At 41.8% G+C, this 144,179-nt stretch overlaps 1 non-coding gene across 1 annotated transcript; it reads right to left on the bottom strand.

Moving 5' to 3' along the window:
* Positions 1 to 42,860: 42,860 nt before the first annotated feature.
* Positions 42,861 to 42,969, bottom strand: LOC136509792 (small nucleolar RNA R71). The gene has a single exon (XR_010772532.1). It is a non-coding gene; the product is annotated as a small nucleolar RNA R71 (small nucleolar RNA).
* Between the last annotated feature and the right edge of the window lie 101,210 nt (positions 42,970 to 144,179).

Genomic DNA, 144,179 nt, shown 5'->3' with positions numbered 1-144,179 from the left:
CTACATTTGCTATCATGGAAAAGAACCATGTGATAATGTAATTGGAGGTCGGATAGAGTCTATGTTGTAGGTTGACTCATGTGATTCCATCTATGTCGATTAAGGACCACATCGTTGGAGGCCCTCTTGTCATTTTAAATGCATGCCTCTCACTTAGCTGGCCGGATAACTCGTTCCGACCATGAAGCCAAGTAGCTCAACTCAAGCCGAACCTCATTCCATAAGAGTTCACACACTGGAGGTAGTAAGGATGTGCGGGGAGCTAGATGTGAGCCCAAGGGCAGGCTAGGCCTAATCGTCCTGGCAGCTGGTTGTCCCTAATCGTGTGGCGCTGATCGAACCCGTGACATGTGTACCTGAGTTGTACTAAAGGTGACCTAAGGCTACCATGACTGGTGGCCCTGGGTTTGTGTTAGAAATACTACCCAGCTGGTTGCAATCGATTCGAATCACCGTCTCTCCCAGATAGTAAGAAACTTGGCGGAGCCCCTTCATCATAGTAACTTGGTAAATGGTGATGGTTATAACGAATATGGAAATATTACACCAGCTATGGTTACTATTGTATTGCTACATTAATGTGTATCATATGTTTGGCGCAATATAGTGGCTAATCTAGAGATGAATAGCTATAATTAACTTGGTGACTAAATTATAAAATGTATAGCTCAACTAGTGGCTTTTCATGCAAAATGTGTCAAGCTAGATCCACTTATAAAGCCTTGCATAATCCTTGGTGTCACTTTATTCCTAGTTTATAACGGGTAAGTCTAGCTGAGTACCTTCCTGTACTTAGGGTTTATTCCCCACTTGTTGCAGATGGCATGGTATACCATGGATATTGTAAGAACTGCTTCTCTCCCACTATGGACAAGGAGTAAGCCATGGGCAAGGCTTCTATGTTATCTAAGCTATGATGCTTTTATGGGATGTGATCACAGACTGGCCTATATTTGAACAATGCTGTGTGGGATGTTAGTTTCAAAACTATATTTGCTTCCGCTACTACTATTGAACTTGGTATTGTAATATTTACATTTGAACTCCGATGTATGTTGAAGTATTTTGTGAACTTTATGTAATATGTGGCTTGTATGTTGAATCATGTATGATCTCATGTATGATCTTGATTGTATGGTGGCAATGATTCGAGATCCTTCGTGATACTTGATGGACTACTAGATTTATATGGGCTCAAGTACGACAGTATGACCACTCCAGTGGTTGCCATTGTACTTGTGCTCTTATAAATTGGTTGGTTCTGTGACAGCTGGCATCGGAGCAAGATTTAACATTATTTGCCACATGTGTATTTAAAACAAAGGTTTTTGTTTTCCAAAACTAGTTTTGGCAACTTATAGTTATATATATTGGTGTTCAAATCTAAAATTTGAATCTAAAGTGTGCCAGTGATCATTTCCTTTATGCCTAGTTAAGGGTTGTTATTTTCGCCGTCCGTACAGCGTGCTATTGTATGGGTGCCATTCACTTGAGTGGTAATGTATGGATCAAATACCTCTATGCCCAAGGTAATATGATGAGTAGCATGACCGCAAGATGTGAGCATACAGTCTAAGGGGAGAGGTAGTTTTGATACTAAAGTATATATATGTCTCATATATATACGGAGGTATTTAATTGTGGGTTAGCCTTAATACGACTATATATGCATATTCTTATGTGTGTATGGGATGTATTTACTTTCGGGTAGCTTTGATATGCAAGTATATATATATGGGTATATATATATGGAAGTATTTAGCTTGCAACCTAGAGCCCAGATTTTCATTTCTGCATATATAATTGTGGGGTTGGGCTGAAATGGAATTCTTGTGCAGGTACACTAACAGCAAAATGTGTAGCCCGACTAGTTATGCGTATATTATGAGAGAACGTATGTATGCCATCGTGTATGACTCTAGAAGTTCATTTCTCCTAGGTTTGTGAGGACGTATGGAACATGCATGCATCATGATAATTCATCCATTTACATACTTGCATTGTTCCTCCCCTTATAAGTTTCTTATTCTATTAAGTAACTCTTTTCTATTATAACGTGTGGGGGTATTAACCCCTATACCCTTACGGCTAAGCTTGGGCTGGCCCGGATCGATGGGTTCAGTCCACCCGAAAAACGACGTGCGGCTCGGTCCACCTGATCGGAGTCCCGCACAAGGAATCAAGGCGGATTTGGCGACCAAGCAGGATCCTGGTCGGTTAGAATAGGAATCCTTGTCCGGCCACATATGGCAATTGTAACTAACTAGGATTAGTTTCCAGATCTGTAACCCTGCCTCCCGGACTATATAAGGCGGGCAGGGGACCCCTCTAAAAAACATCTCTCATTGACATACAGCAATACAAATCAGACGCAGGACGTAGGTATTACGCCTTATTGGCGGCCGAACCTGGATAAAACCTCGTGTCTGTCTTGCGTCACCGTCTTGTTTGGGGCTTGCGCATCTGTCTGCCGATAATCTACTACCTTGGGCATACCCCTAGGTAGACTACCGACCATATTTCGTCGACAGTGGCGCGCCAGGTAGGGGGTGTGCGTACTGCTCGTCAAGCAAACAAGATGGTCATCGTCTCCGGTTCCATGGCTACGCCCAACGGCCTCACGTTCACCGTCGGCCAGATCACCTGGACCACCAGCCCCGACGTCTCCATCACCATGACCGCGGAGGAGGCATGGATTCAACCCGCGCCGACGACTACTTCACCTGCATCGGCTACGGCTCCGACCACGACGAACACGATTCCGACCACGGTGAACATGGCTCCGACCACGACGAACGTGGCTCCGACCATGATGGATCTGGCTCCGACCACGGTACATCTGGCTCCGACCACGCTTACAGCCACGCCGACCACCCGTCGTCCGCTTCCCCGCTACAGAGGAAAACAGATCGACGACACCGACCTGCTCGACCCCATCGATCGGGTCGGCATCAAACTCGCTGAAACCCTAGCTCTGGTAAGTACGATTCAAAGCCAACCTAATGAGCAGGTAACATCTCCCCACAACAGATCTATCCGACCAGCTCGGACCAGTCATCCTGCACGACTCGGAACAGATCTTGTGGTCGTATCTACTCCTGAGGGGCGCTCCGCTCGTCGCCAGCCAGCCTTTGCGACGGGTCTCCGACTCTGCGAGTATGAAGCCCCGACGGAGAACCACCAGGTCCAGCCCTACGGCCTGCAAAACGCTGCCTCCAGCTACGCGTACAACCTGCGATGCCGCTCGGATCTACTTCCTGTGCACCAATCTCGGCCGAAGTCATGCAACATCGTCAACATGGTCCGGATTGAAGATTATCAGGAAGGATCCGTCCACACCGTCCGAGAGGGTGACTCCAGCTCCTCATCCGGCATCGCGTCTAATGCATCTGTCCACACCGAGCTTCAGCGTCACGAAGATGAAGGCGTCAAATACGATCTGGATCTACCAGACCACGCCCCGGGTTTCCCCCAATTTCCGTCTTTCCCGCCAAGACGGGGGGATTTGATCCATGTTGTCAGCAACGACGAGCCGCCAGCAGTTGGCGAAACAGAACAAGAGAAGACTGCACGCGAAGCACGCAATATCGACCGGTTTAATCGCCGGCAAACCGAAGCTAAGGCAGACCAGGAGGCACGACGCATAAGGGTCCAACCGCGTGACCTCAACAATGCTTTCGACAGGGTGGGGGATAAACAAGTCTTCAAGACCCCAAGTGCCAACGTAGCCGTCGCCATGGCGACAATGCAGCGGCTGCCCAACACTCCCGAGACTCAAGTAATCCGTGATGACATACAAGCTTATCTGACGGCTGCTATGGCTCAGACCGCAGAGACGAACCAAGCCCGGGCTCCATCAGTTTCTGTCGAATCAAGCTACAGCCGTCAATACTCAAGTCGCTCACAGCCACTCAACCAACGTGGCTCGCGCAATAACGACCCGTCAGACAACCGTCAAGGCGGAAACGGCGGTCGCGATGATGGTCGGGACGACAACCGCCGCCGGGAGGATAACCGCCACGACGTTCGGGGAGACAACCGCCGAGATAACCGCGACAATCGCCGCGATAACCACGGTCGCAAGGCTAATCTAGATGGCAATCGAGATCGCCGCGATGGCAATAATGATCTCCGCCATCACCTCGGTGGACGTGATTTGCGTGCCCGCATCAACCAGAGAGCCGACGATCGTGCATCCCACGAAAGCTATCGCCGTATGGAGTATGACACCGCCCACGGTCCGCCGGGTCTGAAGCAGTTCACTCCACACCTGCGCCAAGTCATATGGCCCAAGAATTTCAAGCTCGAGAAGCTTCAGAAGTACGACGGCAAGGAAAACCCAGAATTATGGGTCATGCTCTACGAAACTGCGTGCCGCTCAGCCATGGCTGACGAGCACGTCATGTCTAACTACTTCCCAGTCGCTGTTGGTCATGCAGGTCACCAATGGCTGGTTAGCTTGCCAGCGAACTATTTTGACTCTTGGCAGGAGCTCAGGCAGGCCTTCATCGACAACTTCATCGCTACTTGTGAACAACCCGGCAACAAGTACGATCTGCAACGGATCCGAGATCGAAAGGATGAACCACTACGCGAGTACGTTCGGCGTTTCTCGGAGATGCGCATCAAGGTCCCATCAATATCCGACAATGAAGCAATCGAGGCTTTCGTCACCGGCCTCCGCTTCCACGACGCCCTAAGAGACAAGCTCCTCCGGAAGAGACCTGAATCGGTCACAGCGCTTTTGGCCACCGCTAAGAAATATGCGGACGCTAACGACGCTAAAAAGATAATCGTTGAAGAAGCAGCAAGAGTTACATGACCCGACCACCCCCCACACCGCGACGATTACCGTGGCAATCGTGGTCGGAGCGATAATTTTGACCGCCGCAACCAGCGCAACGATCCCCGCGACCACCGTGATCAACGTAATCAGCGGCGTAACCGCCATGACGATTACAGGAGCAAGCGCGCTCGGGAAGACGACGGCGAGGTCAATACTGTGAAAAAGGGCAGCGGACGTCGAAACTACGAGGACGACTACGCCAAAGCATTGAAGGGACCCTGCCAGCTCCATCCTAAGTCAAACCACACCATGGAGAATTGCCGCGTCCTCAAAACTATCTACACGCGTCAACAGGCTCCGGATACGTCCGACAAGCCTAACGACGCGAGGGAACAGCGCAATGAGGACAACGACGACGACGATGCAGATCCTCGTCATAAATACGTCAAGCCGACTGATCGTGTGCACACCATCATCGGCGGCAAGGTGTCCATTGAGACCAAACGAGAACGCAAGCTGCTCGCCCGCGCTTGCTTGAACGTGGCAAACACCGACAACCTTCTCACCGATCCGCGGCTTCCTCCGTGGTCTCACCGTGAAATCTACTTCAGCAGGAAAGACCAATGGGCCGCCATACCCGAGCCAGGGCATTTTCCCCTGGTCCTCGATCCCTGCATCAACAAGGTTCAATTCGACAGGGTACTGATCGACGGCGGCAGCTCCATTGATATACTGTTCAAGAACAGCCTGCCTGCTCTGAAAATAGCCCAGGCAGACCTGAAGCCGTACGAGGCACAGTTCTGGGGCGTTCTCCCCGGACAGAGCTCCACACCTCTCGGGCAGATCACGCTACCGGTGCAGTTTAGGACTCCGGACCACTTCCGCACCGACTACGTCAACTTCGTAGTCGCTGATTTCGACGGCACCTACCATGCTATTCTTGGTCACCCATCGCTCACCAAGTTCATGGCCATACCTCATTACAGGTATCTGGTGCTCAAGATGCCTACTGAGAAAGGAGTTTTAACCCTCAGGGGCAACGTATACGCAGCTTACACCTGCGAGGACGACAGCTTCAAAATAGCAGAGGCCCACGACCTCTCTATTCGCATGGCCGAGACCATTCTCGACGCTAAGAAAACCCCGACCGACCACCTGGAGATCCCAGAGCTCGAGGTTCCGCGCAAGAACATCATATCCAAGGAGCACAAGACGATCCAGCTGGTCGAGGGCGATCCCAGCAAAACGGCCCTCATCGGGGCTGACCTGGATCCCAAATAGGAAAACGCGCTCGTCAGGTTCTTGAGGGGCAACGTGGATGTGTTTGCATGGAGACCTTCCGACATGCCCGGTGTACCTCGGGACTTGATTGAGCACTCCTTAAATGTCAACAGCAAAGCCAAACCAATCAAGCAGAAGCTACGACGGTTCGCTCGCGACAAGAAGGAGGCGATTAGGGTAGAAGTTACACGGCTTTTGGCAGCCGGATTTATCAAAGAAGTGTATCATCCGGAATGGTTAGCCAACCCGGTTCTTGTACGCAAAATGAATAATGAATGGAGAATGTGCGTTGATTACACTGATCTCAACAAACACTGCCCTAAGGACCCCTTTGGCTTACCTCGCATAGACGAGGTCGTAGATTCAACCGCCGGTTGCGAGCTGCTTTCCTTTCTTGATTGCTACTCTGGTTATCACTAGATTGCTCTCAAAAAGGACGACCAGATCAAGACATCTTTCATCACGCCTTTCGGCGCCTACTGCTACACGACTATGTCGTTCGGGCTCAAAAACGCCGGTGCTACCTACCAACGCGCTATACAGGCCTGCCTCAACGACGAGATAAAAGACGGCCTCGTCGAGGCTTACGTCGATGATGTAGTTGTCAAAACCAAGGAAGCACATACCCTTGTTGACAATCTGGAACGCACCTTCGCAGCCCTTAATACGTTCCAATGGAAATTAAACCCAAAGAAGTGCATCTTTGGTGTCCCTTCTGGCATATTGCTCGGCAACGTCGTCAGTTACGACGGCATACGCCCTAACCCGGAGAAAGTCAAGGCTGTTCTAGACATGAAGCCTCCAAAAAAGGTGAAGGATGTCCAGAAGCTCACCGGCTGCATGGCTGCTCTAAGCCGTTTCATATCAAGATTAGGAGAAAAAGGACTACCGTTCTTCAAACTGCTCAAAGCGTCCAAGAAGTTCGAGTGGTCGGAGGAAGCAGATGCTGCCTTCACGCAGCTGAAACAATACCTCACGTCACCTCTGGTACTTACTGCTCCCAGAGAAGACGAAACTCTCCTACTTTACATTGCGGCAACCGATCGGGTGGTTTCCACTACACTGGTGGTCGAGCGTGACGAGCCGGGCCACGCCTACAAGGTACAGCGGCCAATTTATTTTATTAGTGAGGTACTCAACGAATCCAAGACCAGGTACCCACAGATTCAGAAACTGCTCTACGCCATACTGATAACATCCCGAAAGTTGAGACATTACTTCGACGGATATCATGTGGTGGTCATGACCGAGTATCCTTTAGGGGACATTATTCGCAATAAGGACGCGAACGGGCGCATCGTCAAATGGGCAATGGAGCTATGCCCCCTTTCCTTGGAATTTGCAAGCCGTACTACAATCAAGTCTCAGGCACTCGTCGATTTCATCGTTGAGTGGACAGACTTAAGCACTCCCACCTCTCCGGGATCCGACGAATGTTGGACGATGTACTTCGACGGTTCTCTCAACATTGACGGTGCAGGAGCAGGAGTTCTTTTCGTATCACCATCCAAGGAAAAGCTCCGGTATGTCCTCAGAATTTATTTCCCGGCATCTAATAATGCCGCCGAGTACGAAGCATGCCTGCATGGTCTACGCATTGCGGTTGAGCTTGGAGTTAAACGTCTCTATGTCTACGGAGATTCGGCTCTGGTCATCAACCAACTCAACAAGGACTGGGACACGACCAGTGAAAAGATGGACGCATATTGCAAATCAATAAGAAAGCTGAAGGCAGGTTCTATGGCATCGAGTACATACACGTGGTCCGGGACAAGAATCAGGCAGCGGATGCGCTGTCAAAATTAGGATCCTCCCGAGCCAAAATCCCACATGGCGTGTTCGTCCAAGACCTGCTCACGCCTTCCATTGAAGACGAAGATTCAATGACCGACAAAGTTTCAGACCAGCAATTAGTGGCTACGGTTCCGGTGCCGAGCACAACCGAGCCGCTTCCGACCACTCAAGAGCCGGACTGGAGAACGCCTTTCATCAAGTACTTGACAGATGGTAGCGGTTATATCGATCGAACAGAAAATGAGCGCCTGATGCGTCGTAGTAAGCAGTATTTGATCGTCGATGGCAAATTATGGCGCAAAAACGCTAAGGAGGAAGTCTTGATGAAATGTATAACCCAGGAGGAAGGCAAGCACCTCCTAGATCAAATCCACTCCGGCTCCTGCGGCAACCACGCGGCCTCAAGAACACTGGTCGGTAAGGCTTTCCGAGCAGGGTTCTATTGGCCGTCAGCAGTGGCCGACGCAGAGAAGCTAGTCCGCCGCTGTGAAGGTTGTCAGTTCTTCTCCAAGAGAATCCACGTACCAGCACATGAGATCCAGACGATTCCAGCTTCCTGGCCCTTTGCATGCTGGGGACTGGACATGATCGGGCCTTTCAAACCAGCTCCTAGGAAATTTACATGCGTCTTCGTGCTAATTGATAAGTTTTCTAAGTGGATAGAATACATGCCTCTAGTACAGGCGTCCTCAGAGAAAGCCGTTGCATTCCTCGACCAGGTCATCCACCGTTTCGGCGTGCCCAACAGCATCATTACTGATCTGGGTACTCAGTTCACCGGGAACGCTTTTTGGGACTTCTGCGATGAAAGGAGCATAGTTGTAAAATACGTCTCGGTGGCACATCCTAGAGCTAATGGACAAGTCGAGCGGGCAAATGGCATGATCTTGGACGCATTGAAGAAGAGGATGTACAGAGAAAATGATAAAGCTCCTGGCAGATGGCTCAAGGAGTTACCATCCGTTGTCTGGGGCCTCCGAACTCAGCCCAGTCGTAACACCGGTGTCTCACCATACTTTATGGTTTACGGCGCTGAGGCAGTCCTTCCACCAGATATAGCTTTCAGATCAGCACGGGTAGAGAACTTCGACGAAGGCAAGGTCGATGAAGTACGGGAGCTAGAAGTCAACAGCACAGAAGAGAAAAGGCTTGATTCCTGCGTACGCACGGCCAAATACCTTGCTGTTTTGCGCAGGTACTACAACAAGAACGTTAAAGAGCGTTTCTTCGTGGTCGGGGACTTAGTCCTGAAGTGGAAGACGAACCAGGCTGGCGTCCACAAACTCGCAACCCCATGGGAGGGACCCTACATGATCAAGGAAGTCACACGTCCAACGTCTTACAGGTTAGCTCATCTAGACGGCACGGACGTACCGAACTCATGGCACATCGACAAGCTTAGACGTTTCTATGCTTAACTGCTGAGATATGTACTCTACTTCTATTTTCGATTTACTTTACTAAAGCAACTATGATTTCTCCGACCACTCTAATGTGTCACTACGAATTTTATGGTTATTCTAACTTAAGGCAGTACAAGCCGACCACCACTCCTTCTACGGTTTTCGGAGCAGGCCCTGTCTCCGGTTCCTCCCAACACGTGCACGGGATCTGCTCTCTGCGTTGCGGGTGATCGGTAGGTCCCCTCTGGTTTGACTTGTCTGCGCCCACGTATGCACAGGTCATAGTACCTCATACTCCGACCACATGCCAGGCTGGGGCCGCACAAACTTTTCAGGATGACGTGTCGAGCAAAACGGTACAACTAAAACAGAGCGTTAACATGTTCCCACTTAGTTACACCAACAAAAAATTTCAAGCTTAAAGTGCGTTTTGTATAAAACAAATAAGCTTATAATGATATACAGTTACGTTATTACAAGCTTGCCTGAAAAGGCTCAAGTTTACAATAACACAACTATGTCCTCCTTCTACAGCTCTAAGCCTATTACATTGGCTGGTCGGGGCGCATGGCATTTACTGCTCGCCGCCTCCGACACCCTACTCGATTCTCGGGGACTCTAGAGCTATTCAAGCTAAAGGGGATGGCCCCGCCGGTGCCTGGCTGGTCGAGACCGTAGGCTTCGTTGGTTGGCTTGAAGGTGACGGCATTTCCAGCTGGCTTGTCGATGGCATACCCTGCACAGGTGCTGTCCCACCTCCGCACAGGTTAATATCGCCAATTATCCTTGACGACAAGTCCAGCTGGGCCGTCCGAAGCTCTTCGGCCTTGTCTGGGTCTATCTCCTTCGGGTACCCAGCTTCCAAGCGTTTGAGATCAATCAGGGGGTAGTGAGCACGCACCATGCTTAGCACATGGGCGCCCGTGTACTCACCCGCCTCCTTCACGAAGTCTTGGAACCATCCCCATGCTTGCTTGCATCTCTCGACCAGTCCGAGCTGAGGCGTCCTTAGCTCTTCCTCTGTGAGCGCCGGGTCGATGAGGTCGAGGACGGGCACAATGCCAGTTGCCATTTCTTGGCACCGCTTGCTCCACGCGTCCCGCTCCTCGACGGCCTTAAGGCATTGTGCTTTCCAGTCGTCACGCTCCTTGATCACGGCCTCAAGGTGTCTCTTGGCATTGACTTTCAAAACTGAAAACATTACAAGACATCAAACGTGATGACACGACAAGGCAATGTGGGCAGTTGAATGAGCAAGGCGGTCTGGAGTGCTTACTTTTCAGGTCGTCCTTCATTCTGTTAGTGTGGTCTTGGAGTTCCGACTGGCGGCGTGCCAATTTCTCGTTGTCCTCCTTCAGGCGACCACATTCTGCAAGCGCGCGGCTGTTCTCCCCCTGGAGGCGGGTCACTTCAGCTTCTAAACCTGCATTACAGCTATTACTGTCAAAAAAAAAAAAAAAAAAAAAAACACAAGTCCAGCACTTGCTATGATACGGTGAACACTTACATATTTTCTCCTGCTCTTTGTTTTTGAGCTGGCCGACCAGGTCTTGGTTCTGTGCTTCTTGGTTTGTCCTCTCCTGGTCGGTGGCTTCAAGTCGGCGCCGTAGGCGTTCCACTTCAGCCGTCAACTCCTTATTGGTCTTCATGACTACTTCTATCTGGTCGAAGCACCTTTTTCGGTACCTCGCAGTTTTCATCACGTCCTGCATACAGACAAGCTACGTCAGACAGCTTGACTACACAACAGGTTTAAGGACTAAAGCCAAATATACCTGGACTTTAGTCACCAGGCGTTTGGCCGCTCGCTCAACTCTTAAGGTTTCCTCGGCCTCTAGGATCTCCTCGTGCATGACCCATTCGTCGTTCCGATAGCGCGACACATATACATGTTGTCGTCTATCTTGGGGACGGCCCAGGACTTCTTCCACTTCATCCTCTTCAGCCTCCTGTTCAGGAGGCGGTAGTGGTCCGGAGTTCGCAGACTCCACGACCACCAGGGCTTTCCCACGAGCCGTCGCGTCGGCACCCTTGTTCTGGGCAACTTCTGGCTGCTGCCCCTTGGCTAGATCCAGCTCCTATGGTGCTGTGGTATCCGCCTCATCAGGGTTTGTGCTCGGAGCACTTGTATTCTGCTCGGGGACTGGCGTCTGGTCGTACGCCTGCTGAGGCCCAGGCAGAGTCCCTGCCATGGGCTCCTCCACGGCTTGTTGCTGAGCAGTTTGTCCTGCCGTTTTTGGAGAGGACGTTCCGCACCCAGCTAGCTGGTCGGGGCCTTCGGTGGACGCCGATCTAATACATTCAGAGACAAATTCATAAGACAATAGCATCCAATGCAAAATGAAAAGCTTACATCAAAAATATATATACTTACAGTTTTGACTTGCGGAAGGATGTGGCGAAGGAACGTCTCCTCGACCACCCCTGCTCTGCTTGCTCGGCAGTTTCTACCGGGACTTGTTCAACCTCCGGTACGGGCGTCGGAGGATGATGCGGCATGTTCCCTTCGTCTGTGCTCTGTGTTGCCGTGGTCGGTGCTGTGACCACTGCTGGCACAGAGGAGCCACCCTGCTCCGACGGTCCCACCTGCCTTCTCCTCTTTTGGGGGACGAGCCGGAAGATGTCCGCATCCTCTGCTTTGTCGTCCGACTGGGAGATGATGGCTTGGCGTCGTTTGCTGGCAGCCAGACGCTTGCCGGCGGCTCTGGTCGAGGCGTCCTCAACGGTCTCGAGTACCGCCCAGTGAACGCCGTCGGTCCTGGCGCTGGTCTGGGCGGTTGGTCCAGTAACTTGCGGCCACTCTACACCGGGGGGAGGCGACACAAACACTCCTGCCCGGTCACGGCCATTATACTGAGACGCAAAATGAAGGAAAAGACAGTTATTTTCTTGATGCAACATGACTTTACAGTTAAAAGGAGGCGTCATTTACCTTTGGGGGAGGGCGAGCCAGCTTGAAGGCGTGTTCAATGGCGTTCAGTGCAACATAACTGGGATCGGCCAGGTTGAATAGCTCTCCAATCCTGGCCTTGATCTCCAGCTTGTCGAGCGGCTCCTTTCTGGTCCTCGTCGGATCAGCGCCTCCTTGGTACTCGAAGCCGGGGTGAATCCTTTTCTGGCACGGCTGAATTCTACGGCTGATGAAGTTGCCGACAACGCTCGGGCCGTCAAGCCTTCCCCACGAAATCAACCCGAGTAGTTCGGCGATCTGCTCTAAGTTGTCGGGTTTCTCCGACCAGCTGCTTTTCTTCTCTGGAATCAGTCCCACATCGCACAGAGTGATGGTGTTCGGCTCTTCACGGATGTAGAACCACTTCTTGTACCACTCGTCCAATGAGGTGTTCCAGGGGCAGTGCAGGTATTGAGCCTTCATGCCGTCCCGCAGGTTCAGGTAGACGCCTCCAGCGATCTTCGAGCCACCGCTTCCCTTTTTCCGAAGGCAAAACAGGTGGCGAAAGAGGTCGAAATGGGGCTGGAAGCCACCATACGCCTCGCAGAGATGAATGAAGGTAGAGACGAGAAGAATCGAGTTGGGATGCAGATTGCAAATCCCAATCTCGTAGTACAAGCAGAGCCCCTGAAGGAAAGGGTGCACTGGAATCCCAAAACCCCGTTTGAAAAAATCTTCAAAGACCACAATTTCACCTGGTTGTGGATCGGGGAAGCTTTCTCCTTCGGGTGCACGCCATCCCGCAAGTGCCTTGTTGTGGAGCACTCCCATGGCGACGAGGTCCTCGATGGTTTGCTCGTTGCTCCGCGACTTCCACCATTCCTTCGCCATGACCCCGCCTTTCTTCTGGGCGTCTCTCTTCGCCATTAGTTCATCCTTACTAAGTGGGTGGATGCGGGAGACCGAGGGGATTGGTGATGATTTTTGGGCAATAGGGTTGGCAGGAGGAAGAAGAAGGTTGCGGCGGCGGATGACAATGGGGAATGGTGAGGGTAACTTACCAGACCTACATTATTTAAAGCAAAAGGGCACCGTCGTTTCGTTCGCCCGAGAATATTGGGAGTCGTGCGCACGCGCCGCAGACGGTTGTTCACACAACCTCGAAATCTGCGCCAATAAACGCGCTCCTTCGTTAACAGTGTACGCGCCTCTTCGTTGATGGTGTAAGAGGGCCCACACTGACACACCTCAATACAGGTGTCAACCGACTGTTTGCCAAAAAATAAAAAATAGGAATAAGAAGACAGAATGACGTACTATACCTATTTACTTTTTTGACCAGACGTGTCAGACTGGTTAGACTGGACTTGGCAGAGAGTAGAGAAAAATAAATACACCAAATAATAGTACAAGCAGTGCACACGATCGTGGATTTGCTCTGATTGTGCTCGGGTACTGCCCAGACCACTACCGTGCTCGGGCACTGTCCGGATCACTTTTGTGCTCGGGGACTGCTCCGACCACGGTTGTGCCCGGGGGCTGCTCCGACTATTACCATATTCAGGAGCTGCTATGACAATTGCTGTGCTCGGGTACCCTCCCGACCACTTCTTGGAGTTTTGCTCTCCTCGGCTACATGTGATTTGTACTCACATACAGTTGAGAGACATTTATTTTGGACTTTGCTACAAGGCTCATGCTTTGCCTTCCAGCAAGCTCGGCGACTACGTAGACCCTGGCACCACGTGCCTACGTCAACTACTACCAGGCTCGGGGACTAAGTGGGCACACTTCACCTTGTGGTGAATGTGTTTGTTTAAATCGGCCCTCGAGCTTTGAATGATTAAAAGGATTATTAATATGCTCGGGGACTGCCCCGACCACTGCTTGAATAATGGTTCTCCTTGACTACATGTGATTTGTACTCATGTACAGTTAAGAGACATTTCTTTAGACCTTGCTACAAGGCTCAGGCTTTGTCTTCCAGCAATCTCGGGGACTACGTCGGTACGATGCACCTGCCGGTGCATCATGTTTGCCTGTATGGCAACTCGATTTTCAACTAAACTATGAATTCTTTTTAGACCCTGGCACCACGTGCCTACGTCACCTCCTACCAGGCTCGGGGACTAAGTGGGCACACTTCACCTTGTGGTGAATGTGTTTGTTTTTTCGACCCCTACGCTTCTGATGTTCAAGGACGCTATGCTTCAAGACCACTTACATTTCTTTTCAGAAATACAAGTGGGCACACTTCTCAGGACAGAAATCTTTTCTTTTTTTTATAAGAGCACCATACATTCTTCGGACAACCTACTTCTCCGGTGATGACGATGGTCGGAGGCGTCAAGGTTCCAAGCCTCGCTTGTCGGAGAAGGTGAAAATGGCGTGTCGCAGCATAATACATGATGCTCGGGGACTAGCTGTGGGGGTATTAACCCCTATACCCTTACGGCTAAGCTTGGGCTGGCCCGGATCGATGGGTTCAGTCCACCCGAAAAACGACGTGCGGCTCGGTCCACCTGATCGGAGTCCCGCACAAGGAATCAAGGCGGATTTGGCGACCAAGCAGGATCCTGGTCGGTTAGAATAGGAATCCTTGTCCGGCCACATATGGCAATTGTAACTGACTAGGATTAGTTTCCAGATCTGTAACCCTGCCTCCCGGACTATATAAGGCGGGCAGGGGACCCCTCTAAAAAACATCTCTCATTGACATACAGCAATACAAATCAGACGCAGGACGTAGGTATTACGCCTTATTGGCGGCCGAACCTGGATAAAACCTCGTGTCTGTCTTGCGTCACCGTCTTGTTTGGGGCTTGCGCATCTGTCTGCCGATAATCTACTACCTTGGGCATACCCCTAGGTAGACTGCCGACCATATTTCGTCGACATAACGTTGTTCTCACAAAGAGTTGCACCATATTTTGTTAGAACAGATGGTAGCATCAGCTGGGAGTGAGACTTTCCTAGAGATGTTCAGAACCCCTGTCCTGCTCTAGAGGGTATTGCACTTTGTGGGGTATACCGAACCGCCCCGCTATTTCTAGAATAAGGGATATCTAGAGGGACAGCCATGGTATGAGGTGCAGCTAAGCAAACTTGCTTATACCCAAGCACCCCTATGGTAGCAGTGGAGAGCAGAATCCAAGGGAAAAACTCCTTGGGAAGGTGCCCAAGTGGTTGCCTTTGAGGCGCTGAGCAAGATTTGTCAGCAACACGGGGATGAGCTTACCGGTAGTGTCACTGGTACTTTCCCTTGAGTGGATCCATCTACAATAGTTTGGGCATAGCACAACCACAACACATTGATCCAAGACCAGGATGAGCGAGCAAAGAGTCTAGTCCTGCTATGAGTGCTATGTTCGTCATGATGAAGATGTTTTATGCTCGTTAGGACACCCGGGACTTCTGGCATGAGTCCTATACCACTTGCATGGATAGGTTCTTGAGAGCCAAAGCTACATAGTGGAAGCTGAGGAAGCATGTGCGCAAGCACAAGAAGGCAGCTAGGGAGGCTCTTTAGGACATGGATGCTAATCATGCCATAGTGGGGGCCATCCAGGCTCAGATGGCACAAGCCAACTAGCAGAGGGATGTAGCCCAAACGGCAAAGGCTGATGATCAGGCTGGGCTGGCAGGACTATAGGAGCAGCTAGAGGCCACTCACGCTAAGGCCTTCACTGCTACACACCAGTGGATCTTAGCTAATAGCCACATAGCCCTAGTAGAAGTAGCATGGGACAGAGCCAAAGCTAAGGCTACGCAGCAGGCACGCGTTGATAGTGTGACCACTCCAGTGGTTTTCATTGTACTTGTGCTCTTATAAATTGGTCAGTTCTATGATAGGGCTCACTGTGGTGGCAGGGTAGGTAGCATGGTGGTGTGGTGGCGAGTCAAGGCCATGAAGAGAGGTAGCAGTGCAGTGCCGAACCGCTACAGTGAGGAAGATGATCGGGGCACCATCTCCTTCTCCAGTGAGCTCGGGTGACTTTGGTGGGCAATGCTCCTTCCCCCCTCCTCCTTCCTTCTTCTCCCTTCACCTCCCCTTCTCTGGCTTGGCATGAGTGCGGGTGATCCACCAGTGGTGGTAGGATGGATAGGAGAGTGGCTAGGGCACCAGTGGCGATCGGTGAACGATGGGGAGAGGGGGTAGGCCATGTGTAGGTTGATCAAGCCCCCAGGGCTAGGGTTTTGGGGTTCGGTGGGAGTGCGGGGGTGGTTGTGCTCCTGCTGGCGCTCCTAATTTCAGAACCACAGTGGTCAAAGGAAGGACGACGGTGGAAGGCGCGACTATGAGAGGCATGGTCCATGGTACTTGCGTCGTCATCTTGTTGCAGCATGAGCTAGGGCAAGCAGGGTGGCATAGATTGGTGATGTGGCAGGCATCCCTACGTGTACGGGTAAGCGACAGGGGCATGGACAGGGGGCACAGTGAGCGATGGGCCATGGTGCTCTGCTTTGCCTAAAGCTAAGAGAGGACCGAGGGTAGGGCACCATGGCCCATCGCTCACTATGCCGATAAATCTTGAAACTAACCAGATCTATCTATACTTCAATAGAATCATGAAACACAGACTATAAGCATGAAAACATAAGCCATCGGTTGTATAGCCAATGGAAGGCATAGCAAACAAACAAGGTCATATTTTGACAACAAATAGATCCATTAAGTAACAAAGTCCAATCTAAAGTGGCCCGTCACACAGTTCGATATGATGCCATGATGATAGAAGACGATAGATTAGAGTCTATTAGCCGATAGATATACTTATGGCAAAATAAGCCTCGAACGCATACTATGTTTGATCAGGATCGAGATAGAACAACCAATATAATAGAACATAACGTCAAAATAGGTTGTAGACATGGTATGGCAATCAATATGGCAGATTAATATAATAAGATGCCGATCTATCTTGATCTTGATCAGGTAAATTGGTGATATTGCTAAAATTAGTATAAATACCAAAGATAGCAAGATCGATAACTGGTGATTTGATATCAAACCAAGCAAGAGATCAAAAGATGGAGCCTTACTAGATTAGACACAAATCGATAACTAACTAGAATCAAATCATGCTAGAGATCAAATGATGTAGCCTAACGAGACAAGACACTAGTCCTGATGGTACTTACAAACAAACTAGAGATCAAAACCGATGCAGCCCTAGTCACCGAAGAACTTGCTGAGATTCTACAGTATTCCTCCTAAAAGTTTTGGCATGAATCCAAAAGTTGTATTGATCTATGGTTGATGTCCATTACAATAGAAGGGGCTCATATTTATACCCTGGGCCTAACACGAGTTCTAGTCGAATAAGACTATTACAAAGACTTGGAAAATAAGAAAATGACCTATTTTTAGATACACTGAATTCTACGATTCCCTTTCTAGTAGAGTCTAACAAGTTGTCGCCTTAGTTGATGCCGTCCATGCTTTAATCTTCAAAAACCGGCCTCTTCACATTTGGATTAGCTCTGATGTCGTCATCCAAATGGCTAACTGTAAATCTAACTACTTGTGAGCCGATTTTGCCTCTAACTGTTCATGGGCTGAGCCCACGTATGATGCAATCTTGGTCTCTTCCCCGAATCTCGGGTTCCCACGTTCCATTCCAAAATTTGGTGTAAACAATTTTTGAGCACTTTTAAGCAATTCAAGAGGGGGTTCACCACTGATGGTAGCACATAGCAGGTGTAAGCAGGAAATCAACCTAGTGCTAACAAATATATACAAGGCAAACTACCCCAATCAGCGGTCACACATCATGTCAAAGACAAACCTAACACTTGCATTTGATAAAAATTATCAAGATATTTCAAGTTTTAGTTTATCACAAGTATTAGTCAAACATGTGTGTGCGAGAGGTTGTAAGTACTATCATGCCTAACTTTTCAACCATGCGGAGCCTATGTCATAAGACAATCAGGAGGTCAAGGCAACGGTTTTAGTCGTCCACTACAAGGCTTAGGTTCATCCTAAGTGCAATAGGAAGCAGTCCCGATACTTTGAGGTGGGACAATATAGACCCATCTCGATCTTTTCTCATCATTTAACTTGGATTTCAATTTTAGCACAAGAGAATCAGAGTTGTCCAAGCAAATGAATGACTCAAAGAATGAGACATAGGAACCTGGCATACACATGATAGCAGCAGGGATTTCAACATATCCTACACATGCTAGTTGCCAATCTCAGCGGTGAATAGATTTTCATGTTTCATCATTTGTTAATCATGTTCACAAGTTGTAAAAACAAACTTAGCTCATAACATGTGTCAGGTGATCAAAAAGAGCCTAAGCTTCAAGCACAATCATATACACACAAAACATACCAATTAGAGCATAATTTCACTCTAACAGCTATATTCATGAAGCTCAAAAGATGCTCTATCATACATGATGCTATGCAATGGAATTATGATACAAAATCCAAAAATAAAACTAAGCTACAAAAGAAAACCAAAACTAATGTACAACAACTAAAAGTTTCCCTCCTCTATAAAGGGAAATAGACACCCAGTTCCCCGCACAAGCGACCAAAAGAAGCTTGGTCAAGGGGTTTGGTTAGGATATTGGCAAGCTGATTTTGGGTGTCAACATGGCTCATGTCTATGTCTCCTTTCTCATAATGATCACACAAGAAGTGAAAGCTCACATCAATGTGTTTGATTTTTGAGTGGAGAACTGGATTTTTGGCTACACTTATGGCACTCATACTATCACAAAGCAATGGCACTCTAATGAATTCTAAGCCAAAATATATCAAGGTGGCAATCATCCAAAGGAGTTGGGAGCAACAGCTAGCGGCAGCTATATATTCAGCTTCTATTGTGGACTAGGCAACACTCGATTTCTTATAAGAGGACCAGGAAACAAGTGAAGAACCAAGAAACTAACAAGTCCTGGACATGGACTTTCTATCTAAATAGCAGCCAGCAAAATCCATAATAGAATAACCGCAAAGAGAAAGCGAGGAAGAAGCAGAATACCAAAGCCCAAACTTAGGAGTGAATTGGAGGTATCTCATGATCCTTTTGACGGCTTGGTGATGAGATGTGCGTGGCAAAGCCTAAAAGTGCGCACACAGACACACCGCAAATTGGATGTCCAGTCTTGTCGCCGTCAAGTACAACAAAGACCCGATCATGCTACAGTACTCCTTCTAGTCCATGGCTTCTCCTTCTTCATCAGTGGTCGACATGGGCGTCCAAAGAGGCTTGGCTTCGCCCATATCAAACTTCTTCAGCACGTCCTTGGTGTACTTCCCTTGGTGTACGAAGGTCCCTTCCTGGTTTTGCTTGATTTGTAACTCGAGGAAGAAGGTCAACTCTCCCATCATGCTCATCTCAAAGTCCCTGCTCATAAGATCTGCAAACTTGGCAACAAGTGCATGAGAAGAGCCACTAAAAATGATATCATCCACGAAAATCTGAACTATGAGAGTATCATTGCCTTGCTTGAGGGGAAAGTGTTTTGTTAGCAGAACCCATTTTGAAACCCTTTGCAAGCAAAAAATCTTTTCAAGCACTTATACCTAGCTCTATGGGCTTGTTTCAAACCATACAAAGCTTTTTGAAGTTTGAAAACATGGTTTGGAAACTTGGGATTTTCAAAGCCAAGGGGTTGCCTAACATATACCTCTTCCTCTATGTACCCATTCAGAAAAGCACTTTTGACATCCATTTGAAACAACTTAAAACCCTTTGAAGCGGCAAAGGCTAAAAGGATCCTAATGGCTTCTAAATGAGCAACAAGGGCAAAGGTTTCCTCATAGTCTATACCCTTGTTTTGACAAAACCCTGAGCTACCAACCTAGCCTTGTTTTTGACCACCACCCTATCCTCACTCTGTTTGTTTTTGAAAACCCATTTGGTTCCTATGGGGTTGTAGTCTTGTGGAGGTGGTACTAAAACCCAAACATGGTTTCTCTCAAAGTTTTCAAGCTCCTCATGCATGGCATTAACCCAATCAGGATTAGATAAAGCATGTCCAACATCCAGGGGATCAAAAGAAGCAACAAAAGCATAATGAGAAAAGTGTGAGATTTGATAAGACTTGGACCACGTGACTCACTGGTCAATGTTGCCTAACATCTATTGAGGTGGATGGCATCACTGAATGTGCCATGGTGCCTCCCTTGCTGAAGTCACCTCCCCCTCAACAACAGCTAGTGCTTCCTCAGGTGCAGCCGACGTAGGCTAAGGAAGTTGCTCATACGGTCCCCAAGTAGTGGAAGTAGAGGGATCAGGATGTTGAGCTGAAGTAGTCAAAGTAGGCTCAATAAGGGTAGCTGGTGTAGTCGGCTTGGGATCACCCTAATCAGCATCTTCTTGCTCCTCCATGAAAATGATTTTGCCATGCTCTTGTTCACCTGCACACTCAAAGACAGGGGGTGTACAAGGCATTGTTTCATCGAATGTGACCTCATAGGTCTCCACGATGTGGTTAGTTTCAAGGTTAAGAACACGGTAAGCTCTTGAGTGAGAAGCATAACCAAGAAATATACCGTCTAAAGACTTGGACTCAAATTTGTCCAAATTACTTTGTTTTAGAATGAAGCACTTGCACCCAAACACCTTGAAATGACTCACCTTGGGTGGGCGTCCAAACCATAACTCATAAGAGGTCTTTTTCATGAAAGCCCAAAGGAAAATATGATTTACAACATGGCATGCGGTGTTGATTGCTTTGGCCCAATATCTTCTAGGAGTCCTATGCTCATCGAGCATCGTCCTAGCCATTTCAACCAAAGTCCAATTTTTGCACTCAGTGATGCCATTTTGCTGAGGAACGTAAGGTGAGGAGAACTGGTGTTCGAGTCCCAAAGAAGAGTAGAAGGTTTCAAACTGAGTATTCTTGAATTCAGTGCCATTGTCACTGCATATAGCTGTTTTGACATTCTTTGGTAACTCAGTCTCTAACCAAAGAATCAAGTCTCGAACCAAAGAAAATGCCTCATTCTTACCATCCATGAAAACACCCAAGAATACCTCAAAATGTCTTCAACAACCACTAGCACATACCACTTCCCACCCTCTGAGTGTACCCTAGCTGGCCCAACAGTATTCATATGCAACAGCTCACTAGATCGCTTTGTCATCACTTGGTTTACCGAGGGATGAGAAGTAGCCACCATCTTACCATGACGATAAGGATGGCATACCAAATCTTTCTCAAATTTCAATTTAGGCAATCCTTGGATGAGACCAAGTGAGCTCGACCTAGCTAGTAAGTTGAAGCTCAGTAGCCTAGTCTCCTATGCCATTTCCACAATTCTAAGGAAGATTCAGCCACCAAACATCGAAAAGAGCCAAAAGAGTGAAAAATCAGCTCAAAAGACTCATCCAAATGGGGTAATCCGACAAACATGATCCCCTAAGAATCAAGAACTTGTGATAGGCTTTCTTAAAGCGCACTTCAAAACTATCCTCAAGGAGTTGCGAAACCAAAAGCAAATTGAAATGCAAATTAGAGAACAAAGCTCTCGTTGCCCGAATGGTACCATGGGAGACCACCTTACTTTGCTATTATCCCCGAAAGTGATGTACTCCTTGTGTTGCATGGGGTCAAGGCTAGAGAACCATTTGGAGTTTCCAGTCTTGTGGCGCAAACAACCAGAATCAATGAGCCATGTGTTCACCAAGCCTTCGTCCTGTTCAATAGAAAGACATGGGGTGAGCAAATGGCACAACACTAGGGTTAGTAAACTATGAAGGATACTAGTTGTAACATAACCATCCAATTTATAAGAGCACAAGTCCAATAGCAAAAACCAAGGTAGTGAAACCATCACACTTGAGCCCATATAAATCTGATAGTCCATCGAGTATCACGAAGGATCTCAAATAAAACAACATACAAGCCAAGATCGTACATGATTCAACATACAAGCCACATATTACAACAAGTTCACAAATAGTTTGTCATACATCGGAGTTCCAACATAGTTATTACAACATCAGTTTAGTAGTAGCGGAAGCAACATAGTTCAGAATGACACCAACAGTAGTTTAGGTACATAGCCAGTTTTCATAGTCATCTCCAACAAAAGCACAAGGGTGAGATGATATACAGAATGACCATGCCCATGCTCCTATTCCTCATCCACTGCAGGAGCAAAGCAGTGCTTACAATAGCCGTGGTACATCACGTTATCTGCAACAATGGGAATAAAACCCTGAGTACGAGAAACTAGTCAGCTACACTTACCCGTCATCAACCAAAATACTAAGACACCAAGTAGTATGAAAGGCTTTATAAGTAGAGCTGGTAGACATTATTTGCACAAAAAGCATTAGTTATCCAATATCTTTTAAACTGTGAATCACCAGTTATTAATCCTATCTCATACTAGATTAGTAACCAATTATTAATCCTATCTCATACTAGATTAGTAACTATCCTATGCCAAACATGTTGGTACAATTAAGTCAATACAATAATAACCATATCAAGTTGAACCCTTTCATAACCTCATAACCAACACTTCCATCAATTACTACGATGAAGTGTACTCCTATCAAGTTCTCACTATCCAGCAAAGACAGTGATTCAAATTGATTCCTACTGAGCCAGGGAATTATTCCTAACACACACCCATACTCCCACTGTTGGGGTGGCATTAGGTCACCTTTGGTACAACTCAAGTCCAAATCGCGGGTAAGACCAGCGCTGCACCCTCAAAGATACTACCAATCTGCCAGGAAGGTCGGGACTCAAACCCGCCCTTGGACTCCAACCATTGGCTCTCCGCACATGCTTACTACCTCTAGGGTGCGCACTTTAACTGCTCATGTCCCCGGCCTGAGTTGAGCTACTCAGCTTCACGGTTAGAATGACTTATCCGGCCAACTATGTGAGAGGCATGCGTTCAACATGACAAGATGACCTCCAATGACCAGTCCTTAAATGACACAGATAGAATCACTATGATTACCACCAACATAAGACTCCGCCCGGTCACCAATTAATCAACAACACCAAGTTATGTTCCATGATAGCACAATATAGCCAACCGTGATCAAGTTATCGCCTATGGCTCGCAGGTGACAGGAAATCACCCGACTTCTACTAGTCTAAGCATAGCTAAGCATACGGAGCATTCCTGGACTTAAATAGGATTCAGGGTAGATATTTTTGGACAAGGAAAGGTAATATGCAGCAAGTGTTCCCAAACAACTCCTATCACGTAATGCATCAGTACGAGTAACTAAGGTGACATCAATAAAATAGGGAGATTTATAATGCTCTGGGGGCTTGCCTTTGACGAATGTGGTAGGTTGATGATCCGAGCACTTAGGAAGATGATCAGCTTCAGGCTCTCCTTCTCCTAGAACCTCCTAGTGCTGCACCTCTTGGTTCTCCTCTTGTGGATCGGCGTCAAGTTCCACCAACGTGATCTCCTCGGCTGCACCTATTGTATGCATATGCATAAGTAATTTCCATGAGTGCATAAGAAGGATCATAGATAATGTGACATGGGAATGTACATGATGCTATGATAATGATGTTAAGTTACACAATTGATAACAACGTTAATTCCTTGTTTACTGAGAAGGTGCATAACTCTTCTCTATCCATTTCCAATATTGATTACAAGACAATTTCTGATCTATACATAGTAGTTACAAGTTTGAATTATAACTGTAGTTCTACCATTCCAAATACTGTGATACTAGACTTTTTGGAAAACTTATAAAATTTCCTACAACTCTTATTTAATAACCACAAGCTAATTCAAATTCTATCCTAACCAAAACAGGCAATCTTTCTAGCTCTATCCAGAAATTCCAAAGGACAAGCATTTTGGGAGACCAACTTTAAACAGCTATAACTCATAAACCAATTGGCCTATTGCCCCGAAATTTTGATACAAGATAGATGAAGAAGTTACCTACAACTTTGTTATTAACCAATTTTATAGTAAACTTCATTTGGACTAAGCAAAATACCCAACAATAGAATCTGTCCAAAAACACCTCTAAATTGAATTATAGAGCAATAATATTTTCATGGCATATAAACATCTCAAATTGAGCAACACCATTGGTACCAAAAGTTTAGGAATATCAAATACACTCTAGAAAACATAATGGTGAAGCCCAATTTCTTTATTTAAATGCATTTATTAATTTAATTAGATAATTAGGTGAAATAATAATCATATACCAAATGTACACAATAAATTCTTAGAAAATTACAGTAGCTTCCAAGTGCTCCCAGTAGGCTACAGTACAAAGTTCATTCCATTTGAACATATAAAGAGTCCTCTACAAAAATGACAAGCTAGCAAGGTTTATTTTAGTGAAAATAGTTACCCCTATTGAAAAGTGTCAAAGAATAGATTTTATATTTTTCTTAGCTTCATCCTAGTACCATAATACTGTACAAAAATTTGCACGGCAATATGTTACTTATTTTTATCCTTATGAATTCTCTCAGAAAACACCATTTATTAAAAGATAAATGGGAAGACCATACTCCAATCAAGTTTACTACAAGTTTAGTATTTTTCTAAGCTAGAGGATGTCAATACAAACTCAACAAAATTGGAATCACAATTTTTGCACATACCAAGCTCAAGTAAAGCATTTTTCAAGATAGAAACCATTTCAAAAGCAGTTATCTAGCTACATTTTATTCACCTTGAAAAATACTAGAAAGAGTGCATTTCATATTTTTATCCCATACTATACTTCATGAGGAAAACAACAAAATTTGGTTCACCAAAATTGGACACTCCAAACTTGAGATATGAATTTTTGAAACAAGCATTCAAATCTATGAAAACAATTCAAAAAATCAACTAATACACAGACTAATAGATGGGGCCCGCTGGTCAGTGGGACCCAGACGTCAGCGACTCTAGAGCAGAGGAGGTGCTCCGGCCAGTGACATCTCACTGGTGGCGAGATCATCGATGACAATGGTGACACCTACGCGTTCCTCTCTTCAAGCCGCATCGATAGGTGTGCACGGTTTGCACAGAAGCTCACCGGCGGCAATGGTGGACGATGGTGGTCGTGTGGCGGTACGCCAGCATCCTTTGGCCTCCATATGCTTTGGTGAGGTACTCTACAACTTTGTGGTAACCTATCAGAGCTAACCTAGGTGGCTAGGGTTTCGGTGATGCGACGACAAGCTCCAACCATGTGCATGCCGCGACGGCGCCGCACGGTGCACGGAGGTGCTCCTACCATTCTAGTAAGGTGGCGGTGAGAGGCGGGTCTCTATCATGCCATATGCTAGGTCTAGGCTTACACAAACTAAGGCTCACAAAAGAGGAGGGAGACGATGGGCCAGCTCGACAACGGCGAGCTCGGTTGCCACGGCGGCAATGGCGGCTACGTGCGGAGCAGCAGTGCATTCCGGTGCAACCAGGCGGTAGCATCAAGATGGGCAATGGGTAAAGAAGCTAGGACCCACAGTGATGACTAGACGAGGGAGAGAGTGGAGGTGCATGTAGTGTGGCTAGCCACGGTAGGTCGAGAGCACAGCGGCAATCCAATGATGGCATGGTGGTGGCGAAGCGAAATGTGCCCTTACCCTGGCTCGGCAAGAGGGGCAAATGGGTCGGGTGGAAGAGGTGACAATGGCGGAGCTGTTGGCATGATTGATTGGGGAATGGTGCAGCAATGGCAGTGAGCAAGCACGATGGAGCAGCGGCGATGGTGTGGCGGTGCTGTGCTTTGCTTGCACTGGCACGGGCGAGAGAAAAGCGAGGCACGAGAGTGAAGGAAGCGAACAGTGTAGGCGCACGACAAATCCCTCCGTGCTGGATCGACCAGCCGGGCGGATGCCAATGTATGGCCACAACGCAGCATGCCTGCCCTGCACTGGTAGGCCATTGATGGTGGCGTGGACGCGGCCATCAAAGGCAATGAACGTGACTGACAGAGCTAATTTGATCACCAATATCTCCCAAACCAGTTAGAGTTAGCCAAAATTCCCAGAACAGAAATTTTAGAGCTACATGTAATCTACAAACTTTCTTTAAGAAGCATCCCCAAATTCTCAATGGTTATTCAGTTACAATGCTCCCAAGTAAGGTACATGGAAACTATAAACACAGTTTAGACTTAGAAAAATTTCAAGTCTAAAAAACAACATTTCATTGATTTTTGGGAGCACGATTTCACCATGTTAAGCACTGAATTAGACCTAGACCCAAAAATAAAAGTTGTAGTCAAGTACTACAACTTTTCTTAAGGGTGCATGGCCATGCAAAGTCTCTAGAGTATAGTTCAACTTAGGTCAAACATGGAACATGAAAATGAAAGCCTAGACCATAACCATGACCCGAGGCCAAACTGGTCCAAGTCATGAATACAAAAGTTGTTCCATATGACATTCTAAACATGTTTAAGGTACTCCTAAGGTCCCACAAACATTTTATACATTGGTTACATGTAAATCCAAGCATATGTAAAGCATTTAGTAACAAACACATGTGATATAAGCAATCATAGAGATACACTTTGAGATGCTCATGCTCATGAATGATCCATGATGCTTGTGCTCATGCAATGCCAATGCTAAATGCATGCTAAACACCTAGGGTGTTACAACCCTTTCCCCCCTTAAAGAAATCTCGTCCCGAGATTTGTACAACCTACCATCTCTCATAGAAACCTGGATAGACTTCATAAAGATAACCTTCTGTTTCCCATGTAGCATCTTGCCCACTATGATTATTCCAAATCACCTTGTAGAATTTAATAACTTTGCTACGGGTCATTGTCTCAAGCACCTGAATGTGTCTTTCTTCATAGGTCAAATCCGACTAAATCTTGACACTAGCGGGTTCAATAGCTTCTTTGGGCACACGAAGACATTTCTTGAGTTGGGAGACATGGAAAATGTTGAATATAGCCCTCATTTCCAGAGGTAACTGGAGTTTGTAGGCTATGGGTCCTTTTTGTGCAATGATCTTATATGGACTGATATATCTAGGAGCAAGTTTTCGTCTCACTCCAAACCTTTGTACTATCTTCATTGGGGACACCTTCAGATACACATAATCTCCATTTTGGAACACAATAGGACTTCTCCTTTTATCTGCATAACTCTTTTGTCTTGATTGAGCACCTTTTATATGTTGTTGAATGATTTGAACTCGTTCTTCAGCTTCTTTGACAAAGTCAATACCATAATATCTCCTTTCACCAGGCTCAATCCGATTAAGAGGGGTCCTACACTTGCGACCATATAAAGCTTCAAATGGAGCCATCTTGATGCTCTCTTGATAGCTATTATTGTAGGAGAATTCAGCCAAAGGTAACCAATCCTCCCATGAACCCTTGGAAGAAATCACACATGCTCTCAACATATCTTCCAAGATCTGATTCACATGCTCAGTTTGACCTACTGTCTGGGGGTGATAAGCAGAGCTATGAATCAATTTGGTACCTAAGTACTTGTGTAGGTGTTCCAAAAAATGATTAACAAATTGGGGCCCTCGATCTGATACAATGCTCTTAGGTACTCCATGCAATCTTACAATTTGATCAATGTACAACTTTGCATATTGATGAGGTCGACACTTGACATTGATAGGAATAAAAATGTGCAGACTTGGTGAGACGGTCAACAATTACCCATATAGAATCATGACCCTTTTGAGTGGTTGGAAGTCCGACAACAAAATCCATACTAATGTCCTCCCATTTCCAACTTTGAATAGACAGTGGCTAAAGTAACCCTACTGGTTTCATATGAATGTCCTTAACTCGGCAATAGTTATCACATCTAGCAACATATGCCGCAATTTCTTTCTTCATTTTTGTCCACCAAAATCGAGTTTTCAAGTCTTGGTACATCTTGCTGCTACCCGGGTGAATGGATATCTTGGAAGAATGAGCTTCCTCTAGAATTTGGTTTCTCAACTCCCTATCATTCGGCACTACAAGTTGATCTTTAAACCATAGAACACCATTCTCATCCAATCGAAAATGCTTACTTTCTTCTTCTTTCATCTTTCTTTTGATATGGAATATACCCACATCAGTCCATTGGAGCTCAATGATTTTTGACTCAAGAGAGCAACTAACAGTGATATTGTGTAAGACTGCTAGATACAATAAGTTGAAACCATCTTCCAACAAAGGATTACACCGATACTTCTGGCTTAAGGCATCTGCAACCACATTTCCTAGATGATAATGCACTTCTAAGTTGTAATCCTTGATCAATTCCAATCATCTACGTTGCCTCATGTTCAACTCAGGTTGAGTGAAAATGTACTTAATGCTTTTGTGATTAGTGTAGATGTGACAAACATTACCAAGCAGGTAATGTCTCCAAATTTTTAGAGTATGGACAACTGCTGCTAGCTCTAAATCATGAGTTGGATAATTGACTTCATGCTTTCTCAATTGGCACGAGGCGTAAGCAATGACTCAACCTTCCTACATTAAAACACACCCAAAATCGGTACCTGTTGCATCACAAAATACATAAAATGGTTTCTCAATGTTAGGTTGTGCTAAAATAGGAGTAGTAGTTAACAAAGTTCGTAAAGTGTGAAAGGCCACTTCACACTCTGGAGTCTATACAAACTTTTCATCCCTCGGAAGTAGCCTCATCATAGGCTTGGCTATCTTGGAGAAATTGAGGATAAATCTATGATAGTATCCAGCTAGACCAAGAAAACTTCAAACCTCATGAACCAAGGTGGGAGCTTTCCAATCCAACACTTCTTGCACTTTAGATGGGTCTATAGAAATTCCATCTTCAGATAATACATGACCGAGGAAAGGTACCTTCTTCAACCAAAACTCACATTTACTAAACTTTGCATACAACTTATGCTCTCTTAGTCTCAACAACACCACTCTCAAGTGCTCCTCATGCTCTTCTGCAGTCTCTGAATAAATCAAGATATCATTGATAAACACAACCATGAACTTGTCAAGTTCAGGCATGAACACCAAGTTCATCAAATACATGAAATAGGAAGGAGCATTGGTCAATCCAAAAGACATGACTAAATACTCATAAAGGTCATACCTAGTAGAAAAGGTTGTCTTAGGTATGTCTTTCGGCCTAATCTTGATTTGGTGATATCCTGACCTCAAATCAATCTTAGAGAACACTTTTGCTTTCACCAATTGATCAAATAAGTTATCAATGCGAGGCAAAGGATATTTGTTCTTGATAGTAACAGCATTGAGTGGTCGATAGTCCACACACATCCACAAAGACTTGTCCTTCTTTTTCATGAATATGGCTAGGCAACCCCATGGTGTCGAACTAGGGCGAATGAGACCCTTTTCTAAGAGTTCTTGCAATTGGATCTTCAATTTAGCTAACTCATTAGGTGGCATTCTATACGGTCTTCGAGAAATGGGTGCGGTACCCAGTAATAATTCTATCTTGAACTCTATCTCTTTGTCAGGTGGTAACCCTAGCAATTCATTAGGAAAGACATCCAGAAACTCACATACTATAGGAATATCAGTAAGGACCACAGGCTGGATAGCATTGGCCACATTTTGGAGATCAAACTCCCTAGGAAGGGGTACTAGAAAAGCATAGTTATTCTTGGGGTCCCTCAACATAATGGTTCTAGTCGATGTATCGATAAAGACACCATGGTTCTTCATCCAATTCATACCCAAGATCACATCTATACCCAATCCCGGTAATATAACTAAATTTGTAGTATACTTTTGTTCACTTATTTGGATAAGTACATCTTTAACTATCTAATTGGTGGAAATGTTACTCCTGGCTACACTTATACAATAACCACCTTTGTCTACTACAAATATTTTCTAATCATACTTGGATACAAATGTTGGACTCATGAATGAATGCGAAGCTCCAGAATCAAATAGAACAATTGTAGGATGATGATTCATAAGAAACATACTAGTTGTGACAACCTCGCCAGAGGGAATCTCTTCCATGGTGGTGTAATGCACATACCCTAAGTGTGCATTCATAGCTGCTGGCCTCTGATTGTTCTTCTTGGGGTAAGGGCACTCCCTCACCCAATGACCAGTCTTGTTGCAATTGAAACATGGTTGATTGTTAGGCGGTGCCTTTGAGTTGCCTTGTCCTGCACCACCCTTAGGCAATAGAGCAATAGAGTATGCCCGGCAATACCCTTTATTTGCTTAGCTTGGCTGGGCCTTCTTCTGAGGTGGCCGGTATTTTGGAGCAGGTGGGTGGTATTGGGTTCTTGCCACCACTAGAGCTCTCTGCTGAGATGCACTGGCTTCAAATGCCCTCTTGTAACTCTTAGATGCAGCATAAATATTATTATGATTCTCTTGGGTGAGCGCATCACTCACAAATTTGTTGTAGGTCACACTCTTGTTATTTGCTAGGTTCTTCATCAACTTTGGACCTAGTCCTCTCTTGAAACTTTCAATCTTCTTAGCATCAGTATTCATAAACGTAGGCACATACCTAGAGAGATTGTTGAATGCATGCAAGTACTCAGTGAGACTTTTGGTGCCCTAAGTAAGCCTCATAAACTCTATATGTTTCATGCTCATAAGACCTAGGGGAATATGATGCCCCCTAAAAGCAGCCTTGTACTCATTCCATGTAACCTGAGCATTAGCAGGGAGGGTAGATAGGTAATGAGTCCACCAAATGCCTACTGGACCATGCAACTAATGTGAGGCATACTTAGCCTTCATATGCTCTGTAACTCTCAAGAGATGAAACTTCTACTCAATGGTAATGACCCATTCATCAGCTTGCAATGGCTCCTCCACCTCCTTAAAGATAGGAGGTTTAGTGTCCAAAAAGTCTTTGAAATCACTGAACTGATTTGGTTCGGGCCCCTGGTGTTGGTCCCGTCCCCATCCACGCACGACATTCTATGCAAGCCCACGTAGAACTTCCCCCATAGACTATTGGGTCTCTAGGAGTTGTGCCATCATTTTCGCTGGCGTGGGGTGCGGTGGTGGTGGGAGATCATCATCACCATCATGACTGGTACCAGCCCCTCTGTGAGTGTGAGTCATCTGCAAAGTTACAACAACAAGTGATTATTGGATGATGTCAAGAGATTACAGAAGAATTGTATAATGATGCCATACTGTAATTACTAGAGAGAATTAGAAATTCATACAATAACATAGAGGCACAATAATTCATTTCCACAACATAACATCACCAAATGGATCACTTATCGTACACGCAACATGTTTCGTACATGCCAATTTTTTCTTGCCAAAACAACTAGGAATTCATCAAAAAGTACCATCACCACATGTAGTACATGCAACGTTCCAATAACATCAAAAAGGGGTACATCATGAATTCAAAACCTACATTACAAGATCATTACATAAGGATCGAAGATAAAGAGCTAACGCATCTAGCTAGATATTATAGCTAAGCTACTCCTCGGGGTGGTTGCTGTCAATGTTGGACACACCATCACCATGGTCATCCTCTAAAGGCTCAACCTCTTCATCTTCAAGCTCCTCTCCTAGCATCCATCTCCATGCCATCGTCCTCAGCAATCAACACATTGCGATCTTCTTCCACCGCTAGGGCTTGAGGAAGAATTGGGTTCACCATGTTGTTGAGACGATGAACATCCAGCTGAAGTAGCTCAATCTGGCATACGAGTTCCTACTCTCTGCGATCAAACTCCATTGCCTACCTAGCAGCCTAGAACACAGTCCTGATCCTAGCTACCTCCCTAGCCTCAGCAAGGTGAATGACCTCATCTCTCTCAGCATGAACATCCTATAACTTAGCGCTAGCTGCATCTCTTTCAGCAACAGCATGGACAAGCTACCTCCAGTAGGCATCCAAGGCTATCATATAATTATCGATCTCATTCTGAGCTGCTCTAACCGCCCTTCAGTGCCTGTGCACACGTCCTCGCATCCTACGCTATGCAACTTGTGCTCTTAGGTGCTCTTGCATATAGCTGACGTAGCTATCCTAGCGAGAGTAAAACATCCTCATAACTGCATACATGGCACTCATGGCAATAATACTACTTCCTGCTCTTTCATCCTGGTCTCTTACCAAAGCATTTCCACCTAGCTAGATCCAAGTGGTCTGTGATGCATCCACTCGAGGGAAAGGTACAATAGGTCCATTGACAAGCTCATCACCAAATTCCTGACTGATTTGGTTGAGAACTTCAAAAGTGGCCACTTGGGCACCCTCCCAAGGGGTCTGTCCACCTGACTTGATACTCCATCCTTGCCACTGAGGGTTGTCCACATGGGTGGCGATAGTGACCCGCACGTCGTACCACCGTTGTCCCTCAGTTACCACTTCGCTCCAAAAATAGCGAGGCGGTTCAGCATACCCGATAGAGTGCAGTACCCTCCACATTAAGGTGGGAGTCCCAAATAATACCAAAAAGGTGTTGCTTGCAATAGGGGCTCCTAGGGCTGCCATCTATAGCAAAAGGTTACAATTAAGTGAGGCAACACGATGATAGAAAAGAGTTACTTAACAATAAGATCTAGTAAGGGGAGGAAGAATGCAATGATCTGAATGAATGATGTATCATGATGTATGCTTGTTCCGTATGTCCTCACAAACTTAGAAAATTAAATCCTAACGACATACATGGTGGCATACATACGTTCTCTCGATATAATCATAACTAAACGAGCTACATGTTTCGTTATTAGTGTACCTGCATAAGATTCATTTTAGCCCAACCCAACAGTTATATGTATAGAAAAGTAAATTTGGGCTCTAAGTTGAATATCAAGGATAGCAAGATAGATATGAAAGCAGTAAACTAAATACTTCCATATATATATATATATCATATATATACTTTTGTATCAAAGTTATCCGATGATCAATTATACTACCCACAATTAAATACGCACCATATACACATGCAAGCATGCATATACAACCGTATCAAAGCTAGCTCTCCCCGATCGCACGCTCACTTCTTGCGGTCATGCCCCTCATCAACTTACCTTCTTACCTAACGTAGAAGCATTTGATCCATACATTACCACTCAAGTGAGTGGCACCCATACAATAGCACGTCATATGGATGACGAAAGTTAACCCCCATGTTAGTACCTAAATAGCCACCTAATAGTCCTTAACTGGGCATAAAGGAGATGACCACTGGCACACTATAGATTTAAGTTCAATCTTCAACACTCTAAACTTATTACAACAATTGAAGAATTTAAGTTTATAAAACAAAAACCTTTGTTTTAATTGCACATGTGACAAGTTTAGTGTTGAATCCTGCTCTGATACCAGCTATAATAGAACCGTCCAATGTATAAGAGCACATGTCCAATAACAACCACCGAGGTAGTCTTATAATGCTCTGGGGCTTGCCTTTCACGAATGTGGCAGGTTGATGATCCAGGCACTCGGGAAGATGATCAGCTTCAGGCTCTCCTTCTCCTAGAACCCCCTGGTGCTGCACCTCTTGGCTCTCCTCTTGTGGATCGGCATCGAGTTCCACCAACATGATCTCCTCAGCTGCACCTACTGTATGCATATGCATAAGTATGTTCCATGAATGCATAACAAGGATCATAGATGGGTATGTACATGATGTTGTGATAATGATGTTAAGTTACATAATTGATAACAACGTTAATTCCTTGTTTACTGAGTAGGTGTATAACTCCTCTCTATCCATTTCCAATATTCATCACAAGACAATTTCTAATCTATACACAAAAGTTACAACTTTAACTCATAACTACAGTAATACCTATCCAAATACTGTGATCTTGGACTTTCTAGAAAGATTATAAAATTTCCTACAACTCTTATTTAACCACTACAAGCTAATTCAAACTCTATCCTAACCAAAATAGGCAATCTTTCCAGCTCTATCCAGAAATTCCAGAAAACAAGCATTTCAGAAGACCAACTTTAAACAGCTATAACTCCTTAACCAATTGTTCTATTGCCCTGAAATTTTGACACAAAATAGGCGAAGAAGTTCCCTACAATTTTGTTATTAACCAATTTTACAGTAAACTTCATTTAGACTAAGCAAAATACCCAACAACAGAATCTATCTAAAAACACTTCTAAATTGAATTATAGAGCAATAATATTTTCATGGCATATAAACATCTCAAATTGAGCAACACCATTGGTACCAACAGTTTAGGAATGTCAAATACACTCTAGAAAACATAATGGTCAAGCCTAATTTATTTATTTAAATGCCTTTATTAGTTTAATTAGATAATTAGGTGAAATGACAAACATATACCGAATGTGCACAATAAATTCTCAGAAAAATATAGTAGCTTCCAAGTTCTCCCAATAGACTACTGTACAAATTTCATGCCATTTGAACATATATAGCACCCTCTACAAAAAATGACAAGCTAGCAAGGTTTATTTTAGTGAAAATAGTTACCCCTATTGAAAAGTGTCAAACAATAGATTTTATATTTTTCTTAGATTCATCCTAGTACCATAATACTATACAAAAAATTTGCATGGCAATATGTTCATTTTTTGTCCTTATGAATTTCCTTAGAAAACACCATTTATTAAAATATAAATGGGAAGACCCTACTCCAATCAAGTTTACTACAAGTTTAGTATTTTTTCCTAGCTAGAGGATGTCAATACAAACTCAACAAAATTGGAATGACAATTTTTGCACATACCAAGCTCAAGTTATGCATTTTTCAATATAGAAACCTTTTAAAAAGTAGTTATCTAGCTACATTTTATTCACCTTGAAAAATACTAGAAATAGTGCATTTCATATTTTTATCCCATACTACACTTCATTAGGAATCCAACAAAATTTGGTTCACCAAAATTGGATACTCCAAACATGAGATATGAATTTTGGAAACAAGCATTCAAATCTGTGAAAACAATTTAGAAAAATCAACTATTTCACAAAGTGACAAATGGGCACCGCTGGTTAGTGGGACATAGACGTCAGCGACTCTAGAGCAGAGGAGGTGATCCAGCCAGTGATATCTTGGTGGCAACAAGACCACCGACGACAACGGTGACACCTACGCATTCCTCTCATCAAGCCATGTCGATTGGTGTGCACGGTTTGCCCGGAAGGTCGCCGACGGCAATGGTGGATGGCGGTGGTCACGTGGCGGTACGCCAGTGTCCTTCAGCCTCCATATGCTCTAGTGAGGTACTCTACAGCTTAGTGGTAACCTATCGGAGCTAACGTAGGTGGCTAGGGTTCTAGTGATGCGACGGCAAGCTCTGATCGCATGCATGCTGTGGCGGCGGCGCATGGAAAATGGTGGTGCTCCCACCGTTCTAGCAATATGGCAGCAAGGGGTGGGTCTCCATCATGCCATACACTAGGTCTAGGCTTACACAACCTAAGGCTTGTGAAAGAGGAGTGAGGCGATGGGCCAGCTCGACAACGGCGAGCTCGGTTGTCATGGTGGCATTGGTGGCTACGCGTGGAGCAGCAGCGCGTTCTGGCGCAACCAGGCGGTAGCATCAAGATGGGCGATGGGTAAAGATGCTAGGACCTATAGCAATGACTAGACGAGGGAGAGAGAGAGAGAGAGCAGAGGTGCATGTGGTGTGGCTGGCCATGGTGGGCCAAGAGCACGGTGGCGCTCCGGTGATGGCACAGTGGCAGCGAAGCAAAATACGCCCTTACCCTGGCTCGACAAGAGGGGCAAACGGGTCAGGGTGGAAGAGGTGACAATGGCAGAGCTATTAGCATGATTGATTCAAGAATGGTGCGGTGATGGCAGCGAGTGGGCATGATGGAGCAGCAGCGATGCATGGTGCCGCTGTGCTTTACTTGCGCTGGCGCGAGCGAGAGAAAAGCGAGGTGCGAGAGTGAAGGAAGCGAGCAGCGTAGGCACGAGACATATCCCTCCACGCTGGCCCAACCAGCTAGGCCAATGCCAATGTACGGTCACCACGTGGCGTGCCTGGCCTTCCCCGGCTGGCCACTAACGGCAGCATGGACGCGACCATCAGAGATGATGAACGTGACTGACAGAGCTAATTTGATCACGAATATCGCCCAAACCAGTTAGAGTTAGCCAAAATTCCCAAAATAGAAATTGTAGAGCTACATGTAATCTACAAACTTGCTTTAAGAAGCATCCCCAAATTCTTAGTGGTTAGCCAGTTACAATGCTCCCAAGGAAGGTACATGGAAACTGTAAACGCAGTTTAGACTTAGAAAATTTTAAAGTCTAAAAAATAGCATTTCATTGATTTTTTGGAGCATGATTTCACCATGTTAAGCACTGAATTAGACCTAGACCCAAAAATAAAAGTTGTTACCCTAGTCAATTCTACAACTTTGCTTAAGGGTGGATTGCCATGCAAAGTCTCTAGAGTATAGTTCAACTTAGGTCAAACATGCAACATGAAAATGAAAGCCTACACTATAACCATGACTTAGAGGCAAAATTGGTCCAAGTCATGAATACAAAAGTTGTTCCATATGACAATCTAAACATGTTTAAGGTACTCCTAAGGTCCCACAAACATTTTATACATTGGTTACATGTAAATCCAAGCATATGTAAAGCATTTAGTAACAAACACATGTGATATAAGCAATCATAGAGATACACTTTGAGATGCTCATGCTCATGAATGATCAATGATGCTTGTGCTCATGCAATGCCAATGCTAAATGCATGCTTAACACCTAGGGTGTTACACTAGTGTTGAGTCATTTGCCCTAGAAAAGTGTTAGGAAACACACCAAGCATACCATGTCCCATTTGAGGAAAGCGATCACCATGATGGGGAAAACAAGGTCCGCTAAAGCTGGGGGACTAAAAGCCATTGCCACGAGGCTCATGGTCATATTGACCATGACCTGAACCTTGCTAGGCATGACCACCATGTGGTCTCATAGCCTAAGGCCTAGCACCTTGAGGCATTACACCTCTAGGCCTAGCACTGTGGCTCTAAACAGGCGGTACATGTACGCCATGGGGAGGACGGTACATGTTCTAGTTGTTCAACTAGTACTCTCACCGCTCATCTCTCTTCCTCCTACAGTAGAACTCCTCAAGGTGACCATCCCTATGGCAGTACTCATAGTGATACCTCACCTCTCTCTTGGGTGGTTGGTTCACTCTCTTGTGGGTATGGTTCACTCTTGGTTGCTTTTGGGCTTTAGGAAGGGGATCCTTAGAGATGTTGGGTAGAGTGTCAAGTGGGTTCCTGAGATGGTTAGGTTTTGGACTCCACACTTGTTTTTGAGGTGGGGCTTTTGGAGGTTCATCAAATACTCCATCCTTGATGGTAGGCAGAGTGGGCTTAGGTGGAGTGATTTTGGACAAATTAGGAGTAGTGGAAGGTTTCTCACTTGGTTTCAAACCACTGCACTCACCAACCTTGCCATAGAAATTTTCACCCTTCTCACCTAAAGCAAAGCCTACACCCAATCCACCAATTCCCCTCCTAAAGTGGTTAACCATCATGCCCAACAATGGCTCACAGCAAGACACCCAGCTCAAGATGGTTCGAAGGTATGTGTTTTCTTCCTATGTTCTCATATTGTCATGTCTGCAGGACTCAAGCTCTAGCTCCAAACCCTCTCAAAGTGCACACTTAGCTACACTTGTGATATCTGAGCTAGCCTTCTCAAGCAAAGAGATCTTGGCAACCTTCTCTACTAGCTTAGATTGCAAGCCCAAGTAGGACTTGCATGCACCCAACAAGATAGGCCTAGCCTTTACCTCCTTAAGATCATTTAACAGAGAAGCATACTTGGTTTGCAAGGTTGCAAAGTTTGACAAGTGAATCGCACAAGAATCACATTTAGCCTCATTAGACACCACCACAATAGACTTAGCAAACTCAAGCTCCTTAAGCATAACCTCTAGCTTGTCCTTATACCCTTTCTTATTATGAGCAATGCACTTAAGCAGCTTATCTTGGTTAAGGAGAGTAGCATTCAAGGTATTGATCTCCACGGCGAGCTCATTGGTGGAAAGTGATACCTGAGAAGTATAGTCATCATCATCGAGTTCATCGCCCTTGCCACTCCCCGCCTCATCACCAAGCGCCATGGTGCAAAATCCTCCATGGGAGGAGTTGGCAAAGAAGCAGAGCCTATTCAGCTTCTCCTCGACCTTCCTCTTGGACTTGTCATAGCTCAAACACAAAGAAGCGTGCTTTCGGTGGAGTAGAAGTCGAGGTTCCTGAGGGATGTGAGGAAGGCATTCTCTTGGGCCTTTGCCTTCTTGTGGTACTTGCGCTTGATGACCTCCTTGTCAAATCTTCCCTTGGACTTAGGCTTGCTGGAGATGGACTCGTGCTTGTCTTTGCACTTGTTGGTGGCGTGCTTATCGCAGGAGTGCTTGTTCTTCTTGGGGCAGTTGACAACGAAGTGGTTAGGGTCACCATAGGTGAAGCAGCCCTCCTTCTAACCACCCCACCGGTGGTTCATGCGATTGTTGTGAAACTGCGAGAACTGACTAATGATCAGTGCCAGCTCCTCATCCCCAAGTGCCTCTATCTATTCCTCTGCGATAGAGACCAAAGAAGACAAAGTGAAAGAAGCTTGTGAAGGGTAAGCCAAAGAACCACTAGTACCTGATACTAAAGCCATGGTCAGTACATAGGGATTCTTGATCTTTGCTCGAGTCTGGTGGTCGATCTCGGTGGACTTGAGCTTGTTGAATAGCTTGTCCATAGTGAGGGTCTTGTTGTTGGGTGACTCAATGATAGCGAAGACCTTGAAATCCCAAACCCTACGATCTAGGGCATGTAGTAACTTGAGAGCCCTCTTGTGATCATCATAGGGTAGCTGTAGCTTATTTGCCTGCATCTTGTTCACAATTGACTAGAAGCGAGAGAACATATAATCGACAGACTCTCTAGTCAACTGAACAAAGTTCTTATACTCACATGATACATCTCAAAGAGTCTGGTCTTGACCTAGGAAGTCCCCTCATGATACCTTTCAAGGGTTAGCCAGATCTATTGAGCCATAGTGAGGTGAGACACCCGCTCAAACTCAGAAAGCGAAAGGCAAGAAAAGATTGCATTACAAGCCTTGCTATTTTCCTCATGCTGGTCAATCTACTCCTGACCGATACGAGCAGCAAGCACCATGTAACCTAAATCCTCACAAATCTTCCAAATTTGCGAGCCTATGCTCTAGAGATACACAGACATGTAGATCTTCTAATACAGGTAATTTATTCCATCGAAGAATGGTGGCTTGCCTAAACCGCGCTCCATGTTGCCTTTGCGGATCAAGAACCAATTAAGGTGGAATGATCCTTAATCGGCTCTGATACTAATTGAAGGACCAAAAATGGTGACTAGAGGGGGTGAATGGGGGCCCTAAATTTTCTTTCTAAAAATTAGGCCATTGTCCCAAATTCAACCCCAAGAAGCAAACACACGAGACAATGAGTAATCCACGAGCCAACTTGGTGGCTGGGTGTCTCTAGCGATGACAAAGAGACACAGTGGGACCCTTAAGAACTCATGAACCTAAGCAAACAATGGAACACAAAGAAAAGATGAACCTAGACATCAGCGGACTATCTAGAATAGGTTTGGACTATTTGCTGGCAAAAACTGCTGCGACCGACCGAGTAAAAATGTTCTAGACATGACTGAACTGTGACTAGCGGACTATCCATGGTCAGATGGTGGACTGTATGTGAGTGAAGCACTGGTCGAGAATAGAGAGAGATTCGATGAACACTGGATTCAGCAGTGCCGATGGACTATTCATGGGTCATGGCCGGACTGTCCACGGCTCACGATTCAACCCCAAAAATAGTCGCTCAAAAATTGCCTCAAGAACAAAATCGATGGATTTGTAGCCAAATCAAAACCATCTTCCACCAAATTTGGACCAAATGATCATAAGGAAGATAGTAGGCTATCCATAAAAGATCATGGCCTAAAACTTAGCCAATCAACGGTAATTTTAGATCATGCATTCAACATCGATTTTTCTCCCAAAAACAAAATCGGCCAAGAACTTTACGCTCCTGTGGATTTAGTCAAATTCACTTGGTGAGATTGTTCAACACAAGTCCTAGCACAACTTGAACCACTCAAAAACACCCTAAAAGCTCAGAACAAGGAGATCAAGCAAGAACAAGAGGGGGGAAAGGGAGAGGAAAAACAACCAACACAAAAACAAGAACGAACACAATTCTTGAAGCTCGGAGGACACTGAGAGGTTAGGGCCTCTCTTCCCACTCCAAAAGATTCATAGTTCATAGATGAAAGTTGCTAGAACTACTATGGATCACTACAACAGTTTAGAGGGAGAATACCTAGCAAGGAGAAAGGGAAAATGGCTAACTAAAGTGGTCAGGCTGATTGGGGTAGCTCACATCTTATTTGTAGAGGCTATTACATATTCCTAATATGCCCCATAGGTAACTAGACTGAACCACCTAACCTAAAGTATTTTGCCTTGACGCAAGCCTCATGATGACGCCACATTCCGCCTCTGATTTCTGCCGTAACCACACCCGGGTTTTGAGGCCCAAACCCAAAAACTGTCCACCAGTGGTTTTGCGGCCCAAACCACCAAACTGCTTTACATGTGTCACTATCGTCCTTCATCACTCGACAATCAAGCCTTCCAGAGCCTCCGCTCGACTTGCCCATCCGCCATTTTGACTTGGTCAACATGGTCCATCTCGCATGTACACTTGCACTTGTCGATGATGCCAGGTGTCAGCTATTGATGATCAATAACATCAACTATAAATTATTAATATGATATATATTTATCCTTGAAAACCAATTACCAATAAAGGTTTAGTGGTTTAAACTAATTATTTCCACAAGTTTTGGTGATTTTGTGAATACATGGAGAAAACAGGTTAAATTGGGCCATATTATCACATGAGATCAGATCCAATCGCAACGAAACCAACTCTATTGTGCTTTAATCCATCAATCATGGTCTAGAGAAGAAAATCTAGGTGTACAGGGACCATGGTGGGGTCAGCCAACCCCAATTGTAGGTTGGCAAATCGCCCAAGGCCCACCAGTCACCACCAGTTATTTTCCACCAACTTTAAGGATGAATCTCCACCATTTATTTAGGTTGGTTTGATCCAATGATGGGCAGAAGAATTGATGCGGATTGATGACATGGCAATTACTTGCTCCCTACTCAATCACCCCTATAAAAGAACTCCCTAGACCCCCTCCAGGGAGGCATCGGTTGAGAGATAAACTTAGACATTTGTCTCAACCAGATCAAGAACCACCTCAAGAGAGAAATGCTCCACAAACATATATTCATAGCATAGTTTAGTTTAGTTAGATCAAGTGGAGTCGAGCTGTTGCTTGGATTCTGGATCTAGTCACCGGAGGCTTGGTATAGCCCTTTTATCCTTTATATTTATCTACTTGATGACATTACTCTTTATTATTATTATTATGTTCTTAGTTTACATTGAGTATATGCCTAGTATAGTTAGAGTTATCACTATATCTATGCATAGGATCATAGAGCGCTCAATTAAGTGTTCAAACTGGCTGAGTAGCCGGACCTTGTGTAAGTGTGGTGCTTATACATTGTTTTACCTATGGATGCACCCTACATTCTGGATTGTGGTAGATTTACATGGGGTGACAACCTTGTAGATTCTCTATATTCCACATCCCCTTTGTAGGACTAGCAGGACCTAAGTCGCTATGAGGAAGTATATTACTATGCTTCTCCATAGGGATGTCCCCTTGTATAAGTATAGAGTTAATCTTTTGCTATTGCTAGTATATACAATGACATGTTTTGCTTTGACTTCTAATTAAGAATAACTTAGGAATTTTATCTCACTTGTATTTTAATTAGACTAGCTATTGCTATATTTGGAGTCTCTCTGAGTGTTATGCATATCATATACATACATAATTATTGGATGCTTATCATATACATAATTTGCTATTTGACTTACCCTTGTTTAGAGTAAGTGTTTAGTTTATTGATTCATCATAAGTATAAGTTATCAATATCTTTCATGCCACTTTCCTCCCAATGGCAAAATATAAATAACAATACCTAGAATACTCCCGGTGAAATGCTAAAATGGTATATCTGTGCGCTTGCATAATTCTAAATTTTCTAATTCACACTAACAAATACCATCAAACATTTCTAGCACCATTATCGGGGAGGATAAAGGCAATGCAAGAATTGATTAAACTTTACTTATTGATGTATCAAAACTATTCACCATAGCTCTAGCAGGCTTACCCGTATTTTTATCTATTTATGTGTTATACAGGGTAGTGCATGTCTAGTTTCAACCTTCCACCAAATTTCATTGAAGATCTAGAATCTCTTATCAGGAAGAGTAAGAAGAGGAAGACCAAGGAAGCATCAACTTCTCAATCACATCAATCAGGAGAAAGCTCAACACTAGTTCTTGAAGCTATGGCTGAGAAGACCCTTTGTGAATTTTCTACTCCAAGCACTATGAATATTCATACTGGACCTACTGTCAACATAGGAGACACATCATTTGAACTCAAGCCAGCTCTAATTAACATGGTGCAATATAGCCAATTTTGTGGAAAGGCATATCAAGATTCAAGTGCCCATCTTTAGCATTTTTAGGTGATTCGCAACACATTTATTATCATAGGAGTCACTCAAAATGTTGTGTTACTTCGTCTCTTTCCATTCTCACTTTTGGGGAAGGCGAAGCAATGGTTCTATGCCAATAAAAACAATATCACTACTTGGACAAGGTCCTCCAATGCATTCTTATCAAAGTTCTTTCCAGTGGCAAAACCAACGCTTAGTGTGGAAAAATTTCAAGTTTTCAACAACAAAGTAATGAAGCAATTCTCGAGCCATGGGAATGTTTTCAAGAATATATTTTAGAATGTCCTCATCATGGGATAGATAATTGGTTGCTCATGCAAACTTTCTACCATGGATTAACCAATAGTGCCCATGAAAATGTCAATGCTGCTGCTAGAGGAGCATTCTTATCTCTTACAATCATTCAAGTGATAGCTCTTATAGAGAAGATGGTTTCTAACTAAGGCTGGTCTGAAGAACATCTTCAACCCTGCAAGAGAGGTGGAGGTATGGTATGCACACACTTAAGGAAGTAGACATGTTGTCTACTAAGATGGATTTACTAATGAAGAGACTTGAAGACAAAGCCAATGAAAAGCAAGATGCTATGCAAATTTTTGGTACACACATGACCTATGAAGTCTGTGGAAATATTGGACATTCGGGGAACAACTGTCCCAAAACACAAGAGGATGTGAACTTTATCAACAACAATAATTACCATCCTCAACAACAACAAGGACACGGATGGGGCCAACAACAGCAGCCAAATTATAAAGGTAACTACCAAGGAAATTATCAAGGTAATAATTTTAATAATTCTTATAATCAACCATCCTTGAAAGATTTAGTGTTAGGACAAGCTAAATTAATGAAACTATTTCTAAAAAGCTTGCTTCTAATGATAAAATCTTAGAAAACATAAATAATAAAATGGATAGCTTTTCATCTGCCATGAAAGACTAGCTTAGCTTTAATAAAATGCTAGAATCACAAATAGCTCAGCTAGCGGCTGCTATTCCATCAAACGAGAAAAGTAAGATTCCAGGGCAGCCAGAAGATCCTAAAACTGTAAATATCATTGAGATAGCAAATTCAGATTTCTACAAAGATCCAAGCCATGGAAACTAGCGGGATGAATCCATGCCTAAGAAGAAAGGTGATTTTGGACACCCTATCATTCCTATCAAGATTGGAATACATGATTTTGATTAAGTCATCTGCGACCTTGGTGCAAGCGTCAATATTATGCCAAAGGTAATATACGATTACATTTTACAATTTGGTAATTTATCATACATAGCCATGCTTGTGAGGCTTGCAGATCAATCAATGCGCAAAGTAGAAGGGATTGTAGAGGATGTCTGTATACGAGTTGGAAGCTTGTATGCACCTATAGACTTTGTCATTTTGGACACCGACCATGATTTAAAGGCACCCATCATCCTAGGACATCCTTTCCTATGTACTGCTAAAGCAACTATCAATGCTGAGAGTGCCAAAATTTGTTTCCAAATAAAAGATAGAGTGGAGAAGTTTTCATTTAAAAATAGCAAGTCACATTCCACTAAATTTTTATAGGAATAACCTCCAACTAGGCAAGCAAAAGGCAAGAAGGAGAAGAATCAGCTACAAGGAACACAAAAACTCCAGTTTGAACAACGGAGGCTTGAGTGTGGTAGAACCTCCTAAATTATAGGACCCACATGCACTTGTCACTGTCCAACAACTTCTAACGACTATGCATATGTTCCTGGTAACTTAGGAAGACTATCGGGTGTCCTCGGAGAACCTCGAATCATCCATGATTTCCGAGCAGGATCACATTACAGAGTCATTGTAGTATTACAACATTTATTCAAATATCTACATCAGAGTAAAATAGCGGAAGTCTTATGATAACTTAGTTTACAAACTAGTTGTTTCAAACCTTACAAACTAAGTTTGATAATTATTACAAACCATAGTAGTAGTAGAGTGGCATTAGTATCATAATACAAACACACAAAATAAGCATCCTGCCCAAGGATCACACATTCACTTATCATCATCGACATGAACAACAGTCATGCAGCAATGTCCAAAATAGACCTGCTCATGAGGCTCACCTGCAACAAGGGTCAACAAACCCTGAGTACAAAAGTACTCAACAAGACTTAACCGGAATCAAAACTAAGATGACTTAGGAATGCAGGCTCAGGGATTCAAGGTATGGCTTTAGCAATAATCAAAGTTCTTTTGCGTAAAAGCTCTTTAACAAAATTCTTTACTTCAACATATAAAACTTTATAAGAACCACATATGAATCTACCATGATCCATAATGAGATCATGAAACTTCATATCTAACACTTTCTCAAACCTTACTCAAGTTCCAGTTATTAACTACGATGATGAACAGTGAGTTGAGTCTCCATAACAGAGGAGCAATGATGATTCGAACCGATTATAACCCAGCTGGGAATTCCAGACCACATGACATATGCAGGTCCTCGACCTACATATACCAACCTACCCTCGGATCCTCTAAAACAAGAATGGGTCTGCACCACTCGAGAATACAGTACTCCACCAATCTAGCCCATTGCCACGTGGGTACACGCTATTCCCACCATCTCTCCACTCCTAGTGCGTGAGTAGCCATTCTTGTAATAGAATAGCCAAGTTAAGGCTTACCGGAGTATGTGGTTAGTACTACAAAGTCTCACCTCATGCAATTCAACAATAGACGGACCTTAATCAACACAGGCGGAAAGAACCTGCTCATAAGACCTCCATGTCTCGTGGCTCTCACACACCGAGTCTGCCCGGTCTAGATTTATTACTCCACATGCTCATATCTCATGATAACATAAGTAACCAAACGTAAACATAGATCCATTTAAAACTTGCGGGTGACAGGTAATCACCCGACTTTTATCTGTCTAAGCATGTCTAAGCATGACTAGGCATTTACGAAGTAAAACTGATAACAAGGTAGATATGGAAAAACAAGGTTGGTAATGCACCAATTAGGTTTGCACTCACTTAATGCAGTATATAAAAGCAAAAGCGATAGAAATTTATAAAACACAAGGTAGGTTTAAATACATCCGGGGCTTGCCTTGGTTCATGGAAAAGTCAGGTTCCTGAGACGTTCCACAATTATTAGATCTGACCTCAACAGACAGATTAACTTCCTCCGCAACTTGATTAACTACCACGCGTTCACCTTTGTTCACTACACGTAGTAATAATGTCATGTTTAACGTGTTGCGAGATACAAAATATGATGCTCGATGATGGATGCAAAATTAACAACTTGAATACAACTTTCCTTCATGGTACAGTTGCAAGTCAAACTATCTAAGCCTTTTCGTAACACATACTTCAATTGCCAAGGATCATTACCAACTAATGACCCAAGGTCATCACTCAATCCAAAATTCAAACAAAACCTAAATCATTAAAGGTTACTATTTGCTTTTATGAATTAATTATTTAATTCAAAATTATGAAATAAATCAACTTGTTCCAATTGAGGTCAAAATTTTTGTAAAGGTTCATAACATGATAACTAAGTGGCAAAACAATTTTCATAATTTTTGGATAATTAATTAAGCCTAGAAAAATCATGGAAACCCATTTATTAATTAATTGAGCAATTTTTATCAAATTCAAAAATTACTGAAAAACAACATTTCATATTTTTCTTAAATAATATACATCACAGAGAGGTCACACAAAAATTTTCATAATTTTTGGAGCTCTAAAGAAATCTACACAAAAATAACAAATCACATCACTATTCATTCAAATCTGAAAAAGGAAAAATTCCATTTTGAAACACTGAGTCACTCACAACCTGACCCCAATGTCATCCCCTACATCCCGCGCTGACCACGGCGACAGCAGCTTTGACCGGCGAAATCTCACCGATGGTGAGATCACCGGCGACGGCCAAGGTACTAACATGATCACATCACCACGGTGCATCAATTTGTGACACTAACTAGACCAACTACGGACTAGACCGAGCACTATGCCAACCATGGCGGCCACAACTGCATAGCTATGCTACGCCGGTGACAGGAGACCGATAGCGGTGAAACGAATAACTCAGGAAGAACCAAGAGCTCACCCCGATCACGTTGAAGGCGATGGATGAGCCGGAGGAACAACGAAGAGGCGGGTCAACGGTCATAGCGATCACGACGGCGCGAACCACGTTGGTGACGGTGTTTAGGCAACTGCGGTGGTCAAAAGGATCAAACAACCCATCATAGAGCAACACGGGATCAAGGCGAATCAGAAACAACACCAAGCAAGGACAGTGGCTCACCGTAGAGCGCTGGCCACGACGGCGCTCGCTCGAGGGTGGTGCTGCCGGCCGCGAGGAAGAAAGGCAAAGAACGGTGGTTCCCGGCGCAATCAAGCAACAAGGGCTGGAGGACTAGTTGCGCAAGGAACTAACGAAGCTATGGCAAGCTTAGCCGAGACTGGTTTGCACTAAGGAGGCGAGGCGAGCTCGATGGAGCTATGGCGGTGGCGTCGGGAAAACAGAGGAGAAAGGAGAACGACGATGACGTTCCAGACTTAACCAGCGGGCAAAAAGCGGCGGTGAATGGTGCGCTTGACACGCCATGATGATGCGGACACATCAAGGCTAGAGGTGGCATCTGTGGGCACACGTAGAAGCCGGTGGAAACATGGTCGGCGGTGGGATGTCGGCCGCGAGTACTGTTCACCGAAATTACAAAATTGCCACCCGCATATTTTCCCAAATTACTCCCAAATTTATATAACAACTCAAAAATCTCCAAAAATAAAAGTTGTTCAAAATCCAAAGTTCTACAACTCTTCTTTTATAACCACCCCCTAATTCGATCAACATTTTGAAATGCAAATTTGAATTCAAATAGGGGACATTTAAAGAATTTCGCCTTTTCAAATTACTTCAAATTTTTCATAACAACTTTGAAAACTCCAAAAACAAACTGTGTATAACTTGACAAGCTCTACACTTTTGCTTTTAGGCTCAACCCCAAAATATGCTTAGATTTTGAAATGAGTTTTCAGGGTAGGATTCAAATACTGAAAATCAGGGTTTTCTTGAAAATTCAAATCCAAACAAAATTTTGAACTTGATTCAAACAATACAATTCAACACATACCACATAAAGGTAAACTTGTTTTAGTGTATACATATCAAAATTTTCACTAACACATGAATGATGTGCTATGCATATGATGACATGGCATGTTTTAATATTTAAACACCCGAGGTGTTACATTGAGTTTGTCAACATGATTACCACACTTCAATCCAACTATGATCATCTCCTCATTTCACCCTTCCTTACCATGAAACAAGATCCAGGCGTACCAACAATTGAGTGCACAATTAGACAATGAATTTTCCACAATGCCTTTTGTGATCTTGGATCAAGTGTCAACATCATGTCCAAGGTAACATATGATAACTTGTTTGGTAAACCTTTGTTTCCTACATATATTCAATTAAAGATGATAGACCAAACAATTCGGTTTTCAGATGGAATAGCAAAATATATTTTGGTGAAGATCAAAGATGACTATGTTCCTGCCGACTTCATGATACTTGTTATGGGAGACAAAGAAGAAGTTCCTATCATCCTTGGAAGACCATTCCTCAATACCACAAATGCTATTATCTATGTGGGATCAGGACAAATCCACTTCCAATTTCTAGGATGGAAGGTAAGGTGTGATTTCAATAGTTATACAACTTATGAATGGGCCAAGAAGAATCATCCCAATAGAAGACATCGATCAACATTTCACTGAAGGAATCAACTCCCAAAGGACAAAGAAGAAGGACAAGTGGAGAACAATGAACCTGCTACACCAAAGTCAAAATCACAACCTAAAAAGGTTTGGAGAAAGAAGGAGGTGTCACCATCTAGGTCTCCATCTCCAGGACTAAATGAGGCACCCGAACAATAAACTTGCCAAGGAGAAGTCTGGCTCGTCAGACTTCAAACACCAAACCCTCGCCAAAAGGTAACTCGATAGTTATCCATATTTATTTCTAATTGCATAATTTTCCTTTAGCATATTTTATTTTTCTACATTACATTAGAAATATTTTCTGCATAAGCATACATTAATTTACATGCATAATTTTTTAGCTTTAGCATGTTTACCTTTATGTATAATAAAAATATATGAAAAGAAAATAAAAAGTTTGACTCTACATAATAAGCTTATCTTAGTTTAGTTTCATGTTTCGCGTTAAATAAACTTAAGCCCCATATGAATTCATTGTGGTGGCATAAAAATAAAAATATTTAAGATTATGTTTTCTAGTAAGAGTAGCTTTTTGGTATTTTTGGATACTAACTTTTTCAAGTGAAGATTAAGAAGAATAAAATGATTGCAAGATATCTTGATTACTCACCTTGTTAAAGAAAATAATAAAATTTGCTAAAACAAAATAAGCCAAAAGCCAGCTTGGGGGAGACACACCTCCATCCAAAAGCGAGCTTGGCGGAGACACATCTCCATTATCTAGGTAGGTATTCCTTTACTTTACTTTACTAAGCATTTCTAGTGCAATAACTAAAACCAGAAAGTATTTAGTCCCTAATGAAAATAAAATAAAAAATAGTGTGTATGATAGTTTGCCTTAATAAATACTCATACATAAAAGGAGCTTTAATTCTCTCTTCAATAAAAACTTTTTGATGGACATGATGAATAGTTGCTATGTTGTAATTCCTTTCAAGTACCTAATTTTCTGTTTAGAATTCTCCTGAGTTTTGGATAAATTTGATTTGATATAAAGACTTACTTTGAACTTGAAACTTGTGGGTAGCATATGGTTGATCTAAGTTTAGGTAGTTGACGGATATGATATGATATGAGATGGTTTGTGTTGTTGTTTATCTCCACCATTTGTTTAGGTCGGTTTGTTCCAATGGTGGGTAGAAGAATTGATGCAGATCGATGACATGGCAATTACTTGCTCCCTACTCAATCACCCCTATAAAAGGACTCCCTAGACCCCCTCTAGGGAGGCATCAGTTGAGAGATAAACTCGGACATCTGTCTCATCCAGATCAAGAACCACCTCAAGAGAGAAAAGCTCCATAAACATATATCCATAGCATAGTTTAGTTTAGTTAGATCAAGTAGAGTCAAGCTGCTGCTCAGATTCTGGATCTAGTCACCGGAGGCTTGGTATAGCCCTTTTATCCTTTATATTTATCTACTTGATGACATTACTCTTTATTATTATTATGTTCTTAGTTTACATTGAGTATGTGCCTAGTATAGTTAGAGTTATCACTATATCTATGCATAGGATCACAGAGCGCCCAATTAAGTGTTCAAACTGGTTGAGTAGCCAAACCTTGTGTAAGCGTGGTGCTTATACATTGTTTTGCCTGTGGATGCACCTGCATTCCAGATTGGGGTAGATTTACATGGGGTGACAACCTTGTAGATCCTCTATATTCCACATCTCGTTTGTAGTACTAGCATGACCTAGGTCGCTATGAAGAAGTATAGTACTATGCTTCTCCATAGGGATGTCCCCTTGTATAAGTATAGAGTTAATCTTTTGCTATTGCTAGTATATACAATGACATGTTTTGCTTTGACTTCTAATTATGAATAACTTAGGAATTTATCTCACTTGTATTTTAATTAGACTAGCTATTGCTATATTTGGAGTCTCTGTGAGTGTTATGCTTATCATATACATACATAATTATTTGATGCTTATCATATACATACTTTACTATGTGACTTACCCTTGTTTAGAGTAAATGTTTAGTTTACTGATTCATCATAAGTATAAGTTATCAATATCTTTCATGCCACTTTCCTCCCAGTGGTAAAATATAAATAACGATACCTAGAATACTCCCGGTGAAATGCTACAATGGTATATCTGTGCACTTGCATAATTCTAAATTTTCTAATTCACACTAACAAATACGCACATTAGCCACCCAATGTAACATCCCTAAAAATACCAAACCCAAAAATCACAACTTTCAAAAACTTTTTTCCTAAAAGCCCTTGTTTTGTGAGTGATTATGCTAGGAAGCCACCCTAGTTGCACAAGTAGAACCCAACTTAGATGTTTGAGCATTGCATTGATTCAAACCTTGAGTTGCCTCTTTTTGGAGTTCATGTATTGTTAATCAAAACATTATTCAACACTTAATTAATTTGCTTGTTTTGTGTGGGCCCAAGCCCTAGTTGTAACACCCTAGTGTGAAGCATTGCATTTGGCATCTACATTTCATGAGCACAAGCATCATCCTAGCATTCATGAACATGAGCATATGAATCCTAGGACTATGTTTGAGTGCATTTGGATGTTTTGGTTTTTGTTGCTTCTTTGTGATCATCTATAGGAGTCGCTTATTGCGGCCATATGTCTCGTTTAACAGTCCTGGGGGAGCAGGACTTTGATGAGGATGACTATGAGTTCACTGAGGAGCTGGTAGATGACTAGTCTATAGGTGCCATGTCCCATCCAACCACATAGAATCCTATTAGATAGTCAATAATGTAGCTGCTAGTGCTTTACTTTCATGCAAATGATCTATGATAGGTTGCATGGTAGAATTGCTTGAAGCCATTACCTTGATGCAACCTTTACCCCAACACACCCGTTGTTAGCCTCGACGCCCGCTTATATACTTGCTACTTACTTCTACTACACATTATATATGTGATATGATGCTTGGTGGAGGATTGTTTGTGAGTGGCTAAGACACGTGGTGCCAATAACAAGTTGATAACTTGGGGAGATCTTGGCGTGCGTTTTGGTGTGTGGTAAAGGTTGAGTCAACCGAATAGGATTCTATGATGAGAATTTGGGGCAAGTCTTGCCAAAGGGATGTGACCTGAGCGCTCCTTGAGAGTCGGACCTATGGCAAGTACTAGTTACACTAGTATAGAAATCTTAATGGAGGCAGGCGAAAATGCTTAATGGAGGTGGGCATTGCAACCGCTTCCAATCAAAGGTCATGGTTAATCATGACTTTATGGAGGCTGTTGCCCTACCCACCATGGTTAATTGTTTAACGGAGGTGGGCGCCTTAAGGCAACCACCTCCATTAATGATGATTAATGGTGGTGGTTGCCCTAAGTTGCTCGTCTCTATTAAACAATTAACTGAGGCAGCCTCTATAATGTGACCGCCACAGATAAAGATTTAATGGTGGTGGTTTGTTGTTACTTGCTCGCATCCATTAATATTTTCCCATTTAAAAAAATAGCCTCTGCAATTTGATTGGAATTTGAATTTGAATTCTATTTTCACAAATCAAACACATATAAAAGCAGAATCAGGACATATATAAACCCATATTATGCATATCAAGCACAAACATATAACACATTCATTGGTGTTCTCCATCATCAACCAACATCATTCAAAGTTATTACACATGCATGATGTCAAATGTTTACATGTGAAACTAAGATCACCCCACTATCAACTTTTGTCGGAAAAGTGGTGTAGCAACATGTAATCCTTGATTTGTAACTTGGTGCTTCAGTTTTTGATCTTCTCAAACTTCAGATCAAGCGCTAACTCGCTTTCCTTGTTGAAGAATGGTCACCCTTCATGCGAGCAATCTGTGACAAACTTACATATGTTTACTACTGTTTGTCTAAAGTTTTGGTCAACCTTCTCCCTTCGCCACCATTCTTGTGTTGTCTTTACCTGCCGCTAGCTGCTGCTAAATCTGGTGCACATCCTCAGGTACATGCAAACATAGAATCCACATATAACTGAGCCATAGAGGGGCACTCAATCATCATAGCCACTGCCTCAGCATAAAAGGGTTCACATCATTGCATATGCCATTGCCTCAGCACATTTTTTTGAAATTTAAAAAAGTTCATCATTGCAAATGCCACAGAGAAGCTCAAACATTACCAAAGCAGAGAAAATCTAGTTCCAGATCATGCATAGAGTAAGAGTAGTAGGAGAGTATCCAGTAGTAAGAGTAGGAGTAGCAGGTAGTAGTAAAAGTAGTAAGTAGCAGTAGTAAGTAGTAAGCAGTAAGTAGCAGGTAGTAGTAAGAGTAGCAAGCAGCAGCAGTTAGCTATAGTTGGTAGTAAGTAGCAGTAGTAATAGAGTAGAGAAGAGAGAAGAATAGTATAGGACACCTTAATAAGTAGTAGGAGTAGTAGAGGCATTAGAAGCAAAAATGTGACAGTGTTCAAACAAATTCATAAAGTTTAGTTAAGATGAGAAGTACCAAATTTCAGTTAAGAGTAGGCAGTAGGCAGTAGAGTTGTAGTAGAATTAAGTTAGGAGAATTATAGTATTAGGACAAGAGGTGTAGTAGTAGAATTCAAAATTTGCTCAGCATTTTCTCAACATCCCAAAATTTTGCTCAGTTAAGATGAGTTAATTAGCATCACAGGCACCAATTGCTCAGTTAATAGGAAAGCAGCAGTTAAGATCAGGTAAGATCAGTTAAGATGAGTTAATTTGCTCAGCATTTGCTCAACATCACAAAATTTGGCATTTGTTCAGCATCATCACAAAATTAGCATCACAGGCAATGGCATATGCTCAGCATCATCATAAAATTACCATCACAGGCAATGGCATATGCTCATCATTTAAAATTGGCATCATAGGTAGCAATAGAAATCCAAAAATTGGCATAACATTAGCTAGGGTTTGTCAGATAGGGAAGAAGGTCGAAGCTCCTCGATGCGGACGACGAAGAAGAAGGTCCACCCTAGAGTCACCTCAACATAGGGAAAAAGCCGACGCTAGGGATGAGGAACGACACCTGGACGATGAACGAGGGCATGGTGGTGAATGTCCTCAGCATGGCGAACAGTGATGGCGATAGTGGCTAGGGTTCGCCATCAATCTCGGTGGTGGTAGCTTGGTTTTGCTAGTGCCCCCAGTGGAGCTCCTCAACACAAAGGGTGAAGAGGAACAGCAGGGGAAGAGCTTGGAGCCAGGGCCAGGGTCAGGGGTGTGGGAGAGCATGACACCAACGTGGCGATGGGCAGCGGTGCTAGGGTTTGCTAGTGCCCCCAATGGAGCTCCTCAGCATGGAGGACAAAGAGGAACAATGGGGGAAGAGCTCAGAGTCGGTGGCGACGGTGAGAAAAAAATTGGCAGCCCTTTGGGGTCGAAACAAACGCGCTGAAGGACTTAGCCATTTGTGGAGGGGGTTGTGGCTTATATAAGCAGGCGCTTAACTAAGGTAGGCAAATTACAGTGCCCGCCTTGGTTAATATTAACCGAGGCAGGCCCTAATACCGCCCTTCTCTATTAATATTAACCATGGCGGGCGCTATAAATTGCCTGGCTTGGTTAATTTTTAAGTTAGTTGACATTTATATTAACTAAAATGGTAATTTCACTCATTTTAATTTATCTAAAATTGATATTTATTACCTAATCCAAAATAAGTATTAGTATTAATAGTAGGAGTATAGTATTTGTAGTTGATTTGTAGGAGCAGTAGTAGAGTAGTAGTAGTAGTACACTAGCACTTGTAGGAATGAAGTAGTATACTAGTAGTAGAAGAGTAGCAAATGGTAGGAAGTAGTAGTAGGCTAGTAGTAGAGTAGGAGTAATAGAGGTAGCTAGAGTTGTATAGTAGAGGTAGTAGAGTAGGACTAGCAGAGGTAGTAGAGTAGTAATAGTAGGACTTAACACAACGATGCATACATAAATGTGTGGCATGTATGGTTCTATTATAATAATAAGTTACAAAAACTTGTCTTCAAATGAGTCCGATCCCTACATTATTACATAAATGTGTGGCATACATATATCATTTTGCTGCAGGTGCTCTGATGGTCCTCTTGTCACCATCGGGGTAGGCCTAGGGCATGATCTTGGACTTGTTGTAGCGGTCCTCGATGGCCTTGATCTTCCTTGGATGATCGGTAAACAGCCCGAGCTCTGCGTAGTTGTTGTATTCTTCGGGACTCTAGACCCCATCAGCTCCCATGATCCTCTACTTTCCTGACACAACCTCGTGCCTCCTATTGTCCTCTGGCATCACATAGTAGGCTACTTGCGCGACCTCGGTTTCTACTACCCACTAATCATCTTTGTAGCCAACACTTTGGAGCTACATGGTGGTGAGCCCATAGTCATCCACGACAACCCCCTTTGGTTTCACCCATTGGCATCGGAAGACGAGTATCTATAGTTCACAGCCATAGTCAAGTTCCCATATCTCTTCAATCAACCCAAAGTATTGCCTCCTCTGCCCCGTGGACTCATCGATGCCCTCATATAGAACACCGCTATTCTATGTTGTGCTCTTCTTGTCCTTCTCTTTTGTGTGGAACCTATATCCATTGATTTCATACCCATACCATGTGGTGATTTGGGTGCATAGGCTAGATGCAAGCCTTTTAACGGTCTCCGCTTCATCAGCTTCTCCATGGGGTATGTCCTACTCTTGGAGCCATGCTATAAAACTACTCCCCCTAAATTTTGCACAATTTTTAGGGTTTTGCTGCTCAAAACCATAAAAATTAGAAGAGGAGCCACGAGGAAAAAGGGGGCGGCCACGGCTGGGTTTATAGCCATAGAAATAACAGAGGCGGGCAATGTAAGCAAAACCACCTCTGTTAATCACTTATTATCAGAGGCGATTGTTTTACAATGGCCGCCTCGGTTAATAGAACAACGGAGACGGTTCCAGTAAGGCGACCGCCTCGGTTAATAGCAATTAACCAAGGCAGTTGGGCAACGTTGACCACCTCTGTTAATTCATTAACAGAGGTGGTTAGTGTAATCGCCTCCATGAATGTGCAATTAACTGAGGCAATCCCTTTAAGGTGACTACCTCTATTAAACCTTAACTGAGGCGGTTGCTCGGGGGGTTGGCCTGCCACGGAATAATGGTGGCAGGCAAAAAAGTGTGCCCGCCTCCATTCAAAATATTTTGATGCCACACAAAAGAAATCATGTACTAGTGTTAGTGATATAGATTCCGACGAGGAGTGTCTTTATGGGGTGAATCCTTAGAATAGTGGTGCTGCTAAAGCACTAGGTGATGTTAGCCTATGAGAAGATGTCTTGTTTGGTCATCCTAAGGACTTATATGTTCTGGGGACCTGTTCATAGGAACCTTACACACCACTCGCTCCCTTGGGTGGGAGATAGATGTGGACTGACCTAGGCGATGCCACACTGCTAGGTTGCAGTTAACAGTGTAGGGAGGTGAGGGCGTTTGGACCCGGCCCTCCTCAGACACATAGTGACCTTGGTGGCCCGACATTGCATTTCATAGTCTCCGCATGCTAGTGGACTTCGGGGTGTCTCAGGGCTGAGTGGCAGGGTGGTATCATTCTAGTTTGGAAAGCAGCTCGGAATCAGCCTAGACGGGGCACTGCTAATGATGGTGATCTAGTGGATCTATTGTAAACCACTATAGAGTTTCTAGTTGATCGATTGATACTTAGTCATTTTTTACAGCTATGGACCTTTCCTATGTTACTACTTCACTTGACTAGAGAGAGGAGTCCTTTCTTCTTCTTCCCCCTGGGATGTTGTTGGTTTCTAGCATGAGCCGATGAGGCAAGGTATGAGTGGGAGTCATCCTTGTCGCTTAGATAGTGAGAGTGTGGTGAGATGTGTGGATGGGATGGATAGAAGTGTGCTGATGAGATGGGTTAAAACTTGTGAAACAATTATAAAATATTGATGAACTTTGCATAGGAAGACTACAACCATAAATAGGTTCTTTTGCTCTACCCTTGCATTCCACTTCCACAAAGCAACGCAAAGCATAATGTGGGAGCCGGTGGTCAGTACAAATTGTACTGATAATTATTTGGTAGGAGATGAGCCTGGATACGACTTTTTGGCTGATGGATGGGAGGATTAGAGGCGCTTATCCTATGTCAAGATTGCCTATGGAGAGGAGCTTCATTCCGCTATGACATTGTATTCACTCTGATGTTGTTCTAGATGTTGTATGATGTAGTGTGATTCTGCCCTATGGTGATGTAATAAAATATTAAACCCTTCTACTTGTACTTCTAAGATAGGTATTCGATGTATGACTTGTGGTATTGATTGTTATTTGATAATGTGATGGCATGAATTCCTAGGACTATCACATTATACCTCATATCCGTGGATTTCCCTTCATGGAAATTGTGGATTGTGATAGTTGGTATCAGGTGCCATGCTTGACCCTAGGATGAGACCTCTAGGTTTTGCCATTAGAATGAGGAAGTGAAACCATGTCCCTTCGGTTATATATCGACCTTGCATTCCTTTATGCATGGCTTATCTTCTAGCTAACTTGCTTACCCCTTCTTTTGGTCTGTTGGATGCAGATGGCACCCTCCACCTAGCTTAAGATCGATAGATAAAGCTATGTAGGTTTTGCACAGTTGCTTCGTGAGGTGCTCTAGGAGCTTGCTGTTCACACTAAATTGATCGAGTACGTCTACAACTGTGAGATGGGGCCCAATGGACCCAAGGGCCACATGGTCATCACCATCTAGATTCCTACAAGTGAGACCATGCTAGAACTACATGCTATCACCTATCTTGCCATGGATACGTCCATTGATGCATGTGTGCAGTTAGTTTCATGGCCAGCTCTCCAACTCATGCTACATGATGCATATGAGCATCTCAAGAATGGACCATACCATTTGCTTCCCCAAGCTCTAGATCTTGTCAGGAGTACATGGGAGTAGTTGGTTGCTGCTGATCAGGCCACCTTCAATGAAGCAGACCGTTGTCTCTAGGTTTTGGGTTAGTACATCCTTCACCTGGATCGGTACATTATGGAGGTTGAAGCAGAGAACCACCGCTACCATGACATGCTGCTCAGAGTGGATGAAGAGTTCTTGGTCCAAGAGCAGGAGAAGGCCCAATTGAGAGAAAAGATCTACTCAGATCACTATGATCTATAGTATAGCTTAGCCATCTACAAGGAGTAGTAAGAGAAGCTAAAGAGGGAAATTGTAGATCTAAGGGACAAGATCGAAGACTTCGAACTCCATTATGATTACGTCAACTGCAAGGTGTTTGAGCTTGACGATGCATTGGAGCACAAGAAGATTACTCTGGAGCACAAGCATGACAAGGAGAGGAGGTATGGATTCCATAAGCTGATGCTTGAGAATCATTGCAACCTCTTAGAGAAGGACATGGTGGAGATGAGGAACAATAGTACTCACAACCAGATTCACCTAATCGAGTACATGAGGTACACTAAGTATCTGAAGGATAAGGTGAATAGAATTGAAGAGGCTTGGGAAGCTTCCGATGTAAGGCATGTGAAGGAGTACACAAGGAGAAGTTCCGCATTGAGAAGACTTAGGAGACCCTTCCACAATAAATAGTCATGTAAAAGGCCACACAAGGAGAAGTTCTGCATTGAGCCTACCTATCTCAACCTACCCACATGTTCAATCGAGGCACTCCCCGAGGTAAAGAAGACTTAGGAGCTGCAAGAAGCCTTAGAGTTCATCAAGAGGATGCACCATACTGATGATGAGCTTCGTGAGATGGACCATACCCCTTCCCCACCACCTCATTAGGGTTAGATTCCTGGAGAGTTCCAATAACATAGGAGTAGTGGAGATGATGTTGCCCTACATGGCAATGGAGGCATGACTCGCTAGTTCAGGATAGAGTAGAATTTCCCTCTTCTAGAACCTACCTACGAGTAGAGCATTCTGCATGAATCTGCTAGTGTAGCTGCTGGAGATATCGCTGTGTAATAAACCCATGTAATGAATGCTTGAGTCTTAATGCATCTTTTGGTTGTTCATGCTTCTTTGATTGAGTGTACGACTAGATGAAATGTTTTAAAATAAATTAATAAACCCTAACCATGATATCTTGTGTAGCAAGATGTCGTGCCACCTCTCTAACTACCTGCTTTGTCATGGAGGACGCATTGGTCGCCCTGCACTGGCTGCCCAAGGCTAAGGAGGTCATCATGGAGGACGTGTTGGTCATGTCCCTCTCCACTTTGAGGAGAATGGACCTCATGCTACTACTCCTGAGGCACCACTTCTAGAAGTGGCCTAGTTCCACCACTAGCCTCAGAACCACATGCACTAGAGCCACCTATTCAAGAGAATGTTCTGTCGCCTCCCCTGCTTTTGGCTGATGTGATGGATTGTTAGATGTTTCTCATGGAGACCCTAGCAGAAGGACTACTGCATCATTGGGATGGACCGACCAATGATTTCCAGAGGAAGCTCGAGGGTTTCCTAAAGTTGAGGCCTCCTACCTTTGACAGCACTAATGATCCCATTGCTGTGGAAGACTGGCTAAGAGAGATAGAGAATAAGCTTGACCTCACCACTTGTTCTAAGGAGGAGTGTGTAGGCATTGCCACCCATTAGCTCATAGGCGCCGCATGTGCTTAGTGAGACAACTTAAGTGAGACACACCCTGACCCACTCCACATCACTTGGGAGAAGTTTGCTAAGGCTTTTTGTGAGTACCACATACCCGAGGGAGTGATGGATGCGAAGGTAGAGGAGTTCTACAACATTGCACAAGGATCTCAGGAGTACGCCAATCATTTCATCAAGATGATGTGTTATGCACCTGATGAGACTAGGACTGAGAAGAAGATGTATTTCTTCAAGAAGGGCTTGAACACCCACATCAAGTTGGGTATGTCCAGCCATACTTGCCACACTCTGAGAGAGATGGTAAACAAGGCCATGGAGGTGGAGTGAGACCTCTTAGAGGCCGATGCCCTCTACAAGGAGAAGAAGTGCAAGACTAAGAGTTCGTCCCACACCCCAGCACCTCAGAAGCTACGTGAGAACATACCCTAAATTCCTCGTCCCCGCACCACTCAAGGAGTTGCACCAGCACCAAGTCATGGAGGTGGTACCTACACCACCAATTACCACCACCCTACTCCAAGTGCCAGCACCTAGAAGACAGCTACACCCACTCCTATAGGCAGCATGCCTTTCACTTGCTTTGGATGTGGTGAGCCTGACCATAAGGTCATTGACTGCCCCAAGAAGAAGGCTACTCCACCTGCACAGGATTCTGTAAGATAAACCCCTATTCAGGGAACTTTGTACAAAAGCGCCATAGGAGCCAGCCATAGTTGACTCAACCACATGATTAGAAAGGAAGCACAAGATGCCCCCAACGTAGTGTATGGTATGTTCATTGTTCATGGAGCTCAAGCTTCAGTGTTGTTTGATTCTGTTGCTGCATGTTCATACATATCCACCAAGTTTGCATGAGAGCATGATATACCAGTGACTCCCCGTAAGAAGCCTATAGACACTAGCTCACCTTTGGGCAACATTCGATGCACAAAGTGTCAAGGAGTGAGTATGCTGATTGAGGGATTTCCTTTTCTAGCCAATCTTACCTTGCTTCCATCCAATGGCTTGGACGTTATTTTGGGAATGGCTTGGTTGACTCAACATAAAGGAGTGATCTCTTGCTCACCAAGATATGTGGAGATAACCCACCCAAGTGGCCAGGTGATACACCATGAGCCCAACCTTGAGAGGACATTTTCCATGCTATGTGCCTAGGAAGCCACAACTATAGAGGAGGTACACATAGTCTATGAGTATCCTGACATGTTCCTAGAGGAGTTACTAGGAATGCCACTAGATTAGGACATAGAGTTCATGATTGATCTCTTGCCTGGTATAGCACCTATTGCAAATAGGCCCTACTTCATGTCAGTTAATGAACTTGAGGAGCTCAAGAAACAGCTCAGGGAGTTGTCCGAGAAAGGGTACATTAGGCCAAGTGCTTCACCCTAGGATTCTCTGATTTTGTTTGTGAAGAAGAAGGATGGTTCCATGAGGATGTGCGTAGATTATCAAAACTTGAATGCTGTGATGGTCAAGAATAAGTGTCCTTTGCCAAGGATAGATGGCCTATTAGATCAGCTAAAGGATGCCAAGTTCTTTTCCAAGATTGACCTTCGATTTGGTTACCATCAGATGAAGATTCAACCTAAGGATATCTCTAAGACAACCTTTGTCACTAGAAATGGGCAATATGAGTTACAGTGGTATCTTTTGGACTTACTAATGCCCCCGTTTACTTCATGAACATGATGAATAAAGTATTCATGGAGGAATTACATAAGTTCATGGTAGTGATCATAGATGATATCTTAGTCTATTCAGCCATGGCAGAAGAACACGAACAACACTTGATTGGCCATAGCTCAATTGGCTATGAATGACATGGTGTTTCTCATTGTGAGCAAAACCATCAGGCATCCTCCATTAGTGAGGTATTTGAAGCATTAAAGGGTAAGGAATCCACACTCCATCTTTCCCCTTATTGGATATGATGTACATGGCACCGAAGTCTCCCATGGTATGGGTGAATGTGTAGAAACATGTTGCTGTATTGAAGCCCCAACTTGTGGTTCTACAATCTGTTTTGGAGGCTCAACTTGTCAAACAAAGTATATGTGGACATGCTGGGAGACCGCCTAGACACGTGGACTCATATCTCTAATATGGGTACCCTGATCTTTATCAAGAATAAGAGACCGTATACAAATTGATATTGTTTTGCATACAATCCAAATAAAACATCTGTAACCATACCTTTACTTAATTTGGCCATATAACTCAAAGACATATATGGATATCTAATTGACTCTTGGCTGTAAAAATTCTTAAGCAATGTGTCAACTAAGAGCATCTCCAAGAATGAAAGCATGTTTTTGCGTACTCCAAGTGTAGGAGCAGCATGCATATGTGGAGTGTACGTGATCTTGATCTTGGGAGCATGATAATTCTCTCAACAAGGGTCAACAAGACTTGACCAAACTCAACACAATAACAAGCAGCATATGTAGAAAGCTTGAAACTTGCAAGATGTCATATTTGGCTTTGGTGGGGATTGCTCACCAATTGAGGAGTATGTGACACTATGGTTTTATAGCATTTTTATCAAAACAAATTCTCCAAGTACTTTGAATAGAAACAGTAGGATTTCTAAGTCAGAACTATATCACACCTCACAACAACTTACTCAACATGATTATCCTATTTAGAATATTTTCCCACAAGCATAAGTGTATGTATATGGAACAAACTTTATGCAAGCTTCTATCTTAAAAATGTTATGGACATGTCACTTTTCAAAATTTTAAATGAAGTGTGGTTTGCAAAATTGCATAGGTGTATTATTGGTTCGTTTGAGTTTAGTTTTAGTGATTAGGATTATATTTGTTTTAAACCCAAGATTGTAGGGAGTTGAGGGTATTGTTGCACAAATCATCGTTGAAGATGAAGGAGCTAAGGAGAGTCAGAGATGGTTTGGCTAAACTAGGGGTTTAGCCAATCCTCTCTGGGGCTATTTGTCCTATCCTTCTTGCATGCTGGGTCATTTGATGTTGTGCAACGTGTTGGTGGGAGATCTCGAATGTGTGTTCGTTATGCATGAAAGATCTCCCCCACACTTGTTCTTGTACATGTTTGTTTAATAGAGAAATAGAAAACAAAGGGAACAGAAACAAGCAAGGGCTCTATCGGCATTGATCATCGGGGAGCCTAAACCTTATTATTATTATTATTATTATTATTATTATTATTATTATTATTATTATTATTATTATTATTATTATTATTATTATTATTATTATTATTATTATTATTATTATTATTATATTTTTTATTTGTTCACCAATATTTTTATATTTTAGCATAACTCAAGCAAGGCTAATGTAAAATTTGCAAAACAATCCTAGCCTTGATTTATCTCCATCATAAATTACATCCATTGTTTATGAAAGTAATTACTCAAAGTTCACTAACCATAATTCAACACCATGTTAAATTTTGATTAAAGATAGCTATTTTAACCTAAGCACCATGCTTAATTTAAAAAGCCTATGGATGTACCTTAAGATTACACCCAAACCAGAGCATACATCATAAACAAGGGAAGCAAGATCTTGAATGATCAAGTTATATTCTTATGGAGATAAATATGAGTTAAAGGGGTTGGTGAACATTTATTACCTTTGCATACCTAAGTGTACTTACCGGCAGCATATGTGGATGGAAGCTTTGAGACTGCTGCAGCGGTGGCTTGATCGCGGTGGTAAACAAAGGCTTAGGAGAGGAGAACCCTTCTTGTTTGTATGTGCACGACAAGAATACTGGGTGGAGTTAGGCTACACATTGGTGTTTATGTGGGGCCTGCCTGCTCCTTGTCTCTCTTCCTCTTTCTTTCTTTTAAATGTCATAAAAAATTCTCTCTCTTTTAGCTTTATCTTCTTCTTTTTTATCTTTCTTTTTAGCAAGGTAGAGCTAACATCATTATTCCCTTTTTTAACCAGGATGGCCTTTGGTGTGTATGAAATTTGAGACTCTCACCATCCTCCTCCACACTTAGACTTTTGGGTGAAAGTTAAGTGTGTAGAGTTAGGGTCTCCTGTGTTCCATCACCAAAGAGCATCATGGTGTATAGTTGATGCAGCTCCCATGTTTTTAGGCATCATATGTCCCCTGTTCTTCTTGATCGTTAACCTAAAATGGTTAGCAACCAAGAATACCCAAAGGTGCATACTATCCTGATAGCATGTTCTTGCTTTTATTGAAGAGGAAGTTGATTTTTTATGATAATCTAGGGTATCTCCCAGTAGTGCTTTGTTTATGGTCACAAGCTCAACCGTGGGAACTTCATCCTACAGCTATCAATGCTGGTGTAGTTTCCAGCTTCACCACCAAGTATTTAGCATCATTATTCAAGCTACAAGGTTAGTACCACCGTGCATCTACAGGATTTGCAATATTTATGGTAAACAAAATCATCCACAACCATCCTCTTAAAAAGTTTGTAGATGAAGATTGAGATATGGTTGTGGTCCCCATAGGAGCATGAGGTACTAAGCAAGATGTCCTTGGCACAGAAGTTTTTGTTCTCAAGAGATATATCATGAAGGATCAACATTGAATCTCGACCACTATCAAGAACAACATTTTGATGGCCAGAGAGACATAGCTTAGGTTCGAGTGAGGGTGATGATGGATGTTCAGTTTCATAAGCAAGCTTAGGTGAAACGAATGGGGATATAAACTTCACCTCCTTGAATGAGTTATGGGTAAGATACTACTTCGCCATTGGATTTTTTGAGCGAAAGATATGAGTGACGGAAGCAGGTTTTCCCAACTTTTCACTAAGGCTCTGTTGAGACATTTTTTGGATAAGCTTTTTGAAAGGGAAACCTATGAGAAGATCAAACTCGAGGATGGCAAAGATGTGGAAATCTAGGTGAACCTTGATTTTGTCCATTATGATTGACACGGCCTTGGCAATCCCACGACACTCAAAGATGAGTCATGATGGACTTTTGAAGAGTTTGTTGGTCGGGACTAATGGCATGTTGCCTAAGAGAGTTTCTACAAGGAATTCTGCCATGATATTAGTCGACCATGGGGTTGTGAAGGGCTTCTATGATGGTTCCCCATAACAAACAAGGCATGGTTGTGGAAGGTGAAAGAATCCGAATTGCTTTGGAAGAACGTTTCACTTCCATTAACCATTCCTTCGATGTTACTTTGGGGGAAACTTCCTCAGGAAGATTGGGCAAATGAGAGCAAGGGGGTGTCATAGGTTTTTCATGCCAAGAGTGATTTGAGGTATTGCCATAATCCTTGAATTTGATAGGGAACTCTGAAGAATGAATTACTCTTTCCTTCGGTGTTCGTGGTTCGGGTGAGGGTTCATGAGTCGAATCTAAGGATGGTATGGGTTTTGATTCAGCTGATGAGGACTCCTAAAAGCTTGACTTGACTTTTGCCTAGAGGGGTTTGTTTTTTATGATGAAAGAAGTTTGTTTGTCTAGGAAGCTTTCAAGGAAAGTTACTTGTTCCATCATAGGTTTGTGTGTGAAACATCCTCCAGTTGTCATGTCAAGGCATAGGTTAGACTCCATGTCAAGACCCGAACAAAAGAGTCATAGCAATATGTTGTTGGGTAAAGACAAGTCTAGGCTAGAGTGCATTAAAACTAGAAACCTGTCCTAGGCTACACCTATGGATTCCTTCTCGTACTACTCAAAATCGAGGATCACCCTTGGTAGAGAGACGATACAAGACATAGGGAAGAATGCAAGATAAAACTTGTCTTTAAGTTCATCCTAGTCCCCATTAGTACTTTCTATGGCTTGAGTGTACCATTGTTTCACCTTCCCTATAAGAGAGAAGGGAAACAATTTCCACTTTAGAGTTCCATGTGTAATGCCAAAGATGCTTAGGCACGAACACATTTCCTCAAACTCGTGCAGGTGACGATATGGGTTTTCTCTATCAAGCCTTGAGAAGAGTTGTGGACAAACCATGGCTATCAAACTAGGTTGGAGTTCACAGCCAGATGTATGGGTTGGTTTTGAAGGTGTCTTAGGGAACTCACCCTTTGAAGCGATAAGGTTTGGAGTTGAAGTTGGCTTCATGGTGAAAAAGATAAAAGAAATACTTTTTTTTCTTTTTGAAAAGATAATATACGAGGACGAACTAGGTTTGAAGATGATACAGCAACCATTCCCTAGCAATGACGCTAGAAATGCTTGTTGGTATTTCTGAACACAAACAGAAATAATCCGTAAGCGCATGGAATTACCGTTGTAGCATTTCATCCGGAAGTATTCAGGGTATTTTCCACTAGGAACAGAGGTACTCATCTAGCTAGTTTGTCCAAGGACAACACCAGGGTAGAGTTGGTATAGGTTGAGATGGATTCCTATGGTTTTAGATTCAATGGATAGTTAGACTCTACTTCTACTTACTTACTTCGGGCACCGGGCCACACCTGGTCCGCCAGGCGATACCGGCCTATAGCTCTACGCCGCACCCAAACATGGGAGATTACAAAAGATGGATAGGGCTATCACCACCTACTGCCTACCCCTCAATTGTGGGGAACAAGGCAAACGAAAGTAGCCTCTAGCCTAGACACCATGTCTATGCTATCAATTACTACTCTAGCATCATACAGGGTTATCCGTCTGTATGAGGAGCCCTCTACTAGAGTATCCGCTATGAGAGCAGACAATGAACCCACAAGCAAATAGGAGTAAAGCTTAGCTAAACAAAAGAGTTAATTCCAAAAGAAACACGAACACTCACTTAGCGGAAGACTCCGTTGAGGTATTGTTGGCACGAAATTTCATCCCGTGCCAGGCACACGAGCAAGCCGAAAGGGTCTCCTCGATGGAGCTGGAGATTCGCCTAGCCTCAACGTAGGGATTATCGATCCTGCACACTCCTCCCGAGATGTGCCAGTCAATTTGACCCTGCAATTGACAAGGAGAGAAAGCTAATTAGTAATTTAAGGTGGAACATGCCGGTGTTGCTAGATAGTCCCAAATGTGTGGCTTTGAGAGCTGATATGGAAGGAGATCGACTAAATAGTCGATTCTAGCATACTCATAAGAATAAATCAGTTAAAGCTCGTGGAGTCATGGTAGGAAAATCATTTATCATTCAGGATGAATCTTGTTATTTAGACAAATATTAATCAATGGCAATAGGATATCAACAATAATCAGTTTATGCTAAGCCAATGACTGCAAGTAACCAAATCCCTTTTTATATAAAAGAAATAGCTCATCATCATTTAACCATTTAATAGAGTCAAATCTAATGAACATATTAGATCTCATCTATCGCTATGACCAGTGGGGCATGAGGCAGAATCATGCAGGCCATAGAAACAGCGATAGATTCAACGACCCTAACTTATTACTAATATCAGTGGGGCATGAGGCAAAATCATGTGGGCCTTAATACAATAATAAGATCATGGGGCTAACACATCTTTCAACCTATCTTTACTTCAACAGTCTCGTGACATGAATTGCATATGTGAAAACACTTGATATCGGCTAAACAGCTGATTCAGGCATAGCGCACAGTTAAGGTCATGCCCTATCAGGAACAGATCTACCAAGTAACGATCCCCACTCCACGGTGCTAATAGTGGGGTGTGAGGTAGAATCACACAGGCCGTGATAACAGGCCATGGAACGGTTCTCATTAGCCAATAGATCTATCCAAGACCAAACATGCCTTAACCGCACACTATGCACGATCAGGATTGACATAAAACAGCCGATAAAACATAACTCATCATTTGAAGTGCATATTAGATTAGTTTAGATTAATAAACGATGGGTTAAACAGGATATCAGGCCAATCTAGATCAATCCCAATCAGGCGAAGTGATATTGCTATAATTAAATAAATAATAAAAGCAATAAGCAATATCGGTAACTTAATGAATCTATCTGAAGGACACCACCCTTAGATAGAGCCGATAACTTGACCTTAATCTAGTTCAAGCAGTGGAGGTCGACTGGATCGATGTAGCCATATGAATAGAAGTATAATCCATGATGGTACTAATAGACAAGCTGAAGGTCAGCTGGACCGATGCAGCCCTACTCACTGAAGAACTTACCGAGATCTACTCTACTCCTACTCCTAAGGGGTGGCCGGAGCCAAAAAAGTAAGTAACATGTATTTGATTGATTGTGTGTGCTCTTACAATAGTCGGGTCCAATATTTATACCCGAAGCCTAAACATGAATCCTACTAGAGCACGACTCATTACAATCTTCGGCATAGAAGAAAACATTCCAATTTAAGATAACTTGGACCCTAATCTTTCCTTTTTTGTAAAGTCTGATATGTAGTTTCCTGACGCCAACTGTACCTCATCATCGCTATCTGCTGACGTCATCCAAAGAGATCTGATTCTAGAGTCGTATTTGAATCAGCTGATATCGATCCTTATGCAATATATTCCTTGATTGGCACAATCTTGGAAGCTTTCGAGTCCCTACAATTCTTCCTCAAAATTTTGGTGTAAATACATGCCGCCCAATTTTGGGATAAAAGTAATTTTATTCCAAAATTATCATGTTTGTACCCCCTATAGGTCCGCAGTCATGGGTAGAGAATCTTGATCTGGGGTCTACTATTTGTCACCGTCTATGTCAGCTCATGAGCCCATGCTTCAAAACTTTTACGAGAGCATCATTGCTTCACGGGCGCTTGGATTCATCTTTCTAGGCCGACTATAAAATGTCTATTCGACTCTAGCGAGAGCAACTCAACAATTTAGCTATGTTTCTCTTCCATTTGCTCCCTAGAGTGCCTCTGACTCTGTTGGACCCTCCAAGGTCTATTTTTTTGCTATGAAGATCTTGAGCGGTTAGGAGAATTCTTATGCATAGGGTGATTGTGTCGCTCATCTTAGCGCCTTATCGAGCAAGCGGATTGGCTACTGCAGTTAGAAGAATTCTTGTGATATCACCTGAGTTTTCTCTCCATGCTCGCAGAGCTATTCTAGTGTTTGCAAGGGCTAAAATGTGTTGACACCTTCCCCTTGTTTGCTCCATCAAATGCCCATCGGGAAAGCCATAGGCTTCTTTCCCACGGTTTCCCAGTCACTGAGAAATTAGCTGGGCATCTGTTAGGCAGGCGGTTTTTTCCCTTCTCTGGCATAATTTTATCAACAGGCCGATGTGACTCGGTTTATGATGACCTTCGGCCTTGTGGGGATTCAGACTTTGTTCAATCAAAAGAAGCCTTGGTGGGTTGATCGCTGGTCAATCTAAATCTTTCGTATCCATCCCACGATATTTTGTAATTATGGGAAACAATAAGTCCAAATCTGTTATCTCTTCATTATTCATCCCCTGAATTTCTGGAGTGTCGATCTGTTTCCATATCTGACTTCAATTTCACACCCCCGGTGAAATCTAACTTCTCACCTTCCCAGGCTATATATACGGGCCACGGCTGTGGATTGAAAAACATCCTGCTCCATCTCAAACCTTTTGCTTTTTAAGTGTAGCTTCTACTTTCCCATAGGTTTGAGATAATGGAGAACAGCAAGAGGTCTGCTGAGGAGGCTCTCAATGGATCTACATCATCATGCCAGCGCCTTCATCACTAGGAGGGTGCAACTTGTGATGCTCTTACTGCTTTAGGGCATAGGGCTGACTCTGTTTAGCCTTCAAGGTTCTCTTCGTCAATAGCTCACCACCAGCTTCCCTGCTATCCAAGGAGGCGGGTCGACAATGATGACCTACTCACCTCCATCGATAGGCATGGCCAGCATATCGCTGACTATCTCTCCTTCGCAGAATCAGCTCTAGCCATGGTCCGATGTCGATTGCCTCCCGAGGCCGATTTGGTGGAGGATAGGTTGGCCAAGGCCAAGGCCAGAATCATGGGTGAGATATCTATCATAAATTTTGCTTCCTCTCAATCTCATCTTCAAGATTCTGATCATCTCCTCTTTGAATCTTTTTAGATTTGTCCGCTCAACTAGAGAGCCTCCGATTGGCCGCGGATTACACGGCGGGATTCATCAACGCTAGATGCGCCATCCCGGTGGTTCACCTACATGACATCGTGATCAGTGTTAGGGAGGTCACTTTGCAAGGAGTTCATCATGGTGCTAGCTACTGCGCAAGCCCGTTCTAGCCACGAACTTTGGTTTCTTCCCCATGGTTTTCTAGCCACGGCGCACCCTGGGGATCATGAGCGCCTGGTTGAGGATTTCTTTAGCGCTGCCAACTCCATAGCTTTTATTTCTGAGGGCGATGATATAGTAACCAAAGTGTTTTCCGGCCCATAGATTGTAATAGGTGATATTTAGCAAACAATTTCTCCGTCTTGAGTGATTTTCCTTTGCTTCTACTTCATATTATATGCATCACCTTGTCCGTGTTTGCTTTGTTTCTATAGGCGATACACATCGTACTAGCTTTTACCCCTTCAGGTTTATTTTTGCACTAGAGGTGATACCTCTATGGTATCGGCTATTAGAGCTGACGACCGAACAAATCGGTTGTCAAGTATTAATCCAAATGCTAGGGTAATATTTCTTTAGATATTTCCCATTGATTACTCTAGCAAGTTCTTTCTCTCCTCTTAGTGTTTCCAAAATATAAGCATTACTAGGCGCACAACGTTTGATCCGATAAGGTCCTTCCCAATTAGGTGACCATTTGCCGAACTTACTGTCCTTTGACCCGATCGGTAATTTCACTTTCCAGACCAGGTCTCCTTTAGAAAATTGCTTAATCTTGACCTTTTTATTGTAATATTTTGCAACCCTTAGTTTATTGGCTTCGATGTTTTCAAGAGCATGCAGCCAAAGGCAACTCAAGTCCTCTAAGTCATCTATCATAAGATTATTGTAGACTTCGGCTGACGAATCATTTTGTAATGTAACACACCTCGATCTAGTCTGAACTTTCCAAGGAAGAACTGCATTATGGTCATACACAAGTTCATAAGGCGATGTTTTAATTGATCCATGATAGGCCATCCTATATGCCCATAGTGCCTCAATAAGCGTTGAATGCCACTTTTTTAGCGGTTCCTCAATCTTTTTCTTAATCAGCTTAATCATAATCTGATTGGACACCTCTGCCTGGCCATTAGCCTAAGCATAGTAAGGAGAAGAATTTAGTAGCTTAATTCCCATACTAGTAGCAAAATCTCTGAACTCTTCTGATGTGAACATTGTCCCTTGATCGGTTGTTATAGTTTGAAGAATCCAAAACGATATACAATATGCTCCTTGACAAAAATCAACCATGTTCTTTGAGGTTACCGTCTTCAAAGGAATTGCCTCCACCCACTTAGTAAAGTAATCTGTTGCCACCAATATGAACTTATGTCCTTTGCTTGAGGGTAGAAAAATCTAGCTAATTAAATCAATTCCCCAACCTCGAAACAGCCATGGCTTGATTATTGGATTCATGGCTGATGCAGGCGATTTCTGAACATTACCAAAATGTTGACAGTCCTAGCACCCCTTGTAATATTCAAAATAGTCTTCCAATATTGTTGGCTAGAAATATCCAATTCTATGAATAATCCATTTCATCTTATAAGCCGATTGATGAGCTCCACATATCCCTTCATGCACTTCACCCATCAACACCTTGCTTCCTCTTGATTTAAGCATTTGAGCAACACCCCATCGACTGTTTTATAATATAGCTGATCATCTAGTAAAACATACTTAGTTGATTTATACCTTAGCTTTCTGGTGACTTTCTGTGTTGGATTCCTAAGGTAGTCGGCTATTTCAATTCTCTAATCATTACTCGAGGTTTCACTACTCAAGACTTCTTGAAACACTCGATAACCTAAAAGTGCTTTGAGCTAGATGATTAGCCTCTTGATTCTGTGCCCTCAAAATATGTTGAAAAGAGACATGAGGAAACTCCTTTAGCAACCTTTGACATTCATCATAATATCCCCTCGGAGTATCTTCTTTGCACTCATATAGGTCGATCAACTGATTAATAACTAACTGTGAATCTCTAAATACCTCCATTGCTTTGGCCTTTACTTCATGAACAAACTGAAGTCCTTTAAGAATAGCCTCATATTCCGCTTGGTTGTTGGTAATCATTGGTTCAGTTGGAAGAGCAAACTCAAAACATGCCACCCATGGTGAAATAATAACAACACCAATGCCACCACCTTGCTTGCATAATGATCCATCAAAGAATAACATCCAAGGTACTGGCTCTACATAATCAATGCTTGACTTATGATGCTGGGTGACAAAATCGGCCAATATTTGTCATTTGACTGCTTTAGTTGATTCGTACTTCAAGTTAAATTCCAATAACGCGAGAATCCATTTTCCCACTCTCCCATTCAGTATTGGCATTGATAACATGTGCTTAATCACATCAGCCTTGGAAACAACCGTACATTCGGTCGATAATAAGTAGTGTCACAACTTAGTGCAAGAGAAATATAAGCACAAGCATAACTTTTTGGTGAGAGAATATCTTGTCTCTGGATCTAGAAGTCTTCTACTCTGATAGAAAATAACTCGCTCTTTTCCTTCAAACTCTTGCATCAAGGCCGATCCAATTGTCTTGTCATCAGCTGATATGTACAACTTAAAAGACTTACCTTGCTGAGGAGGGACTAGCATAGGTGGACATTTTATATATTCTTTTATCTCTTCAAACGCCTTTTGTTGTATGTCACCCCACTTAAATTCTTGATTATTTTTTAACTACAACAAGGGAGAAAATGGCAGAACTCTTTCTGACAAATTTGAAATGAATCTTCTGATGAAATTAATCTTACCAAGCAAAGATTGTAACTCTATTTTAGTAGTCGGGGGAACTGTCTCATCAATTGCTTTTATGCTTTTTTGACCAACTTTTGTTCCCCTCTTATGGACCATGAAACCCAAGAATTGTCTAGCTGACACTCCAAAAACACACTTATTAGGATTCATCTTTAGACCATGTTTTCTTGTGCATTCTAGAGTCTCTCGCAAATCAGCTAGATGCTCTTTGTACCCTTTGGATTTTATCATCACATCATCGATGTAGATTTCAACAATCCTGCCGATCAACTTATGAAAAATATAATTCATTGCCCTTTGATAAGTTGCACCGACATTCTTCAGGTCAAAGGTCATCACAACCCACTCGAATAAACCGATTGCACCAGGGCACCTAAAAGCGGTCTTTGCTATGTCTTCCTCAACCATGAAAATTTGGTTATATCCTGCATTGCCATCCATGAAGCTAATAACCTTGTGCCCAGCTGCTGCATCTACTAGCATATTAGCTATCAGCATTGGATAACCATCCATGGGTGTGGCTTTGTTCAGATCCCTAAAATCGATGCAAACTCTTAATCTTCCATTCTTCTTATACACAGGGACAACATTCGATATCCATTCTGCATATCAGCATGGTCGGATAAACTTTGCTTCTAGTAACCTTTCAGTCTCCTTTTTTATATCATCAAGCGCATTTGGGTTGAATCTCCTTGGAGCTTGTTTAAATGGCTGATATCCAGGTTTGATTGGCAACCGATGTTCAACAATTAATCGGTCTAGACTAGGCATCTCATAGTATTTCTAAGCAAAATAGTCTTTAAATTCCTTTAATAAATCAACTAACTCTTGCTTATACTTAGGATCCAACTTGGCACTTACATACATCAGCCTAGGTCTATCTTTAGAACCAATATCTACTTCTTCTAATTTATCGGCCGACGTGAAGCCATGTCCTAGTTTTCCATCTATACCATCTATTGGATTATCCATTAAGACAAATTTTCAAAGCCGACTGCTTGGATCGGTTGTTGGCTTTCATTACTGACTCTAATGAAATCCCCTTCCCATAACTTGCTAGAAAAGCATTTGAAGTCTCCTAGTTCCCAAAAGACTAGATCGGCTGTTGCGATACTCACAGACTTATCAGCGCGAACTAGCTTGACATCATCTCCATGCCATTGAATCAAACACTGATGCATGGTCGATGGTACACAATAGTTCACATGGATCCAATCATGACCAAGGAGCAAACTGTATGACCCTTTTCAATCGATGATGAAGAATGTGGTGAGTAGAGTCTTACTCCCGATTGTTAGTTCGATATTCATTGCCCCCAGGTCTTAGACGCATTACCTCCAAAGTCCTTAAGCATCATGTCAGTCTCAATCAGATCTCCTAGTCCCTTGCAAGGTTTACAAAAAGTGGTGTAAGGCATGAGATTGATAGAAGCACCTCCGTCCACCAACATCTAGTTCATTGGCTTCCCATCAACCAAACCTTTTACATATAAAGCTTTTAAGTGTCGATGCTTGACTGGTTTATCAAATATTGCTTGATATATAACCGTCAACTTGGCAACTATCCCCTCATACTCCGATTCATCAAAATCTAAATAAACTTCTTGATCTGCCAGAGCTCTAAACTCTGATGGCAACAGGAAAGCCATTTGAATATTAGCTGATGGTTGCCTTCTATCGGCTGTTTGGTTAGCACGCCATACTTGAGGTTTACCGGATGCCTGAGCCTGTTCCAACTCTCTATTCCTTAGGCATTGCACCCTTCTATTCTAGCTTCTTGTCAAACCTCCTAGACACATTGGCCTTCCTGTCAAACATATTCTCTCTCGTTGCCTTCTTGTTCATAATCTGCCTAGTTTTGATCAACAACCCTTTTTCCAAGCTGATTATGAACACATCCATTTTTTAAGCGCCGATCCATGTTATTATGATGATACGCATCTTGAGCATGGATAGACCGGCGGTTGGCCTAAGATTGCCTAAACTCTCAATATTAATCGCTGCACTCTAGATAGTTATTCCTGGTAGGCAACTTCAAACCTTCATTCTAGTAATGTGTGAAGAAAGGACAATTCCAATGTGATTCAGCTTGCTTTCTTTCGTACCTCTCTTTTTCCTATTGACGTTGGTATTCTTACTCTTCTAACCAATGCTGATAATCCTTTTCCTTCTATCGCTGCCATTTATTCAACAAAATTTGAGATGTAACCCACGGCTTTGTCGCCCCATCTTTTGACGTTTCTCCCTGCTCATATCGGCTCTTTTGCTTGTCGCAATGTTTTGTAATTTCTCTGTACTCGTCAGCCGATATTTGCATCTCAGGATCGACTGTTCCAGCTTCCCTTGATTTGGTTGATGTCAGGACCTTAGTCTTTCCTTTGAGCAGCCTAGCATCGACCATGTTTTGATCTCCTGCAAAGGATTATCATCAACTTTTATTTTCCGAGGCTTATCAAATTTGAGCCTTCCTTGCTGAATAGCCCTCTGTATATGCTGCTAAAAAATTCTACATTCATTAGTGGAATGAGAAGTAGCATTATGGAATTTGTAGAACTTATTCTTCAACTATTTAGGGGACAACATAACATGATTATCGGGCAACTTGATCTGCCCCTTCTCAAGCAAGAAATCAAAGAGCTTGTCTGATTTTGTGACATCAAAGTCATAGCTCTCCTCGACTCCTCTTCCCCAAGGATTTGGCACCATCATTGTCTTTTTGCTCCAATTCCATTCAGTCGTGGCAACCTCTTCTTCCTCATCTTCATAGCCATCATCGACCGAATATGGATTATAAGCTTTGGGCACTGTGGTGTTCTCTGGAATTGGCTATTGAGCGCCTCTACTCGTTGAGCCAATTGACCCAAGTTGTCAAATTCTTGTCCCAGCAACTTTTCTTTCCATGTTGGCAGCATTCCTTGAATGGCCAAAGTGGCTAGCTGAGCATCAGCCAAATTTAATGAGACGCACAAATTCCTAGTTTCTTAGAGCCTCTGAAGAAACTCAGTGCCTGATTCGTTAGCTTTCTGTCATATAGTTGTCAAATTGGTAATCTTCTTTTCTCTTGTCCCAGTATAAAAATATGTATGAAATTTCTTTTTCAGGTCAGCCCAGTTGGCAATGGAGTTGACTGGTAGTGATGAAAACCAAGTGAAGGCTGGCCCTGACAGGGACAAGGAGAAAAAACAAACTCGATGGGCCCCTTCAACGGACGCTTCGCCCAACTGTGTAAGATAACGATTGACATGTTCTATTGTGCTTGTGTTGTCTTGGCCAGTGAACTATTGCAAATTCCGAGAGCCTGTAATTTGTAGGAAGAGTGACCAAATCATACCATTCTGGATATGGGCGTTTGTACAAGAAGGTCAACCCTTTTGGCTTCAGACCGAACTGATTCTTCATCATCTCGGTCACCTTTAGCAAAAACTCGTCAGCATGTGAATTTAGATTTCTCTACACTTGCTGACCCATCTATGGATTGAAATCTCGTGTGCCTTGATGCCTTGGATTCGAAATCATGTGAAGGGTGTTATAATCTGTGCCATAATGATACCCTAGTGGAATCTCTATCTGTTGGGTCCTTCGCTAGTTTGCTGCTTGAAGTCTCTGGTTATAGACATTAGGATCTATATCTCTACGGATCCTTTGAATTGATGGTGCTATTTTTTGAGCTGACGATGATATGTGGCCTGATGTGCTGAAATTAATCACCTGGTTCTGACCTTGCCCCACCGGATGTTGCACATGTTGCACTGACGACCCAGGATTATACTGTATCTAATTTGTAGTAACACCTTGAGCTTGTTCAGATGAACTCTGTACTGCCTGGACATCATCATTACCAGCTGGTGCTGCTTCTTGATGGCTAGTACCAATTTGATTAGTCTCTTGAGTCGATGGATGTAGAATGTTGTAATAAGCCCGTCCAACCTGATCAACTAGAAACCCATGAAACACCTCTTTCATGGTGTTATGGAATGTGTTCAAAAAAAATTCATTATGGTTTTATATGGCATCCTGAACAGATTTATTTATAGCTTCCACTAGTATAATGCCCGTGCTAACGCCACGGTTTTTATCTTGGGGATCCACATGAAAACAACTAATGATTTTTTTCAATAGTTCAACTTTTACACAAAAGTATGCAAATATACTTATTTTTCTAATTAAAGTATGCACCCATACTTTATTCACGCAAATACGTATGTGCTTCATGTTAATGTGTGTATGCACTAATACTGTCAAAAAGTTATACACAAGCGTAACAATTTTTCTCCTGAAAAAATGCCGATGGAAGTACATATACCCTATAGATAAACACCGAAACAATCGTATATGGATATACTCCCAACTGGATATTGTCATATATGCACGTATATATACTTGGTCCATTGGTATAAGGACGTATACTCATTAAAAAGCATGAACGCATACTCCCTAGCATGTATCCACATATACTATACTTGTTTGGTATATGGACATATATATAGACACACACACACACATAGCAAATTTAACAAAATGAAGAGACATTTGAGCTAGATATTATATACTATTACTGCAGAATCATTGCATGATTCCTAAATCAGAAACGAACCAAAAGTAGAGAATCTGAGGGCTGTCAAAGGCCAACTCACCAGCGGCCAAATATGTTACCAACAACATCTTCTCGAACAGCCAGGCAAAGTCGATTCATTATCCCTTTTATATACCTAGACATCATCAGAAGCACAAGCCAACAATCAGCACAGGGGGCATGGATGTGTGTTATAATTGCTGCACAATTGTGGATATAAATAACAATAGGAATTGGATATCCACTTTTAAATTAACAACTGTCTGATGATCTTCATATCCTTTTTACTATGGTCTTGTTAATAGCTTGAGAACCCTTTGCTGGGCCCATCAAAAGAGTCCTTGCCTTCATACTCAACAAATATTGCTGCGAGCGAAAAATGAAAGATCAGCTAGAGTTCCCTGCAACTTTCAAATACTTTCACATGCTCACTTTAGTCTAAGCTAAGATGCAATGAAAAGGATCGAACACTTTTAAAGAAAAATTCGACAGCCATTTACTACTGAGGTCAAAGTAAGCCATCAACCTCACAATAGATAACAAACTATCCAAAGCAACCTTTGTTATCAACAAGTATATTTGTGCCATGGAATATAACAAAATAACAAGAAGCCACATCATTATAAGCATTTGCGGACAGGATTCATATAACAGGTGAAATTTTCTTGCCTTTATATCCCTGTGTATGATTCCATTGTGTTGCAAATATTTCAGTCCATGCAAAAGCTGTTTAGTATATTTCCAGATGACCTGATAAAGAAATAAAGTGAATAAAAAAATACTCTCCCTGGTTAACTCGTCAAATTAACAGTACAAGCATTTTAGAGTGGAATAAATAGATAGATAGATAGATAGATTTAATTTGAACAATTGGATAAAATATTAAAGTCAAAGCATTGTTTGAGAGCAAAACTTCTCACCTGGGCCTTCTGTCTTGTCGCATAGCTGCTTCCAATCATAAACAGCCACCAAGAAAACAATCCGAGATCATCAAATCGCTCAAAAAGTTCTCTCCATTCAAAGGTCCTACCTTCGAGATGGAAGCATGCATACCGACCTGGTTGACAGCAAGGAGCTTGCCGAACGCGCCACTCCCTATAAGATTGCCCTTTCACCACCGGATCGGCGGGTTCTCCTCTGCGGATTGCTTCATGCCCTTGACTTTGCATTTCGTCTCATTTCCAGCATCGACATGAGCTAACAAGTGCACTAATCTACTCAAACATATAAAGGAATTGTTCTAAAGAAACATACTGTTAATAATTGACAATGACATAGCAGGAAGCAAATTACATCAAGAGCATGATATTTTCTTTGGAAAAATAATCTGCAAATAAATAATGAGACGTAATGCAAGTATATCAGTAACCAACCAGTTAACTGAAAACTTAAAATACTATAGTTTCCTAAATCGAGTGGCCTAAGCAGAGGTTGGCTCAGAACTTGGCCATGGGACATTGTATCTGAAAATAATTTGGTAGTAAAAGTACGTCCACAAAAAGAATTACATGTTTTGACACAAACTCACGCTGCCACTTTCTAGAATCCTATAAATCCTGCCCCATCTCCTGCAGTAATACCCAATCCAATCCAATAGCCACTCCTCTTACGTATCACTCCAGCTTGCTGCAATTTCCACCAAGAAAATGTTATCGACAAAATTTGTAACTTGAAATCTTGAATGTCTGAAGGCTCACCTACATGTGTTGGTACCTGATACACAGGAAGCACCCTTTTAGGAACCAAGAAAACAGCAAGCACTCCTGGCTGATAACAAATCGATCTTACTCTTTCCACCTGCACAAACAAAGTAGTGATCCGGCCTTACTGCAGAGTCCAGCCAACCAAATCAATTATACTATAAAATAAAATTCATTCCCAGCAACAAGCTCCATCGATTCTTCTTCCTAGCCAAATTGAAGGCACTGGTGAAAAATCAACCCAACTGGACTGAGCCTACTTGCACCTGAAGAGGGCCTCTAGCTTGTCCATGGCGCCCGTTAGCGCCTGCAGGGCAGCCGTGTTGGGCAGTGGACCCGCAACGGCGCCGGCTTCCGCAACGACGGCTTCGCGGTATCCGCCTCCGTGCACCCAACCTATCTCGAGCGAGACCGCACTAACATCAAAAATCAAATCAAAACAAGAGACTTCAATGAGCCACATGCATGGGGGATAGAGGGAGATCAGCACCTTGGCGCGCTTCAGAGGCTGCTACGATGCGAGATCGTCACCCGCTCCCGGTCCCGGACACGCCTCCGCGTCCTCCGCGGGCGCCAGCGCGCCCTTCTCCTCCTCGTCCCCCGCCGCCGGGCACTTCGCCACGGCGCTCCGCCTCATCCCATCCATCAGCACAGAGTTAGCGGCACGGAGGTGGCGCCCCATGCGATCCCAGCAGCCGCACGCGAAGGTGGTGGCGCTTGAGATCCCGGCACCCGCGCGGAGATCAGCCTGCCTGCCTCATGCCCGGACTCGCGAGCGGCGGTTGGGGCGCATCCTGGGTGCACGCGCGCAGTCTCCCACGAGAGGAGCATTGATATTTCATTTTTCTGAAAAAAGGCGTTGAGTGTGGGATTCGATCCCTGGCAGCCGAGGGGGTCGCGGCGCGCGGCGTGCGAGGAGGACGCGGGGGTGAGAAGCACGTGGTCATCGGATTTGGACGGGGAGCGTTGAAGTCACGTGATGAGTCTCAAGTTTTCAATTATAGTAGAGATGAAGAAACACATGTCTTCAGTCTCATCTGCATCTGTCTGCCCATGCAATAGAATTCTGGGTAGTGGATATTTCTGAATAATTGTATTGTCACGTGTTTTGGTGTAGGACAACAAACATTTGTTCTAGAATTCTTCTATAGCTTTGCTGATGACATCTTTATCTCCATCAGGTAGGTCTTCGTAATGTACCATAAGGATGTCGTTGTTGTTGTGAACTGCCGTGATGATTGTGGGGTCCCACCAGGCATGCCAGAACGTGTGTCGGCACAAAATTTTGGCCTGTGCCGGGGCACACAAGGAAGCCAAAATGGTCTCCTCGATGGAGCCGGAGATCCGCCTAGCTTCAACGCAGGGATTATCAATCCTGCGCACTCCTCCTGAGACATGCCAGTCAATTTGACCCTGTAATTGACAAGGAGAGAAAGCTAATCAGTAATTTAAGGTGAAACATACCGATGTTGCCAGACAATCCCGAATGTGTGGCTCTGAGAGCCGATGTTTAAGGAGATCGACTAAATAGCCGATTCCAGCATACTCATAAGAATAAATCAGTTAAAGCTCATGGAGTTATAGAAGGAAAATCAGTTATCATTTAGGATGAATATTGTTATTTAGATAAATATTAATCAATGACAATAGGATGTCAACAATAATCAATTTATGCTAAGCCAATGACTACAAGTAACTGAATCCCTTTTTATATAAAAGAAAACGCTCATCATCATTTAACCATTTAATAGAGACAAATCTAATGAACATATTAGGTCTCATTTATTGCTATGACCAGTGGGGCATGAGGCAGAATCATGCAGGCCATAGAAACAGCGATAAATTCGATGACCCTAACTTATTACTAATATCAGTGGGGCATGAGACAGAATCATGCAGTCCTTAATACAATAACAAGATCATGGGGCTAACACATCTTTCAACCTATCTTTACTTCAACGGTCTCGTCACGTGAACTGCATATGTGAAAACACTTGATATCGGCTAAAATAGCTGATTCAGGCATAGCGCATAGTTAAGGTCATGCCCTATCAGGAACAGATCTACCAAATAATGATCCCCACTCCACGGTTCAAACAGTGGGGTGTGAGGCAGAATCACACAGGCCATGATAACGGGCCATGGAACGGTTCTCATTAGCCAATAGATCTATCCAAGACCAAACATGCCTTAACTGCACACTATGCACGATCAGGATTGACATAAAATAGCCAATAAAACATAACTCGTTGTTTGAAGTGTAGATTAGATCAGTTTAGATTAATAAACGATGGGTTAAACAGGATATAAGGCCGATCTAGATCAATCCCAATCGGACGAAGTGATATTTCTGTAATTAAATAAATAATGAAAGCAATAAGCAATATTGGTAACTTAATGAATCTATACGAAAGACGCCACCCTTAGATAGAGCTGATAACTTGACCTTAATCTAGTTTAAGCAGTGGAGGTCGACCAGATCGATGCAGCCTTACTCGAACTAAACAAGAGTTGATAACTAGCTTATACCAGAGTCGCAGTGGAGGTCGACCTGATCGATGCAGCCATACAAACAGAAGTATAAGCCATGACGGTACTTATAGACAAGCCGGAAGTCGGCCGAACCGATGCAGTCCTGCTCGCTGAAGAACTCATCGAGATCTACTATACTCCTACTCCTAAGGGGTGGCCGGAGCAGAAAAAAGTAAGTAACTTGTATTTGATTGATTGTGTGTCATCTTACAATAGCCAGGGTCCAATATTTATACCCGGAGCCTAAACATGAATCCTACTCGAGCACGACTCATTACAATCTTTGGTATAGAAGAAAACATTCATGATTTAAGATAACTTGTACCCTAATATTTCCCTTTTGTAGAGTCCGATATGTAGTTTCCTAACGTCAACCATAGCACATCATCTCTATCTGCTGATGTCATCCAAAGAGATCCAATTCTAGAGCCGTATCTGAATCAGTTGATATTGATCCTTACGCAATCGATTCCTTGATTGGCACAATCTTAGAAGCATTCGAGTCCCTTCAATTCTTCCTCCAAATTTTGGTGTAAAAAGGTATAGGTGCTTGTTGAGGTACAAGCGGGGGAAGACACCGATAGGTCTAGCACTTCCCCGTACTCTCCCTCACATCTCTCCCTACTACTTTTCTCTAGCTAACTAGGGCCTAAGCCCTTGGAGTGATGCTCTTTGCTCTTGCTGTTGCTTCCTTGGTATATTCTTCTCTTGGAGTGAGGGGAGGCCTCCTTTTATAGGTGGAGGAGGGGATTTGTCCCTAGAATGTTCCTTTATCCTCTCATAATGTGGGCAAACCGATGTTTAGGTGCAATGAACCTAGACCAAACTGCTACAACCACCTTTAGAACATCAGTAAGTGGCAGCCCGCTTGAGATGGGGCCAGTTAGGCCAGCTGGGGGTGTGGGCGCACTAGGGGTGCAAGCGCACCCTGGCTAGGCCCAATCGCCCCATCTTCGGTGGGTGAACTCCAGTGAGGTTTGTGACTTGACCCATGATGGTTTGGCGTAGAGTTGAAGTGGTTTCCCTCGGTTATGGGCTTGTCCTCCACTCGTTTAGGCCCTGATTCTTCTAGTGTTTGGGCCTCTCTCCTTAGGGCTTGCATAAAATGGTGTTTGTGCTTTCTTCCTCTACACATTCTTAGCCCTTTTATGTGCATTTCTACAAATGCCCTCCTGTAAACGGTCAAACACCAAAACTCATGGAAGTTGTTAGTTTTAAAGCCCTATTTCTAAGTTTGGTGTTTGTGTGCTAGGATTTTATGCGAGTGTTGGCGGTTATAAAAGTGTGTTGAGGACCACCAACAGAGGGGCTGATAGGAGGGGGCCACAGGTCGGCCGACCTAGTGGCAGGGTCGGTCGCCCCCCCCCCCCTTCACCTATTCACGTACATCTTTGGTGGTTTGTCTTGGACAATGTGCATGTGACCCTTTTGAGTTGATTCCTTTGCGGTTCATCTAAATTACTCTTGTAGAATTGTTAAATTGACCTACATGCAAATATTCACTCAGACTTGTGGAATTTGTTAGTTTAAAGGTTCTAAACCTTTGGTGATGTTTGATTTTAAGGATTTCAGTAGGTAAAGTTGATGGTTTATTTTGATGTAGTGATCGTCAACAAGCTTTCCCACACTTGTTCTTTGCTCATCCACGAGTAAAGATTAAAGATAAAGTATCATGAGCGTAACACCTTAAACATGTAGCTAACATAAAGGGTATCCCAAAACATTCCTCATACAGGTGGGATATGTGGCATTGGCTAACATATATCCTTGGATAGTTGAAAAGTGGAACAGCTCTCAAAGTTAAGTCATCTTCCTAGACTCGCTTATTAGTAACTTGGAGTTTTTAAGGTTTTCACAAGAAAAGCATAGTTCACTTTATACTCCTCAAATGGTACTCAAATCGCTCAATGGTGTTTGATTCCTTACCAAGGCATATCATTATTTTGCCTTCTTTTTGTATCATCCTACTTTTAAAAGGTCTATGTGGAGTTTAGGTAGGGATAAATATGAGAGCATACTTGCATTGTGCATATTGTAAAGTCAAAACAAGGATCCAATGGAGAAAAATGTCATACTCTTAGATCAAGATGTGCTTGTGTGTGGATATATATATGGTGGATGTATACTCCTTTTGTAGATATGATCTCTCCCTCTATAACTTATAACATTTTTGAGACATGGCTATCTTTCTTTTTCTTACTAAACATGAGCCTTCATGTGCTCATCATTTTTTATACATACTTGGACCTTCATGTGTCCATATATTTTTCTTCTCTTTTTTTCTCATACTTTTGCGTAGCCCATGTCTCTTCAACAAATCCATATATTTAGAGAGGGATCACTATCTCTTAGAACATGGAGTATTTTAAAGTGGAACCTAATGGAAAGCATGTTTTTGCCTACTCCCAGTGTAGGAGTAGAACATTTTTGGGTGGATCTAAATGGAAAGCATGTATTTGTGTACTTCTAGTGTAGAAGCAGCACATATATGTGGCATGTATGTGATCTTGATATTGGGAGCATGATAAATTTCTCAACATGGGTCACACGGTTTGACTAAACTCAACACAATAACAAGCAACATATGTAGAAGGTTTAAAGTATGTAAGAACATCATATGGCTTTGGTAGGAATTTCTCACCATTGAGGAGTATGTGACACTATGGTTTTATAATATTTTTATCAAAAAGAAAATCTCCAAGTAACTTGATTAGAACCAGTAGGATTTCAAAGCTAGAACTATATCACACCCCACAACAACTTAGTCAATATGATTGTCCTATAAAGATATTTTCCCACAAGCATAAGTATATGTATAATTAACAAACTTTATGCAAGCTTCTATCTCAAAAAATGTCATAAACATGTCACTTTTCAAACATTTAATCGAAGTGTGCTCTTGGTTCATTTTAAATTGCAACTACATATCAAACTATTCACACATGTACCAAGAAGATGGAAGAAATGTCAAACCAGCGTTTCGAAGTGAAGTATTAATAGTGGAAGCTGGCAGCATCTTGTTCATTGTACATCATTATTGTAGATTCAGAACTTTCACTTTTGGGTCCATCAAATTTCCCCCCACACTTCATTCAAAGTGTGTCCTGGTCACAAAGGCAAGGTAGAGATCATGTGCATGGGCTCTGTTGGTGGAAAAACACCAATAGAACCAAAAACTTTATTCATTTTTCTCTAGCCTTAGGCACATTGAATATGATAAGGCTGATGTTATCTGCCTTGTTCATTCTTATAACATGGATGATATGATCAGAAAAATGAGCATGAATGTAGTGTTTGAATACATTTGATAAAAAGTGTTGAGTTGCTTAACCTATGGAGGGGTTGTCCAACTTTTCATTTCATAACATAATGTATCAAACTTTACATGATCAAGACTATCATCTTCTAGAGATAAGATGTGCAACATTTTAGCTCATTTAGCTAAGACTATGAAATCAAGAAGGTGGTTCTATGAACAAACTTAAAGAACAAGACATCTTGAGTTAGTTAGGTTGGATCAAGTAAAGTTGTAACTCAAACATGTTTGTTTCTTCATTTATGTGCATACCAGAATCAAGGAAAAGCTTTTAAATAAGGAAAAAGTCTATTTTTGGCCCTCCAACTATGGAAGAAGTTTGGTTTTAGCCCTCCAACTCGAAAACCAGACACCCACAGTCTATCAACTCTATAACTAGATAGAAATGCCCCTCGCGCTGGCACAACGGTGGTTTTCGCCTGGTCAACCCACGATGACCGTAGTATTGGGCCTTTTTCCTTTGCTCACGGCCCACTTACTCCCGCACTCTCCTCTCACTCTCTTCCATTCATTCCCCAACCCCAAACCCTAAGTCCCGATGGTGGCGACGATGATGATGACAACGATGGCGGAGGGTGCTTGTGCGGGTGTGGATCGATAGCTCTAGTCACTAACTTGCTCACTCCCTTCCATTCCTTCCCCAACCCCAAACCCTAACTCCCAATGGCGGCGACAGCATGGCAAGCTCGAGCAATGCGAGTAGTTGGAGGGGAGGAGGAAGGTCCAACCATGGTGGCTCTTGATCGTCCCCCTTGCTGTGTCACCGAGGCCTCTTGATTATTGGCCACCTGTGCTTTGTGATTGTGGAGCGGAGGTAGCAAAGTGGATGTTGTGCACCAATGATAATCTGGGCCGCTAGTTCTACAATTGCTTTGGATCTCAGGTGAGTTCGATCGATGACTTGTTTAGGGTTTGGTTCTTGTCCTTAGTTCTTTGTTGGATGTGATGATTGAAGCTATCTTGGTTTTGGTTGTAATCACGATTACAGAGCAATATGCAGCCATGCCAATTTTATTGCTAGATTGATCCACGAACCCCAGAGCACCTTGTACCCGTTCTTATTGAGCTCCATGACCAAGTGCGAGCAATGAGGATGGCCAAAAGATAGGGAAATGGCCACATGGATCTGGCATTAGTCGATCTAGAAGCATCAAGGCAGCAAGAAAGAGCCATGGTGGAAATAGGATTTGTAGGCACAGATGTTGTGGCACCAATGGTGCAAATAGGATTTTGGTACTGAGGTACTCGAAGAAACGAATAAGCTACATCCAAAATGACAAGGAATTATCCAATTTTTTACAATCCATCACAAACTATTCCCAATTTAGAGGCCAAGCGCCACGCCAACAAAACACCACAAAAGCAAAGGAGCGAACCACACCTATTCAACAGTGACGTGGACTTGCCCCAAAAGAAGAGGATGGCGACAAGGAGGAGCAAGACATTGGATAGGAGGGGAAGCTGTAGCCCGCACGCTCAAAGATGTACCAGACCGTGGTGGCGCCCACAACGCCCACTGCCGAGGCATTCCTCCGCCACCATAGCAGCAAGTCATCGACTGGAATGGGTCCCCATGCGAGGAATGTTGGGGCTATCGATCCACACCCACACCAGCACCCTCCGCCATTGCCGACACCGCTATCAGGACTTAGGGTTTGGGGTTGGGGAACAAATGGAAGAGAGTGAGAGGAGAGTGCGGGAGTAAGTGGGCCGCGAGCAAAGGAAAAAGGCCCAATACCGCGGTCGTCGCGGGTTGACTAGGTGGAAATCACCGTCGCACCAGCGTGGGGGGCATTTCTATCTAGTTTATAGAGTTGATAGACTGTGGGTGTCTAGTTTTTGAGTTGGAGGGCTAAAACCAAACTTCTGCCATAGTTGGAGGGCCAAAAATGGATTTTTTCCTTTAAATAATGGCCACTTATCTTAAGATGTTACCTTTGTTAATGAAACATGATGTCACCATGTGACAAAGGGTAGATGGCTTGTGGTGGTCCTTTCTTTTTGCTTGAAGCTTTCCTTGCTTGGCTAGCCTCGCATCTTGTTCATGAGCTTCTTGTCTCCTAGATTGCACTTCTTATTTCTCATCATGCCATTTTTTCTTTCTTTCTTTGCGAATCATGGCATTGTGTTCGGACCATTTGCTCCTCTCACTATTTCTTTCCTACAAAAGGATTAGTGGACAACACATACCCGAAGGGATGCATATAAATTTTGAAGAGAGGATAGTGTTGTCATTGAGCTAAAGGTCATCTTCTATGCTTAAGACAAGTTGGTTTTAATATTTTAATTAGCATAGAACATTTATCCATGTTTCAAATAATGTGCCTTTATTGTCACCAAAGCTTCTTCAAATTTTAAACAAGGTTGAGGCAAAGATGTGTAAAATTATTTTGAAGAATACCTCAAACCTTGATTTGTTTCCATGAATGATCTCCTTACCTTCCCAACAAAATTTGGAAATTTTCCTATTGGCAAGGGCTTATGGTTTTAGGTCCGTTGAGCAGGACTTCTCCCTTGTAGGCTTTCTTTGTACTATCTGATCCAAGAGATGAGGATGCGAACAGTTGCATGTTCTTCTTCCATCAACCTTGGTTGACGAGATGTTGTTCATTGGAGTTGCAAACTCGACCTCCTCCACGATGGTCTTTGTCTTCTAGCGGCATGGTAGAAAGTTGTCTTCTCTGTTTGTTAGCAATACGCTAGTAGTCTTGATGGTTCACGGAGGAACCCTATTGGTTCTTACATGAAAGCTTCATCTCCAATGACTTTGGGATGTCATCATGTGACCATGGCCTTACTAGACACCATCGATAGACCTTCTATGACGTTTGTTGACACGTGGATGCATGCCATGATGTACTGGCATCTCATCATCATGGTATATGTGAGTTGGTGTCTTCGAAGATGATGAAAGCAAGCATCACATTGACTAATATGAGGTGAGTTACACCCTGCTTATCATCACTATCATAGTTTGAGTCTTGAGAAGGCTCAATGATAGGTTGTCTTCGACATTACTTGTAGCTTGTTGATTTGTTCATCCACTTCCTATGAGTGAGTGCTTTTGTTGTAGATCCATTTTATGGCTCATCTTTTTCCTCATTGTTCCATAGTTGCAGTGGTGGTTTGGTTTGGATATACCAAACCATGAACAAGCATAACTTATATTTATTCATCCTTGCAAAATGTGAGTGGACACATATCCGAGAGAATATAACAAATTTGAAATATGGGTTGTTGTCCATAAATTATGTGAATTACATCTATGCTAAGGAAAAGATGGTTTAGGATTACTTTAGCATAGATTTTCTTTATCATATTTTATATAAAATATTTGTTTGCCGCACTCTAGCATGGATCAAGGCAAAGGTAACTTACAGCAAAAGTGAATAAACTTTGATACTTACAGTTCTTCCCTCCATGATGAATGAGTTGTCTTCTTTGCACAAAGTTTGTTTGAGTTCATTATATGCCTTGCTTCATCTTCGATTTGAATTCATCTTGGGACTTTCCCAAATTGAATTTGAGAGTTTTCTATGGGGGTTAGTCCAACAAAATAAGCATTGTCTACACAAGCAATTTTTAGTTCAAACCAAAATATACTATGGCAGGCAAAGGTAGCTGTTGGTATATTTAACGCATACAGATAAATCCGCAAGCGCACGAATATCGTTGTAGCTTTCAACCGAAGGTATTCCAAGTATCATATCCATAGGGAAATGTGTGAGACTAACTATGATCTAACTTAACAAGGGGTAGCGACTAGGTTAAGGTTTAACTTAGGAGTAGCAACAAGGCTAAGGATAAATAGGAGCATAGAGAGGATAACTAAAGTTCTCTAGTTCTGACTTGGGTAAGCTTATGTCTTCTACTATCCAACTGGGGACATTACTAGGAAAAGACACCAGTAGAGGATGCTTTCCTTCGCAATCGCATCCTACGTGCACCTATAGATGGGAGGTGGACTACAAAGGATCAACGAAGCTACATAGTACATGCTATATAGAACTTATGTCACTCACGTGATCTACCACCTTTTAGAATGCAGGCTACATCCACGATTAACCCAAGTCTAAGCACCACACTTCCACTTATGATTAATACTTTATGTAGAGAATAAAGCACTCAAAAGAGTCACAAACCTAATGAACAATATAAACAAGATGCTTACTTGAATTAGAAGTTGATTACCAGAGAAATCTCAAAGACAAGATCAGATAGAACTTGAATCCACCAAGGTACAAGCCATAGAGAGAGCACCGACAAGCCAGCACCTCCTCCATACTCTTCCCTCACTCTCCATCTCTTTTCTTGATAGTTGGCCCTAATCCTGATGAGGAGAATATGAATTAGGGTTTTAGGATCTGCCCCAGGAGGGGGTATAGGGTTGTTTATATAGGATGGAGCATCCATCGTGAGCCCTTGGATCAAACCGACTTAAAGGACAACGTAGATGTAACCTAGGAGGCGGTGGAGAACCGACTTAGCAATGAGGGGCTGACTAATGGACCCTAGGGGTTGGGTGGCCTACATCTAGGGTTGGACGGCCCCACATGTCAGTGTCTTAGGCTCTGCTTCGGTGGAGAGCCTCCTAGAGTCTTCTAGAGCCTTGCCACATTGGTTTCGCTATGGAATTACGTGATTTCCTTTGATGAATAGGTCCCCATTGGTGGTTTTCTGGATAAACCCTGCTGAAAACATAGATTCACCAAAACTTATGGAATTTGTTAGTTTAAACCCCTATACCTATGTTTGGTGATGGAATTAAGTATATATGCAGGTTAGGTTGATGGATTATAATTGATGTTAGTGACCATCAACAAGTTCCCCCAAGCTTAACCTTTGTCAGTCCCTGAGCAAAGCTAAACTCAGTAATGGATCAGGAGTTGCTACAATGTTTTCACGCCTCAAAAGTACACATGCATTCAATCAAAAATTCTCCTCTGGATTAGAACAAACTGATCTGACTTTCAAACTTACTGATATTACCTTCAACAACGGGGCTTCTTAGCCTTCACTTGGGTCTTGAGCAATTGAAAGACAGAACGATGAAGTCAAGCACTATGTCTCAAGTTCTTTGTTCCACCATTGTTCTAGAGTTTTTATAAGTTTTCAAAATAAAACTCAGAGATTCCATTGTATGACACTCTCAAGTCTCTCAATATATGAGGTATTTGTGGATCCTCACCAAAGGCAGTAAAGATATTATGCCTTTTCTCTTCCTACTACTAGGGCTTATGTGGAGTTCATAGGTAGGGAGAAAGCTAGAGCATACTTGCAATGCATATATTGTAAAGTCAAACAATGGATCCAAACAGAGTTGAGTCATACAATCAAATCAAGATGTGCATGTGTGTGAATATATGGTGGCTAACATAATTCTACTATGCTCCTTGAAAACATATCTCTACTTTGAAAATTGGAAACATTTGCTAGAGAGCAGGGGCTATCTTATTCATCTCTCTTTCTCTTTTTTAGGCAGGCATCTAAGTACCCATTATTTTAAATATCTCGAACATTTGTCCATTTTTTCTTATCTCTTTTTTTTCTTTTTTATGAATAACTTTTGCATAGCCCCATGTCTCTTTTCTACAACAAAACTTTGAGAGATAGCAACAAGAACTTGGAGCATTTATTTGGTGGATGAAAAACCTATTAAGCATGTTTGTGTTCACTCCTAGTGTAGGAGTAAAACATTTGTTTGGTGGATCTAGATGGAAGGCATGTTTTGCGTACTCCCAGTGTAGGAGCAGCAGATATATGCATATGTGGCGTGTACGTGATCTTGATTTTAAGAGCATGACAAACCTCTCATAAGGGTCAATAAAGCTTGACAAAACTCAATGCAAAAGCAAGCAACATATATGTGGAGGTTTTCCTAGCCTAAATAACATGTATGGCTCTGGTGGTAATTCAAGCTTTGTCATACAGGAACTCATCATGTAGCATTTTTGTGTTTTTCAAAAGATAAATCTCCAGAACTTTAGTGTTACTTGGAACAAGATAAACAGTAGCTCAAACCTTCTCATATCATATCAGTCAATTACCTAGACTTAGATCAAGCATTCGCTACCCACGAGTTTCAAGTTCAGAGTAAATCTTTATATCAAATCAGTTATATCCAAAACTCAGGAGAATTCGAGGCTGAAAACTAGGTACTTGAAAGGAATTACAATAGAGCAACTATTCATCATTTCCACTTAAGAGATTATTCTGAGTCCACTTTATTTTATTCAACTCTTAAAAACAAATTAAAGCAAACTAGACACACCTATTTATTTTGTTTTCAATTCATCATTTTCTTAACTATTTAAAAGAAACTAAAACTAGAACAAAGGGAAAGCATACTTACCTGGATACTCGTGGATGCTTCTCCCCCAAGCTAGCTCTTTCAGTGAGGGTTTGGTGTTGTAAGTCCTTCGATCTGGACTTCCCCTTGTGAAGTTCATTGATCAAGTACCTTGGTTTGCTCTAAAGATGAGAATTCTTGAGGTGGCGCCTCTAATGGTGATGTCACCTTCTTCCACCAAACCTATCTTGGTTGTGAGTTTTGATTTTGGTTTGACAGATTCAGGACCTTCACTTATAGAAATTTGGGGAATCGAATGTCTTCCCTCACACTTTGCTTGAAGTGTGTCCTGCTCATAAAGACAAGGTAGAGATCAAGTGCATGGGCTCTGTTGGTGGGAAAACACTAATAGAACCAAAACTTTACTTAATCTTCTCTAACCTTAGGCACATTGAACAAGATGAAGTTGATGTTATGTGTTTTGTTCAATTACAACATGGGTGATAAGATCAAAAGATTAAGTATGAATGTAGCATTTAAGTTCATTTGGCAGAAATGGTTGAATTGCTTAACCCTTGGAAAGATTATCTATCTGTGCATAATGTATCGAACTTTATATGATTATGACTATCATTTTCCAGAGATAGGATGTGCAATATTTTAGCTCATTTGGTTAAAACTATGAGATCAAGAAAGTGGTGTTAGGAACAAGCTTAAAGAGCAAGACATGTTGAGCTAATCAAGTCTAATCAGGTAAATTGTAACTCAAACATATTTTATTTCTTATTTATGTGCCTACCAGAATCAAGGAGAAGCTTTTTAAATAATGACCATTTACCTTAGGATGTTATCTTTTTCATTGGAGTGTAATGTCACCATATGACGAAGGGTAGATGACTCATGATGGTCCTTCCCTTTTGCTTGAAGTTTTTCTTGTTTGGCTAGCTTCACAGTACAAGTTGTTCATGAGCTTCTTATCTCCTAGATTGCACCTTTTCTTTCTCATCCTTTTGTCATGCCATCTTTCTGCTCTTTGATCTTTTGATACCTTGTTAGACCTTTTGCCTCACTCATTGTTTTATGCATGCAAATGATTAGTGGACAACACATACCCGAAGTAATATACAATTTTGAAACACGGGTTGTTTTTCTAGAATTTTGTAATTTCCCTCTATGCTAATAAAAAGATGGTTTTGGGATTACTTTAGTATAGAGATCATGTTTTATACAAGCATGGCTCAAGGCAAAGGTAACTTGTAGCAAAAGACAAAGTGAATGAACTTTGGTACTTAAGTTCTTTCATCCATGATGAATGAGCTGTGTCTTCTTTGCGCAATGTTATTGGAGTTCATCATGTGCCTGGCTTCATCTCTGATTTCAATTCATCTCATGACTTACCAATATCGAATTAAGAGTTTCCTCCATAGGGTTACTCCAACAAAATGACTAGTATCTACTATAGCATATTCTTGGTTCAAAAATCATCCTAGACACCATGTCTAATTTGATTTAGGAAGGCACTAAAACCTTTGGAAGTAAGATTAGCACTCCTAAACTAAGCACCATGCTTAATTTAAAAGATGTATGAACATAGTCCAAACCATAAGCATACTATAGTAAACAAAGGTAGCATGAAAGCATTATAGAGATTTATGCAAATAGAGATGAAAGAGCATGATTGTTATTTAGCAAGTTGAGCATGGCTTAAAGATAGAGACGACCAAGATGAATTAGCAACATAGCATAAGATTTTTCAGATAAGGTCATCCCCCACACTTGAATTTTGCAAGGCAAAATCAAGTTTGGATGGATGTGATTCAATGTTGCATGATGATTGGTTGGACATACGTAACACCCTAAAACTTGCTTCTTCTGAAATAGAACTAAAATGATTTAATTCTGTATTTTTGTGCTCATGAAAATATAGGAAAATAAAATTTTTCATTAAATTAAAATTTATTATAAGGTTTAGAAACATGGTTGTGCATACATGCTGGTGCATATGATTTGTTGGAATGTGTGGCTTTATGTAAAATTCAAAATAATTTAAATTGTTTTAAAAAAAAGGTATTCAAATAGCATTGAAAAAAATATCTCCTCACTTCTCTCTATCTGGCCTAGTGGCCCAACTGCTCTTCCCTCTCCCCGCTGAGGCCTGCGACCTAGTTTCTTCTCCCTGCTTGGCCTAGTCCAGCGCCGAAGCCTAGCTTCGCACTGGCCCAAGCCGCGCACCGTCCCAGCACCGTGCCACTCCTTTCCGTCTCTCTCGGCCGCCGACCGGTGGGCCCTAGCCATCAACCGCTTCTCTCACCTCGCATCATCTTCCCCCCCAAGCTGGACTCTCCGCTACCACGGAGTCGGAGACTACGCCGCTCATGCCTCCTCCCTTTGCCTTGCGTCCCAAGTCGCTTTTGGCCATAAATACCGAAGCCCGAGCACGCGCCGCCTCCAATCTCAAGCCTCAGAGTGCTGCCCTCGCCTCAAGCCTCGCTGAGACGCCACTTCATAGCAAGCCCTAGCCATCGCTCTGCCATAGCTGCCGCCGCCAAGCACCGAGCTGCATGCCGTCTTCGCCTTATCTCCGACCGCAAGAAGTGCCTAGGTAAGTTCGCAGTGATCTTCTCTACCTTCTGGTGCCCTTGCTTAGTGCTATCATGGCCATGGGCTCTTCTTCAAAAATGCTGATGAGCTTCTCAACGCCGACCATGGCGCCACCGTCTTCTCTCCCTATTTCGGTGCCGGCCGCGCCTTCTCTCTTCCCTATCTAATCCCCACCGTCCATCTCGAGATCAATGAGTTGGATTTAAAGATACTTTTTTGGCCGACATTCTTTTAAAAGAACCCCTGTCTTTTCCAAATTTTGAACCCGCAGTCCATAGTATATTTCTAGAATATGTCTTTTTCTTTGGAAAGCGTAGTTTCCTTCGGTGAGATTCACAATACGTTTTCATCTATTTACAGTTTTGCCACTAGCCTTGTTTAGGCCATAACTTCTTCGTTTTAACTCTGTTTTGACCAGTTGAAATTGCGTTAGATTCATAACAATGTAATCTAAGTTATAGTAGCATTGTTTAACATGCTCTATGCTTTCAAAAAAATTTAATTTGATCAATCTATATGCAATTAGTTTTCCAATTAAAAGCAATTAGTTTTCCAATTAGTTTTTCAATTAAAATAAGATTAGATCTAACTTGGTTTTCCAAATCAAATATAATTTGACTTAATTCCATTTGGATATTTCTCTAAAATATCTTATATATGATTTTCTATAGTTAAAATAAATGAAGCCTATAGCTTTCTTCTTCTTATATGAAGGTGAATCTCCCGGTAGATGTTTCTTTTTTTATCGTAGCTCCGATTAGCGTGCTTTTTGCGTCTGTGTGCTCATAGCAATACGTAGATTAGTTTTCAAACCTCTTTATTGTCTGGTGTACTATTCTAATTTAGTTTTATTGTTTGCTTCATGTATGATTGCATGGATGCTTGTGTGTTGTTCTATGATCATGTCCAGTCAGTGAGCTATACGTGCCGAATCCAGAAGCAATTCTATCGGCAAGAAAACATGGCCTGTCGACACACGAGCAAGCCGAAAGGGTCTGCTCGATGGAGCTAGAGATCTGCCTAGCTTCAACACTGGGATGATTGATCATGCGTACTGCTCCTGAGACGTGCCAATCAATTTGACCCTGCAATTGACAAGGAGAGAAAGTTTATCAGTAATTTAAGGTGGAACGTGTCAGTTTGTGCTCAGACAATTCCAAGTGTGCCACTTCAGGAGCAGCCATACGGGAAGAATGATTAAATAGCCGATACACATAGTAATAGGCTGTTACAGACTATAAAGCTTGTGGATAGCAATTGATTTTATGTTGACAGGTACAGTACACGCATATGTAAATGAGATCATCAGCTAGGTGGATATTACCCATATAAATCATTGAGCTGATGAATCTAACGAGAAAAGATAAAACATGCGAACAAATCGACTATCTAATACAAACGGATCTACAAACGCTCTGAATCTAATCTGTCATCATCAATAGTGAGGTTTGACCGAATCAATGGCAGCTATGATGATAATAACAAACTAAAACTGAAGAATCTATAAAACCATCTACACTTCGATAGGCTTTCCGAAAGACATGCTATACATGAATGCTCGGATGAATCGGCTAAAATAGTCGATTCAGGTGAAGAGAACTACAACATGTGAACAATCAACTATTTCACATGAACAAGCCTATGGACTCCTTAGACTCAACCTGCTATCTCTAATAGTGGGGTTTGATCGAATTGATGTAGCCATGAAAAAGACAATTAATCAAACCTTTAAAGTACACAGATCTATTCAAGCTTAACAGAATCATGTAAACATGCTGTAGGCGTTAACACACAGGCGATCGGCTATTTCGCTGATGCAGGCACAACAAATAGTTAAGGTCATGCCTAATCAAGAACAAATTTACTAACTAGCATCCTCTAATCTACATTGCTATCAGTGGGGATCGACCGGATCATTATAGCCATAATAGTGAACTATAGACCAAATTTAACTAACTAGCAAACCTCTCCAAGATCATACATGCCTTAAACATGTACTATGCGCGACCAAGATCGAAAATAAAATAGCCAATAAGACATAACCCGTGTAAGAAGTATCATGTTGTGACAAAGCAAACGACAGATCCAAAGGATATGAGGCCGATATAAATCGACCTCGACCAGGCAGATTGATCTTGCTACAAACTAATAACAATGAAAACATTAGCAAGATCGGTAACTTAATGAATCTACCCAAAGGACGCCACCCTTAGATAGAGCCAATAACTTGACCTTAATCTAGTTTGAGCAGTGGAGGTCGACCAGATCGATGTAGCCGTACTTGAACTAGACAAGAGTCGATAACTAGCTTATACCAGAGTTGTAGTGGAGGTTGACCAGATCGATGGAGCCGTATGAACAGAAGTATAAGCCATGATGGTACTTACGGATAAGCCAGAGGTCAGCTGAATCGATGTAGCCCTGCTCGCTGAAGAACTCGCTGAGATCTACTCTACTCCTACTCCTAAGGGGTGGCCGAAGCCAAAAAAGTAAATGACTTGTATTTGATTGATTGTGTGTGTCTTAGAATAGCCGAGGTTCAATATTTATACCTAGAGCCTAAGCATAAATCCTACTCGAGTATGACTCATTATAATCTTTGGTATAAAAGAAAATATTCCTATCTTAAGATAACTTAGACCCTATTCTTTCCTATTTTGTAGAGTCTAATATGTAGTTTTCCTGACGCCAACTGTAGCTCATGATCATTATCTGCTGACGTCATTCAAAGAGAGCCGATTCTAGTGTCGCGTCTGAATTAGCTGATATCGATCCTTATGCAATTGATTCCTTGACTGATGCGATCTTGTAAGCCTTTGAGTTCCCACGTTCTTCTCCCAAATTTTGGTGTAAACACATGCCCCCTAATTTTGGGATAAAAGTGATTTTATTCCAAAATTCCTATTTATCTGTTTATCACGCCGCAACCATTCTATTCTGAGATATACACATGACTCCTAACTTCCCAGCCCGAGTTTTATATAGTATCCCAATAGTATCTCTTCCAACTCACTCGGCCTATTTGCTTTTTCCTTCTCCCTCGAGCAAATCTTAACATCCGACACCATCATCGCCAAGGCCTCAAACCCTAGCAAATCCTCTATTCTATCAAGCCGTTATTTTAGCGATCTTCGTCAAACTCAAATCTACTTTAGCTTCAATGGCGACCAGTGACCACGTCCCTGAGGTATCCTTCCAAGTTTCCATTCTCCAAGTACCGTCCGCTACCCTGTACATCTTTTCTTCTCAAATTTATTTCATCCGATTTCTAGGAAATGAGGAATGAAATCTTGATTCCATCATCTGTTGCTTCCAATGTCTATTTTCTTGGGCCTATGGGTGACCTTGATCCATCTGATTTCATCCATCAAGAAACCAACCAAATCCCCTTCAAATAGTCTACAGTGATTTGTCCTCCTAGAATATCAAAACCCCCTTCAGAAACTGACCTAAAATACCTAAGGTATGGAGAGATTGGTTTCATAGGGCATCTGAGGAAAAGGCCAGAGATTGGGAGGTTTATGATTTGAATCAATGTTTGACACCCTCGTTGTCTGGGATGGAGAGGAACGATTCACTCTTGATTTCCGCATCCTATTTTTGGTCCAATGCCCTAAACGCCTTTGTTTTTTTGTCATGGTCCAGTGACCATCACTCTGGGCAATGTTTACATGATGACCAACCTTAGAATTACTGGATCAATGTAGTCTTATGAGTACTTGAGTGTTGGTTCCAAGAAATTAGCCAAGATATCAGACTCCACAAGATGGGAAAGTTATATTCTGAACCATATTGGAGATGAATCAACTATTAGTGAAAAAGAATGCGTGGCCTTTCTAAACATGTCATTAGAAAGATTCATCTTCTGTGGGTCATCTTGTGGTCTGACTTATAATCATAAACTCATGACAGAGTATCTAGCAATAGGCAAGGATATCCCTCTTGAAAAGTTTCTGCTAGGAGCTGCTTATCATCTGATGTACCAGGTAGCTGCCCAATTACTGAAGAATGAACCAGTGCATAGTATTAGTGGCCCTTGGTGGTTGATACAACTGTGGCTCAACCTATACATGTACAAGATTGTGCAGCCTAATCTCAGAAGCCTGAGTTTTCCTTCCTCCAACTTTGATGAGGAATATAGAGGCGAAGAAGGAAGAACCTATTAGTGCATGAGCTATGGTGAGGCTGCATCGGCCATAACAATTGATATCGATATTGGCCATCTCTTCAAAAAGTTTTATAGAGGGTTTGATGCAGACATCCTGACTTGGCTACCATATGATGAGGATGAGAATAATGAGCTGATCTTCCCATTCAAATTTTGATTTGAATCAGGCTGTTCGGATGAGACAAAGGCTGCAATCTTTAATTCCTTCATCAAGCCCTACGTTCTTCCAACTGAATTTTGTCATGGTCATAGCAAAATGGCTACAGGCTCCTTTCTTTCAGGCAACCTTCCAACTTATGAGTTTTACAATCTATCTTTCATAGCCCGTCAATTTGGTTTTGGTCAACTCTCTCCTCAATTGTTCTTCAAAAACACATTGAAGTGAAGAGAAGATATCAGTGAGGTGATGGAAGCCTCTAGAGTCTTTCAATTGGGACCAGATCTTCCTTCCCTTTGCGTGCATGACTAGATTAGAGTTGGCTTCTCTTCCACTCTCTTTGACTCCTGGTGACAAGAATGACACTCCCATCTTTTTTGTGGGTTGGTCAACCCTTTGTGCATAGCGCTGGACGGGGAATTCACTTCTGATAGTGAGGTAACTTTCATTCCCCTTTTTAGAGACATTACTTGATGAATTCCCTTGCCAACTATTCTAACCGACCCTTTTAGGACACTGAATTTGATCCTCCAAGCTTGGATAGGAAAGGGCATCCTATAGATTATCAACCACCATGCCTAATTTCAAGAATAGGATCAACCACACCTTCTTTGAGGAAATTGATGAAAACCCATGCTACTCCCACGATTGTGACGTATCAATCTTCAAAGCATAAGGTGGTCCAAGGGGCAACCTAGAAAGTCGTTACTAGGAAAAGACTTCATAGAACAAGACCATCCGCTGTTCAGGTAAACAATCCATATTCCTCTCAAACTGATGTTCAACTTTTGATCCCCTGTTTTCATAGTTATCAACCATTGCATCCCAATTAGTTCTAGGTGTGGAGCTATTGTCCCAGGCGTTTGACTCGGCATCAACTAGACCTTCATCAGCCGATCCTCGAGAAGAGCCAATTTTGGTTGAAACAACAGATGCTTCCAAAACGGTAGAAGATGTGAGTCCTTCTATCTTATCCTTGATGCTACTAAAGTGTTTTCTCAAAAATTCTTGATTCTATTCAACTTTTATTCTTCATCTGAGTTCTTACCATGACAGATACTTCCTAAGGAAACACCCACGCAAGAGCAGGAATCTGACAGTCTCCTTATTGAAAATGATCCTGCTGTCGCTGATATTCAAACTGTCGATTCCCCAATCCAGCACACAACTGATGGTAGGAAAATCACATGCTCAATTTATTTCTCTACAACAAACATGAACTAAAAATTTTCCTTGATGTTTGCAGATGTCAATGTTGAGAGTTCAGAGCCGATTCAACTAGATATTACTGGTGCATCATCAGTTGTTCCTCCTCTTTAGACAGAGGCTACTATAGAAAATGTATTATATCCTCTTCACCATCCATTCTGTTATAAACTGATTCAAACTTCCTAATCAAGATTTTCTTATACATAGGCACTCAATCTTCTAGCCCTAAGCTACTCTTTTAATCTTGAGGAGTATCTTGATGAAGATGAAATTAGCTCATCCGCCACCTCCTCTAAGGAAGCTTTGTTAGAAGAGACCAGAAATCAGCTAAGAGATATATTGCCGATGTTTGAGAAGAATATAGCCGATTTGGTCCAAGACACTGATTCAATACAGAGAGTCTTCTTGGCTATTAAGGGTAATACATCCCCAATTCTCTTTGGAGTCTTGTCACCTTTATCTATTTTTTAAGATCAAGCCCTAAAGGTGAAAATAGCTTAGAGGAATCTGTCTGACCGTGAAACTTTATTGGCTAAGGGGAACTCCAATAGGCAAGAGGCCAAAGAGCTGACATAGCTAATTGATCATTTAAAGAACTCCTCCCTCAGGATCGACCTAGAGTTGTCTCAACTAGAAATCAAGCATGCACAACTTGAGAAAGAGCTAGAAAACATAAAGGCTGTCATTGATCGTCATAAGTCCACCCTGGCTCAAATACCCGATGCAATCAAACAAAAGAAACAGGAACTGCTGGCCAAAGTTAGAGAGGGCAGAGCCATCCAAAGTAGCCTTGAGAACAGTCCTAGATCAGTCAAAGTAGATAAGCAACAAATCATAGAAGTTAATGCTATCTGGCTAGAAGTGTTGAAAGCAATCCAAAATGTTCTAGACTTGTAATTCATGTATCGTATATCTTGTGTAGAATTGATAGTAATCATACTCTCTGTTGCCTTATTGTACTTCTTGTTTCAGCTAAAGAGCCAATTTGAAAATAGTTGATTCTAGACTTCCAACCTTAATCCAATTAAGTCTGAAAACACGACCTTTATTAAGAGAACCCCTCGATCTTCTGTTCTTAGTCATCCAGCGCCATATTCTCTTCGGCATTAGTGAAGTGGCGCTTTGCCTTCTATTAATTGCGGTTGCCTTTTGCACGTCCTGAGGCGTCCACCTCTTTGTTTCGTGGCTTTAAATACCAGCCAAGGGCTATGGTCTCGAACACATCTACATTCACAACCGCTCCTGTTCCTTTGCACTTCTCCATCCTTGCAAAACTCTGTAGTAGCGTTCTTCCCTTTCTAGTAGATCCAATCAACTCAATGGACGGTGAGGACAATCGAGGCAAGTGTGCAGCAGAGGAGATCCTAGAGGAGAATATGTCGGTGAACCAGCGCCTTCAACGCATGAGGTGAGATCAAAATCTTTTGTTCATGATGATGAACTATTCTAACTTGCATATAGGTTCATTTTGAATGATAGTCTTTGTCCTCTTCCCAGGGCCAGTGAGCCCTCTAATGCTGCCTCTTCTGCACTGGCCTTGTCATCGGATTCTTTTGACTCCTACGATGGCGACGGCGCCTGGCGTTTCCTTTGAGAGTGGAGGGCGGCCCAAGACCATTATTTTGAGGTGACTCGGGAAAATGACCAGCTTAAGATCTATCTTGGGGTCTCCCAAGCTACCCTTCATGCTGCCAAAGAGGAGGCTAGTGCCATTCGGGCATGGCTGGCTGAGTCCGATGCCATGGTGGCAGGTAGGATGAACTCCAGGAACGCTCTATCCTGATTTCCATTGTTTTTTATGCTGATAACTTTCCTATCTCTGTGATCGCCAGCCCTGATGGTGCAGTTGGAGTCCCTTCAACTAGCGATGAATGCGGCCGTGGACGCCATCAATGCTCGGGGCCCCCTCATCAATGCCCGCCTCCATGACGTTCTAGCCCGCATTTAGGAGATTACTCTTCATGGCGTTCATCATGGCACGTCGGTGGAGCTGATCATGGCATAAGTCTAGACTGGGTATGAGCTCCATGCCAGGGAGACTAGCTTCTCGATGGGCGACGGTCCCGAGGAGCATGAGGATCTAATCGAAGAATTCATTGTCGTGGCAGAGGCCATTGTGGACATCACATCCGCTTAGGATGTGGTGAACAAGGTCTTCGATTAGTTTGTATTTAGGGCAAACTAATGAGTGAAATCTTCTGCTCTTTCATGACCATGTCTCACTGTAATACCCTCATATATGTCACGATTGTCTTCGTTTTTGTTTTTGCTCTATAGGCGATACAGATCGTATCGGCTTTTATATCTTCGAGTTTATTTTTGTACTAAAGGCGATACCTTTCTGATACCAGCTATTAGAGCCAATGACTAAATGAATTGGCTATTGAGTGTTGATCAAACTCTAGGATAATATCCCTTCAAATATTTTTCATCGATCGTTATTGATAGGTTGCACCAGAAGTTTTCAGACCAAAGTTTAAACGATCGATCGATCTAGGTCAAGCATCTCATTAAGTGAAACAAAACTTTCTTTAATAGATCTATCAACTCTGGCTTGAATTTAGGATTTGACTTAGCGCTCACATATGTCGGCCTAGTCCTATCTCTAGGACCAATGCTTATTTCTCTTAATCCAACGGCCGATGCGAAGCCATGACTATTCATTAAAACAAACTCTTAGAGCCAATTGATTGGATCGACTGTTGACCTTCATTATTGATCTTAATGAAGCCTCCTTCCCACAGCTTACCAAAAAAACACTCGAAGTCTTGTAGCTCCCAATACACTAGACCAGCTGTTGCGATACTCATGGACTCATCAGCGTGAACTAGCTTGACATCATCTCCATGCCATTGAATCAAACATTGTTGCATAGTTGATGGCACATAGCAATTTGCATGAATCCAATCATGACCAAGGAGTAAACTGTATGGCCCTTTTCCATCGATGACGAAGAATGTGGTGAGCAGGGTCTTACTTCCGATTATCAGTTCGACGTTCATTGCCCCCCGAGTCTTAGACGCATTACCCCTAAAGTCCTTAAGCATTATGTCGGTCTCAATCAGATCTCCTGGTCAAGCTTGCAAAAAGTGGTGTATGACATAAGATTGACAGAAGCACCTCCATCCACCAACATCTTGTTCATCAGCTTCCAATCAACAAAACCTTTTACATATAAAGCCTTTAAGTGTAGATGCTTGATAGGTTTATCGAGTATAGCTTGCTGTATAACTATCAACTTGGCAACTATTTCTTCATACTTCGATTCATCAAAATCTAAATAAATTTTTTGATCCACTAGAGCCCTAAAAGTCATTTGAATATTAGCCGATGGTTACTTTCTATCGGTTGTTTGCTTAGTACGCCATATTTGAGGTTTACCGGATGCCTGAACTATTCCAACTCTTTGTTCCTTAGGCATTGCACCCTTCTTTTCTAGTTTCTTGTAAGACCTCCTGGACACCATTTGCCTTCCTGCCAAACATATTATTCTTCATTACTTTCTTCTTCATAATCAGCCCAGTTTTGATCAACAATTCATTTTCCAAGCCAATCATGAACACTTCTAGTTTTTAAGCGCCGATCCATGTTATTATGATGATACGCATCTTGAGCATGGATAGATCGGTAGTTGGCTTGAGATTGCCTAAACTCCCAATATCGCTCGCTGCACTCTAGGCAGTTATTTCTGGTAGGCAATTTCAAACCTTCGTTCTAGCAATGTCTGAAGAAAAGACAATTCCAATATGATTCAGCTTGCTTTCTTTCAAACTTCTCTTTTTCCTATTGATGCTGGTATTCTTTCTCTTCTAACCAACGCTGATAATCCTTTTCCTTTTGCCGCTGTCATTTATTCATCAAAATTCGAGATGTAACACTCGGCTTTGTCATCCCATCCTTTGATGTTTCTCCCTGCTCATATTGGCTCTTTTGCTTGTCGCGATGCCTTCTAATTTCACTATATTCATCAGCCGATATTTACATCTTGGGATCGACTGTTCCAGATTCATTTGATCTGGTTGATGTTAGGACCTTAGTCTTTCCTTTGAGTAGCCTACCATCGACCATGTTTTGATCTCCTAGGAAAGGATTATCATCAACTTTCATTTTTTGAGACGTATTGAATTTGAGCCTTCTTTGTTGAATAGCCCTCTATATAAGCTGTCAAAAAACTCTAGACTCATTAGTAGAATGAAATGTAGCATTATGAAACTTGCAGAACTTCTTATTCTTCAACTAATCAGGAGGCAACATAACATGATTATCGAGCAACTTGATCTGCCCCTTCTCAAGCAAGAAATCAAAGAGCTTGTCCGATTTTGTGACGTTAAAGTCATAGCTCTCTTCGACTCCTCTTCCCTAAGGATTTGGCACCATTATCATTTTCTTACCCCAATTCCATTTAGCCACTGTAACTTCTTCTTCCTCATCATCCTCATAGCTGTCATCAACTGAATATGGATTATAGGCTTCGGCCATTCTGGTACTTTTCTGGAATCGGGTATCTCTGTGCATACTCTGGAACTAGCTATTGAGCGCTGCCACTCGTTGAGCCAATTGACCTAAGTTGTCAAATTCTTGTCCTAGTAGCTTCTCTCTCCATGTTGGCAATATTCCTTAAACGGCCAAAGCAGCTAGTTGATCATTAGTTAAGTTCAGTGAGAAGCACAAATTTCTGGTCTCTTGGAATCTCTAAAGAAACTCGGTGCCCAATTCATTAGTTCTCTACCTTATAGTTGTCAAATCGGTAATCTTCTTTTCTCCTATCCCTGTGTAAAAATATGTATGAAAATTCTTCTCTAGGTTAGCCCAATTGGCAATGGAGTTAACTGGCGGTGATGAGAACCAAGTGAAGGCTGGCCCTAATAGGGACAAGGGGAAGAAACGAACTCGATGGCCTCTTCAACGGATGCTTCACCCAACTGTGTAAGATACTAACTGACATGTTCTATTATGCTTGTGCTGTCTTGGCTAGTGAACTTAGCAAACTCTGGGAGCCTGTAATTTGTAGGAAGAGTGATCAAATCATACCATTTTGGATATGGGTGTTTGTACGAGAAGGTCTACCCTTTTGGCTTCAAACCAAACTGATTCTTCATCATCTCGGTTACTCTCAGCAACAACTCATCAGCATTTGAATTTGGATTTCTCTACAACTACTGACCCATCTGTGGATTAAAATTCCTAGTACCTTGGTATCCTAGATTCGGAATCATGTGAAGAGTATTATAATCCGTTCCATAATGATATCCTTGTGGAATCTCTATCTATTGGGTCCATTGCTGGCTTGCTACTTGAAGTCTCAGGTTGTAAACGTTAGGATCTATATCTCTATGGATCCTTTCAAATTGATGGTGCTATTTTTTAAGTCGACGACAGTATGTGGCCTAATGTGCCAAAATTAACCATCTGGTTCTGACCTTGCCCCGTCGGCTATTACACATGCTGCACTGATGATCTAGGATTATACTGTATCTGATTCATAGCACTTTGAACTTGCTCAGATGAACTCTGAACTACCTGGACACCAATTTGACAACTATAAGGCAGAAAACCAATGAATCAGGCACTGAGTTTCTTCAAAGATTCCAAGAGACCAGAAATTTGTGCTTCTTGTTAAACTTGGCTGATGATTAGCTAGCTACTTTGGCCATTCAAAGGATGCTGCCAACATGGAAAGAGAAGCTGCTGGGACAAGAGTTTGATAATTTGGGTCAATTGGCTCAACGAGTGGCAACTATCAATAGCCAATTTTAGAGTATGCCCAGAGATACCTGATTCTAGAAAAGTGCCACAATGGCTGAAGATTATAATCCATATTCAGTCGATGATAGCTATGAAGATGAAGAAGAAGAGGTTGCCACGGCTGAATGGAATTAGGGCAAAAAGACAGTAATGGTGCCAAATCCTTGGGAAAGAGGAGTCGAGGAGAGCTATGACTTTGATGTCATAAAATCAGACAAGCTCTTTGATTTCTTGCTTGAGAAGGGACAGATCTAAGTTGCCCGATAATCATGTTATGTTGCCCCCTGATCAGTTGAAGAATAAGAAGTTCTGCAAGTTTCATAATGCTATATCTCATTCTACTAATGAATGCAGAGTTTTTTGACAGTATATACAAAGGGCTATTTAGCAAGGAAGGCTAAAATTTGATATGCCTCGAAAGATGAAAGTTAATGATAATCCTTTCCTAGGAGATCAAAACATGGTCGATGCTAGGCTGCTCAAAGGAAAGACTAAGGTCCTAACATCAACCAAATCAAGAGAAACTGGAACAGTCGATCTCAAGATGTAAGTATTGGCTGACGAATATAGAGAAATTAGAAGATGTCGCGACAAGCAAAAGAGCCGATATGAGTAGGGAGAAACATCAAAAGATGGGGTGACAAAGCCGCAGGTTACATCTTGAATTTTGTTGAATAAATTGTAGCGGTAGAAGGAAAAGGATTATCAGCGTTGGTTAGAAGAGCAAGAATGCCAGCGTCAACAGGAAAAAGAGAGGTATGAAAGAAAGCAAGCTGAATCACATTGAATTGTCCTTTCTTCAGACATTGCTGGAATGAAGGTTTTAAATTACCTACCAGAAACAACTATCCAGAGTGCAGCGAACAATATTGGGAGTTTATGCAATCTCAAACCAACCATCGGTCTATCCATGCTCAAGATGTGTATCATCATAATAACATGGATCGGTGCTTAAAAATGGAAGTGTTCATGATTAGCTTGGAAATGAGTTGCTGATCAAAACTAGGCTGATTATGAAGTAGAAAGTAATAAAGAAGGATGTGTTTGGTAGGAAGGCCAATGGTGTCCAAGAGGTCTGACAAGAAGTTAGAAACAAAGGGTGTAATGCCTAAGGAATAGAGAGCTAGAACAGGCTTAAGCATCTAGCAAACCTCAAGTATGGTGTGCTAAGCAAACAGCCGATAGGAGGCAACCATCGGCTAATATTCAATTACTTTTCTGTTGCCATCAGAGTTTCGAGCTCTAGCAGACCAAGAAGTTTACTTAGATTTTGATGAATTAGAGTATGAGGAGATAGTTGCCAAGTTAGCAGTTATACAGTAGGCAATATTTGATAAACCAATCAAGCATTAGCACTTAAAGGCTTTATATGTAAAAGGTTTTGTTGATGGGAAGCCGATGAACAAGATGTTGGTGGACGGAGGTGCTTCTGTCAATCTCATGCCTTACACCGCTTTTCATAAAATTGGCAAGGGACCAGGAGATCTGATTGAGATCGACATGATGCTTAAAAACTTTGGGGGTAATGCATCTAAGACCCGGGGGGCAATGAACATTGAACTATCAATCAGGAGAAAGACTCTCCTCACCACGTTCTTTGTCATCGATGGAAAAGGGTCATATAGTTTACTCCTTGGTTGTGATTAGATTCATACAAACTGTTGTGTGCCATCAACCATGCATCAGTGTTTGATTTAATGGCATGGAGATGATGTTGAGCTGGTTCGCACTGATGAATCTGTGAGTGTCGCAATAGCCGATCTGGTCTTTTGGGAACTAGGAGACTTTGAATGCTTTTCTAGCAAGATATGGGAAGGAGGCAATAGCCGATCCAAGTAGTCGGCTTTGAAAATTTGTCTTAATGGATAATCCAATAGATGGTATAGATGTCAAACTAGGACATGGCTTCACATCGACTGATGAATTAGAAGTGATAGATATTGGTTCTGAAGATAGACTTAGGCCGACGTATGTAAGTGCCAAGTTGGATCCTGAGTATAAGCGAGAGTTAGTTGATTTATTAAAGGAATTTAAAGACTATTTTGCTTGGGAATACTATGAGATGCCTGGTCTAGACCGATCAATTGTTGAACATCAGTTGCCAATCAAACCTGGATATCGGCCGTTTAAACAAGCTCTGAGGAGATTCAACCCGAACGTTCTTGATGATATTAAAAGGACTCTAAAAGGTTACTAGAAGCAAAGTTTATCTGACTATGCTGATGTGCAGAGTGGATATCGAATGTTGTCCCAGTGTATAAGAAGAATGGCAAATTAAGAGTTTGCATCAATTTTAGGGATCTGAATAAGGCCACACCCATGGATGATTATCCGATGTCGATAGCTGATATGTTGGTAGATGCAGCAGATGGGCATAAGGTTATTAGCTTCATGGACAATAATGCAGGATATAACCAAATTTTCATGGCTGAGGAAGACATAGCAAAGACCACTTTCAGGTGCCCTGGCGCAATTGGTTTATTTAAGTGGGTTGTGATGACCTTTGGTCTGAAGAATGCCGGTGCAACTTATCAGAGGGCAATGAATTGTATTTTCATAAATTGATCAGTAGGATTGTTGAAAATCTACATTGATGATGTGATGATAAAATCCAAGGGGTACAAGGAACATCTAGCTGATTTGCGAGAGTCTCTGGAATGCACAAGAAAACATGGTCTTAAGATGAATCCTAATAAGTGTGCCTTTGGAGTATCAGCTAGACAATTCTTGGGTTTCATGGTCACAAGAGAGGAATCAAAGTTGGTCAAAAAAGCAAAAAAACAATTGATGAGGTAGTACCCTCGACTACTAAAACAGAGTTACAATCTTTGCTCGGTAAGATTAATTTTATCAGAAGATTCATTTCAAATTTGTTGGAAAGAGTTCTGTCGTTTTCTCCCTTGTTGAAGTTGAAAATGATCAAGAATTTAAGTGGGGTGACATACAACAAAAGGCATTTGAGGAGATATGAGAATATATGAAATTTGCTGTAATGAACAGCAAATCTGCACTATTGAACAGAAATTTGGATTCATTTGCTGTAATGACAACCAAAAGACTCTATTCGCCATGCAACAACTCCAGGGCCCTGTAGGTGCCTGCTAGGCAAACTACCTTGCTATGTAGCTAGTAGGACATTAGGTTCCTTGGGCCGAGTTTCATAATGCTTTCCAGGCACACCATATCCTGGATTATATTATGGAGATGAAGCTCGAGGAGTTTCTTAAGTTGTAGCAAGGAGGAAAGAGTGTCATGGAATATGTGGGAAAGTTCAATCACATGTCTCAGTATGCCTCAGAGCATGTTAACACTGATGCCAAGAAGGAGTGCTACTTTATGCATGGCCTCAACACTAAGCGCCAGACTATGCTGACTACATGCACCACTACAAGCTACAATGTGATTGTCAGCATTACTATTGCTACTAAAGAAAAGCATCGCCAGCACAAGGAGGCAAAGAAAAGGAAGAATGTTTTAGTGGTATCCTCTGGCAACACCAATCAACATTAGAGGATTGTCTATCAATCTGTCTATCATCCTTATCGTCCACCTCAGCAGCAAAGCCGGTAGTAGTCATTTGTCAGACCTGCTGCAGTTCCTTCCTATCCATGCTAGCCGAATGCCCTTGGCGTTCATCCTAATAATGCCAACCCATGCTACAACTATGGCAAAACTAGGCACTATGCTTGGGATTATCGTCTCCCTAAATAATCCAATGCTCAGATCAGAGGCCACCTATGAACTAGTTGTAGAACAAGCAGTTGAATGCTAAGAAGAATAGATCTGTTCCTAAGATGGGGCAAGTCCATTACACTCAGGTTGAAGCAATTCCTAAGGGTGAACCTATCATGATGGGTACATTTCCTATTACTAAGCATTCTGCAGTTATCTTATTTGATTCTGGTGCATCGCATACACTCATCAATAAAGCATTTGTCATGAAGCATCAGTTGCAAATTGAGGCTGGGGAAGATAGTTTTTGTATACAATCTCCTAGGGGACACATATATACTAAGGAAATGGTAGAGCAAGTGCCTACAGATCTTAATGGGCACATCTTTCCCACCAATATGCTTGTCCTTAAGAATCAGGACATAGATGTGATCCTAGGCATGAATTGGATGTGTCAGCATGGAGCTATCATTGGTACTCTATGAAGGACCATATAGTTGGACTCACCTCATAATAGTTCCAAACTATTAATTCATCTGTGAACCCCTAAAGGGTAGTTAAAAGAGTGTATGGAGCCACTGTTAAGGAAGTGAAAGACATCCTAGTAGTGAAAGATTTCCCATATGTGTTTCCAGAAGATTTACCTGGCTTACATCTGGACCATGATGTGGAGTTTGTCATTGAGCTAAAATCAGGTACCGCTCCAGTGTCCAGGAGGGTATATAGGATGCCTCCGAAAGAGTTAGCAGAACTTAAGACACAGTTGCAAGAGCTGTTTGACAAAGGCTATATCAGGCCTAGCTCATCTCCATGGGGCTGCCCTGCTATCTTTGTAAAAAAGGACAAAACTTTGAGTCTTTGTGTTGGTTACCACCCACTTAATGAGGTAACCATCAAAAACAAGTATGCTTTTACTCACATTGATCTTCTCTTTAATCAGTTTATGGGAGCTAAAGTGTTTTCCAGGATTGATCTCAAATCGGGTACCACCAAATTAAAATCCGACCTAAGGATATTCCTAAGACCGCTTTCACAGCTCGATATAATCTTTATGAATATCTTGTCATGTCCTTTGGTCTAACCAATGCTCCAGCTCACTTCATGTACCTAATGAACTCTGTGTTTATGCTAGAGCTCGACAAGTTTGTTGTTGTCTTCATTGATGATATCCTAGTCTATTCCAAAACCAAAGAAGAGCATGCAAAACATCTACATGTTGTTCTGAGTTGCCTGAGAGAACACTAGCTTTATGCTAAGTTTAGTAAGTGTAAGTTTTAGCTCGAAGAAATATCATTCCTTTGTCATGTTCTGTCTGCCGAGGGTTTTGCTGTTGACCCTGGCAAGGTGAAAGAAATCCTTGATTGGAAACCACCAACCACTATACACTAGATTCATAGTTTCCATGGAATGGCGGGATATTACCATCATTTCATCCTAGATTTCCCCAAAATATCTAAATCTATCACTAAGCTACTAAAGAATCAGGTTAAGTTTGTCTGGTCACCTAAATGTGATGAAGCTTTCCAAACCTTGAAGAAGCTTTTGACCACTGCTCCTATTCTAGCTCAGCCAGATATTGAGAAGCCATTTGATGTCTATTGTGACAAATCTGGTATTGGTATTGGGTGTGTATTGATGTAAAAAGGTTGGGTTATTGCTTATGCTTCTAGACAGCTCAAGTGCCATGAAAAGCACTATCCTACTTATGATTTTGAATTAGCTATTGTTGTTCATGCACTCAAGATTTAGCACCACTATCTGTTGGGCAATACATGTCATATCTATACTAATTACAAAAGTCTGAAGTACATCTTTACCCAGTTTGAATTTAATATGCTTTAGAAAAGATGGTTAGAATTGATCAAAGATTATGATCTAGAAGTTCATTATCATCCTGGCAAAGCTAATGTTGTTGCTGATGCTCTCAGTCGCAAATCCCACTTCAACTATATCACAGCAAGACCATTGGATAGCACCTTATGTTAGGAGATGGAGAAGCTGAATTTGGAAATCATTCAACATGGAACTTCAGCTAATATTGCTATTGAGACCACCATTCAGGATCAAGTTGTTTCTACTTAGAGTGAAAAAAGGAAAGCTCATATTAAAGAAAGAGTTATGGCAGGAAAGGCTTCGTGTTTTTAGATTGATGAAAAAGGTGTTCTTTGGTTCAAGAACCGTCTGGTAGTACCAAAAGTTCCTGAGTTACGTCAACAAATCCTCAATGAAGCTCACTTGTCCAGATTCTCTATTCATCCAGAAAGTAACAAGATGTATCAAGATCTAAAATAGAGATTCTAGTGGACCAAAATGAAGATAGAAATTGCTTGATATGTAGCCAAGTGTGATATTGTTCAATGGGTGAAGGCGGATCATTTGAGGTCTGTAGGACCACTACAACCTTTGCCTATTCCTTTGTGGAAATGGGAAGACATCAGTATGGATTTTATTGTTGGTCTACCCAAGACATCCAAAGGTTTTGTCTCTATCTAGGTTATTGTCGATCATCTCACAAAGTTAGCTCACTTCCTTCTAGTGAAAACAAACTATCCAGTTATCGCTTATGCTAAGCTGTATATTGCTCATATCATGAGTCTACATGGTGTACCCAAGACTATTCTCTCAGATCGAGGCTCTCAGTTTGTTTCACATTTTTGGGAACAGTTACATGCATCTTTGGGCACCAAACTCATCCGTAGTTTAGCTTATCATCCTTGGACTAGAGGATAAACTAAAAGAATCAATTAGATCCTTGAGGACATGCTTCGATCTTGTGTCCTCGCTTATTCTGCTAAGTGGGATGAATGTCTACCTCAAGTAGAGTTCTATAACAACAGTTATCAAGAAAGCATCAAAATGGCACCTTTCAAAGCTCTTTATGGTCGAAGGTGCAGAACTCCTTTGAACTAGTCAAAACCAGGAGAATGATGGTACTTTGGATTGGAATTAGTGAAGGAAGCTAAAGAAAAGGTACAACTTATACAAGATCATCTAAAAATAGTATAGTCTCATCAGAAGAGTTAAGCTGGCAAAAGACGTTGACCCTTGGTGTTCAAAGTTGGTGATCATGTCTATTTGAGAGTGTCACCTATGAAACGAGTTAATCATTTTAGAATCAAAAGGGAATTGGCACCTCGCTACATTGGTCCATTCCAAATCTTACAATAGTGTGGACCAATAGCATATCGCCTTAAGCTACCTGAACACCTCTCTACAGTGCATAATGTGTTCCATGTATCTCAGCTAAAGAAGTGTCTTCGAGTGCCAATTCAAGCTATTGAAGTTGAAGAAGTTAATCTTGAGCTAGATCTGACCTACTCATAATATCATGTTCGAATCTTGGATCAGAAGGATCATGTCACTTGAAAGAGAACAATCAAGTTCTACAAGGTATAGTGGAATATGCATTCAAAAGATGAAGCTACATGGGAGTCTAAGGATTATCTTATGGAAAACCATCAAGATTTCCTTGCTTCTACCTAGGTTGCTAACTCCTCTACAAATGTAACCTTTCTTTTGAGCTTGTTGTATACTTGAAACCTCCCCTGTTGTTTTATGAAGTTGTTGGAAGTTAATGTTTGTGACACATTTCCTTTTCCATTACTCAACCCAAGGCTTTAGGTGTTTCTTAATCTTAGGATGAGATTTCTCTAAGGGGGGAGAAGCTGTTACACCCTAGGTGTTAAGCACTTAATAAAACTTGATCATGTTTATAATCATGCTTAATCGGCATGCATTGTGGCATTTATGCATGGTATGCATCAAACTTTAATGCATATGTGGGATCTATGCACAACAGTCAGCGGTCATTTGGATAATGACAGGTGCACGTGGGCCAACATAATTTGAGTGGTTCTACCATGGTCATCAACACATCTTCTTGATTCTTCCTTTAGGTGTTGATTAACTTCTTCACGTTCCAACTCGGTCCAAGTATGCCTTGCATCCTATTGAACTACATCAAAGACACTTGCAAACATATAAGTCCAACTTGGTCTTATTAATCATCAAATACCAAAATCCAAACTAAATGGCCCATGGGCTCCATTTTCCTTACAATCAGCATTATAGGACTATAGGCAACCAAAATACTTGCACATTCATGGATTAAACTTTGAGACAAGCAAATGACTACTAGCAAGATCAAATAGGTAACACGTCCTCATCAACAAGCTAGCACCGGCCTCTACACAAGGCATCGGCTGGTCTAGCTATCGTTGTTTCCAAACGGGCTAAGTTTTAGGAATGGGGTGCCTACGCTGCTCTGACCTTTAATGTCAGCTGCATCCTAGACCAAAAGCTCAAGCGAGGTGTCCTTGGTGGTGCCGGCCTAGGCAGACATCAACACAAGGAAATGACACAAGAGCTCTAGAGCTGATGAGCCATACCTAGGGGGTGTGCTCGATGAAGACAACACATAATGAATGCAACTTCTCAAGGGATGGGTAGCAGCACGCAAGCACTTTTCACTGCAGCAAGCAAAAGGTGCCCACACGAATGAAGGGACACAGGTGTCGGGAGTCAGTCGCAAATCAGCGGGGGTCCTCTAAGAAGTCACAAGTCCAACACAACTCATGCGCCAGTGTAACCCCGAAGATTAAGCAATCCAAAACATCCCTCCGCTCTAGGCATGATGAGTCTGCTTAGAGATGGCAATGGAGAATTCTCTGTTGGGGAATGACTCCCCATCCCTTCCCCATGGGAAAAAATCCCTGTCCCTACAAACACTCACGGGGATGCTTTTCTCCCCATCCCCACCCCCACACAGGGAATTAATCCCAGTAGGGAATCCATCCCTATTTCAAAACAATTAGAGGCAAAAGCTAATTCATGGAGTGAAAGCAGATCTGAGTTGAACGGTAGTACATATAATGTGCAAGAGACATTTCTAATTTGTATCTCATAAAATTCAAAAGAAAATATAGATTAGAAGAAAGAAAAGATCCACAAGGTCATGATCTCAGCACATCCCATGTACATGACTGGCGGTAGCTTCGTGTGGCTCTCAAATCTCGCTCTGGAGCCAGAAGTGGTGTGCAACTATGGACTGGATGCACAGGGTTGCGAGAGAGCTACAGACTATGAGTAGAATGAGAGAGGGAGTGTGGTGTGTGCTACGCTACATGCAGATGCGCTATGGCCTATGGATGTGTCATCACTGATGGAGGGTCACGTGCTGGTTCTTTGGCTGCCACGTCGAGCAACCCTAGGAATGTTCCGGTCTGATCGACCGGACCCGAAACACATGCCAAACAGTGCACCATCTGATTTTTTAGAGGGCTTTTATTATTTATTTTGGCCTAATAGCAATACGATGCTGGAGGAAGGTCCAATACGTGTCCATTCTCTCCACAACTTCATTGTATCATTTTTATTTTTCATTTTTGCTTTCTCTTTTTTTCTTTTCTTTTTTCTTTTCTTTTCTTTCTTTTTCTTATTTTTTTTTCTACCTCAATTTATTTTTATTTTTATTTTATTTTTGTGTTATGTGATTTTTTATTTTTTTCATTTTCTATATTTTTTATCTTTATTTTATTAATTTTATTTTTTCTTTTTAACTTCTTTTCCTTATTTTTATTCCTTTTCTTTCCATGCTTTAATTTATTTTTATTTTTTTGTTTTTGTTTTATGTGAAATATTATTATTATTTTCATTTTTTATATTTTTTATCTTTCTTATTATTTATTTTTTACTTATTTTTCTTATATTTCTATTTCTTTTTACTTTTCTTTTTGTTTTCTTGCTTGCGTTTTTTCTTTAAAATTTACTCTGTGAATTGTTTTCATTTTTTATTTTCAAGTTGTTTTTCATTTCATATGTTACATGTGGTACTTGTCATGCTTGCATTTCTTTAAAAAAAATTATTTAATATTTAAGTTGTTTCATTAATTTTATTTTTCCTATATATTTTCCATTTGTTATTTATGTTTTTTGTGCATTTTTTCTTCACGTAGTATACATATGATATTCTATAATGTATTATATTATGTTCACATAGTATACATGTGATGTTCTATGATGTATTTTGTTATATTCATGTGGTATACTTGTAATATTTTATGATATATTTTGTGATGTCCATGTAATATACATGTCATGTTCTTTGATGTATTTTGTGATGTTCATATAATATATATGTGGTGTTCACATAGTATACATGTGATGTTCTACGATGTATTTTGTGATGTTCACATGGTATACATGTGATATTCAATAGTAGATGTATTTTGCGATGTTCACATGTTATACTTATGATGTTCTTTGATGTATTTTAAAATGTTAACATTGTATAGATGGGATGTTCCACGATTATCTTGAGTACCCGTAAGATATTTTGACGCTAATCATCGTGTCCAAGTGTTTAGGGTGGTGGAGGTGGAGGTGGATGCATGGTGCATGTTTCTGTAGATTCAATATTTTTTCTTATTATTTATTTTCTTTTTTTAAATTGTATTTTATTTTTCTTTTATATTTATATCATTTTTAAATTTATTTTGTCATTTATCATTTTTTGCTTCTTGCTTCTATTTTTCTATTTTTTCTTCTGCATTTGTCTAGGTTACATCACGTATCAAAACATTTATCTTTGCTTAACTATAGAAATATTTTGTGCACTTACGATGTGTCTTTTGTATTTATCTGGTTACATCATATAGAGAACATTTGGCTTTCCTAAACTATAGAAATAATTTGTAGATTTATGATGTTTCTGGTGTAATTATCTAGGTCACATCACATACCACATCATTTGGCTTTATAACTATAAAAAATATGCATTTATGATGTGTCTTCTACATTTGTTATGTCATGTTATTTCTTTATTTACCAAATATGTCTTCTACATTTATGATGTGCATTTATGAATGTGTCTTCTACATTCTTGTTTCATTTTTTTATTTTTTATTTTCTATGTTTTCTTATTCTTCTCTTTTGTTTTTTATATTTTTTTATCTCTCATTTATTTCTTTTTTACTTTAGTATAATTAATTGTTTTCTTTTTTTCTATTTCTATTTCTATTTCTTTTTTCCTTTCCTTTTTTGTTTTCTTACTTATGTTTCTTTCTTTTAATTTACTATATGACATTTTTATTTTCAAGGTTTTTTTCATTTCATATGTCATATCATATACATGTTATGGTCGTGTAATATACATGTAATTTTTTTAATTTTCTTTTTCTTTCTTATTTAAATTATTCATTTATTTTATTCTTCTATATATTTATCATTTGTTATTCATATTTTATGTGCATTTTTTCTTCTTTGTTATTTTTCTCTAATTAATTACTTTAATATTTTAATCTTTATTTTTATTTTTTTATTGTATATATTATCTCGGATACATGTGATGTTCACGTAGTATACATGTGATATTCTATGATGTATTCTGTGATGTTCACGTAATATACATGTGATGTTCTATGATGTATTCTGTGATGTTCATATAGTATACATATATGTTATATGATATATTTTGTGATATTCACGTAGTATACGTGATGTTCTATAATGTATTTTGTGATGTTCATGTAATACACATGTGATGATGTTTGTTGTATTTTTAGATGTTCACGTAGTATACATGTGATGTTCTGTGATGTGTTTTGTAATGTTCACATAATATATATGTGATGTTCACGTGATATACAGTGATGCTCTAAGATTTATTTTTTGTGATGTTCACGTAGTATACAAGTGATGTTCTATGATGTATTTTAGAATGTTCACATTATATAAATGGAATATTCCATGATTATCTTTAAGTATTCACATAGTATCCGTAAAATGTTCTATGGTATATATTTTAGATTGTTCAAGTAGTATCCATGTGATGTTCCTTGATGTATTTTTGATTGTTTTTCTTTATTTCCTCTATTACTTTTGATTACTATCTTTTTTATATTTTTATTTTGTTTTATCTCTTCGTAGCTTTTTTCTATATTCTATGAGATGTCACATGGTATATTTTTTGTCCAAAACATTGTTCTTCTGAGAATGGAATACTTTTTTTAGACTTCATTTGTCCGATACGGTTTAGTATAAATATTTCGTAACTAAGACAAGCTTGCTACATGGTGTAGTGGTGAGGAATGACTGTCCTAGATTTTTTTGGTCTTGTGTTCAAACCCACCCACACACTATTTTTGTTCCTATTTTTTAATATTTTTCTCTAATATTTTTTCTCCTCTCTAATCTCTATGCGCTCACGTGATAGCTCGAGCGCTGAGCATGCTACTGTGCCCGAGCAAGAGTGACGCGGGTGGACCATGAGAGCAGGTGGGCTGCGCGGCCACAAGAGCGACACGGGTGGGCCACGAGAGCAGGTGGGCAGTGTGGGACCATGCAGAATGGAAATTAATTTAATCGGCGACTTGCACTTGCTGACGCCTGGCTACCGTCTAGTTGACTGGACCGTAACATGCGGAGCAGCAGAGTGGGCAAGCCCATGTGCGAGAGAGAAGCGTCCCAGGAAACAAGAAATCAGGATCCCATCCGAAGGAAATTAATTGCCAGACCGGTTAGGGTCTGTTTAGATTTAAAAATTTTTGCGCAGTATCCGTCACATCGAATCTTGTGGCACATGCCTGGAGTACTAAATATAGACAAAAAAAAAACTAATTGCACAGTTGGGTGAGAAATCGCGAGACGAAACTTTTAAACCTAATTAGTCCATAATTAGACACTAATTGCCAAATACAAACGAAAGTGCTACAGTAACCAAAATCCAAATTTTTTTGAATCTAAACGGGGCCTTACCGTCTGATCAGGTGGACCTTAACATTCCCCAGTGATGCCTTACATGTTGTAGCAGTGGCGGTGGTGAGGAGCCTAGGGTCGAGCAAGCGGCTAGGAGTCAAGGGGTAGGGCTACGTCACATATGCTTTTATATCCTTAGCACTAGGCCTTTGTGGGCTAGCTGGAGACTTGAGTTGGACCATCAGCAAGGCCTAAATACATATACCCTAGTAAACGGGGTGGGGAAATAGTATCAGGGAGAGGGATTGGTTCCCCATCTCCATCCCTGCCAGACCCGACGGGGGATGTTTTTTACCCCATTTAGATCCCCTTGGGAATAAACTTAGTCCCATCCCCGTCCCCTGATGGAAGAATTTCCCATGAGGAATTAGGAATCGGGGCCTAATTGCCATCTCTAAGTTTGCTTATGAGGATGGCAACCGAAGGTCCATAGAGCGCGGGAGCAACCAAAACTTGTCCAACAATGGGCCAGAAGCATGCGGCATGCAAGGCATTCGGTTAGCATTAGCAAGCCATAGCCGCTCATGGCCATGTGCTGGCCACCCACGGCTGCAGCCAACCAACAGTAGCCAGCTAAAGGTAGCCACGATAGGCTTTCGGCTAGGGAGGCCGTGGGGGCGGCTGAGGGCCCGTGGAGCTGTTATGCAGTGGAGAATGACAGAATCTTGATGTTCGCAATCAAAAAATTCTTGCGTTGAACCTCAAAGACTGTTCTTGATTTTCTTTTTGAGATGTTATGAACTAGGGGAGTTGTATCCTTAGGTGCTTTGGGTGGTTTTCTTGTTAGTTTTTGGACCTGCACTCGTAGTGCTTATTTTGTTGCCATGTAGTTAGTAAACTATTTTCCTGGTGTTCATCTTTCGGATTGTGTTAATTCCTAGTAGAATATAAGAACTTCTATGATTATCACATTAATGGCAATGTAGTGATCTGTTCCTTTTCACCAATTCTAGTTTTCAGCTATGCTGCCTTTGCTTTCTTGTTTCGATCTATAGACATGGGAATTAATTTCATCCAATGTTGCCTTGTTTTCGCAAGACAAATTCTCAAAATTTATGTGCATGTGGCATACACAAAATAAATTATAGCACACACTTGTAGATAAAATAAAGTAGATCAAGAATAACACTAGTTTGATGTAGAAAACTTCAGGGGGGAGGGGGGACTATGATTGGCAAATGTGATCTTCACTCAGGAGAGTAACAGAGGAGGGGATTCTCAGTGAGCTAGTCATTAACTCATCCCATGTGGTTTACAAGAGATATAAATAAAGTCACAAAATGCCCATATTTTCTGTTAGAAATTAGCCCTCACAACGGCAAGTTGTTCGCTAATCTCCACATGTAAAAGCGTCGATTAGATCTAACAAGAGACGAACTTGCAAGATCACAGACGACATTAGAGGCACAATATTTGTTAATGAGGTTCTGCTGAAGCCTACATTCCTGGGGCAAGACTACAGGTGCTCCTCCTAATACCAGCAGCATCTAGGTTCCCGGCAATGTGTTATTGCCCTCTCGTGAGCCTATCACTATGTCCTCTAGGTTGTAGAGTCTGACTCCAACTCTATCCTATACTGCTGAATACAACTCAAAGTCCTAATGTATTTGGACTTGTACAAAATATTCGACATATATCTAACAAACTCCACCTTAGCGAATAATCCATCACCTAGAAGTCATCATGTGCGACCTCCATGTACACATGACATGAGTTGTTCCTTTATCGCTCAATGAGAGCTGCCCAGTGGTCTCATGACACACCCACCGCAAACAAGAGCCTCTGCTATCCCTGCAACTCCATACTACATGACTCCACCTGCATCTGTGTACCCTTCTTTTTATCACCATGTTGTCTACCAAGAAAATATAGATTCCTCTCCAACCTTGACACATGCCTGACTCCCCGAAACACTACTGCTCCCTATTAGACATCACACGAACTAACTAAATTCTATACGATCCTTGATCCGATTGCACACATGACACTGAGAACCTCATAGCCGTTGTCTGAGTCACACATAGAAATTGCCACGTTAGCCTTACTCTTCCATTCCACTCTAATACTATGCCCAACATCCATCGTAGCATCCTACAGCACTGACCAACCATATTACTCCAATTGCAGGTAGATAAAAATTCCTCGTCTATACTTCCTTATGAGACCACACCAACCACGTTTATGGTATGGTTGTGGATGGTGTACCAAGGAAAGGAGGCTCATAGCATTTTGGTCAGAAGCTCAATAGTGAAGATGGTGGGGAGCATTCTGGGAGAAGGCCACACGAAGACCCACTCATGTGTGGTGGGGAAGGCTAGTTGGGTATCCACGAAGTTATTTGACTGGGAGTTTGGCCCTTATGAGGGCATCTTTGTGAGGGGTCCAATAAGGACTAAGGGGAAGCGTGAGCTTCTCGATACCTCAGGAAAATTGTCAGCATAGGAGTTTGCATTATGTAACTCAATTATGTTTCCGCACTTACCTACATTTCTAGGTTATGTGCTTATCTTTCCTAGTCTAGCATGCTAGGTTAATTAATAGGATTGAAACCTAGGGTGCAAAACTCTTTTGCATTAGAGATAGCAATACTTAGCAAAATCATAGTGCACGTTTAGATAGTATCTTGCATAGATTTTGATGTGTAGGTTTTTAGAGGCCATTTAGTTTTAATAAACCTAATTCAACAACCCCCTCTTAGGTGTCACATTCCCTTCAAGTTACTCAAACAAAAATCACCCAAGTGGCTTTCATAGTTAGCCTAATGGGCTATTTCGAAAGGATCGTGTATAGGGTGACTAGAGTTTAGATTTCTAGGGTGGGCCACAACTAATAGGATGACCCTATAGAGGAAATGTGGATAAATTGAGCATATGCATGTTCTAGACTTGCAAGATGCTATGAGTAGCCTGCAAAAAACATCTATAATTGAGGCCACATAAGTAAAAATAGATTATTTTCCATTTGCTCACACTTGCCGCAACTCATTCACTAATGCACTCGCCGTCCATCGCATGATAGTGCTAGATCCATAGGGATGAAAATGGATCAGATCAGAGTGGATAATGCTTCTCCCACATCTTAATCTGCTTTTTCTTTGTCAGATTCGGATTGGAACGGATAATATATGGAAATGGATGCGTGCAAATGTGGATATTTTCTTATGTCAGAACTGGTACGGAGATGGAGCGGAATCAGATCGGAGACGGATTTATATACTCAAGTAATATGTGTTTGTCAATAATTAGTTTAGTAAAGAGTCGATAACAAGCAATAGACAATAGTCTTGCATTGTATTCCATGTTGTGGCTATCATACCAACATAATTGATATTTAACAAGGTATCCTCACTCACAAATGATAAGTTACTAGCTAATAAGTAATAAGAGACAACAAGTTCTCAATTCAAAGCTTAGAACATAAAACAACCATGTCACAAAATAAGAGTTCTCAACTAACAAGCTTTTTGTAAAATCCTAAATTCCTCTTGGTTTTAGTCTAGGGAGAGATATTATCAGATATCCTATTTTAAACATTGGATAATCCGCACAAAATTTACAGATAATTTATATCCGCCAAATTTTGCTGAGTTCATATACTACCCTATATCCGCACACAATTAGATTAAGATTATCCTATCCATGTGGAAATTAAAAGTTTCCAGCTATGGCCGAACCGCTCAAATTATATGGCCCACATGTGCCTATCATTGTCTCACAGACTTTTGACTATAGCACACGTAAGCCACACAATCTCGGTAGTCTGTCGGGTGTCCTCGAGAAACCTGAATCATCCACTTTTCTTTTTGAGTAGGATACATTATAGAAGGCATTGCAGTATTACAATAGTTTATACAAAGTATACAAATATATTACATCAGAATAAACAGTGGAAGTCTTACAAACCATAAGTTTATAAACCATTCATTGAGTTATTACATTTCATAAGCATTAGCCAACTTGGTAGTAGGGTAGCATGATAGGTACCACTTTATACAACACACAATAGGGGTTTCACCCTACCCAATGGTGCACAACAAACTCTTCTACTGCTGGCTCTCCTCCTGCAACAAGGGTTTAACAAACCCTAAGTACAAAGGTACTCAACAACACTTAACCGATGAAAAGGAAAAGACTCCAAGGATATGTAGGCTTATGGGGAATCAAGGTAAGTTTGTAGCAAGAATCAAGATTAACTTTTGCAGAAAAGCTTACTATTGGTTGATCCTTACTTTCAATGTTTTAGCTCAAGTTAAATAATTATAAGTCTATCATTAGCACCTGATCTAAATCAATCACTTCATTAATCATCTCATCATGATCACCAGTGCCATTGCTTCATTTATTAACTATGATGTAGGGCAGAGGATCAAGTCTCCATAACCGAGCAACACAACGATTTGAATTGATTTGGCCTAGTTGGGGTTTTCTTACCACACAACATATGCAGGTCTAGGCCTAGACCTGAACCTACATATATCAACCCTGACTCAGATCCTCCAAAACATGAACATGTCCAGCAGTACCCGAGAGCATAGTACTCCACCTCTCTACGTCGTTCCTGGTGGATACACAGGATGTGTACACGCTACTCTCACCATCTCTCCACTCCTAGTGCACGGTTGTCCTTTCACATAATGGAATAGCCGAGGTACTAGGCTTACCAAAGTATGTGGCCAGTACTACAAAGTCTCGAACAAAAGCAAGCCTACAACGGTATGGTCCTCAATCGACACAGGCGGGGCACTTCATCAAGATTCAAACTTGATGTAAGCAAAGAGTCCGCCCGGTCTCAAATTAAATTCATGATCATCATTAAACCTTAGGACCAACCCTGAGTATAGAACCATTATCTCATTGCTCAACTCTAATCAACTAAGCATGGCTAAGCATCATTAGTATGTCATAACTAACAGGGGTGACAAGGATGAGTATTGAGATATCAAGGCAGGCATGCAATAGTTGGTATTCAAACAACAACTATTTTACTTAAATGCGCCAAGAATAAGACTTAAATGAATAATATTTGAAAACACAAGGATAGGGTTATGCTCCGAGGCTTGCATACGGTGTTGGGTTGTCAAGCACTTCAGAAAACCATAGAAAACAAAACCAACTCCGACTGATTAGAATTCCACTTCATGGACTTGCTCAACAACAGGATTCCACACTCGATAACTAAACATAAGTAGATATGCATGCTTTAGAATGATGTACTTAACATGGGTTATGATGATCAAACATGATTAATTAACTTGAGTACAACTTTCCTTCACTAACCAAGTTAGGTTAACTACTCACAAAGCAATATTTGTTATTTATTATTAACATGATTAATTATGAGCACATCCAACAAGTAATTAATTGCCAAGGAACATCAGAGGTATTTGTGTCCCAAGGTCTACAATCAATCCAAAATCACACTTAAGTCATTTTATGATTTATCCTAATTATTTTAGCATTTATTAAATAATTAATCAAAGACATGTAATTAAGTGGATAATTAGAAATTATCAAAAGAGTACCAAACTTTTTGTGGAGCTAGGTTATTGCACATAATATTTACACAAAAAGTTTCATGATTAAAAGATATTTATTTTAGCCTATAAAAATGATGGAAGGTGCATTTCTTAATTAAAAGAGGTAATTTTAAACACGCAAAACCTATTGATTTTCACCATTTCATATTTTCCTAGATAGAGCATACAAATATAAGCTTACACATAAAATTTTTTAATTTTATCACACTTCTACAATTTTATCAGAATTAAACAAGATTCAGCAAATTTAATCATTTTAAGAAAATAAAAAACGAAGAAATAACACTTTTGCACCTAGACCCCTGCTAACCCAGAGACTGACAGAGAGACCCCCAGGTCAGTGGAACAGTGCCTCTATGGAGACCACGGCGGACACCACCATTGACCGGCGATTCCTCGTCGCCGATGAGGTCTTTGGCGGCGAGGCTTGCACCTACACGCTCAGGGCAACACCGCACATCAATCTAGGGCATTAATCGAACCTCTATTACACTAAAGTTAGCACAATGGCGACCATGGCGGCTGGTGATGCTCCAGCAAGGTGGACACGCCCGACGGTGGGATCTTCGGTAGCAAAAATGGCACCAGAGGCTTCCTTATGACCTAACGCATCTAGGCAAGGTGGCGGTTGAACGGATTATGGCTCCAAGAGAGCTTGGTCATAGCCATGATGACCATGGCGACACGACAATCATCGCACCAGCCATGAAGGGCCGATATAGATAAAATAGAGGCAAGCAACACAACTAGGAGCTCACCATGATTATGCGAAGCTAGACCATTGAAGCGGGGAAGCAGCAGAGGCGGCTGCCATCGTTGAAGGTGGATGCGGCGGCGTGGACACGGCAGTGAGGTGGTGTTCCAACATGACCTAGATGAGATTTGATCAACCAACAAGTCAGCGAGCATCACAGGAGCACAAGTATGGTAAAACACGAAAGAGCGTGGCAGATGGAGCTCTGGAGTGAGCTATCCATGGAGAGGGCTCGCACGGCGGCGATGGTGAGCTACCATGGTAGGACACAGCAATGTGGGCAACTCAGGCGGTGCAAGGCGCTACGGATGAGCTCAGGTGGTGCACAAAGATGAGGCGAACTTGGCTGCATGAGCAATTGAGCAAGGATGCAGTGGCGCAGATGAATTTTGCCGATGAGAGCGAGATTGGCAGCGGTGGCAGGAAGCGAGAAGAAGAAAAATGATGACCAGCATCGGGCTATATTGACCATAGGAGTATCTTCGAGTTCCACTAGCTCCTACTTAATCAAAGCACACAAGTAGCTACGTGCCTCCAAGCGTGGACATGGTGCAAGGGCGATGGCGGTCGGCGGTGAAGCAGATAGGTAGGCAGACAGGGCACCGGTGATCACTGTTCATGCCTGACAGAGCTTCTTCTTCATCTCTTTTATCCTGATTCCATATTGCAACATGAAAAACTCCAAGAACAAAACTTGTTCATCTTGATGTGATCTCCAACTTCGCTTTAAGGATTGAGCTCTAATTCTAACTAGTTTAGAAGATCTAGGCTAAGGAATAAGGGTAGATTGAAACTGAACTACAGAACTTTCAGTTAGGGTTTCAAAAGCAGTTAGATTAGCTAGATTGGTGATTAATTAGCAAACAAACCTCTTAATCAATAGCATCATTGCAAAGCACAAACTTTGTACTAACCAATGGTACTAATGTTTGAGCAAAGTTATTTATGAAATTCTTTTAATTAAATTCCCTAAAAATGAATTCAAAAACTATTTTCCAAGACTTAGGCACATTTGTCTAAGTGTTGGATTTCATTCATGAACTCAATTTTGAAGTTTGAATTTTGATGGTTTGAACTTGAATTCATACCCAACACTCGAACCTAGTGTAAAGTACACCCTTTACACTACAAAGTTTATTAGGGTATAATTCCAAGTATTTTAGTAGAATTCAAAAATTAGAAGGCCACAAAGTACCTTAAAAGAATTTTTTATTCTTGCTCATTGCACCACACATTTACATTGCATAACCTATAATTAATCTTGATTTTAGTGAATCCAAAGCATGGTTAGCTACCATGGATGCTTTGTATGCATGATGATGGCATGACCAAGTTTTAGTGATGCTTAACACCAGGGGTGGTACAGCTCTTCCCCTCTTACAGAAATCTTGCCCCAAGATTACTAAACACCTAAAGCCTAGGGTTAAGTAATGGAAAAGGAAATGTGTCAACACATATTACAAGCAAGATTTCCATAAAACAACAAGGGAGGTTGCAAAAATTTACATCAACTATCAAAAGGAAGGTTACAATTGTAGAGGAGTTAGCAACCTAAGCAAATGCAAGGAAATCCAGATAATTCTCCCTCGGATAACCCTCTGATTCCCAAGTAGCTTCCTCTTCTGAATGCTTGTTCCACTGAACCTTATAGAACTTGATCCTACTATTTTGAGTGACTCAATCTTTCTGATCTAGGATTTTGATAGGATATTCTACATAAGTCAAGTCTGGTTCAAGTTCAACTCCTTCGATTTCAACGGCCTGCTTGGGCACTCACATACACTTCTTCAACTATGATACATGAAACATATTGTGTATAGCTGATAACTATTCTGGTAACTTAAGGCGATATGCCATAGATCTGCACCATTCTATGATTGGAAAAGGACCAATGTATCGAGGTGCTAATTTTCCCTGAACTCCAAAATGGTTAACTCCTTTCATCGGTGACACTTTTAGATATACATGATCTCCCACCTTGAACGCTAAGGGTCAACGTCTTTTATCTACATAACTTTTTTGATGAGACTGTGCTACTTTCATATTAGCCTGTATAATGCGAACCTTCTCTTTAGCTTCCTTCACCATGTCTAACCCAAAGAACCATCTTTCTCCGGGTTCTGACCAATTCAGTGGAGTTCTACACCTTCTACCATAAAGAGCTTCAAAAGGTGACATCTTAATACTTTCCTTATAACTGTTGTTATAAGAGAATTCCGCTAAAGGCAAACATTCATCCCATTTATCTGAATAAGTGAGAACACAAGCTCTTAACATGTCTTCTAGAATCTTGTTGACCCATTCAGTCTGTCCTCCAGTCTGCGGATGGTAAGCTGAACTGTGGATATGCTTAGTGCCCATTGCTTTATGCAACTCTTTCTAGAATTTGGAGACAAACTACGTACCCCCTATCAGAAATAATAGTCTTTGGTACCGATCCATGCAATATATATCTTGGCATAGAAGACCACTGGATCCCTTGTCTTTACTGGTAGAAAGTGAGCTATCTTAGTAAGACAATCAACAATGACCCAAATGGAATCAAACCCTTTTGATGTTTTGGGCAACCCAACAATAAAGTCCATACTAATGTCATCCCATTTCCAAGATGGAACTAGCTAAGATTGCAATGGTCCAGCAGTTTTTAGATGGACAGCTTTCACTCACTGATAAGTATCACACTTGGCAACATACCGAGCAATCTCTATCTTCATTTTGGTCCACCCGTATCTCTATTTCAGATCCTAATACATCTTATTACTTCCTGGATGAATAGAGAATCTGGACAAGTGAGCTTCATCGAGTATCTGTTGATGTAACTCGGGAACTTTCGACACTACCAGACGATTCTTGAACCAAAGAACACCTTCATCATCAATCTAGAAACACGGGGCCTTTCCCATCACAACACTTTCTTTGATATGAGCTATTCCTTTGTTTCCTTTTGAGCAGCAACAATTTGACTCTAAATAGTGGATTCAACTATAATGTTAGCTAAAGTCCCTTGTGAAACAATCTCTAGATTCAACTTTTCCATTTCCTGACACAGAGTGCTATCAAACAGCCTTGTTGTTAGACAATTGCAATGAGAATTCACGACTAAGTGCATCGGCAACAACATTTGCTTTGCCTAGATGATATGAACTTCCAAATCATAATCCTTGATCAATTCTAACCATCTTCTCTAACGCATATTTAATTCAAACTAGGTAAAAATATACTTCAAACTCTTGTGATCAGTATAGATATGACAACTGCAACCCAACAGATAGTGACGCCAGATCTTAAGTGCATGAACAACAGTAGCTAACTCCAAATCATGAGTAGGATAGTGTTCTTCATGATGCTTGAGCTGTCTAGAAGCATAAGCAATTACTCGACCTTCTTGCATCAATACACACCTAATACCAATTCTAGGAAGCATCATCAGTACACATCAAATGGCTCTTCAATGTCCGGCTAACTAGAACAGGAGCGATCGTTAGAAGCTTCTTCAATGTTTCAGAAGTTTCATTACATTCAGGTGACTAGACAAACTTGGTTTGGTTCTTTAACAATTAAGTAATAGGCTTGTATACTTTGGAGAAATCAGGAATAAAACTATGATAATATCCTGCCATTCCTAGAAAACTGTGAACTTGGTGAACATAGATAGGTGGCATCCAATCTAGGATATCTCTCACTTTGCCAGGGTCTACAGCAACTCCCTCGGTAGACTAGAACATGCCCAAGGAATGGCACTTCATCAAGCCAGGAATTCACACTTGCAAAACTTAGCATACAACTAGGTGTTCTCTTAGACTGGCCTAGAATGTTGCACAAGTGTTCCGCATGTTCTTCTTTATTCTTAGAGTATATCAAGATATCATCAATGAAAATAACCACAAACTTGTCAAGCTCTGGCATGAAAACTGAGTTCATTAGGTACATGAAGTGAGCTTAGAGCATTGGTTAAGCCAAAGGACATAACCAGATATTCATACAGACCATATCTGGTAGTGAAAGCAGACTTTGGAATATCTTGAGGACAAATGTTTATTTGGTGGTAGCTAGATCTGAGATCGATCTTAGAGAACACTTTAGCTCCTGCAAAAAAAGGGCGTACCCAGTGTAGAGAGCTCCTGCTCTGTGCGGGGTTTGGGGAAGGGTGTTAGTGGCAAGCCTTACCCTCGCCTATGCAATGTGAGGAGACCACGCACTCAAACCCAGGACCTTCTGGTCATAGGCGGTAAGACTCTATCGCTTGCACCAGGTCTGCGCCCTTCAAGTTGATCAAAAATTAGATCAATGCAAGGAAGGGGGTACTTATTCTTGATAGTTACTTCATTAAGCGGACTGGTAATCAACACATAGCCTCAAGGTTTTATCTTTCTTTTTCACAAATATAGTAGGACATTCCCAAGGTGATGAACTTGGTCTGACATAACCCTTGTCAAGTAACTCTTGCAACTGAATCTTAAGTTCCGCTAACTCATTCGGAGGCATCCGATAACCTCTTCTAGACATTGGAGCAGTGCCAGGTTTCAACTCAATCACAAACTCAACATCTCTATCTAGATGTAGACTAGGAAAGTCATATGGAAACACATCTAGAAACTCTCACTATAGGAATATCTTTCACTTCCTTAACAGTGGTTCCATAAGATCTCTCAACTGCTCTTTTAGGAGTAGGTAGACGGATAAGCAACTTAGAACTGTTATCTGGTGAGTTCAACTATATAGTTCTATTCAAAGTATCAATGATAGCTCCACGCTGGCAAAACCAATTCATGCCAAGGATCACATCAATGTCCTGACCCTTAAGAACAATCAGATTGATCAAAAAGGTATGTCCAACTAGATCTATAGGTATCTAATATATCACTTCCTAAGTGACGTCCACCAGGAGACTGTATACAGAAACTATTGTCCACAACCTCTATTGGTAACTGATACTTCATGGCAAATGCTTTGTTGATGAACATATGTGATGCATCAGAATCAAACAATATAACTACAGGTTGTTTGGGAATGGAAAATAGACCCATCATAATAGGTTCACCTTCACGAATCACTTCAACCTGAGTATAGTGGATGTGACCCATCTTGGTAACAGTTCTATCCTTCAAAATAGTGGGTTGACTATTTTGGGAGTTTTTGGCAATGAATACCAGGGGTATTCGGCTGGGGTGGATAGGTAAGAACTATAGTAGGTCAGATAAATGACTACTGCTAGGCTTGTTGCTGAGGTGGATAACAAAGGGAATGATGGATAGGTTGATAAACAATCCTCTGACGCTAAGTACTATCACCTAGAGGATTCTACTAGCATATTATTTCTCTTGTTTGCCTCCATATGCTTGACTGGTTCTTGTCATCAGTGGCAATACTAACAATCTCATTATAACTAGCATTGATGTGGCCAGCCAGCATAACCTGAAGTTTGGTGTGGAGCCCCGCACAAAACAGCGCTTTTTCTCGATATCTATACTAACATATTTAGAGGCATACTAAGATAATTGATTGAATCTACCTAAGTATTCCATCACACTCTGATCTCCTTGCTGTATCTTAAGGAACTATTCTATCTTCATATCCCTGCACACCATCAGGGACTATAGTGTGTCTAGGAAAGTAGTGCAAAAGTCAGCCCACGGAACCTGATGTCCCTTGGGTTGTGTTGCAAGGAAACTTGTCATCATGCGCCAGTAGGACCCTGGATTTGCTATGCTACAAATAGAGTCTTCTAGATATCATTGTAGTGGAGAAGACCAAACTTCTTCTCTATAGTGCGGATCTAGTCTTCTGCTTCCAGAGGTTCTTTAGCTTTATGGAATACAGGAGGGTGAGTTTTTAGAAAGTCACGATAAGTGTGGTTGGCTTCGAGATCAGGTATCCCATGCTATACTAAGGTCTAGAGCATATGCGCATTGCCAGCGCTGACATTTACCAGAGTAGCAAGTATATCATCAATGGTTGGTGCTTGTGGTGGATTTGTCGTGTTGGCATGGCCACGCGATGAACTAGGTGTATCTATTTTTCTAGAATGAGTCCTCATGTTTAAGGTAAGAAAAGACCATCAGCTACCAGATTTCCATAGACAGATAGAATAGCAAGGGGGGGAAAAGAAAGATAGCACGAATAGGATTGGCAACATACTTGACCCCACTACTAGCAAGGGGAAAAGTAAATTAGAGATTAGTTAAAGACATGATGCATGAACGATCCAACGCTCAACTAAACTAACCTATCTACTTACATAACTTTATTATTTTAATAAACATATTACACAAGTGAGTGGCAACACACTCAATTTTATGATATAGGGTAATATGAAACATGCTATCCCACTTTTACATAACTTCTAGGTGTATCTACCACCTTTATGATCATAAGGAATACCCACAAAATAACTAAGGAAAAAGTAAGAAGATTCTAGCAGAACAACCTACAAGATTAGGGACTATATGAGTTGAAGCACTCCGATGTGGTGGAGAAGTGGGCACACCATGTGAACTCCTGAAGTATGATGAAAATCCCTCAACAAACAGAAGGTAAGTCAGAAGTAACCTTTTGACCCAAAATAGATTTGAAATTCATTTGTATTGTTCATTTTGAAGCTTTATAAAGTAGTACCACAACACTTCTGCAATGACATGCTCCGAACGGTTGGGCCGCCCTCATGCGCACGGACACGCAGGTGTCTCTCCTGACATGTCCCAAGCAATAGTTGTCTAGCCTTGACATTTTGCCCACATCCTTATCTCACCGAGCCAACCACCGTCATCATTTTCTCTTCTTCCAGCGCCACCGCCAAGCACCCCATTGCTGGAAAAATTAGCCACTGCCTTCGCACCTCCACCCAATTGCTCATAGCTCTAGCTCCACCTTATCCTCGCGCAACACCTAAGCCTACTTGTGCCAGTCTGCTCCACTAGAATCACCCTCATCATCGTTTGCCACCACAGGTGTGCCGCCATCACAGTCGCGAGTACCTCACCATGGCTAGCTCACTCTAGAGCAGCTCCCGCTCTCTCTCTCTCTTGGTGTTTTGGGTTCCTTGCTATGCCGCAATGCTCATTGGCTTTCCCTTTTAATCTCTACCACATAGGTTCTATTGGAATGCCGCCATGTCCATCGGTTCGTGTTGCTGCCATTGCCTCCAATGCCGATCACCGAGCTCCGCTGCGATCTGGTCCCAACCAGCAGCCATTCTTGAGTCGTGGTGAGACCCTAATGCTAACGTTGCCATCCGTTTAACCTCTATCGGGTCATAGTGATCGGAGCGCCGTCATGCCGACGTGCTCAACTCTGCTGAGCTGTCATTGTCGTGGGTAGCCACACTGCTAACCCTAACACACCCAACAGACCCCTTGGGCATGCTCGCATGATTGAGGCGGATGCATCGGTGACCTTTGCGTCGCTAAAGATCTCATTGTGAGTCGCTGCCACCACGCCAAATATCCGCCGCACCACCATGGCCACTGGCGAGGTCGCTGTCATGCCCTAGCCACTCATCTGTCACCACTAGTAGGCGCGCGAGGAAGAGACGAGTCCATCAGGCTAAGTCTCGCCGTCGGCGAGCACCCACCGATCAACGCCGTGCACCCGCGGCTACGCGTGGGAGCACTGTGCGGTTGACATGGGTCCCTCTTGTCAATCACAGAGGCTGGTAGGGGGCTGAGTGACAAACGGTTTCCCATGTTTTTATTATTAGAAAATGCTAATTATGTGCTGATTCTTGTTTAATTCATAGTTAAATAATTAGCAGCGATAAAATTATGAAAATTTTTGTGTATGCTTGTTATCATGTACTCTACCTAGGAAAAATATGAAATAAGCATTTTTAGTGACATTGTTATGCTTTAAAATTACCTATTTTAATTAATAAATGGACCTTGCATGATTTTTGTAGATAAAAATATAAACCCTTTAGTCATGAAACTTTTTTGTGTAAATATTATGTGCTTAGACCTACCTTCACAAAAAGTTTGGTACTGTTTTGACATATGTAACTTGGTTAATTAATTTAAGTATGTTTAAATGCATTTTATGGATTAATAAAAATAACAAATGATTTCCATAAATCCTTAAATGAATTTGATGTGATTTTAGATTTGATTGTGGACCTTGGAACACCAAACCCCTGCTGTTCCTTGGCAACTTAATTCCTTTCATGATGTGCTCATAATTAACTTGTTAGTTAATAAATAAAATAGTTTACTCAATTGACTAGTTAGTAAATACATGTGTTTAGGTCATGTAATGATCCTTGTTTGCTCTCATGGTTGATCTTGGTTAATGTTAGTTAAATACCTTGCCTTGCTTGATTAGTATAATATAATAAGTGTTGCTCTCATGTTAATAACTAATTAACTTAATAGTTAATTAACTAAAATGCTTTAATGCTAATGACCCTAGTTCTTTGGTGAAGGAAAGTTTACTCAACTTCCTTAACTTTGTTTATCTTCTATTATCCATGATGAGGGCCATCTCGACGGCTATGGCAGTTCGCCACGATAGGAACGGTTGCCACGGGCGATGCTAATGGAGACAGGGGGTGCGAGTGGGTCGAGTGGGTGCGCAAGGACATGGAGCTGCTAGGCTCATGAGGAATTGGATGGAGGGCGATCGAGCGAGGTTAATTCTACCATCGCGTTGAGATCACCGATGGCGAGCGGAGGAAGGGAAAAGAGGGGACATCGATGGCTTGGTCAGTTAAAGGCGACGGGTGAGGCATCCACGGCTGCCAGCAGCTGCTTGCGCTCGGCCACTGCATGCTGCTATATCCCGGGCATGTGAGAAGCAGCGCTGAAGAGGCGGTGGCGGTTGACGGTGGGCAGCCAAGGAGTCTGCTGTAGATTCTACTGTTCCTCGACTAAAACCCTCTTCTTCCTTCCCCTTGTTCTCTCAATTTTGCAAAGCAACTTCAAGATCGATCTTAAGCAACATTGATCATCTACATGAGATCTCCAACATTGTTTAAATGATCAATACTTGAAACTCATGGATTTTCAAGATTTTAAATTTTGAAGATAGGCATATTGCAACTGAAAACAAGATTTTAGTTAGGGTTTGGAAACTGTGTTAATTAAACAACTTTGAGCACTTCATTAAAGGGTAAACATCTATCAAGCTTAACAAACAATTACACAATATAAAAGCTCAAGGATTGGACCAAGCAAAGGAACAAAAGTTTGACATATTTTATTTATGAAAATTGATTTAATAATTCACCAAAGTTTGAACTTAAACACTGAATTCTAAGGACTTAGGCAGAAATTGCCAAGTGTGAAATTCAGCACCAAATCCAAACTTTAAGCTCAAATTTAAACATGTTTGATTTAGAAATATCATCAATTCTTGATTCCATAACATAAAGCACACTTTGAACTATAAAGTTTATATTTACCAAATTTTATTTGTTTAAGCAATATTCTCATATATAAAATCACAAAGATCCTTAATTACTAATATTGACATCATTTCATGCAACATGGGAAACATATTATAAGAAACATATGAAACACCACAATGCAACATATGAAACATCACATATGCAACATTTGAAACACCATATTTGCAACATATGAAACACATGAATGCTATAATTGAAACATGAGTTGCATTAATGAAACATTACTTGATTATGCTTAATGATGCTCATGATCAAGTTTTAAGTGCTTTTTAACATCTAGGATGTTACAATCAATCCCCCTTAAAGAAATCACGTCCCGACATTACGAAAGTGACAACAGCCTTGGGTTAAGTAATGAAAAGGAAATGTGTCAAGCACAATAACTTACAAGAAGTTCATAGAACAAAGGATTGATTAGAGAATTACAACCGAGATCAAAAGAAAGTTGTAATTAATAAGGGATTTAGAAAAATTAGGAGAAGCAATGATGTGAATTCCCCAAAAGAGATTCCAATGGAGAGAGAAAGTACATTAATTGTGGACTATAATGGATCATGATCATAGACCTTGATATTATCAAGCGCTTAGCTGTACTTCCTTATGGTCCGTGAGCCATAGGAGACTGTAGGTTTCAATGTTGCACTGATGTCATGAATCATGGTACCACCATAGGGCATAATTGCAGCAACTTTCAACAAATAAATGTCGGCTATTAAAATCAAGGGAATAGCATGTGTTAGGATAGAAGAAATTAAGATATGACACATGTATAGGTTGGAAGCCAAGGATTAGTTCTAGGTTTTCATACTGAGTTGGCATAGTAAACAAGGTGCTTCTAGAAGTTCCCAAGGATTAGAAACTTATGGAGCAATAGATCATCAAGAGGTGGTAATTGGCAAAAACCTGGTACATGACTGAGATTCTTTGGAATAGAATAGCTATAAGGCAGAATAGCTGCCCTTGGAATGAAAGGAGGGGAGTCTTAATAACATTTCAACCTTATATGGATGATATGATGCATGCTCATCCTATATGTCTTCACAACGTTAGTCAGAAAATAAGTTAATTATATAGGGCATTATTTTATACACTATCTTTACTCTGGTCTAGACTAGATGTTTGAAAGATATCTGGTGGAACAATGTCGGAAGAAGTTTGACTCCTAACTTGACCTGCTGAAGAAGAGTTGAAATCTTTTCGGCGTCTTCTTCTTGAGTCACCAGAAAGTCTTCACGAAACTTGGACAGCAAGCATAAGAGAGGTTAAGGAACATTTTTAATTTGTTACCTTCAAAAACTTTTAATTTGTAAATTCCTTTTGAAGTTTTCAAAAGTAATGTTGTTGTAGATCCATGTCTGAGCTCCGATACTAGCGACTAACTTGGCAATTTCTGCCTAAGTCCCTAGAATTCAGTGTTTAAGTTCAAACTTTGGTGAATTATGAAATCAATTTTCATAAATAAAATATGTCAAACTTTTGCTCCTTTGCCTGGTCCAATCCTTGAGCTTTTATATTGTGTAATTGGTTGTTAAGCTTGATATATGTTTACCCTTTAATTAATTGCTCAAAGTTGTTTAATTAACACAATTTCCAAACCCTAACTAAAATCTTGTTTTCAGTTGCAATGTGCCTATCTTCAAAATTTAAAATCTTGAAAATCGATGAGCTTCAAGTATTGATCCTTTAAACAATGTTGGAGATCTCATGTAGATGATCAATGTTGCTTAAGATCAATCTTGAAGTTGCTTTGCAAAATCAAGAGAACAAGGGGAAGGAAGAAGAGGGTTTCAGTTGAGGAATAGTAGAACCGGTAGCATAATGCTCGGCTGCTCACCGTCAACCGCCACCGCCTCTTCGCACCGCTTCTCGCGCGCCCAGCATGTAGCAGCTTGCGTGGCCAAGTGCAAGCAACTACTGGTAGCCGTGGATGCCTCGCCTTGCCTTTAACTTACCAAGCCGCCGACGTCCCCTCTTTTCCCTTCCTCCGCTCGCCGCCGGTGATCTCAACGCGATAGCGGAATTTACCTTGCTAGATCGCCCTCCATCCAATTCCTCATGAGCCTAGTAGCTCCTCATCCTTGCACACCCGCTCGACCCACTCGCGGCCCCTCTCTACATCAGCCATGCTCGTGGCGACCGTTCCCATCATGACAGACCGCCATACCCACCGAGACGGCGCTAGCCGTGGCCAGGCTGCTACGGAGCAGCTCTCGCTCTCTCGCTTGTTGTGCTAGCTCCCTTATGACCTGGTGATGCTTATCGGCCTACTTTTGCCTTGTTTGCAGCATCGGAGTCATCGAAACGCTGCTTTGCCGCCCAGTCCGCGCTGCCGCACCTACCCTCAACAACGACGACACGTCTCCTCCATGACTCCACTTCAACCACCTAGTACAACATGGCCAAGCTGAGCTACTAATGCTGCATGAGTCCTTAGATTAACCTTTGCCATACCATAGCTGCCATAACGCAACCACGCCGGCGTGCTCTGCCCCGCCGTGCTGACATGGCCGCGAGCAAGCTCGCCGCTAACCTTAATCTGATCAACCAGTACCTTAGACGGATGTGTTAGATCATGGGGAATGCGTAGGTACCCAGCACAGCCACCGATGACCTCGCCATTGGCTAGGTCCACCATGCCGGAGCACCGCCTTCCGCCATGGTCGTGGCCAAGCTCATGTCGAGGCCTAATTCAATCAACTGGTACATATGTGCGCGAGGCCTTCCCGACCACGTAGGTACTGATCGTGTTGTCGGCGACCTAGCCCTGGCCCTACGTGTCAGTGAGAGAGGTTAGGAGAGAGGTAGGTAAGAAAAGTCCTGGCGCACAAAAATAATTTTATCTTTTTCACAAATGTTTAAGAGTGCAGTTTCTTTCTAAATTCATAACTAATTAGTGGTGCATGAAAAAATTATGAAATTTTATGTGTAGCCTTTTTATGTTGTACTCTACCTAGGAAAAATATGAAGTGGGTATTTCCAATAGTTTTACTATGTTTAAAAATTACCTCTTTTAATTAATAAATATACCTTCCATGATTTTTATAGGCTAAAATAATTATCCTTTAATTATGAATTTTTTTGTATGCTTTACATGCTTAGACCTGCTTTCATAAAAATTATGGTATTGTTTTAATAATTTTAAATTATCCACTTAATTACATGCTTTAATTATTAATTAATAAATACTAAAATAATTAGGATAAATCATAAAATGACTTTGGTGTGTTTTATACCTTGATTGTAGACCTTGGGACACCAAACCCTCTGTTGTTCCTAGTCAAATTAGATAATTCTTTGATATGTTTATAATTAACTTGTTGGTTAATAACTAAAAGGACTTACTTAAATGTTTAAATTAGTAGATGTATGTTTATAAGCTTTGATTGCTCCTTGTATGCAATAGTTTGAGTAAGTGATTTTGCTATGTAAATGCTTTTCATGTTAAGCTCCTTCTAGTCCATGATAGTGTAATACCTTCCATAATAGATAACTAATTAACTTGTTAATTAATACATAAAATATTTACCCAAATGATTAGTTAGAAGTTGCATGTGATTAAGTCATGTGATGATCCTTGTTTGTTTTCATGGTTCAACTTTTGTGTAATGTCAGTAAAGTACCTTGTCATGCTTGACTAGTATAACGTGATAGGTGTTACTTAATTGTTAACCACATAAAGGACTTAATAACCAAATAATTCTAATGCTTTGTGAAGCGTAACCCTAGTTGTACCACGAAGGAAAGTTGTATTCAACCTTCTTAGATTAGTTTAAGTTTTGCTATGCACTTATGCGTCTTTCATCATGCATTATGTCATGCATTCCATCATGTTAAGCAAAGCATCATTTATTACGTGTAGTGCTTATGAAAGTGAGAAGACTTGTGTTGATCAAGTTTTGGAGAACGTCCATCCACCATTGGTGTTAGTGTCAAGTCTAACTCTTTTGGATCCTCTGTGGAAACCAACCTTCTCTGCAACACAGGCAAGCCTCAAAGCATAAACCCTTCTCTAGTATTTACAAATCTTTATTACATTTTAAGTCTTGCGAGATGTGCATTAAGTGATGACGAGTTGGTCGAATACCGTTGCTGCATGATTACCTTGATATACAGGTATCCTTCATTCTACCATGTTAGTATGGATAGGTTGATATCTCTAATGCTTAGTAATGCTTTCATCAGTTCGCGAGAAATAGGTTAACCTCGGCTCTACTTTTGGGTCGTGTGAATACTATTATAATGCTAAATTGAGACCAGGCGGGACTAGGTGTTATGGGTTCATGGGTAGATAGGTTCGCCTGGTCATGCTCGTCCCACCTATGTTGATTGAGGACCATACCGTTGTAGACCTATCGTGTTCAATACCTTGCAATACTAGCCACATACTCCAGTAAGCCTGATACCTCAGCTATTCCATTATGTGAAAAGATAACTGCGCACTGGGTGTGGGAGACGCTACTCTCGCCATCTCCCACTCCCAGTTCATGGTTGTCTTTTCGCATAATGGAATAGCCAAGGTATTAGGCTTACCAGAGTATGTGGCCAGTACTTGCAAAAATCTTGATCCAAGGGCCAACAACGAACGGTCCTTTACCGAAACAGGCGGGACGGGCACGACTAGGAGAACCTGTCTGCCCAACTTACCTTAACAACCAGTCCCGCCCAATCTCAATTTAACATTATCATCATGGTATTCTCCTGACCCATAAACAGAGTCAGAAGAGCAAGGTAAAACCTATTTCCCACGAACGATGAAACCATCATTCGACTTCTACCGAAGTCTAAGCACTAGAGACATCGACCTATTCATACTAGCAAGGTATAACTAAGGACACCTAATTATCAAGGTAATCATGCAGCAACGGTATTCGACCAACTCCTAATTACTTAATGCACATCTCACAAGACTTAAGGTGTAATAAAGATTTGTAAATACTACAGAAGGGTTTATGCTCTAGGGCTTGCCTGCGTTGTAGAGAAGGATTGTTCCATAGAGAGATATAGTAGTTGGACTTGGCACGAACACCGCTGGTGGATGGATCTTCTCTGAGACTTGATCAACACGAATCTTCTCACTCTCGTACACTACACGTAATAAATGATTCTTTGCTTAATATGATGGACTACATGCCATAATGCATGATGCACGATGAGAAGCATTCAAGTGCATAGCAGAAGATAAACAAAGTTAAGGAAGTTGACTACAACTTTCCTTCACCAAAGAACTAGGGTCATTAGCATAAAAGCATTTTAGTTAATTAACTATTAAGTTAATTAGTTATTAACATGAGAGCAACACTTATTATATTATACTAATCAAGCAAGGTATTTAACTAACATTACACAAGATCAACCTTGAGAGCAAACAAGGACCATTACATGACCTAAACACATGTATTTACTAACTAGTCAATTGAGTAAACTATTTTATTTATTAACTAACAAGTTAATTATGAGCACATCATGAAAGGAATTAAGTTGCCAATGAACAGCAGGGGTTTGGCGGTGGCGGCGACAGGCAGGTAGGTAGGCTGTTACCGGTGACAGCACTATAGCAGTCTCACAGCCCCTCTTCTCCTTCCATTTTCTCCAGAATTCACAAACATAGTTAAGTTAACTGTTTTTCCAAACCCTAACTGCTTTAACTAAGTTTCAGGTTTCAGTTTTAATCTACCTAAGTTCTATAGGTTTGATATCCTTATCTAAGCAGAATTAGGGAAGACTTTCTTAAGCAAAGTTAGAGTGGACGTGTAGTTGAACAATTTTTGTTCTTAGAGAAGATCTTGTTGCTGCGCAAAATCTAGAGAAAAGAAGGGAGGAAGTTTGGGGTTCAGGCTGTTTGTTTGCTCCATCGACAGTCAGGCAGGTTGCCTGCTCTTCGGAGGTTGTCGCCACCCTCGTAACGCTCAATGGCGTAGGGACACGTAGTTGCTTTGTGCTGGCATGGCAAGCAGTTGTTGTCGTGCTCTCTAGCATCGCCCCATCTTCATAAACGTGTCGAAGCCATCGTCCTCTCTCTCTTCCTTCTCTTTGCTCCGCCACCCCCGCCGTCAAGCACCTCCTCTTCGCCGGTCGTGTTCACCGTCCTCGTTCGCTCCCAGCTTAATTCATCACGCCCATAGCTCTGCCACAACCTTGCGCTTCTGTTGAGCCAGCCCACGCCAGCTCTACCTGTCTGAGCTGCCTGCGTGATGTCGTCTTCCTCCTCATCGTTCACCGTGCGCCACCATGACCACCTCACCATGGCCAGGTCGCTCCGGTGAGTCTCTCACTGAGAAGTTTTGTGTACTAGCTCCACCCTGACATCCTAATGCTCATCGGCTCCTACGTTTTAGCTTTAGAACTCTAGACGCGCTGGAACGCTGCCGTGACGCGAGTTCACATCGCCGCCATCGTCCTCGCCGCCGACCGTGCAGCTCCGCCTCGCCTTCGTCTCAACCACCAGGAGCACCAAAGTCGCAGTGACCTCCTGAAGCTAACTTAGTTATCCATTGAAGCTTTACCATGCCCTAGTTGCCGGAGTTCCACCACACCGGAGTGCTCTGCCTTGCAGAGCCACCACGATCGCGGTCGCATGGGTAGCAAAGCCGCGCGCACTCGACTAGACCCCTCAGGTGTGTGCGCAAGAGAGAGTTGAGTATGCTGGTGGCCTTCGCGCAGCCAGGAAAGCTCACCAGTTGCGCGTAGCCACCTCGTCGAAGTTCCGCCGTGCCTGCCATGGACGCCAGCGTGCATGCTGCCGTGTGGTAGAGGTTCACCGTCTCCCTGTCCGTGTTTGCGTAGTCGAGCAAGACTTGTAGAAGCAAGTTTCACCACTAGAGTCGCCGTGGTTGGTCATCGTCACCTGCGCCGTAGCACCGCTGAGCCGCCGGAGCTGCCGCCATGCTCACCACCGTACAGTAGAGGTTCAACGGATAGTGCTAGAAGGTGCATGACAGCGAGGCGAGTTTGACGGGGTAGGTCTCGTCGCCGGCGAGCTCGCCGTCGGCGAGATATCCGCCGATCAATGGCACCGTGGTCGCGGTCATGCGTGGGCACTGGGTCGGTCCCCTCATGTCAGTCAGAGAGGGTGAGAGAGAGAGTGAGATAAGGATTTTATCCTTTTCGGTTTTTCAGAAAATGTTAAAATGAGCTGAAAACTGGATTAACTCATAACCAAATAAATATAGCTAATAAAATTATGAAAAATTTTGTGTAAGCTTTTTATCATGTACTTAATCTAGGAAAAATATGAGATGGTGAAAATCACTACTTTTGTTAGGTCTAAAAATTTCCTCTTTTAATTAATAAATGAACCTTCCATGATTTTTATAGATTAAAATTATTATCCAAAAATCATGAAACTTGTGTATATGCTTTACATGCTAAAATCAACCTTCACAAAAAGTTTGGTTCAGTTTTGATAAAAATAAATTGCTCACTTAATTTGGATGCCTTTTATGAATTAATAGAAATATAAAAATGATTTCCTTAAAACATTAAAATAAAATGAATGTACTTTGGGGTTGATTGTGAACCTTGGTAACACTAACACCTTGTTGTTCCTTGGCAATTCCTTTACATAAATGCATTTTCATGAGTAACATATTGATAATAAATGACAACTTTGTTTAGTGAATAACTAATTAATTGTTTAGTGAAGGAAAGTTGTATTCAAGCAATTAACCTTGTTTAAGCCATCTTAATCCATGTTTCTTTATCCATGTGTTATGCATCATCATTCTAAAGCATGCATCTTTATTTATGTTTAGTGAACGAGAGTGGTGATCCGATAGTCGAGTAGGCTTCTGAGGCAGGTTTTCACTCAGAAGTAGTTAGGATGGAGAGTGGGGGTTTTCCTACAGTATCTGACAACCCCTGACAACGCAGGCAAGCCCCGGAGAATATGAACATTTCCTTGTGCTTTTTATAAATGTTTCTCACACACGTCTTTTACTTGTTGCATTAAGAAAGTTAGGAGTTGAGTGTATACCTGTTGCTGCAATATCTACCTTGATTCCTTAAACACCATTCCTTGACACCCAATTTAGTATGATAAATTAGTTATGCTTAGTCTTGCGTAGTGATTAAGAGTTGAATGGTGATTTCATCATTCGCAATTGTTGTTTCCTCAGGATTTGCCTGAGAGTTTGTATAATGAATGTGTTTAAAATTGAGACCGGACGGGGCATGGGTGTTGTCTCTGGTGGTTAAGTCGATAGGGTTACCTGTCGTAATTGCCCTGTCTGTGTCGGTTGAGGACCATACCAGTTGTAGGCCACCAGTGTGGTCGGGACCTTGTAGTACTGGCCACATACTCCGGTAAGCCTGATACCTCGGCTATTCCATTATGTGAAAAGACAACTGCGCATCGAGCATGGAAGATGGTGAGAGTAGCGTGTACACATCCTGTGGATCCACCAGGAGTGGCACAGGGAGGTGGAGTACTGTGCTCTTAGGTAGCATAGACCGATTCATGTGTGGAGGGTCCGAGTGAGGGTTGATATATGTAGGTTCAGGTCCGAACCTAGACCTATATATGTCATGTGGTAAGGAAACCCCAGCTGGGCCAAATCGATTCGAATCATTGTGCTTCTCGAAGATGGAGACCCGATCCTCTGACTTACATTGTAGTTAATAAACTAAAACAATAGTACAGATAATCATGAAATGTGATGATTAAGGAAGTGGTTGCTTTAGATCAGGTGCAAATTGGAGACTGATAATGACTTAACCTGAGCTAAAACATTGAAAGTAAGGATCACTGTGGTAGAACCACCCAAATTATATGGCCCACGTGCACTTGTTATTGTCCTAAAGACCTCTAACTGCTGCACACGAGAGCCAGATAACTCTGGTAGTCTATTGAGTGTCCTCAGGGAACCCTGAATCATCCACATTTTATAACTCATACATGATCAACATGGAGTTACCACAACATTACAACATTTGGTACAAAAATAACTTACATCGGAGTGCGAAAGACTTATAACAATAGTTTACAAAACATGTTCAAGTATAAACTTAACTTAAGTTCCAAAAGGTGAGTAGTACTACAGAAGCAACTTAGGTGGAACACGTAAGGTAGAAGAGATGCCCAAATCATGTCGAGCCCACCGACATGACCTCGATTAGCAGCTCAAGTCAGATCCCTGCAACAGGGGTCAACAAAACCTTGAGTACTTGAGGGTACTCAACAAGTCTTACCCGACCAAAAGAAAAGACTCCAAGGGCATGCATGCTGAAAGGAAAGTTTGAAGCAAGAAAAACTTTTACAGTAAAAGCTTACTACCAGTGGATCCTTACTTTCAATGTTTTAGCTGAGCATTAATTCATTAGCAGTATCCAATTTGCACCTATTCTATATCAATCACTTCATTAAACATCTCAGTCTCATCTCAACTTATATCATCTCATATCTATCAGTAACCATGTTTCATTGATTAACTACGATGATGGTGCGAGGATCAAGTCTCCTAGTTGTCGTAGAGCAAACAACGATTTCAATCGATTAGGGCCAGCTGGGGTTTCCTTACCACATGACATATGCAGGTCCTAGACCTACACATATCAACCTTCACTCAGATCGTCCAAAATGTGAATCCGGTCTGCACTACCAGAGAATACAAGTACTCCACCTCCATGCGCCATCCTGACGAATCCATAGGATGGGTACATGCTACTCACGCCATCTCCCACTCCTAGTGCGTGGTTGTCTTTTCGCATAATAGAATAGCCAAGGTATTAGGCTTACTAGAGTATGTGTCTAGTACTTGCAAAAATCTTGATCCATGGGCCAACAACGAATGGTCCTTAATCGACATAGGCAGGACGGCATGACCAGGCGAACCTATCTACCCAACTTACCTTAACAACTAGTCCTGCTCGGTCTCAATTTAACATTATCATCATGGTATTCTCCTGACGCCATAAATAGAGTCGAGAAGAACAAGGTAAAAACCTATTTCCCACGAACGATGAAACCATCATTCGACTTCTACCGAAGTCTAAGCATTAATATGCACTAGAGACATTCGACCTATTCATACTAGCAAGGTATAACTAAGGACACCTAATTATCAAGGTAATCATGCAGCAACGGTATTCGACCAACTCCTAATTACTTAATGCACATCTCATAAGACTTAAGGTGTAATAAAGATTTGTAAATACTAGAGAAGGGTTTATGCTTCGGGGCTTGCCTGCGTTATAGAGAAGGTTAGTTCCATAGAGAGATCTAGTAGTTGGACTTGGCATCAACACCACTGGTGAATGGACCTTCTCTGAGACTTGATCAACACTAATCTTCTCACTCTCGTACACTACACGTAATAAATGATGCTTTGCTTAATATGATTGACTACATGCTATAATGCATGATGCACGATGAGAAGCATTCAAGTGCATAACAGAAGATAAACAAAGTTAAGAAAGTTGAGTACAACTTTCCTTCACCAAAGAACTAGGGTCATTAGCATAAAAGCATTTTAGTTAATTAACTATTAAGTTAATTAGTTATTAACATGAGAGCAACACTTATTATATTATACTAATCAAGCAAGGAAAGTTATTTAACTAATATTACACAAGATCAACCAGGAGAGTAAACAAGGATCATTACATGAACTAACACATGTATTTACTAACTAGTCAATTGAGTAAACTATTTTATTTATTAACTAACAAGTTAATTATGAGCACATCATGAAAGGAGTTAAGTTGCCAAGGAACAACAGGGGTTTGGTGTTCCAAGGTCCACAATCAAATCCAAAATCACATCAAATTCATTTAAGGATTTATAGAAATCATTTGTTATTTTTATTAATCCATGAAAGGCATTTAAACATACTTAAATTAATTAACCAAGTTACATATGTCAAAACAGGTACCAAACTTTTTCTGAAGGTAGGTTTAAGCACATAATATTTACACAAAAAGTTTCATGGATTAAAGGGTTTATATTTTTATCTATAAAAATCATGCAAGGTCCATTTATTAATGAAAAGAGGTAATTTTAAAGCATAACAATATTACCGAAAATGCTTATTTCATATTTTTTCTAGGTAGAGTACATGATAACAAGCAGATCACAAAAATTTCATAATTTTATCACTGCTAATTATTTAACTATGAATTAAACAAGAATCAACACTTAATTAGCATTTTCTAATAATAAAAAACATTGAAAACCGTTTGTCACTCAGCCCCCTGCCAGACACTGTGACTGACAGGCGGGACCCCAGTCAACCACACAGTGCTCCCGTGCGCGGCCATAGGTGCACGGCGTTGACCGGCGGGTGCTTGCCGGCGGCCATGGTGGCGCGGCGGATCTCCAGCGTGGCGGCAGCGACTCACGGAGATCTCTTTATGGTCGTGAGCCATAGGAGACTGTAGGTTTCAATGTTGCACTGATGTCATGAATCATGGTACCACCATAGGGCATAATTGCAGCAACTTTCAACAAATAAATGTCGGCTATTAAAATCAAGGGAATAGCATGTGTTAGGATAGAAGAAATTAAGATATGACACATGTATAGGTTGGGAAGCCAAGGATTAGTTCTAGGTTTTCATACTGAGTTGGCATAGTAAACAAGGTGCTTCTAGAAGTTCCCAAGGATTAGAAACTTATGGAGCAATAGATCATCAAGAGGTGGTAATTGGCAAAAACCTGGTACATGACGAGATTCTTTGGAATAGAATAGCTATAAGGCAGAATAGCTGCCCTTGGAATGAAAGGAGGGGAGTCTTAATAACATTTCAACCTTATATGGATGATATGATGCATGCTCATCCTATATGTCTTCACAACGTTAGTCAGAAAACAAGTTAATTATATAGGGCATTATTTTATACACTATCTTTACTCTGGTCTAGACTAGATGTTTGAAAGATATCTGGTGGAACAATGTCGGAGAAGTTTGACTCCTAACTTGACCTGCTGAAGAAGAGTTGAAATCTTTTTGGCGTCTTCTTCTTGAGTCACCAGAAAGTCTTCACGAAACTTGGACAGCAAGCATAAGAGAGGTTAAGG

Source organism: Miscanthus floridulus, chromosome 15 (assembly GCF_019320115.1).
Source record: "Miscanthus floridulus cultivar M001 chromosome 15, ASM1932011v1, whole genome shotgun sequence".
Classification (NCBI taxonomy): domain Eukaryota; kingdom Viridiplantae; phylum Streptophyta; class Magnoliopsida; order Poales; family Poaceae; genus Miscanthus; species Miscanthus floridulus.
Note: the sequence above shows the minus strand (reverse complement) of the source record. Positions and strands in the feature narration are given on the sequence as shown.